Consider the following 144,179-nt stretch of genomic DNA (forward strand, 5'->3'; position numbering starts at 1 on the left):
ACCTCAAAGAAGAGTAGCCCCCTCTCCCCGCAACTAGAGAAAGCCCGTGCACGGCAATGAAGATCCAACACAGCCAAAAAAACAAAAGTACTTAACGTCTCTTTGTTTTCTTTCTCGCAAGAGAAAAAAAAGTCTTCCACTTGAATAAAGGCTAAACTGCAGTGATAGTTCAAAAATTAAGAAAAGATTAAGAATCACAGTTAAAAGGAGAATGAAACATCTCATCCTGGATTTGGGGGATTGAATTGGTAGCTTGGCAATTACTTTTTCTGTAAGTTGTTAAAATGGTTAAAAATTAATATGAGAGACCTAAATTCTCTCTTGCTTTGGAATTCAACCAGGATTCTATATATTTTGTCTAGAGGTAATTGCTTTCTTTTCCTTTCTTTCATTTTCAACCAAAAAAAAGATAATGTTATGCTGACAAGATACTCATGAGGAGAAAAAAACAGTGGCTATATCTACATACATCTTTATTGTAGATATTAATCTATCATCTATCATAATCAAAGCAAATTTTTAGTTTATTTTTAAATGAAATTCTATGGCCTAAATCTGGAGATCATTCCTAATTTTCTAACAGGTTGGGAGATTTATGGTTAAGAGCCTACATTTTTATTTAGCAGATTTTGGTGATATTTTTACATAATGTTTATATGACTCCACCAACTTGATTTCCAAGTTTCCAGTTAGGGTGAAAAATAATCCATCTGCTCCAATCCTCAGAAGTGAAACTGAGCAAAAACAGAGGATTCAGCATTCTTATAATTAAATGGCCCAAGTGTATAACTGATTTACAAATGTAATGGATAGCTGAGGTCTCAGTTGTTCTAATTTACTAGTTACAGCATTACTTGCATGGGCTGACTGGCAATGGGAACAGAGTCTCTGGCTGGTGACAGTTGCATTATGGCTCTAAAGTGTATCTTTAGCTGGTAGACCAGTGGTTATTGCTTCCCACTAAGAAGGCCAACAAAACTAGTCTTGTCAGGTTCATAGATAAAGCCGTAATTGCTAGCTCCTTTCAACTGCACTGCAATAGATGCAAATCTGCTACCACTCTTAGAAACACAATTCCAGGAGAGTGCCTTAGCAGTGGGGGTGTGGTGGGATAGCCTTGTATCAACTCAGTCACTTCACGGGACAGCCACCATCATGCTAGGACACATGACACAAAGAGACAGAGAAAAGTCCTCTTCGTTCTCTCTGTATAATTGTTGGTAAGCAATGGAACCTCTCTAATCCCTGATTTCTCTTTTGTATGATGGAAATTGTATGAGCTGTTGAGAGCGATGGAAAGATCAGTTGGCTTAATCAGGTAGCATTTTTAATTCCTTGCGTGTGTTATTTAAATCTGCTTGTAACTCAGTCAACTAAAAGGGTTTATTTGGTCACCACAGTATATAGATTACAATAAAGTTCTAAGTACTTCTGGGACTTGTAAAGGAAGTATAAGACACATTTCTATTCTCAAGGAATTATTATACTTCAGGTGAGATAGGACCAACCCCAGTGTAAGCTGGTAAGCAAACTAATGAAAATATAACCAATTGCAGCCACTGACTAGGACTCTGATGTTCCTCCAATGCTCTGTGACCAGATTCAGATGTGATGAACAGGAAGGTCTACTGGACTCAAGGAAGGAAAACTGGGCATGTAAGATGGGTTCACTTTTGAGAGTTTAATTATTTTGGTAAATCATTTTAGCATAATCTCATGTTACTGTGTAATTTTTGTTTGAAAGGTTTGTACTGAAAAAACAAATTTTTATTACAAAAAATGATAGATTAACTCTCATATAGATATGTGTCATCACTAAACTTATCCCTTTTGTTTACATACAACTTCTCCCCAAGAAAATAATGCACATATGTACATAAATGATAGTTTAAATGTCTAGTTTTGGGAGACTAATTCATTAATAACACGAAAGTATCAGAGAGCAATATACACATTGCATGTGCTACTGAACTCGGAAGATATTTAATAACAGCCCATTTTCCTCACCTGCAGCTGAAGAAATTATAGTAAATCAGAGACTACACAAAAAAGAGAGGAGGGTAGCTAAGCAACACATTCACATTTCAAAGGAGAAAAGCCCTACATTTAGCTATTAAACGTATATTCATCAGCACAGCAAAACAAATCTTCATAAACTGATTTGCAGCATCTATTAAAATAAAATAAAAATCCAGAGTAGGTTATATTGCCTAGGTGACATTCTTGAAGCTCAATATGTGTTGTGAAGCTGCAAGCCGTCTCTTCTGGTGCAAGCCTTCCTGGATTGCCCACTCCATTAATCTGTATCGGAGAGTCCCCTTTTCTCCTAGAAAATTTGCTTAATAATCTGGATTGTGTTTATGTGGGTGTGTTATCACTTTGTGATAATCATTATGATCTGTGCTGTATCTTTCAACCTAAAAGAAAACAAGCCTTATGAGACTCACTTTCATAAAGCATTACCACACTTGCTTGATCTAATAACCAGGTCTCTGTCTTTCCAGTGCTTAAATGTGCTAATCTATACCCGTGTACCTTTACAGAAGGTTGTTATACCTTTGTCATCCATTGCTTTGTGTATTTTTAGTTGACTTGTGTTTATTCCCCCTTCCCTGTGAAAACTTAATTTCTTGGCCTGCCATCTGCTTTGTATTGATAATTCTCCTACACTGAGATAGAGTACGCAATGGTGTGTTGGTAAACCAGCTCTCAAAAGAAAAAAAAAGAGCCCTGATTTGAAGTGATTGCCAATTTCTGGGGTGTAAATACTCCCAATATCAAAGTCCCTCAAGGTTTAACATCCAGCTCACAAAACTTTTTTTTTTTTTAGAAACAGTACCCATAACAATTATTTACTTTTTTAAAATTTTTATTTATTTATTTAGTTTTGGCTGCTTTGGGTCCCCATTGCTGTGTGCAGGCCCTCTCTAGCAGCAGCAAGCGGGGGCCACTCCTCGCCGTGGCGCACAGGCTTCTCACTGCGGTGGCCTCTCCCGTTGCGGAGCACGGGCTCTAGGCGCGCAGCCCTCAGCATCCGTGGCACGCGGGCTCAGTAGTTGTGGCTTGTGGGCTCTAGAGCACAGGATCAGTAGTTGTGGCTCGTGGGCCCAGCTGCTCCACAGCATGTGGGATCCTCCTGGACCAGGGCTCAAACCCATGTCCCCTGCACTGGCAGGCAGATTCCCAACCACTGTGCCACCAGGGAAGTCCACAAAACTCTTGAATATTTAACAGTAGACCCCATGAACCGACAAGAGCCAGCTCTAGCCATCCAGGTAAGCAGTAAGGTCTTTGCTAGTTTTGCACTGACTCCGAACAGTGTTTTCATTAACTGCTTATTCACTCATACCACCACAAAACTCCCCCCAGCTGCGGACATACAATCATATTTCAGTGTGGAATCAATGATGGGTGAAAATTGTTCCCTCTGTGCATCCCTTCAGAGTTAAAGCTAAATAAGCCAGTTTGCTGAATTACTTAGAACCAAGTATTTATTGCATTACAAACAGATATTTCCCACTTGTCACAAAATGTAATAGAGCCAAGACACCCATTGCTGTTTGTTTTCTGCCCTAAGTGCAGACTAAACGGAATGGATATTCAGTAAACTGTTTTACACTGAAGGATGCATTTTCAAAATGGGGAGGGGATAAATAAACAGGCAACATAAATGTCAGAGGGAATTATGGGTATGAACACCTTCTTTCTACTACTGTATAAACTGGCCCCTGCTAAAAATGTTCAGCGGCATAATAACTACATAGATGAGTTTTGCTCTTGGAAGTTGAAACACAGAAAGGCCACTGACATTTGCAGTGTCAACAGTTTGGAGGGCAACATTTTTCCCGGTTTATGATAATGCCTATTAGTTCAGCATGGACTGATCAGAAAAAAACAACTAGAATAAAAGTTAAAAGATGTGAAATAGTGTGAGAAAAATCTTTTTTAAAAACACTGATTCTACTGAAAATAAAAATCTAGGACTCTTCAATTGTAATCAAATGAAGTGGAAGGTGGAGAAAAGGGACACCATTAAAATTCTCTCCCCAGATCATCATGACTTCAAATTTCCTGGGGCCAGGGGACATGACTGCAAATTGAATGCTAGCCCCTCTGGCTTCTTTTCCTCTCTCTCTTTCTTGCCTCCAACTCCAATGGCATTTGAGGTTGAAATTGGACAATCACGTCTATGACTTCCCTCTCTATCCACATTTGGGTTTCCTAAGAAGTTATGAAAAGTATCAGAAACACATTAGAATGGGAACTGGTATAAGCATGGAAATTATTTCAAGGGGTATGCCCACCTGACTTTTGATCACGTTGATGGGGAGATTTGGTCTGCTGTACATCTGGATACTCACCCACACATCTACCTTTCTAGTGTTGGAACCTCTATAAACCATGGTGACAGAGGAGGGGACAGCATCATGCAACTCTTACTCTATCTCGCTTGTGATCTGTCTCACATGTGTGCCTGTGCTAATCTTACCTCTCACACCTATCCTTTCCCTACCATTCAGCTCACTTCTTTTTTGCAGTGGTCTGTTTTGAGAGTAGAGTTTCTGATGGAAGTTTTCCTGTTGTTACTGATTCCTATAATATTGGTGTAAAGACCATCAAGTTATAACCTTTTCACCATTCTCAGTACCTAAGCCAAATGTCATGCTTATCATGAAAGAAAAATGAAAACGAGTATCACAGTTTGGAATCTGGAGGAAGCAGTCTCTGAGATAATGTTCAGGGAGTGCCCTCAAGATCACACCTGTGGAAAGGAGGGGGAAAAGTGGGATCCGACAGAGGGAGAAGTTTGAGCCGTGATGTAGGCTAGACAGCCTCAGACACAGGGGGTTCTGGAGCAGAAATGGCTCATCAGAATCATCTCACTTTGGGTGGAAAAGGTTGATCCTTTAGTATCTCTACCTCCATCCTTCATTAGTTGTGAGCCTTCCTCAGAGGGCATGACCTTGGTGAGGTGGCTCTCTGTAGCTGATGTGCTCCCTGAAAGGACTGTAAGTTGGGAGCTTTTCTACTGAAACTCTCACAGCAGCTGGGGTAATAAGTCCTTCCTTGAAGAGGGGTTTGAGCACCCCACCTCTATGTGCACCACCACAAATCTCCTAACCCAGAAAAACACCTATCATCATTCACACATCAGACATCCTTTATAAGAGCATAAGAGGTTACCTAGTATAAGTAGTTCACTTATATGTGGAATCTAAAATGATACAAATGAATTTACTTACGAAACAGAAACAGACTCACAGACAGAAAACAAATTTATGGTTACCAAAGGGAAAGGGGGGGCAGATAAATGAGGAGATTGGGATTAGCAGATACAAACTACTCTATACAAAATAGATAAACAAAAAAGTCCTACTGTAGAGCACTGGGAAGTATATTCAATATCTTAGAATAAACCATATGAAAAAGAATATATATTCTGTTCACCAGAAATTAATATAACACTGTAAATCAATTATACTTCAATTTTTAAAAAAAGAAAAAAATAGGAGAAAGAAAAAAGAGGCTACCTAGTAATACATTAAAAACCATTGGTGATTTCAGGACTTCCCTGGGAGTCCAGTGGTTAAGAATCTGCTTTCCAATGCAGGGCACAAGATTTTGATCCCTGGTCGGGGAACTAAGATCCCACATGCCGCAGGGCAACTAAACCCATGCGCCGCAACAAAGAGCCCGTGCGCAGCAATGAAAATCCTGCATGCCGCAACTAAGACCTGGCACAGCCAAAAATAAAATAAATAAATATTTTTTAAAAACTAAAAAAAACCATTGGTGATTTCAACAAATGGTGTTGGAACAATTGGATATCCATAGGCAAATAACAAAAACCCTTGACCTAAACCTCTCACCTTATACAAATATTAACTCAAAATGGATCATGGACTTAAATGTTTAAATGTAACATGTTAAACCATACAACTTTTGGAAAAAGACAAAGGAGGAAATCTTCAGGACCTCAGGTTAGGCAAATAATTCTTAGACAACACCAAAAGCATAGGCCATAAAACAAATCAATACATTGGATTTCATTAAATTAAAAAATGTTTTCTCTGCAAAAGCCCATGTGAAGAGGATAAGAAGACAAGCTGCATATGGGAGAAAATATTTGCAAACCACGTATCTGACAAAGGATTAGTCGCTAGAGAATATTAAAAATTCTCAAAACTTAATAGTTAGAAAATGGGCAAAAGACATACATGAACAGACATTTCATTGAAAAGAATATACATACGGCAAATAAGCATGTAAAATGACACTCAGCATCACTAGTCATCAGGGAAATGCAAATTAAAACCACAATGGGACATTACTACTGGTCTATCAAGATGGCTAAAATAAAAAATAGAGACAACACCAAATGTTGGTGAGGATATGGAGAAATTAGATCAATTATATTTTGCTGTTGGGAACAGAAAATGGTACAGCCATTCTGGAAGATAATTTGGTGGTTTCTTTAAAAAATCTAAATATGTAACTATCATGTGACCGGCAATTACAGTCCTGGGCAGTTATCCCAGAAAAATGAAAACCTTAGGTTTACACAAAAACCTGTGCACAAACGTCTATGCCAGTTTTATTTGTAATATCCAAAAATATTGGAAACAACCCAGATGGCCTTCAACAGGTGACTGATTAAACTAACTGTGGAAAACTACTCAGCTCTAAAAAGGAATGAACTATTCTATTCGTTCACTTGACAACTTTAATGAATCTCCAGGGAATTATGCTGAGAGGAAAAGAGTCAATCTCAAAAGGTTATACATTGTATGATTCCATTTATATAACTGCGGGGGAGGGGAAGCTCCTGGCCTTTCTCATGTGCATATAGAGGCGTGTAAAAGGAGGTTCCCTTCAGTATTCTAATAGAAAAAAAAAGAAAAGAAAAATGAATGAGAATGCCTATGATTAAATAAATTCCAGTACCCCCATAATATGAAATACCGTGGTAGCAATTAAGAAAAATGAGGTAAATCTATATGCACTAATATGGAAAGCTCTCCTGAGCATATGTAGAAAAAGCAAAATCCATGAAATTACCAAAAGTTGGTTCTTTGAGACTAATAAAATTGATAAATTCTTAGCTAACTGACCAGGGGTAAAAAAGAAAGTGCAAGTGAACAATATCAGGTTTGAAGAGAGGCTATCACTACAGAGCCTAACAACATTAGGAAGATAATTAGGCAACATTACAAAGAGCCTATGCCAATACATTTGACAACTTAGGTACAAAAAGACAAAATATTCTACATTTTAAACAGGTAACTCTCAAACTATTTTCCATTTGGTGGAACTGCCAACCCTTCATGCTTTACTCCAGACTTTAACATCCATCCCCTCATCAAACTCCTATCCTCACCCTTCACACACGCTTTGAAAACAGCATCTTGGAACCACAGGACATCAGATGGGACCGTGGGAATTGTCTGGTCTCAAACTCTCATTTTCAAAAATCTACATCTTGCTGTCCAACATGGTAGCATTAGCCACATGTGGCTTTAAAGTTAAATTAATTAAAATGAAAAATTTGGTCACACTAGCCACACTTCAAATGCTCTGTAGATACTTGTGACTTATGGCTACTATACTGGAAAGTGGGGATTTAGAACATTTCCATGATTGCAGAAAGTTCTAGTGGACAGGGCTGCTCGAGAGCTTTGTTATTTAAAGGGTGGTCTGCTGACTAGCAGCCGGAACACAGGCATCACTGGGAGCCAGTTAAAAACACAGAATCTCAGGCACCACCCCAGACCTACAGAGGCTGAATTTGCCATTTAACAAGATCCACAGGAAGTGTGGATGCAGGTTAGCGTCTAAGAAGCCCTAATCATGTGATTCCAAACCTCCCCAGGTCATACAGCTGACTGGTATCCAGCCCTTCCCTGGATCCAGCTATCATTTTCCCTTACTATTCCACGTCCTTATTAATTTCCCTGCCACACTTGCTTTCTTACTCCGTTTAATCACAGCACTTTATCAACATTTACAGGGCAGCAAGGCCATCGAAGTCCTCAGAAAACCCTTCATGCCCTTATCCTCATTCTGGTTTGCAAGTGCTAGCCTGACAGACTTGTGATAAAGGCCCAGCCCTCTCTGACAGCCGTGGTGGTGTTCAGCATTTCTCCTGGAGAATCACTGTTGAGGGGCTAGAAATTAAAGCCAATCTTGACACCAGTGGGGCACCAGTCATCACCTTCTATGGTACGCTGGTATAATGGTCTTGGTGGTATAATTGCAGCATTAGTTCTTTGGATGCCACAGCCCTGGGGTAGCGCAGGCAGAGCAGGCTATGAATTTGCCTTGATGAGTGTCACATGTGACCATCTGATGAGAGAGAGAGTTCAAAGTAGGCGCAAGTGATCCCTCAACATAAGTACTGCTGAATCAAAGTAACTGGTTAGTACGTCCTCAAAAAGAAGTGGATTTGGAAAGAGGGCACCAGGTTGGCCTGGAACTCTGGGAGGTGTGCTCTCAGGGCACCACCAAAGTACAGGGAGGCAGTGATGGAGGTCTGGCCAAGCAGTGACTGAGGGTGGTACAGGAGGAGCTGTCCAGGTACAGGTTGCATCAAAAGACGTTGGTCTCACTGTCTCCCAAGAAGACACAGTCCAGGAACTCCAGGGTGGTGTGGCAGTCACAATGGAGCAGCAGGGGTTCCTCCACTGCTGGCAGCACCCAGGGGCTGGGTGATACCAGCTTGGACTTCTTCTTGCCATAGTCAAGGACAGCTCCTCCACCAGCAGCAAAGTGAAGCCTGGGCAGAGATATCCCCAGAGTTGGGGAAGATCATGAAATCCCATAGCCCTATGCACTGCTCTGTCAGTTTCTGAATAAACTCCAGCATTGGATCAATGATTTTTTTTTTTAAACTGTGCAGCAGCCATAGGCATCTATGAGAGTGGGCTCCAGGTCCACAAAGTCTTGAGGGTGCATACTTGCCAGTCCAAGTTTCTGAAGGTGCTGCAGGAGTTGCTGCCATATTCTTAGGTTTTGATACTGGACTCAGTACCACAGGGCTGGGACTGTACTCCACGCAGCAGAGTCCTCAATTACCTGTCTGGCCCATATAGAAAGAGGTGTCCCCAGTATGGATATGGTCTGATAGGTGGAGATAGTCGAGAGTCAGTTTCTGCAGACACACTGCAAGTCTCTGGCAACACCATGAATTCCTGGAACAGTGTTTTCATATGTTCTAGTCTTCCCTAACATACTTACGAATTGGATCAAATACAATAAGAATATTTATTAGTTATTGCTATGCCCAAGGGATTATGAGTTGCTTTTTCTCCCCCTAAGTCACGGAAGACACCATCCCTACCCTCAAGGAACTTCCAGTGTAGTTGGAAGAATACTGATTAATGTCCATTAAAAAGCCACAACAAGTAGACAAGGCTGAGAATCTGAGTGTCAGATGAGTGATAGAAACTGTCTGGTTTAGGGGAACTCAGAGGAGAGAAAAAGAGGCTGCAGACAGGGAGGAGAGTTAGGGAAGGAGAGGGATGAACTGCGTCAAAATAAAGGGTAGGGCTTTCCTGGTGGCGCAGTGGTTGGGAGTCCGCCTGCCGATGCGGGGGACACGGGTTCGTGCCCCAGTCCGGGAAGATCCCACATGCCGCGGAGCGGCTGGGCCCGTGAGCCATGGGCGCTGAGCCTGCGCGTCCGGAGCCTGTGCTCCGCAACGGGAGAGGCCGCAACAGTGAGAGGCCCGCGTACCGCAAAAAAAATATAATAATAATAAATAAAATAAAATAAAGGGTAATATATTAGCGTAGGCTCCGTAAAGAAGTGAGCCCTACTTCAATCCATTGTTTCTAAGCGCCTAGAACAGAGTGGGGACATAGTAGGCAAACGGTAAATACAAATGAATGAATGGCAGGAAGTGATATAAATGCAAAAGCAGGTAGTATCTGACGGTTAAAAGGCTTGAAAACAGGTCAAGAAGTGTTGATATTTACATTAGTGTTGTCCTCTCAAGAACTCATAAGTACCTAAACGCCGACTCTTTACACTCCTCCCGTGTGTACACAGCGCGGGGTGGACAGGAGTTGCTGGTTTTGGTCACTACAGTAACTCCAGGGTCTGGAGTAGTGTCCCGCACATCAGTGAATATCAACTGACTAAAGGTCGCCCTCTCCCCTAGGCCACCCACCTGCGAGGAAGGGCCGGCGGCAGGCCACACAGCTCCTCCATTACAGCATTTCCATTCGCTATTGCAGCATCTATCGAATACTAGATGGGCTCTTTCAGGGCAAGGTCGCGCCTCATTCCCCAGGGAACTGCTAGGTGTCTGTCCAGTGCCCAGCACCTGACAATCAATATCAGCGGATGATGCATTAATACGGTTATGACTGAAGTTAGTTACCACCTAACTCTGCCGGGCGAGTCTCGTTTCCCCCAGGTTGACTGCCCCGCCTAGCGCCCACACCCGAGCGCGTCGGGCGGGAGGACGCATGCGTGACTGGTGGATGAAGGGGGGGGTCAGGATGGCCCGGCACGCGCAGGCGCGCGGCCGCACCGCCCGGTCACGCGATGGGGCGGCCGACGCCTACGCTGGCGGGGGCCTTAAGGGCGGCGGCGGGTACCGGCCTCCCAGTCGGCCTGTCAGCCGGCTTGGAAGTATAGCCGGAAGCTCGCGCGGCGACGGCGGCCATGGCGGCTGAGGAGGTGGAAGTGGACTCTGTGGACGCTAATGAGAAGTAAGTGTGGCGGGGGCTACGTCAGGTTCGGCCGCGCGGGCAGCGCCGAGGACTCTTTAACTCGCCCGGCGGCTCTGTCGTCCGGCCCCGGCGCGAATCCGCGCGGCGCCGGGAGAAGCCCTGGCCTCGCTCTGCCCCCGGCGGGCGCCCTTCGGGCCTGAGTGTGACCCAGGCAGCGCCGGGAGGCCGCTTGACCCCCGCGCGGAGGGGCCGCCGCGGGGTCGTGTCAGCGGCTCGGCGGGGCGGGCGGCGGGGGTGACCCGGCACTCAGTCCGGGCTGGTCGTCCGCTGAGGTCTCCTTCCGCGCAGAGACGGCTGCGGACCCAGCCCTGCCCCCAGCGCGGCCCGCGAGTGCTGACCGGCGTCCCTGCACCTGACTCGAGTTATGGGAAACGTCTGAGTCACTCTGTCCACTTCCGAGCGCGGCTTCGGACCTCAGGTTCGCGCTGTGCTCGGTCCATCCCGGGGCGAGAACGAAAGTGCCACCCGGCCGAGCGTCTCGGGAGCCTGAGGAAGGGGCGGCGCTTCTTCGGGACAGTGTTGGATGGCGAGCCCAGGTTCACCCCAGAAGCCGCGGGAGGGAAGAGAGTGTCGGGGGAAGGAGGAGCCCAGAATGGGGGAAAGGGGCTGGGGGAGTGAGTCTGTGGCTTGAGCTTTCAGAGGACGTTTAATTTACAGATGCTCTATAGAAAGAAAACTAACACGATATGGGTAGCAAATTCAGAGTCAGTAATCTCTCAAATGGAGATCTGCCTTTGCTTCCAAGTGTTCTGGCGTTACTGGAGAGATGTGTGCGTTTGCTTCTCAGAAGACACACTATGTGTAGGAAACTTTATGGAAGTGGGGGGACAGATGTCTAACGGGAAGCTTTTTAAAAAATTTTTATTTTATTGAAGTGCAGTTGATTTACTATGTAGTGTTAGTTTCAGGTGTATAGCAAAGTGATTAAGTGTGTATATATGTGTGTATATATATATATATATACACATATTCTTTTCAGATTTTTTCCATTATAGGTTATTACAAGATATTGAATATAGTTCCTTGTGCCATACAGTAGGTCCTGTTGTTTATCTATTTTATATATAGTGGTGTGTAGCTGGTAATCCTAAACTCCTAATTTATCCCTCCCCCCTTCCCTTTTGGTAATAAGTTTGTCTTCTATGTCTGAATCTGCTTCTGTTTTGTAAATAAGTCCATCTGTATCATTTTCTTTTAGATTCCACGTGTAAGTGGTATCATGTGATAGTTGTTTTCCTCTGATTTAGTTCACTTAGTATGATAATCTCTAGGTCCATCCATGTTGCTGCAAACGGTCGTATTTCATTAGTTTTTATGGCTAATATTCCATTGTGTGTGTGTGTATATATACACACACACACAATGTATATATATACCACATTTTCTTTATCCATTCATCTGTTGATGGACGCTTAGGTTGCTTCCATGTCTTCCAGCACTTGTAAATAGTGCTGCTGTGAACATCGGGGTGCATGTATCATTTCAAATTCGAGTTTTCATCTTTTCTGGATATATGCCCAGGAGTGGGATTGCTGGGTCATATGGTAGCTCTATTTTTAGCTTTTTAAGGAATCTCCGTACTATTTTCCATAGTGGCTGCACCAATTTACGTTCCCATCAACAGTTTAGGAGGGTTCTAATGGGAAACTTTTTGATATACGAATATACTGTTTGTATTATTCTTTTCTACCTGTAACTTCATGCACTTGGCAGTAGATGAATAGCAGTTAATTAGTGGAAAAATTAAATTGCTATGAACATTATTGCCCTATTTCTCAAGGCCAGTCATTCAGATTGGAAAGTAAATAAACTTCTATGCTACCCCCCATATATGTTTAATATTTTGACAACAATTCTATTTCAGATGTCGGGAGAAATTAGCATATGAAAAACTAAATGACAGAAGGGAATATAAAGTATCATGACAGACAGGGGTATTTGGAAAGATGACAGAGGGGAAGAGTTGTGAAATATTAGAAACTAGGTTCTTCTCTTGAGTTTTGTTTATATGATGAATAGGTCCATTATTTTGGTTTGTTGATGAACTTCCTTGTTGAGGTGAGATGCTGCAGGCTGTGTGAATACAAGTCAAAACCTGTTAGCTTGTTACCCTCTCCTTTGTCACAACATTTTTGGCTCTCAGATTGCTTTTAGGAGGACTCTTTGGCCTCCATGTTGTTGTGGGACTTGGGAGTCCAGGGCACAGCCATGAAAGGAATTTGTGGTTTTGGGTGATAGCAGGAGGTCACTGGGGACAGACTATAAACTATCCTTAGCAGCTAACCAGCCGCAGTCCCTTGTTAGAGGTGGGCCTCCTTGGTGCTCTTGGTGATACACTTGATCAGTGTCCAGTGTACAAACTGGTATGGCATTGTGAACTGTAACAAGTAAGTACCTGTTCCTGCTGGGTGTTCCCTAATGTGTTCATATTAAACCTTAAGGTCGACCCTGTGTGCTAGGTACTACTGTTCCCATTTTTCAGGTGGAACTGCAACTGGGACTGCTGCTAGCATCCCACCAGCAAGTAGCAGGGATGGATCGGAGCCCCCTAGGTATCTGGATTTAGTCTAAGGAGCTGTCACATATCTCTGCTGCCTCTCACCACGATTGGGCCTACTAGGATGTTTGGTTCATGTTTCTTTTGCTTATTCCACTGATACTTCGTTACTTATTCCTTCATTGATACAGAGCTTACTTTAAAAATTTTTTTAATTGGTTGATCAACAATAGAACTATCCCAAGAGCCAAGTGGATTGTGGGAAAACTGAAGTCTTTGAATCAAGTTCCCTATTCTCAAGACATCTCAGATTTATAAGGGACAATGACATTAACAAAGGAAACAATTATAAAAAAGGTCACCTGAAGGCTTTTTGGAGTATGTAATTCTTGTTGTTTCCTTCTTAGTGAAGACAGGCATGCCTGGGAGCCATTTGGCTTTCAACATCTAACCCTTTTCAGTTGTAATACAGTTGAGAAAGCAATATGTAACAAGAGCTGGGTAGATTTCTGTGAATTGCTGCAAGGTTGTCCCAGAGAATAATTAAGTATCAGGTGAGTTTAGAGGAAGGCTGTCACGGAATTGCTGAGTTGCAGAGTAGACCACAGAGTAGCAGTTTGCAGTGGTGGTCCAGAGTTATTACTAAATTTTCAGGAATTTTGCCAACCATTGGCATCTTGAAATCAGCCATGGTGGTAGTACTTACACCATGGAAATCATCAAATAGTAATAAATAAGGGATTTTTTTTCCCCTCCAGTGGGTTTGCACTACAGGATTTCATTAGAGTTTTACTGTATTTCTTTGCCTTGGAAATAAGAGACAGAAGTCCACTCTCCTATCTTTTAAAAGACTTCTAAGATAAGTGACTCCTCTCTGTTACCATCTCCCCTTTCCAAGTCGTTACCTCCTGACTTATTAAACATCACAGAACTTCTCAGTGCCACATCCCAGTGGACTTTTATTTTTCTCAATACTTATATTTCTTGGGTCCTTTTTAGTGTTTGACACTAAAGATAGCTACTCCCTTTTGAGACTCTTACCAGACATTCTAGCGAATGTCTGATAAGAGCCATCTTCCGACATTTTGCTTCTTGTCTTACCTGAGATCAGTAGTTAGTTTTATTTGCCCCCCGCCATTCTCTAAATGGAGTCATTCTCCAATCTGCCTCCATCTATGTTTTCATTTTTGCCTTGTTTACTCACACTCCTCTTAACTATCCTGTCTGTGGAGAGGGCTGAAATCTCCTCAGGATGGAGCCTTCTTCAGTACTCAGTGATGTTTCTGTGTGCCAAATGTTTGCAACTGATTCCTCAAATGTAACAAGTCCAGACCAGAATCTCATTTGCACCGCCTTCCCCTTAACTAACAATACAAAAATCTCAGTTCTTCCCCTTGACTTCCTATTTTTGTTAGGGCACTTAGGTATTTAGTTTCTTTTGGTCATCCAGATTAAGAACTGTGGCACCGGCTTCCCACTCGCCGTCCCCTGCCTTCATTGCTCCAAATACCAACTCCTTTACCACGTGCAGTAGATTTTAAGTGCAACATCACCTTTCCATTCCCACTGTCACCTGGGGGCCACCTGGTTCAGATCCCCGTTACTCCCTTTTCTGATTTATTGCAGGCTTTAGTAACATGTTCTGTCCCTATGCTTTCAGTGTAATTTATTCGTTACTTTCACACCCCCAAGAGGCACAGTCTTGCCTGTAGCACAGCCACACACAGTGGCTTTATTATATGTCCTCAGCCTGACTTCAGAGCCCTTTACAGGCAGCATGGCTCTTGTCTTTGGAATCTTATTTCCTCCCTGTGCACTGGGCTCTGGCCAAGCTGTGTCTTTCATTGTTTCCTGAACATGTTTCTTGCTCACTTCCCTTTTCCACATGACTTGGTTGAAGTTGTTTTCTCTGACCCAAAACAGATTGTGATCTTCCTTCTCTAAAGGTCCATGGTATTTTCCAAAACTTTCTTCATGGCATCTCCACCATGTCTTGTAGTATAGTTTTTCTATATTTGTTTTGTCAGCTCATTGAGGACAAAGCTTTTGTCTTATTCAAATGTCTGATAGAACCTAAAGAGGCTTTACAAATAGAAAGCTTCAATACATTTTTAAGAATCAAACACTTCAACTGTTGTAAACTTAGGCTGAAACAAATATTAAGATCAAAAACCTAGTACTTGATTATTCATTTTGCAGTTTGTGATTTAAATTTTTTAATCCTATAATATCCAAAGGACATCAATAGATATATTCATAAGAAATTCAAAGTTTGATCTTGACTAGGACGAGTTTGAGCCATTAGGATCATGAACTTAAATTATATTGGAGGGGTTGGGAATATGATTCTTTTCCTTGACCTTGGATGAACCAACAGGGAACCATGCTTCACTGTTTTGCCTGTTCTCCAAAATGCCAATTACAGACCAGCAAATGCAGATTTCATCCTATGACAAAGAACTTAAAAGATTGTAGGGGCTTCCCTGATGGCGCAGTGGTTGAGAGTCCGCCTGCCGATGCAGGTGACACGGGTTTGTGCCCTGGTCCGGGAAGATCCCACATGCCGCGGAGCAGCAGGGCCCATGAGCCATGGCCGCTGAGCCTGCGCGTCCAGAGCCTGTGCTCCCCAACGGGAGAAGCCACAACAGTGAGGGGCCCGCGTACCGCAAAAAAAAAGTCCCATGGATGGTACACTTAGTAAAAACAACACTGAATAATACATTTCAGAATCAAATGTGTCTCTGAATGAGTCCTTAAAGTCTGTATTGTTTATAATAGCCATTCAGAAACATTGTATAGATATTTAGTCTGATTCCACAGTTCTATAATCTCTCACTCCTGATCGTGAATCATAAAAAAAATTGTATAGAAAGATGATTTTATTAAAACTTATTATTCAGTTTGAGACTTAGGATTTTTAGTTTTTATTTTCTTTATCTAGTGGATGAACTTATTTTGGAAATAACACAATATGTCACTTGGATTTATTAAACAATGTAAATCTAAAAGTACACATGTAGTTTCTTTAATTATGTATGTTGGATGATGATGTGTCTGATTCTAGAATGGCTTGTTTACTGTGTGTGAGAAGGTCAGAAACAAATGGGGGAAGATATTACCAGCACATGGCTATGTCTAAAACACCAATTCTCCAACTCTAGGTCTTTAAAAGTCACAGGTTAGGACAGTAATGTTTAAAAATTGTATAAAAGTTTCTTAAAAAATAGAAAAAAATAATAGTAAAAAAAGTAAAAGTTACAGGTTAGAAATGAAAAATAGTTAAAAGAATGCTAATTAACGTGTTAAAAAATACTAGAGGGCCTGTGTTGTCATTGGTCTAATGGTTGTGATAATTTGAATCACTAGTATTATTTATTTAAAATAAAATGGCATATTAGTCACTTAAATTATGATTGTGTGAGACATACTCTCTTTTTTTTTTTTCTTCCTCTTTTCCAGGATAGGATTTAAGAAGTCATTTCCCAGGAAAGAAGGTCTTTATTTGCCCAAGTGTGTTATCATTTTCAGCTCGGAAGTTTTCAGTCATTCATTGGTTGAGGAATTATTTCAGAGGAATGTGTATATTCATACGTCTAATAAATTTGGATGTTTATAATAAAATCAAAACCTCATAGTTTCTCTAAATGGGATAGACTACTGTGCGTAGAGTGCTTAGAATAGCTTATATAGAGAGCAGTAATAAACATAGTTTTTCTCTCTTGACAGTACCAGTATAGGGAGGGAGGCCATTTAAAACAAAATTGTAATATAATGAAATCCTCTTTACTTATAACCTAATTAGAAATGTTATTTAAGTGGCCAAGAGTGTGTGGAAATTGAGCAGACTTCTGTATATTTTCTTCAGAATACTTTGAAACCTCTTTCACTGTTTCACAATATTTACAGATTGTGCAAATCAGATTTAGTAATACGATAGATAGTCAGATGCCTTAGAGAACAAAACAGGAATTACTAGCCAATTTACATGTTGATGTCCTAGGATACAAGTGCAATGTTAAAGATATTTTTTTTTAACAGAAGATTACATAGAGAGTTAAGAGAGGACTTCCCTGGTGGCATGGTGTTTAAGAATCCGCCTGCCAATGCAGGGGACATGGGTTCGATCCCTGGTCCGGGAAGATCCCACATGCCATGGAGCAGCTAAGCCCGTGCACCACAACTGCTGAAGCCTCTGCGCCTAGAGCCATAACTGCTGAAGCCCATGCGCCTACAGCCCGTGCTCCGCAACAAGAGAAGCCACCGCAATGAGAAGCCAGTGCATCGCAACAAAGAGTAGCCCCTGCTCGCTGCAACTAGAGAAAGCCTGCGTGCAGCAACAAAGACCCAGCACAGCCAAAAATAAATTAATTTTAAAAAAATGTTAAGGGAAAAAATATTCAGTTTTATCTCTCAAACTCGGGATACTTAAAATCACATTCTTAAGTTAATAAACTCTGTTAGTATGCTAAGCACATCCTGTTTGGCTTCCTTACAGTTGCCACCTTTAGTGTAGTGTTTTAAAGCTTTTCTTACTCAGAAGTCTGCTCACTAAAAAGATTCCTTCTATCTGTTATAGGTTATAAAGCAAGATTATTTAGTTTTTTGATAAGATGCTTTAGGGCTTAGATCGTCAGCCTTCCTAATGAGGTCAGTTCTCAACAAATGGACAGTGTAGAAAACCTTTTGGTGCACATTGGTAAGCCTTCCTGATGCCATAGATAGATATAGTTCCTGTAGTGAATGGCTTATCTTTACATTGCGATTGACACTTTTCTTCTCTTCTGAAGTTAGGGGCTCAGCAATGTATGATGGTGTTTATTGTTGATCTGCTTAAATAAATTAGAGAAGTTAATTTTTGCTTTTCTGTGTATTTTCCAAAGTTCTGAGGAGGCAGCCCTGTATCTTGTTCACTGTAGTATGGCCTTGGTAAATTTAATTTTTACTTTGGTTTTTGTGACCTCAGAAGTATGGCTGGATATCTGACAAACTTCAGTCTGTGTCCTTATTTCCAATCTCATGTCCTTAGTTCCAGTCTTCCACACACTAAGCCTAGAAATGCAGAACAACACTGAATGGCATAGGAGATTTTGTGGAAGAGGCAGAGGGTTTCTTTGAAGATGAGGTCAATTTACCCCAAAGGCAGGAAGTGAGGTTGGATGGGTGTTTTAGAGCAGGGGTCCCCAACACCCGGGCTGTGGACCGGTACCGCACAGCAGGAGGTGAGCGGTGGACCAGTGAGCGAAGTTTCATCTGCCGCTCCTCATTGCTCACATTACCGCCTGAACAGCCCCACCACCACCCGGTCCATGGAAAAATTATCTTCCACGAAACTGGTCCCTGGTGCCAAAAAGGTTGGGGACTGCTGTTTCAGAGGGTTGAAGCAATAGAGGTTGCAAGCTAAGGTGTGGGAACTCAGTAAACAAAGGGTGATAACCTAAAGGGTGGAAAAGGTAGACCCTTGCTTTTCACTCTTTAAAAATGTTCCTTTGAACCTACTATGTGCTAACACTCAGTCCTGTAGACTAATAACTCTAAGAAAGAAGTAAAGGCAGTTTATATAAAGCATTGTCATCTGGTTAAGGCAAAAACCGATTAGATAGAAACATTATCGTGGCTTAGGGGAGAGGTATCTTTACAGTTCCGTTAACAGTGAAAATAAAATATTTTACTATGTTTTGTTAAATATAGATTTTTCAGTTTAAATATACTTTAGAAAAGCTCCACTTAAAAAAAATTATCTACTTTGATGAAAAAGCTGCTGTAAAAACTTGGAGAGTATTGGTGCCTCTTGTGGTTGAAGAGCCCTAATTTTTAATGTAATACAGTAGCCTTGCAAACATAAAAGCATTGTTTTGCCCCTTCTCTTTGAGTTAAGCCAATCACTAGGAGGAAAAATGCATAGACAAGACAATCCTATCCTTTGAAAGTTGGTTTTGTGATGAGTGGTAAATAGGTAGAGGTAGGCATGAGTCTTGTATTACCGGCTGATATATCACATTTTAAACTCTAATGCCTTGTGCATAGTAGGTATTCAGAGACTGAGTTTTTTTTTAATATTAATTTTTTTGAAGACTGAAACAAAGATTGCATTTGTGTTTTCTCTGCCCCAACATGTCTATGATGTAAGTGGGAACAGTAGTAGGTTATAGTTCATTTCACTTTTATTTGTTGTTGTACTGATCTCTGATTCTCTTTGGCCAAGAACTGTGCTATTATTTGAGGGATATTTGTTGAAAAAAATTGATGAGATTGAGTTGTAAGTAACTTCCTGTAGGTACTAGTTCATATATTTGTGGCCGAACATAGACATTGATGACCATGACTTTTTTTATTTTAAGCTCCAAAGATCATGAGATTCTTTCCTTTTAGTTGCCTGTTAAACTGCTGTTTTCAACAATTGAAAAAATTGTTGAATAAATTGAAAATTTCGTTGCTGAAGGCTTGAGTTGTTTTTCCTTGATAATTTGTAAATAGTTTATATATTTACAATAAACTAATAGTAGTAATGTTTTCTATTATCTTGATACCTTGATAATAAGTTACAGGTAGCATTTGTCAGAGATGCCTAGAGGTCTTATCTCCTGTTAATTCAGAAGATTTGAAACTGGCAGCAGAGAACATTAGACTAGAGCCTTATTATAATGTAGGCTATTATGGATCTTCTGTTCTATCATTCTTTTTTTATTATTGAGACATAATTGACATATACCATATATTTGTTTCAGGGGTATAATATAATGATTTGATATTTTTATATATTGCAAAATGATCATCCCAGTAAGTCTAGTTAACCATGCATAGTTACAGAATTTTTTTCTTGTGATGAGAACTTTTCAGATTTATTCTCTTAGCAACTTTCAGATATGCAGTACAGTATCAGCTATAGTCACCATGCTGTACATTACATCCCCATAACTTACTTTATTTGTAACTGGAAGCTCTTACTTTTTGACCCCCTTCACCCATTTTACCCATTTTCCACCTCTGGCAACCACCAGTTTGTTTTATCTCTGAGTTTATTGTTGTTGAAAGATTCCACATATAAGTGAGATCATACGAATTTGTCTTTCTCTGCTTATTTCACTTAGCATAATACCCTCTAGGTTCATCCATGTTGTGCAAATGGTAATATTTCATTCTTTTTTTATGGTTGAATACTGTTCCATTATGTATATATTTTGTGTATTATACACATTTTCTTTATCCATTTATTTGTTGATGGACACTTAGGTTTTTTTCCCCATATCTTGGCCATTGTAAATAATGCTTCAGTGAACATGGGGGGTGCATATATCTTTTCAAGTTACTTTTTTTGTTTTCTTCAGTTAAATACCCAGAAGTGGAATCGCTGGATCCTATGGTAGTTTTATTTTTTGAGGCACCTTCCTACTGTTTTCTATAATGACTGCACCATTATACATTTCCAGCAGCAACAGTGTGCAAGGGTTCCCTTTTCTCCATATCCTCTCTATCACTTGTTATTTCTCATCCTTTTAGTAATAGCCATTCTAACCAGTGTAAGGGAATATCTCATTGTGGTTTTAATTTACATTTCCCTGATGTTACCGATGTTGAGCATCTTTTCATGTCTGTTGGCCATCTGTATGTCGTCTTTGGCAAAAAGTCTATTCAAATCCTCTGCCCATTTTTTAATTGGACTGTTTTTTTGCTATTGAGTTGTATGAATTCTTTACATATATATATATATTTTTTAATTAATTTATTTTTGGTTGCGTTGGGTCTTCGTTGCTGCACGCTGGCTTTCTCTAGTTGTGGCGAGCGGGGACTACTCTTTGTTGCGGTGTGCGGGCTTCTCATTGCTGTGGCTTCTCTTGTTGCAGATCACAGGGTCTAGGTGCGCGGGCTTCAGTAGTTGTGGCCTACGGGCTCTAGAGCGCAGGCTCAGTAGTTGTGGCACACGGGCTTAGTTGCTGTGCAGCATGTGGGATCTTCTCACACCAGGGCTCGAACCCATGTCCCCTGCATTGGCAGGTAGATTCTTAACCATTGCACCACCAGGGAAGCCCATATATTTTGGATACTAACCTCTCATCAAATTTATGATTTGCAAATATTTCCTCCCATTCAGTAGGTTGCCTTTTCATTTTGTTGATGGTTTCCTTTGCTGTGTAGAAGCTTTTTTTTTTTTTTTTTTTTTGCGGTACGCGGGCCTCTCACTGCCGTGGCCTCTCCCGCCGCAGAGCACAGGCTCCAGACGCACAGGCCCAGCAGCCACGGCCCACGGGCCCAGCCGCTCCACAGCACGCGGGATCCTCCCGGACCGGGGCACGAACCCGCGTCCCCTGCATCGCCAGGTGGACTCCCAACCACCGCGCCACCCGGGAAGCCCTAGAAGCTTTTTAATTTGATGTAGTCCCACTTATTTATTTTTGCTTTTGTTGTCTTTGCATTTGGTGTCAGATTCAAAATATCCTCAAGACCATTGTCAAGTAGCTTACTGTTTTCTTCTAGGAGCTTTATGCTTTCAGGTCTTAGATTCAAGTCTGTAATCCATCTTGAGTGTATGATATAAAATAGTGGTTGAGTTTCATTCTTTTTCATGTTGCTCTCCACTTTTCCCAACACCATTGATGAAAGAGACCATCCTTTCCCCATTGAATAGTCCTGGCTCCTTTGTTATAAGTTAATTTATATATGTGTGGGTTTATTTCTGAGCTCTTTGTTCTGTTGCATTGATCTGTGTTTGTGTTTTTATGCCAGCACCATTACTATTTCAATTGCTATAGCTTTGCAATATAGTTTGAAATCAGGGAGTGTTAATCCTCCAGGTTTGTTCTTCTTCCTTAAGACTGCTTTGGCTATTTGGAGTCTTCTGTGGTACCATACAAATTTTAGAATTGTTTGTTCTATTCCTGTGAAAAAATGGCATTGGAATTTTGATAGGGATTGCATTGAATCTGTAGATTGCTTTGGTTAATATGGACATTTTCACAATATTCTAACAATCCATGAGCATGAAATATCTTACCATTTCTTTGTGCCTTCTTCCATTTCTTTCATCAGTGTCTTACAGTTTTCAGTGTACAGGACTTTTAACCTCCTTAGTTAAATTTATTCCTAATTATTTTATTCTTATTGATGCACTTGTAAATGGGATTGTTTTCTTAATTTCTCTTTCTGATACTTCATTATTAGTGTATAGAAATGTAACAGATTTCTGTATATTGATTTTTGTATCCTGCAACTTTGCTGAATTTGTTTATTAGTTCTAACAGTTTTTTGTTTTTTGGTGAAGTCTTTATTGTTTCCTATATATTACACCATGTCATCTGCAAATAGTGGCAGTTCTTCTTTTCCAATTTGGCTGCCTTTTATTTCTTTTTTTGCCTAATTGTGCTGGCTAGGACTTCTAATACTATGTTGAATAGAAGTGGCAATAGTGGGCATCCTTGCCTTCCTCCTAATCTTAGAGGAAATGCTTTCAGGTTTTCGCCATTAACTGTGATGTTGGCTGTGGGCTTGTCATATATGGTCTTTGTTACGTTGAGGTATGTTCCCTCTGTACCAACTTAGTTGAGACTTTTTTTTTATCATAAATGGATGATGAATTTTGTCAGATGCCTTTTCTGTATCTATTGAGGTGATCCTATGATTTTTTAAAACATCTTTATTGGAGTATAATTACTTTACAGTGTTGTGTTAGTTTCTGTTGTATAACAAAGTGAATCAGCTATATGTATACATATATACATGTATGCCCTCCCTCTTGCGTCTCCCTCCCACCCTCCCCATCCCACCCCTCTAGGTGGTCACAAAGCACCGAGCTGATCTCCCTGTACTATGCAACTGCTTCCCACTAGCTATCTATTTTACATTTGGTAGTCGGTATATGTCCATGCCACTCTCTCACTTTGTGCCAGCTTACCCTTCCCCCTCCCCGTGTCCTCAAGTCCATTGTCTACGTCTGTGTCTTTATTCCTGTCCTGCCCCTAGGTTCTTCAGAACCTTTTTTTTTAGATTCCATATATATGTGTTAGCATACGGTATTTGTTTTTCTCTTTCTGACTTACTTCACTCTGTATGACAGACTCTGGGTCCATCCACCTCACTACAAATAACTCAATTTCGTTTCTTCTTATGACTGAGTAATATTCCACTGTATATATGTGACACATCTTCTTTATCCATTCATCTGTCGATGGATACTTAGGTTGCTTCCATGTCCTGGCTATTGTAAATAGTGCTGCAGTGAACATTGTGGTATATGTCTCTTTTTGAATTATGGTTTTCTCAGGGTATATGCCCAATAGTGAGATTGCTGGGTCATATGGTAGTTCTATTTTTAGTTTTTTAAGGAACCTCCATACTGTTCTCCATAGTGGCTGTATCAATTTACATTTGCACCAACAGTGCAAGAGGGTTCCCTTTTCTCCACACCCTCTCCAGCATTTATTGTTTGTAGATTTTTTGATGATAGCTATTCTGACTGGGGTGAGGTGATACCTCACTAAGGTTTTGATTTGCATTTCTCTAATGATTAGTGATGTTGAGCATCCTTTCATGTGTTTGTTGGCAATCTGTATATCTTTTTTGGGGAAATGTCTATTTAGGTCTTCTGCCCATTTTTGGATTGGGTTGTTTGTTTTTTTAATATTGAGGTGCATGAGCTGCTTGTATATTTTGGATTAATCCTTTGTCAGTTGCTTCATTTGCAAATATTTTCTCCCATTCTGAGGATTGACTTTTTGTCTTGTTTATGGTTTCCCTTGCTGTGTAGAAGCTTTTAAGTTTCATTAGGTCCCATTTATTTATTTTTGTTTTTATTTCCATTTCTCTAGGAGGTGGGTCAAAAAGGATCGTGCTGTGATATATGTCATGAAGTGTTCTTCCTATGTTCTCCTCTAAGAGTTTTATAGTATCTGGCCTTACATTTAGGTCTTTAATTCATTTTGAGTTTATTTTTGTGTATGGTGTTAGGAAGTGTCTAATTTCATTCTTTTACATGTAGCTGTCCAGTTTTCCCAGTACCACTTATTGAAGAGGCTGTCTTTTCTCCATTGTATATTCTTGCCACCTTTATCAAAGATAAGGTGACCATATGTGTGTGGGTTTATCTCTGGGCTTTCTATCCTGTTCCATTGATCTGTATTTTTGTTTTTGTGCCAGTACTATACTGTCTTGATTACTGTAGCTTTGTAGTATAGTCTGAAGTCAGGGAGTCTGATTCCTCCAGCTCCGTTTTTCTTTCTCAATATTGCTTTGGCTATTCAGGGTCTTTTGTATTTCCATACAAATTGTAAAATTTTTTGTTCTAGTTCTGTGAAAAGTGCCATTGGTAGTTTGATAGAGATTGCATTGAATCTGTAGATTGCTTTGGGTAGTAGAGTCATTTTCACAATGTTGATTCTTCCAATCCAAGGCCACAGTATATCTCTGTATCTGTTTGTATCATTTTTAATTTCTTTCATCAATGTTTTATAGTTTTCTGCATACAGGTCTTTTACCTCCTTAGGTAGGTTTATTCCTGGGTGTTTTGTTCTTTTTGTTACATTGGTGAATGGGATAGTTTCCTTAATTTCTCTTTCTGATCTTTCGTTGTTAGTGTATAGGAATGCCAGGGATTTCTGTGCATTAACTTTGTATCCTGCAGCTTTACCAAATTCATTGATTAGCTCTAGTAGTTTTCTAGTGGCATCTTTAGGATTTACTATGTATAGTATCATGTCATCTGCAAATAGTGACAGTTTTGCTTCTTCTTTTCCAATTTGGATTTCTTTTATTTCTTTTTCTTCTCTGATTGCTGTGGTTAAAACTTTGAAAACTATGTTGAATAGTACTGATGAGAGTGGGCACCCTTGTCTTATTCCTGATCTGAGAGGAAATGGTTTCAGTTTTTCACCATTGAGAATGATGTTGGCTGTGGGTTTGTCATATATGGGCTTTATTATGTTGAGGTAAGTTCCGCCTGTGCCTACTTTCTGGAGAGTTTTTATCATACATGGGTGTTGGATTTTGTTGAAAGCTTTTTCTGCATCTGTTGAGATGATCATATGGTTTTTATCCTTCAGTTTGTTAATATGGTGTATTTCATTGATTGATTTGCATATATTGAAGAGTCTTTGCATTCCTGGGATAAATGCCACTTGATCATGGTGTATCATCCTTTTAATGTGCTGTTGGATTCTGTTTGCTAGTATTTTGTTGAGGATTTTTGCATCGAATTTCATCAGTCTTATTGGCCTGTAGTTTTCTTTTTTTGTGACATCCTTGTCTGGTTTTGGTATCAGGGTGATGGTGGCCTCGTAGAATGAGTTTGGGAGTGTTCCTCCCTCTGCTATATTTTGGAAGAGTTTGAGAAGGATGGGTGTTAGCTCTTCTCTAAATGTTTGATAGAATTCACCTGTGAAGCCATCTGCTCCTGGGCTTTGGTTTGTTGGAAGATTTTTAATCACAGTTTCAATTTCAGTGCTTGTGATTGGTCTGTTCATATTTTCTATTTCTTCCTGGTTTAGTCTCGGAAGTTTGTGCTTTTTTAAGAATTTGTCCATTTTTTCTAGGTTGTCCATTTTATTGGCATATAGTTGCTTGTAGTAATCTCTCATGTTCCTTTATTTCTGCAGTGTCAATTGTTACTTCTCCTTTTTCATTACTAATTCTGCTAATTTGAGTCTTTCCGTTTTTTTCTTGATGAGTCTGGCTAATGGTTTATCTATTTTGTTTATCTTCTCAAAGAACCAGCTTTTAGTTTTATTGATCTTTGCTATTGTTTTCTTCATGTCTTTTTCATTTATTTCTGATCTGATCTTTATGATTTCCTTCCTTCTGTTAACTTTGGGGTTTTTTTGTTCTTCCTTCTCCGATTGCTTTAGGTTTAAGGTTAGGTTGTTTATTTGAGATTTTTCTTGTTTCTTGAGGTAGGATTGTATTGCATAATCTTTCCTCATAGAACTGCTTTTGCTGCATCCCATAGGTTTTGGGTCGTCATGTTTTTGTTGTCATTTGTTTCCAGGTATTTTTTGATTTCCTCTGATTTCTTCTGTGACCTCTTGGTTATTTAGTGGCATATTGTTTAACCTCCATGTGTTTTTACTTTTTACAGTTTTTTTCTCATAATATCTAGTCTCATAGCATTGTGGTCAGAAAATACACTTGATATGATTTCAGTTTTCTTAAATTTACCGAGGCTTGATTTGTGACCCAACATATGATCTATCCTGGAGAATGTTCCATGAGCACTTGAGTAGAAAGTGTATTTTATTGTTTTGGGGTGGAATGTCCTATAAATACCAATTAAGTCCATCTGGTCTAATGTGTCATTTGAAGCTTGTGTTTGTCTATTTTCATTTTGGATGATTTGTCCATTGGTGGAAGTGGGGTGTTAAAGTCGATATCCCCTTTTATGGCTGTTATTGTGTTACTGTGGTTGTGTTACTGTTGTTTTCCCCTTTTATGGCTGTTAGCATTTGCCATACGTCTTGAGGTGCTCATATCTTGGGTGCATAAATATTTACAATTGTTATATCTTCTTCTTGGATTGACCCCTTGATCATTACATAGTGTTCTTCTTTGTCTCTTGTAATAGTCTTTATTTTAAAGTCTATTTTGTCTGATATGAGAATTGCTACTCCAGCTTTCTTTTGATTTCCATTTGCATGGAGTATCTTTCTCCATCCCCTCACTTTCAGTCTGTATGTGTCCCTAGGTCTGAAGTGGGTCTCTTTTAGACAGCATATATATGGGTCTTATTTTTGCATCCATTCAGCCAGTCTGTGTCTTTTGGTTGGAGCACTTAGTCCATTTACATTTAAGGTCATTATCGATATGTATGTTCCTGTTACCATTTTCTTAATTGTTTTGGGCTTGTTTTTTGTAGGTCTTTTCCTTCTTGTGTTTCCTGCCTAGAGAAGTTCCTTTAGCATTTGTTGTAAAGCTGGTTTGGTGGTGCTGAATTACCTTAACTTTTGCTTGTCTGTAAAGGTTTTGATTTCTCCATCGAATCTGAATGAGATCTGTGCTGGGTAGAGTAATCTGGGTTGTAGGTTTTTCCCTTTCATCACTTTAAATATGTCCTGCCAGTCCCTTCTGGCTTGCAGAGTTTCTGCTGAAAGATCAGCTGTTAACCTTATGGGGATTCCCTTGTATGTTATTTGTTGCTTTTCCCTTGCTGCTTTTAATATTTTTTCTTTGTGTTTAATTTTTGATAGTTTGATTAATATGTGTCTTGGCGTGTTTCTTCTTGGATTTATCCTGTATGGGACTCTCTATGCTTCCTGGACTTGATTGACCATTTCCTTTCCCATGTTAGGGAAGTTTTCAACTGTAATCTCATCAAATATTTTCTCAAGCCCTTCCTTTTTCTCTTCTTCTTCTGCAACCCCTCTAATTTGAATGTTGGTGTGTTTAATGTTGTCCTAGAGGTCTCTATGACTGTCCTCAATTCTTTTCATTCTTTTTCCTTTATTCTGCTCTGCAGCAGTTATTTCCACTGTTTTATCTTCCAGGTCACTTCTCTGATTTCTGCCTCAGTTATTCTGCTATTAATTCCTTCTAGAGAATTTTTAATTTCATTTATTGTGTTGTTCATCATTGTTTGTTTGCTGTTTAGTTCTTCTAGGTGCTTGTTAAACGTTTCTTGTATTTGCTCCATTTTCTTTCCAAGATGTTGGATCATCTTTACTGTCCTTACTCTGAATTTTTTTTCAGGTAGACTGCCTATTTCCTCTTCATTTGTTTGGTCTGGTGAGTTTTTGCCTTGCTCCTTCATCTGCTGCATATTTCTCTTTCTTCTCATTTTGTTTAACTTACTGTGTTTGGGGTCTCCTTTTCACGGCCTACAGATTCGTAGTTCCCATTGTTTTTGGTGTCTGTCCACAGTGGGTGAGGTTGGTTCAGTGGCTTGTGTAGGCTTCCTGGGGGAGGGGACTGGTGCCTGTGTTTTGGTGGTTGGGGCTGGATCTTGTCTTTCTGGTGGGCGGGGCCATGTCTGGTGGTGTGTTTTGGGGTGTCTGCGAACTTAGTATGACTTTAGGCAGTCTCTCTGCTGTGTGGTGTTGTGTTCCTGTTTTGCTAGTTGTTTGGCATGGGGTGTCCAGCACTGGATATTGCTGGCCGTTGGGTGGAGCTGGGTCTTAGCGTTGAGACAGAGTCTCTGGGAGAGCTCTCGCCGATTGATATTATGTGGGGCTGGGAGATCTCTGGTGGTCTTCTGGACTCAGCTCTCCCACCTTGGAGGCTCATGCCTGACATCTGGGTGAAGCACCAAGACCCTGCCAGCCACACAGCTCAGAAGGAAAGGAAGAAAAAAAAGAAAAAAGAAAGAAAATAAACAGTAAAATAAAAAAATAAGAGACAGCAACCAAACCAATAAACAAATCCACCAATGATAACAAGCACTAAAACTTAAACCAAGATAAACATAAAAATCAGAAACAAATCAGTTGCAGAAAGCAAACCCCAAGTCTACAGTTGCTCCCAAAGTCCACCACCTCCGTTTTAGGAATATTCGTTGTCTATTCAGATATTCCACAGCTGCAGGGTTCATCAAGTTGATTGTGGGGTTTTATCTGCTGACCCTGAGGCTGCACGGAGAAATTACCCTTTCTCTTCTTTTTTGCTCAGCTTCTGGGGGCAGCTTTGGTTTTCACCCTGCCTCTGTGTGTAGGTCGCCCTCAGGCATCTGTTCCCTGCCCAGACTGGAGGGGGTTAAAGTAGCGGCTGATTAGGGCTCTCTTGCTCACTCAGATCAGGGAGAGGGAGGGGTACGGTAGTCATAATTGGAGTGCGGGGCGAGCCTGCGGCGGCAGAGGCCAGCATGACATTGCACCAGCCCGAGGTGCACCGTGCGTTCTCCTGGGGAAGTTGTCCCTGGATCACGGGACCCTGGCAGTGGCGGCAGCACAGGCTCCCGGGGGTGTGTGGGTAGTGACCTGTGCTTGCACACAGGATTTTTGGTGGCAGCAGCAGCATTAGCGTTTCATGCCTGTATCTGGGATATGAGCAGATAGCTGTGGCTGGTGCCCATCTCAGGAGCTCGTTTAGGCGGTGCTCTGCCTTCTGTGGGCACACGGGGAAGGAATCCCCTCTCCTCGCACACCCCCAAAACAGTGGTCTCTTCCCTCCTTGGCAGGTCCAGACTTTTCCCCAGACTCTCTCCTGTCTAGCTGTGGCACCCTAGCCCCCTTCAGGCTGTGTTCACGCAGCCAACACCAGTCCTCTCCCTGGGATCTGACCTCCAAAGCCCAAGCCTCAGCTCCCAGCCCCCACTTGCCCTGGAGGGTAAGCAGACAAGCGTCTCAGGTTGGTGAGTGCTGCTCGGCACTGATCCTCTCTGTGGGAATCTCTCCGCTTTGCCCTCTGCACCCCTGTTGCTGCGCTCTCCTCTGTGACTCCGAAGCTTCCCCCCCACCCACCCCCCATCTCTGCCAGTGAAGGGGCTTCCTAGTGTGTGGAAACTTTTCCTTCTTCACAGCTCCTTCCCAGAGGTGCAGGTCCGTCCCTATTCTTTTGTCTCTGTTTTTTTCTTTTTTCTTTTGCACTACTCAGGTAAATGGGGATTTTCTTGCCTTTTGGGAAGTCTGAAGTCTTCTGCCAGCGCTCAGTAGGTGTTCTGTAGGAGTTGTTCCACATGTAGGTGTATTTTTGATGTATTTGTGGGGAGGAAGGTGATCTCCATGTCTTACTCTTCCACCTTCTTGAAGGTCTCTCTTGATCATATGATTTTTATCCTTCATTTTATTCATGTGGTATATCACATTGATTTGCGATTGTTGAACCATTCTTGTGTCTTTGGAATAAACTCCACTTGATCGTGGTATGTGATCCTTTTAATATACGTATTGTTGAATCCAGTTGGCTTACATTTTGTTGAGGATTTTTACATCTATGTTCATCAGTGATATTGACCTGTAATTTTCTTTTTTGTGTGGTGTCCTTGTCTATTTTGGTATTGAGAAATGCTGGCCTTGTAAAATGAGTTTGGAAGTGTTGCTCCTTTTCTGTTATTTGGCATAGTTTGAGAGGGATTGGTATTAATTCTTCTTTGAATGTTTGGTAGAATTCACCAGTGAAGTTGTCTGGTCTCTTACTTTTCTTTGTAGGGAGTTTTAAAACTACTGGTTCAATCTCTTTACTAGTCATCATTCTGTTTAAATTTTCTGTTTCTTCATGATTCAGTCTTGGAAGGTTGTATGTTTCTAGGAATTTATCCATTTCTTCTCAGTTGTCCAATTTGTTGGCATATAATTTTTCATAGTAGCTCTCTTATTATTCTTTGTATTTCTGTGCTGTCAGTTGTAATGCTTCCTTTTTCATTTTTGATTTTGAGTGAGTCTAGCTAAAGGTTTGTCAGTTTTATCTTTTCAAAGAACAAAATCTTGGTTTCACTCATCTTTTCTATTGTCATTTTAGTCTCTGTTTCACTTATTTTTTCTCTTTGTTATTTCCTTCCTTCTACTAACTTTGGGCCTTGTTTCTTCCTTTTCTAGTTCCTTGAGGTGTACAGTTATGTTGTTTACTTGAGATTTTTCTTGAGGTATAAAGTTAGGTTGTTTACTTGATTTAGCTACTTTTGCCTTTTAATCTTTTTTTTAAAATAAATTTATTTGTTGTTTTTTTTAAAATTTATTTTTGGCTGTGTTGAGTCTTCGTTGCTGCATGCGGGCTTCCTCTAGTTGTGGTGAGTGGAGGATACTCTTCGTTGCGGTGCGTGGGCTTTTCATTGCGGTGCATGGGCTTCTCATTGCGGTGGCTTCTCTTGTTGTGGAGCATGGGGCTGTAGGTGTGCGGGCTACAGTAGCTGTGGCACATGGTCTCAGTAGTTGTGGCTCGCGGGTTGTAGTGTGCACGCTCAGTAGATGTGGCGCACGGGCTTATTTGCTCTGCGGCATTTGGGATCTTCCTGGACCAGGGCTTGAACCCGTATTCCCTGCATTGGCAGGTGGATTCTTAACCACTGTCCCACCAGGGAAGTCCCTTGTGTTTTAATCTTCATACTAGTTTTAGTAGTGGTTAGTGCACTACCTTTATGTATATTTACCTTTACCAGTGAGATTTATACTTTGATATGCTTTCTGCTTAGTAATTAGTGCTGTTTTTTTTCAGCTTAAAGAAATCCCTTTAACATTTCTTGTAAGGCTGGTTTAGTAGTGATAACTCCTTTAGCTTTTGCTTGTATGGAAAACTCTACCTCTTATAGTTCTGAATAACTTTGCTGGTTAAAGTGTTATTGGTTCGAAATTTTTTTTCTTTCATGACTTTGAATATATCATGCCACTCCCTTCTGTCCTGCAGTTTCTGCTGAAAAATCAACCGAGAGATTTATGAGGTACCTTATGTATAAAAAATTATTTTTCTTTTTCTGCTTTTAAGATTCTCTCCTTGTTTTTAACTTCTGGCATTTTAATTATAATGTGTCTTAGTGTGGGTCTCTTTAGGTTCATCTTATTTGGAACTCCCTGGGCTTCCTGGATCTGGATGTCTTTTTCTTTTCCCAGGTTAGGCAAGTTTTCAGCCCTTACTTCTTAAAATAAGTTTTCTGCCCTTTCTCTCTCTCTTCTTTTTCTGGGACCCCTAAAGTGTGAATGTTACTCAGCTTGATGTTTTCTTACAAGTCCCTTATGGTATCTTTATTTTTTTTTTTATCATTCTGTTTTCTTTTTCCTGCTCTGTTTGGGTGATTTCCTCTGCCCTGTCTTGGGTTCATTGATCCTTTTTTTTCTGCTTTATCTAGTCTGATGTTGAACTCACCTAGTGTTTTGTTTTGTTTGTTTGTTTGTTTGTTTGGCTACACTGTGTGGCTTTTGGGATCTTAGTTCCCTGCACAGGGATTGAACCCAGGCCCCTGCAGTGAGAGTGCCAAGTCCTAACCACTGAACTGCCAGGGAATTCCCACATCTAGTGTATTTTTTAGTTCATATTTTTCAGTTCTGTGATTTCTGTGTGGAACTCTCTTGTATTTTCTGTCTCTATGTCAAAATTCTCACCATGTTTATTCTCCCAAGTTCAGTGAGCATCTTTAGGACCATTACTTTGAACTCTTTATCAGGTAAATTACTTATCTTTGTTTCATTAGCATTTTTTTTCTTTTTTCCTGGGGTTTTATCATGTTCTTTTGTTTGGAACACATTCCTCTGTTTCTTCATTTTGCTTGATTCTCTGTTGGTTTCTGTGCAATAGATGAAAAACAACCACTTCTCCCAGTCTTAAAGGGTTGACCATAGGAGATAAACCTTATTGTTTAACCCTGCCCTAGCTCTTCGTGTCTTTCAAACCTTTGTGATTGTCCAAGAAGCTTATTTTATTTTTACTGGTTCCCAGTAGTTGAGGATGTGCCAAGGCCAGTGTCCCAAAGGGGAGTATCTCAGTCAGCACCTAGATTCAGGCTGAATGGAAGCCAAAACCTTAGGTATCAGTTTTTAAATAATGCAAATATGTATATATATATATTGCTGTGGGACCACAACCGTAAGCCTTGCTGGCCTCCAGGTTTGGATGCGTCGCTTGGGTAGCAGTCGCACAAATCAGGGCTCCAGAGGAGTACACAAGCTCCTTTCTGGGAGATATTGGTGAGCTATAGCAAGGCAGAGGGTGAGTGCAAAATGGCATCCCCCAGCCTCTGTTCCATGAAAGCACCTCTGTAGTCGTTAATGTGTGCCAAACCAGAAACTTGCTTCTAAGGCCAAAACTCCTGGACAAACAAATAGGCCACTTTCTCAGAGAGACTAGGGATGTGTTTCTGTCAACTGTCTGTGTGGTGTCCTGAGAGTGGCAGTCTGCCAAGAACTGTCTCTCTGATTGTTACAGTCCCATGGGACCCAGGAACACAAGCCCCTCTGACTGCCAGAGCCAGGTGATCAAGGGGTGTCCTCTGGGTAGCAAACATAAAAACTGGGTCACCAAACATAAAATGGCAGAGGGGGAGCAGGAAGATGGTGTCCACCAGTCTCCATCCCTGGAGAGCATCCCAGCAGGCCCCTGCTCCTTTGGCCATTGCTTTAAAATTAGGAAATTAGTCTCTTTCACGTAAAGCCCGGGTGATTTCAAAAGGCTGCTTCTGTGCTGGGCCCTGGTGCAGGTGAGTCTGCACACAAGCCCTTTAAGAGCCATTCCTCGATTTGCCACACCCCATGTGTTTCATGGGCTTGAGCCCCATTGGTCTTCAAAGCCAGACATTTTGGGGGCTCATCTTTCAGCTGCCAGTCTTAAAAATCGGGGTGCCCAATGTGGGTTATGAGCCCTTTGCTCCTCAGGGAGAAGCTCTGGGTTTTGAGTTCCCTCCCGACTGTGGGTCGCTGCACCAGGGTGGGGTTTATCGTGAGATTGTGTCTCAGCCTTTCCCACCTGCTTCGATGTGGTTTCTCTCTGGTTTGGGTGATGTGGAGGGCCTTGCTCTGCCAGTTTTTAGGTTATTGTCAGAGGAAATTGTTGAATGTGTAGCTGTAGATTTCAGTGTGAGTGTGGAGGAGGTGAGATCAGGATCTTCCATCTTGAACTGGAACCCTGACATTCTTTTATTCACATAATATCTCCATAGTATAACCCACATGCCATGAAAACCTGACCAAATACATCTGCTTATAGTCCTGTCCTTTAATCCTGTGTTTGTGTGTACATGCATACATACATATATACATGCTTACTTACGGACCTTACTAGGAAGTTTTTACATCTGAAGATAAAGAGACAAGAAGAAAGTTGACTAGCAGATAAAAAGGAAAAATTTATATATATGAGAAAAAATGTGAGTTACAGTGCTTTTCATCACCTTCCTAAATTGTTCATTCTGTTGATTACCCTTTTCTTGACTGATATTTTTGCGTTGACATTTGTTTGTTTTGTTTTGGGGGGGTTTCAGGACCACATCTTGCCCATATCCTGTCACCTAATAAAGAACTAGTGGAACTGTAAGTGCTCTCTGCCTATAGAAATGAACCTCATTTGCCTTCCTCCATCCGCTTCTTGTATTTCATTTGACCAAGGCCTTCATTTCACACACACAGTTACCAGGCACTCACGTGGCCACAAGCCGGTTAGTGTGTTTGGCACTGGCAATATACGAATGACTTTCAACGTGGGTTTAGTATTCATTGTGCTCAGAGTGCAGTAGGGCAGATAAATAGTAGACAAGTAACCACAGCAATAGTAACTATACCTGTAACAAGGGCCAGAGGACTGACTAATCACCTGTGCTCTTGGCATCAGGATCAGGGACAGTATCTCAGAAAAGGCAAGGTATTCTGGGCAGAGGGAAAAGCCATAGAGGCATAAAATAACATGAAATTTTGGGAGTTATGAGGTATTGAAAAAGTACAACGTGGGGCTTTCCTGGTGGCGCAGTGGTTGGGAGTCCGCCTGCCGATGCAGGGGACGCGGGTTCATGCCCCGGTCCGGGAAGATCCCACATGCCGTGGAGTGGCTGGGCCCGTGAGCCATGGCCGCTGAGCCTGCGCGTCGGGAGCCTGTGCTCCACAATGGGAGAGGCCACAACAGTGAGAGGCCCGCGTACCGCAAAAAAAAAAACAAGTACAATGTGAAAAGACAAGATGGGGCGAAGTAACCTGTGGATGGATTGTAAAGCATCTTCTGTGCAGATTTAAGGAATGTGATTTTATTCTGACAACTCCTCAGACATTTTAAGGAAGGTAGTCACCTGAGATAAAAAGTGTTTTGAAGTCACTCAGAATTCAGGTCACATCTCTGCTTATGTCACTTACTAGCTGAATACTCTTGGGCCTGCATTTCTGAACCTCAGTGTTCACATCTGTGAAATGGGTGTAGCTTGGACTGAGAGTACCTTGGTTTGTGAGTGACTTAATCATTCAGCAAACATTATTTATTGAGTGCCTGTTATACATAATGCCCAGAGAAATTTTACAGGGAAGGGAAATGCAGTAGGATGAGCCTACAAAGCTTAGAAAAGGTAGATGCTGTATCAGCGCATTTAGAACTTAGCACATTTCTCTTTTCACAGCTATTCTTTTTTTTTTTTTTTTTTTTTTTTTTGCGGTACGCGGGCCTCTCACTGCTGTGGCCTCTCCCGTTGCGGAGCACAGGCTCTGGACGCGCAGGCTCAGCGGCCATGGCTCACGGGCCCAGCCACTCCGCGGCATGTGGGATCTTCCTGGACTGGGGCACGAACCTGTGTCCCCTGCATTGGCAGGGGGACTCTCAACCACTATGCCACCAGGGAAGCCCCCTGTTTAATTTTAAATATTCCTCATCTTCTTGTCTCCATTCCTGTTGCCAAAGCCTTCGTTCTGGCTCTTACCTCTCATCTGGACTCTGCAGTAGTTGGCTTCTCTTCTTCTTTAATTCATTTTCTCTTTGATGAGAAAGTTCTCACTTTAAGTGATACTGGCCATATGCTGAGCGCTTGCTAACTGTCAGATGACTGCTAATGCCCTGCATTATCTCAGATTGTTAGGATATGCCTGGGGTCTGCTGCTAGACCAGGAGTTGAAGGCTCACCCTCTCCTTGGTTGGCTAAGAGCAAAGTGTGTCAGTTCCAGCCTCCCCATGCCTTTTGTCTCCTCTTGCGCAAGGCCTGCTTCCTTGTTCTCTTTGTTTCCCTGTCTTCTGCCAGATGCCTGGGGCCTTCTTATCATCTACTGTTTGCTGGAATCCAAAGCTTTTAAAAGTTAACCATTCATGCTAGGTAGATTGGACATGGGCCCATCCTCTGCATTTGTATTAGGGGTGTGTTCTACACTTAACCATGAGATTTGAAGCTTTAAAAAAAATCTCATATTTTAATAAGATGTCTCTTCTCTCAGCCCTCACAGTAGGTATATTTTGTACTTGCTGTGAACCTGCCATTGAAATGATTATACTCATGGTCTTTAACTTTTTTGTACTTCCACCCTGATAAGAAACTGTCTTGCAGTGGGGTGGTGGAATGCCTTTTTTGTCTTTTCTTGTTCTGCCCATTTTTAGTCTCTGCTTGATTATGTGGAATCTGACTATCCATGAAGGTAAGATGGACTTGGAGATCTACTTGTAGGTTCTCAGGTTGAAGGTATCTGTATCCCAGTATTTTATCACAATGCTTTGTACCTATTAGGTGAATTTGTCACATACAGATAGCTTCCTCGTCACACGGACAGTATACTTTCTATTCTGCTTTTCTTCTCCCTATGTAACAGTTGGGAGTTGAGAAGAGCATTAACTCACTTATTTGTATTTTGTTTTTGATGCTCCAGGTCAGGATGGCTAACTGGTTGGCTTCCCACATGGTGTCCTTCGTCAACATCACACCTTAAAGAAGCTGAAGAGAAAATTTTAAAATGTAAGGTTTTCTTCTTATAAGTTAACTGAGCCATTTACTAAAATAGGTCCAATATAAAGCATCGCCTTGAAACTGAAGATCAGATTCTGTTGTGTGTTAGTTGTTGGCAAAAGAACTTTTTTTTCCTTTTACATGTCATCAGTAAGTACATAAGTGTGGGAAGAAGTCAAGGGTTCTCAAACTTTTTGGTCTTGAGTCTCTTTTATACTCTTAAATTAGGAAGTACCCCAAGGAACTTTGTTTAGAGGTTATAGCTGTCAATATTTACTGTATTAAAAATTAAAACTGAGGGCTTCCCTGGTGGCGCAGTGGTTGGGAGTCCGCCTGCCGATGCAGGGGACACGGGTTTGTGCCCCGGTCCGGGAGGATCCCACATGCCGCGGAGCGGCTGGGCCCGTGAGCCATGGCCGCTGGGCCTGCGTGTCCGGAGCCTATGCTCCTCAACGGGAGAGGCTGCAACAGTGAGAGGCCCGCATACCGCCAAAAAAAAAAAAAAAAAAAAAAATTAAAGCTGAATAATTCAAAATATGTCAACTTATTAATTTATTTTAAAACAATAGTAATAAACCCATTGCAGGTTAAAATAAATAACATGTTTTCTAAAAATAACTGCTTTCTAAACAAATGTAGTGAAAAGAGTAACATTGTTTACAAGTTTACACCTCTTTAATATCTGGCTTAATGTAAGGCAGCTGGATTCTCATATCTGCTTCTGCATTCAGACTGTTGGTAGTCACTTATCATGTGACCTCTGGAAAACTCCACTGTATACCCATCAGAGAATGAGAGTGAAAAAGGCAAATAAAGTCTTAGATTGTTATGAAAATAGTTTTGACCTCGTGAGACCTCCTGAAAGGATCTGTGGCTCACCAGAGGTCCGCAGACTGCTCTGAGAGCAGGCTGTAGGTATCGCAGAGCAAGTAGCCTTGTCTAGTAGAACACATACGACTACATCCAGGTAACCTGTTCTAGGCCCAGGGCTGCAGTCCAGGGGTTACAGCGTCTTGGGCAAGTTCCTTTTCTCACCTTCCTAGTTTTTGCCCATAAGAGGAGTGGGCGGGGTGATCCTTAGTCTAGTATTCTAGGATTCTTTATGTCTACATTTATAGTAGTGTGGAAACCTTTATCTTTTTTGTTTCTTGTGAGCCCTGAAATTTACCCACACTTTTACTGTCAGAGTGTTGGTCCCAGATATCTGTGGGTATACTTTCAAGTAAAGGTGTTTACTGTGAAATTTTGTTTAGAGGAAGAGCTTAAGTGGTGCAGTGCACATACATGATTATTATGTATATTTGTGCATATACTTGTCCACACCTGTTTTTCATACTCTCTGCCACAAATGAATTTTGTTTGTGCATTTGAATGATTCAGGAGTAAGTGACCATAACGGGATATATCCAAAGAAGGGGACAATTAGCCATCTTATTTGGATTTTTAACATGCAAATGGATTTCTACTCTGTATGGTTGGGTAATCTTGTTCTCTACAAAGCTGGCAAAGTTGTCATTGTGATTTACTAAAAGAAAAACTTCTTGTCAGGAGATAAAAAAAAAGGGTGCTAGATACTCAATTCATGTGTTTAACAGACATACTGATTTCCTACTGCTGGGTTCTAGGGATGCAAATAGGAGTGAGAATTGGCCCCTGCTTTAATATCAGACATAGAAGCAAGCAGCTAATACAGTGGGGTGAGCTCTCTCATAGAGGTCACAGATCGTTTTTATGGGAATGTGCAGACATCTATGTTCAGAATGTGGTTTGGCTTGGCACTAGTACCGGATCACCTCCTTTTCTAAACTGGTGTCATTTCCACTCACTCTGGGCTCTGTTAATATTCTGAGCAAATGCTGGGTTTCCCCTCTGCCACTATGTGGGTACAAAACTGGAGATTATTTGGTTAAAGGGCAGAAACTCCCGGTTCTCCGTGTTTGTCCGCTGCAGATGTATATGCACAAATAATTAAGATATATCTTAAGTGTAGCTATTCAGTTGATAATTTAATGTAAAAGAATTTCAAATAAGTTTCATCTTTAGTCAGTTTTGGGGGAGATTTAAAGTATTTAGTCCTGTAGCATTGAGGGCAAGAAAGATTTTTTATCTACAAAATTGTGATTATTTGCTTTCTCTAGAGAGATTGTTGGATACGAACTCAGACTACCTGGCACCTCATGCTGAGGAGTTCCTGCCATCTTTTTCTACTAAACATTATGATGACTTAAGATTTCAGTTATGTGTTTAATACATGTTAATTCTTCCCTAAATTCATGATGATGTTTTAGGGAAAAATGTTTCTTTTGAGTCTGAGTTCAACGTTCAATGCTTAATCTTCAAGTGTTCTACACATACAAGGTAGTATTCTATTGTCTGTAAAGCTAGAGACTTTAAAATAATGGATTCAGCAGCCACTAAGTTCCACTCCAGTACCCTCAACTGATAGATATGGAAAGAAGTCCAAAGAGCTGACATGACTTGCCAGAAAACCTAGGCCACAGTTGCTTGAGACTTGTCTGAGATAGATCTTACCGCCAAGATGTAAAATATGGTAATTAAGAAATACTTGCTTTGGGACTTCCCTGGTGGTGCAGTGGTTCAGAATCCGCCTGCCAGTGCAGGGGACATGGGTTTGAGTCCTGGTACGGGAAGCTCCCATGTGCTGCGGAGCAACTAAGTGTGTGCACCACAACTACTGAGCCTGCACCCTAGAGCCTGCAAGCCACAACTACTGAGCCTGCATGCCACAACTACTGAGCCTGCATGCCACAACTACTGAAGCCCGCTCACCTAGAGCCCGTGCTCTGCAGCAAGAGAAGCCACTGCAATGAGAAGCCTGTGCACCACAATGAAGAAGTAAACAAACAAATAAATAAATAAAATTAAAGAAAAAAAGAATTGCTTCAATAAAATGTGCACTTTTTTTTTAGGGCTGATATAATAAAGGCTAAACTCATATAAATGAATACCAGATGGTTTCTAAATTATTAATTTCTGATTGCTCTGAGAATACTCCCCTTCTCAGAAGTAGTGACACTAAGCAGAATTTCTCTTTTATGTTTCCATTAGGTGTCCCCTGCACATACAAAAAAGGACCTGTTTGTATATCTAATGGAAATAAAATATGGACACTGAAGCTTTCTCATAATATTTCAAATAAGACTCCACTTGTCCTCCTCCATGGTTTTGGAGGAGGTCTTGGACTCTGGGCACTGAATTTTGGAGATCTTTGCACCAATAGACCTGTCTATGCTTTTGACCTGCTGGGCTTTGGACGAAGTAGCCGACCCAGATTTGACAGTGATGCAGAAGAAGTAGAGAATCAGTTTGTGGAATCCATTGAAGAGTGGAGATGTGCATTAGGATTGGACAAAATGATTTTGCTTGGACACAACCTGGGTGGGTTCCTGGGTGCTGCCTACTCACTGAAGTACCCATCAAGGTAAGTGATGGTGACAAGAGAGAGGCACCCAAGCGCTGGTTTCCAGTTCCCCTCTTTGGTGGTTGTTGGTGTCTGAACCTTATAAGACAGACATTGTCTTAAAGGACCCTGTAGACTGAATAGCCACAACTGATGGCCAATTTAGTAGCAGAAATAGTGTTGTCAGGTTTTCCTGTTACATATGCTACACATTGGTAGGAGGCTTGTGAAAGGACTTTCTATTTGTTAGAATGTACACAATTTAAGCCACGAGTAAAAACTGTTGTTATTGTTTACAGTTATTATTATCATTAGACCTATGGATCCAGCAGGCTTTTCCTAACCTTTTCCAGGTTTTAGTAAGCTGCAATAGAAAACCAGAGGTTAGAAATTAGAAGACGTAGGTGCTAGTGCTATCTTTATGGCTTAGAGCAAATCACTTAATCTCTAAATTTTAGTTTCCACATCTCTAAGCTACAGAAAATACACCTGCATAGAATATCTTCTGGCTTTTTTTTATTATTATACTGTGCCCTAACCTTTATTGCCATAGAATTTTTTTCTGAGTCATTGAATTAATGAGTGTTTACTTCAGAATCTTTGTAACATCTCTTCCTTTCTTTCTTTCTTTCTTTTTTTTTTTTTTTTTTGCGGTACGCGGGCCTCTCACTGCTGTGGCACAGGCTCCGGACACGCAGGCTCAGCGGCCATGGCTCACGGGCCCAGCCGCTCCGCGGCATGTGGGATCTTCCCAGACCGGGGCACGAACCCGTGTCCTCTGCTTCGGCAGGCGGACTCTCAACCACTGCGCCACCAGGGAAGCCCTCTCTTCCTTTCTTTACCTTATTTTCTTATGCTATTTCCTATTATTTATGTTGCTAATCTGGGGGGAGGTCACAAAATCATATTTTGTATGATTAGTAAGTATAGACCAGATGATACCACAGTGTAGCACACAGTATAGGAAGGTGGCAGTTAACCTCTAGGGTTCTCCTTCCCCCTAGCTTTTTTCCTATGTTGCTTTTCGGGATGGCTTTCCTTGGAGCGCTTCTCTTTTACCGGAGAAGAAAGAGATCAATAAATAAGAATGTCTCTTTTCTTATAGAGACATCATTTCCTTTGCTGCAGACGTCCTCACTGCTCCGTAATGGTCCCCATTTGTGTTAATTTCTTACCTTACAGAAACTTTTTCTGCTTGATCCTGACTAAGCAAATTCATCTAGATTTCCATAGAAGATCAGATGTTATGGTTAATAGAACAGTTCAGCAGACTCACAGATCCAAATGTAGTTAAACACAATTGACTGTTACCAGTGTAAGTGTTCATAATTATAGCAAGCCTCATAGTGAGTGAGATTTAGCATTAGCTGTTTCTTCAAGTTGCACTCCTACTAAGCAGTTGGGTGGTTGTCAGGGTCGCCATCTGTGTGATCTGAGAGGTTTTACCTGAGCCAGAGAAGCTGCTTGGTGGCATACACATATTTTCTCTGGTGCAGCGGAGTGGTCTGTTGTATACTGTAAGTAACTACCTACTCTAAATGTCACTTACCCAACTTTAACTTGATCCAGGTACCTTTTTAAAAAACTTTTTTTAGAGCTGTTTGAGAGGGAGGTACAGAGATTTCCCATGTAATCCTTGTTCCTACACATGCATAGCCTCCCCTACAAGGACCATTTTTATTATGCTGTCATGAGATTAAATCTTTGAGTTTCAGAAAGATTTTGGTGGGGTGGGGTGAGAGGAGGGGAAAAAATGGTCTAATAGAGACCAGATGAGGTTCAGTTAATTTCCTTCACTCACTATGCTTCTTTTCTTATCTCTCTTTCTCTCTTTTTTCTCAAGTGGACTTTGAGAATATGACTTTTTTCTTTGCCTCCTCAGGTATGATAGATATAATCTGTACTTTTTTTTCCTCCTAAGTAAAACCACAGCTCTTTAATTTCTATTGTTCCTATGCATGGAGGAAAAAACCACAAAGACAACACTTTTTTTTACTTGTTGGGACTTATGTCCCAATCCATACCTATTTCTGCCCTTAATCTTTTATGGGCAGCCCCATTCTTTCATTCTTTGTTTATTTTTATAGGACAGTTTGAGGAGAAGTGTGAAAATGCCTAGTTTAATGTACTTGTTTAGGAATGATTCTAATAATAGAAAATAAATAAAAACTAATTTTTTCCAATTTTTGGTACATTAGGTCAACCTGTGTGCTTCATCTCTATGAGCAGCAGAGTGCCTCTGTCCATAAAAGTTGTTCTATAGCCTAACTTGTGGCAATGATCCCATATTTTCCCCAGATTCTTGATATTGATTAAAAACTGAGTATTCAGCAATTGTGATTCTTTATGTAAAAGTACCTGGATGAGTCCTTCATTGAAATAAACAGGTTGGTTCTGTTAAAATAATGTTGAGTGACTTTGTGTGCTTGTAAGGCTTACAGTGCATTGGGGGAAAAGACACAAATAACCACATGAGTAGCATGACAGCTGTGAGAAATCTTGATGAATATCTGACCCAGTCTCAGGTCCATTATGGTATCCTAAAGAAGTGTAATTTGAGCTGAGGCGGAGGTCTCAAAGGGATGTAGCAGGAGAGCATTCTAGGTAGTAGGGACAAAAATTGCAACGGCCCTGTTCTAGGGGGACATCTGGGCCATTCTGGAAAGGCTGTGTGGTTGGTGGGCAGAGAATTTATGAACTGATTAATGGATAACTCCAAATGGAGGCACAAACCTCACGTTCCTTCCGCTAAAATGACCTTAGTTCATCCCCGTTCTCTTACCGTGCTGTGTGATAATTAGAGATGTTTTCTGTAATTTTACTTGTAGATTAATGTGCTGCATTAATTAAACAGGACCACTGTGTGAGGTGTCTTGGGCTGCCACTCTGTAAAATCTTCTTAATCAAGCAGTGTCTGATCACCTTAAGGGGGGAACAAAGGGAATAGAGGAAACCAGCAACAATAGCCAAAGATACCGTCTCCTTTCTTTCATCTGTGTACTCAGTGTTTCCTTTTCATTTTCCTTTTCATTCTGGCCCCTGCTGTTCAGGATCCCATACAGAGACTATCTGTATTTTATAGGTATTTGTTATAAACTAAGGAAAAGGACACTATGAAAACTTTTATTAACTTAGAAAGTGTTTAGCAAAGAGATCCATTCCAAGTCACAAGAGTATAGGTTACAACTGGTCTTCTCCACTAAAAGGTTTTCAAATCATCTTGCTTTTGACCTTGCCTGGCTCTGTCTCCTGTCTCCAGACTATGTGGAGCTGGGCTGAGCATTTCTTATCAGCCTGTCTTGAGAAGAAAGACTGTTCTACTTGACTCGAAGTTAGAGGTATTTAAGTTTATTGTTCTGTGCCCCATCCTCCCCTCAGTGGCTTGGAACCAATGGGAACTATCTGGGGCTAACTTCTTTTTGAGAATGCCTCATTTGTGCACTGACTCGAGTTCTTTCTGGTCCTTTTCCTTGTTCCTTAGTAGGTCCTGTAAACTCCTTTGTACATTTTGGTTCTGGGTCTGGTCATTCCTGTTGTATTATTTCTGGCTGGTAGCTGACTTTAAGTCTTGTGAAAGTCAGGTTTCCATAGACTTGTTAGCATTTAGACTCAGCTGTCCCAGAATGTTGGAGCAGGTGTTACCTACCTCTTTGCCCTGTAGGCTGTAATCTGCTCACCATCTTCAAACTCAAGACCTACTGTAATGACTAACCTGGAGAAGAATGCTTCATTATGTTTCTATACTGATGAGCTCTTCTTGTGTTCCTGCTTTGCTGGTTCTTTGTTTTTCCTGTAGTTTGCATTAGCCTCTGATTCTTTTATTTTTTCTCTTTCTTTTTTTTAGGGGAGGGGGTCTTCATTGCTGTGCGCAGGCTTTCTCTAGTTGTGGAGAGTGGGGGCTACTCTTCATTGTGGTGCGCGGGCTTCTCATTGCAGTGGCTTCTCTTGTTGTGGAGCACGGGCTCTAGGCACTTGGGCTTCAGTAGTTGTGGCATGAGGGCTCAGTAGTTGGGGCTCGCGGGCTCTAGAGTGCAGACTCAGTAGTTGTGGTGCACAGGCTCAGTTGCTCCGTGGCATGTGGAATCTTCCCGGGCTTCCAGGGATTGAACCTGTGTCCCCTGCATTGGCAGGTGGATTCTTAACCACTGCATCACCAGGGAGGTCCCTAGCCTCTGATTCTTGATAAAGATGTCTGATAGGATGACCCACATGCTGTCTGGCTAGACCCGTTCCTTAAGCCTAGATGTGAACTAACAATCCCATCAGGCTATCCTCTATGGGATATTAGAGGGTCGAGTCTGGATTAGTATATGAGTTTGGATATACATTAAAACTAAATAGCGCCTAGCAAATGAGGAGATAATCTTCTTACTAGAGAAGCAGGTGAGAAGATAGCCTGGGAACTTGGTCTGGTGCAGGATTATAAGGAGTGTGAGCCAAAGCCTGTGATAAAGCTTTTCTGAAGAATAAAAAAAGTTAAATTACTCATTCCTTACATGGTCCCAGCCACTGTCTTCCCATGCTTCTAGAATGAATTATTCTCTAGTAATCTTCCTGTATTTGCTACTATAACTAGCTAGCATTTACTGGGTATTTGTTATTTGAGAGCCGCCAGCCTAAGTGCTTTGCATGGTCTCTCATTTGAAATCCTTACAAGCAAAAATAAGCGACAGTTATTTTCTGAGGTTTTTTACAAGTGGAGGCAGATGATATATAACTACAGTTTAGACATTGTTGCAGAGCTTTTAAAAAATTGTTTTCCAACTTTTTTGACTACAACCCTCAGTAATGATTATGTGTGTGTCTGAAACAAAAGTTTTGTTATATGATACGTTTTTCTATTCCAAATTATACAATTTTATTAAAAAACAGACTGGCTCTGACTCTGTAAGTGGATTTTACTACCCACTAATGAGTAATGACCTGCAAGATTAATATGAGAAATAACAGTGGTGTTCTAATGTCATCCAGGGGACCAGAAAAATTCAGACTGGACTAACTCCTATGCTTACTCTGGTTATACTTTATAAAATTTGTACATCATTATAGATAAGGATCAAAAGGAAACTGGAAAAGCACAATATTCCAAATGTTTACTGAGCATCTACCATGTGCTAGGCTGAAGGCATAGGCTCAAACAACAGTTGGGGCAATTTACTCCATTTCAAAAAGAAAAAAAATGTTATCTGCTCCTGTATATATACTCTGTGTAACCTGTTAAAATCTCATAGATCCATACTAAACAAGGCAAGCCAAAATTAAGGCAAAAACAATACCATCAGTTAACTAGAGATAGGTGAGACTTTCCTCCCTCAAGTTTCCTTTGTCCTGCCCCTTCTTGGGTTAGCAGGTCAGTAAGAGCTCAGAGCAGACTGGGCAAAATCCCATAACAAGTTTGTAAGAAAATTTAATCATCTTTTCCTGTAGAGTATGTTTTAATAAAGAGTTCGTTTTTCTCTTTAGGTAAGTCAGTAGTGAATAATACCAGCTATTTCCCCGAAATGAATCTTTGCTGCTTTCAACTAGGTGGCTGTTTCATTAATTCCACTCAGACCTCTGGCATGTGTCCCCCTCCCCAACCCTCAAATCTCACTGTGGGCTGTCATAGGAATTTAGGAGGCAGTCAGAATATGAGAGATAACTTTTTTAAAAAAAAATTCATTTTCACCGCCATTTCCATACACTATTAGAAAATAGTCTCATAAAACTTTTAAGCAGTGATGTCACTCTAAGTATATGGAAATCTCACATTTGACATACCTTCACACAGATTCATAGTTACATTCTACAGATCTTCTGGATGCTATGAGATTTAGAGTATAGTGTTAGGACTGGCCTAGAGTTGATAAGAGTTAAGCCCTACCTTTACTAATCTGTTTAGCTTATGTTGCTTGGCCTATTCTTAGGAAAGAGAGCCTTCTGCCCGATGGCTTGTTGGCATCTGTTAGTACACTGAGGTTGGGAAATAAGGGTCATAGCCCTAGTTCTGCATTGACTAGCTTCAGGTTCTGGAGTGAGTCACATAGTACATCTCAGCTTTCTTCTCATCTGATGAGATGAAAGATTGGGCTGAGTATTCTCCAAGGGTCCTTGGAGCTCTGTGCTCTGGGTCTGTGCTCTGAAGCTTTCTGTTTGAGAAAATGCAGTCAGAGCAAAGGATTCATTACTAACTCATCCTTATCTGTACTGACAAAAATAAGAAAACTTCTTATATTGGGAAAATAATAGCTGTCTGTTCCCATGTTCTGTTTTTTTTACCTTTCTATTTCGATTATGACCGACACGGAATCAGTGTCGGTTCACCCTTGGGAGATTTTTGCTGCCATTTGTTGACTGTTTTGGCTACAGTTGAATATCGTTTTGTGTCAGGACATTTATGTTTTGTTGAAGATCTTTATGATGTGTTATACCGTGATACAATCACAAGGACATGGTTCTGGTTTTCCCTCATCAGAAAGATGCTTCCTAAGATGGAAAAATTAAAACTATTAGTGACATGAAACAATTTTTATATGAGTTTGGAATGAAGCTTTTCTGTCTCTTTGAAGTAAAGAAGAAAATTAGGAAAGGATTAGGAACAGAATCTAATGCCAGTATATCATGATGTTATGCATAGGGTAAATGTGTTCCTGTTCACCAAACTGAAATCCCAAACTAAGGGTATAATTTCAGCCCATATTGTTACATTATCTTCATGTTTGTCAAACGTTCATTCAAAGTCCTTTTGAATCCACCTAAAGTGCTAATGCCTCATAAATTTTTAGAAAGATTTGGTTCATAGGAGATAACTATTGTTGGTGTCCGAAGCCATTTTATGAGTGTAATATTAATCTCCAGTCATTTCTGCAGTGTCAACCATGAGATACGTGGAACCATTGGATTTTTCTGAATGGTCAGTGATCTATATCATCTGCCAGAGTGTAGCTTAAACAACAACAAATGCTGTCTTTTCTTGTTTCTCAAGAATAACCAGTTATCATATACCCTTTCACACATCCGTTACTTTCCACATTTAGAAAGATTAAAAATGAAGCCCTCTTTCTACCATAACAACTCTCAAATCCTACCAAATCTCATCAATTTATGCATAATAAGAGCATGATGTAACCTGTTCAGTCATTAGTTTTTTCTTTAATGCAAGGTTTTCGAAGGAAGTTCATTCTATTTTTATTTATAAATCGTGTAATTTCTTTATAGTCCTAGGGTGAATTTGCCAAATGATCTGAAGTCTGTTCTTTCCCATGCAGGGTTAGTCATCTCATTTTAGTGGAGCCTTGGGGTTTTCCTGAGCGACCACACCTTGCTGATGAAGAGAGACCAATTCCAATTTGGATCAGAGCCTTGGGAGCAGCATTGACTCCCTTTAACCCTTTAGCCAGCCTCAGGATTGCAGGACCCTTTGGTGAGTGCTTGCTTGTATCTGTATCCTAGGAAAGCAAAATGTTTATACATAGCAATAGAGGAGTATTTGCTGATCACCATTGTTAGTTAAAATCTTAAAAACAAACAAAAAAACTGAACCTTACTTTTTCTCCTCCTCCTCTAAAAAGTACCAGTCCATGCGTAAAGGTGAATGAAACCAGGCTCCTCTCCTTAAAAAGGAGTCTTCAGGGCTTCCCTGGTGGCGCAGTGGTTAAGAATATGCCTGCCAATGCAGGGCACACAGGTTCGAGCCCTGGTCCAGAAAGATCCCACATGCCACAGCAACTGAGCCTGTGCTCCACAACCACGGAGGCTGCGCTCCAGAGCCCATGAGCCACAACTGCTGAACCTGCGTTCCACAACTACTGAAGCCTGTGTGCCTAGAGCCCGTGCTCCGCAACAAGAGAAGCCGCCACAGTGAGAAGCCCACACAACCGCAACGAAGAGTAGCCCCCGCTCACCGCGACTAGAGAAAAGCCCGTGCGCAGCAATGAAGACCCAATGCAGCCAAAAATAAAATAAATAAATTTATTTTTTTTAAAAAGGGTCTTTATATTGTAAACATTACAGATAATTAGCAAGCAGAAGAGGTGGGAAATGCTAAGGATGAGGTTAGGTGACCTTGAACATTCTGAAAAAAGCCAAGCAAGTAGTGTCTTGGGGAAGTTTACCTGCTAGCCCCAGGCATGGGAGTTTATCTGCTAGCCCCAGTGACCTGTTGAGGAGCCTTTGGCCAGTTAGTGATGTCCAGCTGACAGGTCACAAAGCCTGACCTGACCGATAAACGTGGGATAACAGGTATCATTACTCAGATTCCTTTCTTGCCCTGTAATGTCAGAGTGTTAAGAAGATAAAAGTCATCCTTTCTCACAAAGATTTGGGGGACTCCTGATTTGTGTTTCTGGTTATATTTTGAGTTTAGTCTCTGATTTAAGTTATTTGACCCTCAGCTCTTCTGTCTCAGCCTCACAGCCAAGGGAATTTCCTTCCCTCATTGTCACAGATGGTGATGGTCTGGACCTCTGCCTTTCCCTCTTACAGCTTGTGTCAGTTAAGAGGGCTTTTGGCTGAAAGGGACTGAAGACCTCAGCGGTTTAAACCAGAAGGCCTTTTATTATTTCCTTAACAAGCAGTCTGGAAGCAGGTGGTTTTAGCATTTGTTCCCAAAGCTAGCTCCTTGATGTTAGGGTTTGGGTCTGTGTATGTGATTCTCTTGACCTTTTACCTCAGTGGTTGCTAGGACAGGAAGCATGATCTCACAGGCTCTCCGAACAAGAAGAAAGGAAAGCATGATGCTCTTTGTCAGGGAAGGACGTCTTCCCTGGGAGCCCCAGCAGACTTCCCCTTATGTCTCTGCCCACCCCTAGTTCTTCCATTAGCAAAGAAGAAGAAATTTCTATGACTGATCAATCATCATTTGTTCCCAGGGGCTGGAGCGAGGGGCCTGCTTTCCTGGGAACGTTGCTGCCTAAATGATACACAAAAGTCAGGTTCTCTTAGCAAGAAAAGAATAGCGGTGTGGCGGGTGGGTGAGGGTGAGGCAATACCTGCTGCATAGGTGACTGTAGATTCTGCTGCCCCCTGTCCAGGCCTGCCCCCGCCCTTGCCTGAGTGCCATCCCTTTGGGAGAGCAGCGGGACTGCAGCAATGAGAAGAGGGCACAGGGGCTGAATTGGTGACCACACTACATGCCCTCAGTACTCGTGTAGGTAGCCTCTTTTCACCGCCCCCCCCAGTAGAGCCACGCCTTCTTAGGTGCCTGGTCCTCCTTTGATGAGCTGCTTAAGAGCTTTATAGTCCTGACATGTAAGTGGATTTTGCTTGATCACAGTTACACAGGTAGCAATTATGGGAAAAGTAAAGCATAAAAAGAAGTTAGGAGATAATGATGGGGGAGGGAGGAAGCCTAGGAGGGGCCCTTTAAAGCCATGTCCTCTGCCTCCCGTTGTTGTTTGCACATGGTGGTGAGGGTGATGCAGAATGTCCACTGCATCATGAGAATTCTTGGTGGAGCTGTGTAATTCCTTCAGAGATGGGAAGGCAGGGCCAGTGAAGAAGTAAGATCTTGCTAGAGTATTGGGCAGTGATAGCAGAGAGGGAAACCGGCCAGTCCCTGGGTCCCCGAGGGAAAACAGTAAGCAGATAAAAGTTCCTGCTCTTCATCCTCTTTGCTTTGGGGGCCTTGCCCCTGCCTCTCACCTCAGGGGTGGGACCGTGAGAGCCACTGTGGATGGACTTAGCGGGGACTTCTGCTAGTGTCCCAAGCAGAAACTCTGAATTAATTTTCCCAAGAAATATTTATATACCAATTCACTTCATATAGATGCTAATGTGTTGTAATTGTGGAAGAAATACAAATTATTAAGTTAATTTTATGTATGAGCTGTCCTATTCACCTCCCTTGTTTAATACAATTTATTTTCCTACAAAAACAAGTCTTAGGCAACTGTTTTTGAGCTCCTAAAGCATATTAGTAAGTCAGCATATGACAGACTTTTATTCTTATTTTAATCTTTCCTTAGGGAACTTGAGGAGAGCAGTTTCTAGGATCTGTGCTTTTTTCCACTTAAAATATATATTTGAATACATGTGTAATGTAGCATGTAGTGCTCATTATAGAAGCAAACACTAAACTCTTCTATATTTGTATATAAATTAAATTATAATTTAAAACATACATATAATTTAAAATGTTTGTTTTCTATTAAATAGGTTTAAGTCTAGTACAGCGTTTAAGGCCTGATTTCAAACGGAAGTATTCTTCAATGTTTGCAGATGATACTGTGACAGAATACATTTACCACTGTAATGTCCAGACTCCGAGGTAAGGTTTATCTAAATTTACTGTGTTTGTGTTTTAGACTTTTATTTTTTGAAAATATATGAAGAGTCCAGGAGATTTTTATCAGTATGTAAATGAATAAATTTAAAAGGACAAGTAGTTAAATGACTAACACTTCTTAATTTACTCATCTATTCCTGGAGCACCTACTATGTAAAACATTGTACTGGATTCTGATGAGAGATTAAACAGCCAGACAGGGCACAGTGGTTGAGAATCTGCCTGCCGATGCAGGGAACACGGATTCGTGCCCCGGTCGGGGAAGATCCCACATGCCACGGAGCCTGCGTGTCCGGAGCCTGTGCTCCGCAACGGGAGAGGCCACAACAGTGAGAGGCCCGCGTACCGCAAAACAAAAACAAAAACAAAAACAAAAGCCAGACATACTTTCTTCCCCTAAGGTGCCTGTGGATAGTTGAGGGAAGTCTTGGTCTTGGGCATCTTGTTAAGGTGGTCAGAGTTGAGAGAGAAAGAAGAATTTCAAATAAAGCAGCATTCCCAAATGAGTATGAATGTTCTACAAAAAAGGAGTTCTGGGTTAAACAAGAATGTTTTTCTGTACCATGGATCTTCTTAGAACCGTTTTTTAAGCCAAAGGTTTTTTGTTGTTGTTGGTTTGTTTTTTATTTTCAGTTGTGTTGGGTCTTCATTGCTGCATGCGGGCTCTCTCTAGTTGCGAGCGGGGGCTATTCCTCGTTGTGGTGCGTGGGCCTCTCATTGCGGCAGCCTCTCTTGTTGTGGAGCATGGGCTCTAGGCTCGCGGGCTTCAGTAGCTGTAGCTTGTGGACTCTAGAGCGCAGGCTCAGTAGTTGTGGCACACGGGCTTAGTTGCTCCGTGGCATGTGGGATCTTCCCAGACCAGGGCTAGAACCCGTGTCCCCTGCATTGGCAGGTGGATTCTTAACCACTGTGCCACCAGGAAAGCCCAAGCCGAAGGGTTTTGAATCTCCCAGGTGCGTGGGAGATACTAGGCAGCATTTTCAAGTTCATTTGCTGATTGCACCCTTCTTTTACTCAGCACTTCTTCAAGTCTGTGCGTCAGCATGAGAAACACTGCTGCAGCGGTGAGGAGTAAGTGAGGGTCGAGGGGAAGGGGAGTCTGCGTGAATTTTGACAGTGATTATGAGAGAGAGCATAGTAGAGGGAGCAAGAGGGCCAAGCAAAGGTATTTCTTTTTCTTTTTTTTTAAAATTACTTGTGGATGTTGTGTACAAGGCACCGGTAGAGAAAACAGAACCTGAAAGTCTTGACGAGCTGGGAGGATCCTGGAAGACAGAGCCTACAGTCATTAGGGAGAGGATCAAGAATGGAGTATGATGATGAGAGCTCCAGTTCTTGTGCTGGGTTCTGTACCAGAATTATTAGAGGAGTTTGTCAAAAATGTGGTGCCTCAGCAAAGGAAACCATAAACAAGATGAAAAGGCAACCCTCAGAATGGGAGAAAATATTTGCAAACGAATCAATGGACACAGGAGTAATCTCCAAAATATACAAGATGCTCACGCAGCTCAATATCAAAAAAAACAACCCAATCCAAAACTGGGCGGAAGACCTAAATAGACATTTCTCCAAAGAAGATATACAGGTTGCCCACAAACACATGAAAGGATGCTCAGCGTCACTAATCATTAGAGAAATGCAAATCAAAACTACACTGAGGGTATCACCTCACAACAGTCAGGATGGCCATCATCAAAAAATCTACAAACAATAAATGCTGGAGAGGGTGTGGAGAAAAGGGAACCCTCTTGCACTGTTGGTGGGAATGTAAATTGATAACAGCCACTTTGGAGAACAGTATGGAGTTTCCTTAAAAAACCAAAAATAGAACTACCATATGACCCAGCAATCTCACTACTGGACATATACCCTGAGAAAACCATAATTCAGAAAGAGTCATGTACCAGAATGTTCACTGCAGCACTATTTATAATAGCCAAGACATGGAAGCAACCTAAGTATCCATCGACAGATGAATGGATAAAGATGTGGCACATGTATACAGTGGAATATTACGTCAACCATAAAAAGAAATGAAATTGAGTTATTTGTAGTGAGGTGGATGGACCTAGAGTCTGTCATACAGAGTGAAGTAAGTCAGAAAGAGAAAAACAAATACTGTATGCTAACACATATATATGGAATCTAAAAAAAATGGTTCTGATGAACCTAGGGGCAGGACAGGAATAAAGACACAGACATAGAGAATGGACTTGAGGACACGGGGAGGGGGAGGGGTAAGCTGGGACGAAGTGAGAGTAGCGTTGACTTATATACACCACCCAATGTAAAATAGCTAGCTAGTGGGAAGCAGCTGCATAGCACAGGGAGAGCAGCTCGGTGCTTTGTGACCACCTAGACAGGTGGGATAGGGAGGGTGGGAGGGAGACACAAGAAGGAGGGGATATGGGGATATATGTATGCATATAGCTGATTCACTTTGTTGTACAGCAGAGATTAACACAACATTGTAAAGCAATTATACTCCAATAAAGATGTAAAAAAAATAATAATTGTAGTGAAGACCATTGAATATTAAAAAAAAAAAAAAAGAAAGTGGTACCTGAACTCTGTCTCTAAGACTCTAATTCACTAGTGCTGGGCTGCATCTTTAACAAATGCTTCAGATAATTCTAGCCATAGACCATACTTTAAAATATAAAAGTGGTACCTCATCCTTTCTAAGACTGAAACTTGGGTGGAAGGCTGAGAGGTGAGATGCAGAGACAGCCTCCTTCACTTTTTTTTTGTTGTTCCTCTCTCACTTCTGTCAGAGAATATGTACACCTACTTTATTAAAAAAAATTGAGGCCTTGAGAGCACTTGAGGTATAGCTGTAGCCTCAGTCTTTTTAATAAAGTAGGTTAGAGGTTCTCTGCCAAAGGTGAGGGAGGCTGGAGAGGTTTGGGGGTCCCCCAAGGGTTTGATGTTTTGTGACTCACCAGGCAGTTGGGTCTGATGGTTTAGGTCTACACCCTTCATTGACTTGTTGCAACAATTTTTAGTGCCCTGTTCCAGGGACATCATCTGTTTTCCTGCATGGTCTTAGTGGTTTGTCCTTCACCTACTCACATTTCATGATTACGTGTGCCTGTGTAATCCTAGTGTGTTGCCTTTCTTGTGGTGGAACTTGAATTCATAAACGGCCGTTCAGAAGCACACCTAGTACGAGGAAAGAAGAGAAATGACGGCAGAATGGATCTGTCCTAGGAGTTTGCCAAATGTTCTGTATTTTATGTGACGGTCAGTCAGCTGTGGCCATGAGAGAAGACATAGGACAGGCTCAAGAAAACAAAGTTTAGTATACTCACAGGTCCTAGAGAGGGGGTCACTGAATGCTTTGAAGGGTCAGGGGGGATGCACCAGATTTTGGTCAGGTGGCAGAAGACAGGAGTGAGGGAAAGTCCAGGCAGGAGCCTTTACTGGGTTCTGCAGGAGAGGCAAGGCAGCGCAGGGTAGGCAGTGTAGGATTTGCTAGTTGAATAATTTGAGTAGGCACTAAGATATAGGGGTGGTTTCTAGTTGTCTGGCACCTGGCACTGGGCTGATTAAGGCAGAGGAACATTGCCTCTGGGGATGTGCAAGCCAGACAGAAGAGTTGCAGCTCCGGATTGGTTAGTTTGCATATAAAGGCAGTCCCAGTTGAGTCCTTTGCTGTCTCTACGAATTGGCTAGCTCCAGGAGGCTGTCTCTCCCCAGCCGGAAAGGTTTTTAAAGATGGCAAACATCATAACAGGCAGAAAATTTTAAATATAAACAATACACAAAGAATACTTAAGCTGAATGTGTTCTTATCTTGGTATTGGTTTTGCCATTGTAGGTAAAATGCTGGTGCGATGAACATGTGGAAAAGCTGCCTTGTAAATAAGTTAGAGTGAAAAAGCATCTTTCAGCCGTCCCCACGGGAATTCGATGATTTATGATAGGGACTTAGGGTTGCATGTTTTGATTCGGAAGATGATCATTTTTTTAAAGAGTTTTTTTAGAGTTTAAAGCATCCTTGTTTATCTAACAAAAGCATATAACTTCTGTGGGGTTTGTTCCTTACATTTCCTAGTAAATTATTTTCTATGTATGCTGCGGTTTTTCTTAAAAGGAGGAGAAGCTAAATATGAGTCTGTTTTGGTAGAGGTGGGAGTGTGATACATACTTATCCCCCAGAATCATACATATGATTTTCTCCCTTTCTCCCTCTGAACGCAGTGGTGAGACTGCGTTCAGAAATATGACTGTCCCTTATGGATGGGCAAAAAGACCAATGCTGCAGCGAATTGGTAAAATGCACCCTGACATTCCAGTTTCGGTCATCTATGGCGCCCGATCCTGCATAGATGGCAATTCTGGCACCAGCATCCAGTCATTACGACCACATTCATATGTGAAGACTATAGTAAGTGTGTGGTTTATTTTTGGCTTATAGTTGTAGGCGAAGTCTGTTCTATTATCTTTGCTTTCAGTGAGATTTCAGGTCATCCCTGTGCTTTCACATCTAAGCTATACCTGCAGCTTTGGTCAGAGACCTGCTGTCACTCGTGACGGGGGCAGGGTTTGACCCATACAAATCTTCATGTCCAGACAGCGAATCCCCATTCTTAGGCCCTTGTCTGTCCTAGAGCCACAGCATCTCCCAGTGGGAGAGACTGAAAGAGGGACAGACAGGTCCAATAGCACTGCGACCACCTCCCAAGGCAGCACATGCTTACTTTGTTCAGTGTTTCTGTTGGCCCTATTGTTAGAGGTCAATTTAGAATGTTATTTTTGCATATGAAAATTTTAGTAAGGTTCACTGGATTTTTTCTTTATTCTCAGATCCTTTATTTAATGAAGTATATAATAGTTACTACAGATCAGTATTGCTTTTTCTTTTATGTTTTATATATAGCTGTTCTCACTTTCATTGCTAAGTGTCTTTGTATGTGTCATTGTGTTTTATTAAATGCTTTTACTCACTGACCATCTGACTGCTTTTCCTTTCCTAGGCCATTCTCGGAGCAGGGCATTATGTGTATGCAGATCAACCAGAAGACTTTAACCAGAAAGTGAAGGAGATCTGTGACACTGTGGACTGAGCACACTGCAGATGACGTGGAAATGCACATGGGTAATACAGTTCCTCAGCAATAATTTGCAGTCTGCGATGCAGAGAGTAAGGAATCTCACATGAGAACCAGCAGTCTTCTTGACTGTACTTTCCCTATGTTTTCTTTATGAAGCTGCTAGCACATTTAAACCAGGTAGTGCCTTCTAGAAGAATGACTTTCCTTTCTCCAAAATCAACATGTACAAGAGTCTCCAAATCTGGTAGCTTTAATAAAAGGTTATTTGTCCCTCTGCTGTACTGAAATATTGTAATTTTTCAACTGAAATTTTTATTTCTATCTAACTTTGCTATATCAAGTATTTTTTATATTGCAGTCTGTACTGCCAATTTTAAAAAGTGATTTCTGGCTTCATTATTTTATATAATGTAAAGGTGCACCTTATTTTCCTTGCTTATATATACCATGTCTAATAACTGATAGAGTTAAACAAAATTTGGTGTGTTTTTATGTAAAAATTTGTCACTTTCTTAGAATGCTTCACTTCATTTTTGAAATGGAGTGTTGAGACAGGGTTTTGGTTAAAAAGATGGGAGTTGATTTCTAGCATTGATTTTTCTGATTTTCCTTTGTTTTCTATTTAAGGCTGCAAAGCCATGTTCACCGTTTTAAATGTGATCCATCCTTAAGTATTTCAAGTACGGAAAAGCCTTAACTAAAAGTCTATCCTATTTTCCCCCATTAATACTGTTATTCTTTTCTTTGAGCCTGCATGCAGCAGAAGGAACAGATTTCCTCACTGAGGGGTCATTAAGACTGTTACCTTCCAGTAAGCCAAATCATATATTTTCATCTAATTCTTGTAGATGGGTGCTAAAACTGGATTACATTTTTACCACTAAAATATAAAAATCGGTGGTGCTGTTATATCTCATGGCACCAGAAGTTAGCTAGTACTTGGGGGTTTTTTTGTTTTGTTTTGTTTTTTTAAGAGTTTTGTGTTGATTAAATAACTTACATACTTTATTACAAAAATTCTGTAAGGTTGATTGAACTATTTGACAGTAACTACTACCATCAAGTGTAGCACTTTCTTGCTGTTTTTAATACAAGGAAAATTTCTCTGAAACTGAGAAAAAGCTCCATGTGGTAACTGGCTACTACTGAGAAGACCCTCCACAAAAGAAAGTTGAATAGGATGGTCACCAGCAAGTCATCTTTGCCTTATGTTTTGCTTAATGTTGGTTGTCTAGGAGAAAGGTGGTTATGTAAATAAAAACAGTGAACTAGAGCAAATAATGACTTCATAGTTTTGATTGTTGCATTTAAAAAATGATTAGGAAATCTTTAGTTGTTAGGAAATGTAAGGTTGTATCACTGTTGATTAACTGTGAGGAAGACGAATGTTCTGTTTTCAACAATATCTCCCCTGCCCCAAAAATAGGCACATTTCACTGAAGCATGACAAGTAGCTTCCCAGTGAGCAATTTGTCTCAGTTGTGGGATGGACTAGGTTAGTCCAGAAGGTAACAGGAGAGCCAAGTCAGATTTCTCTACCTTGAGAATAAAAGTAGTCTTTACTTTTTTAGTTTGTATCTTGGATGGCCAGATTCAAACCTATAAGTGGTGCAGATAATTTGGGTCATTTTTGGTGTTTTTATTTGACACACTCTCCAGTCTCTCTTAATTTTCCTTTGCTGGGTGAATGACAGTTTTTAGTCATACAGGAGGGTTTCTGCACAGGAAACGTGGTCTCAGAACTTAGAGGGAAGTTACTAGTTTCACTTAGATGGTTACTAGTTTCACTTAGATGGGGCTTCTAGCCATAGATGTGCCAAGTGATTCAGGGAAAAGATGTACCCAGGTGTCAAGTGGAACTTATTTTCCTAACAACTAATTTTGGTTTCTTTGAAAAATATTGCCATAATTCTTTTTAAAAAGTGAATTTTACCTTGGGCTATTGTATATGTAATTTTGTGAAGACTGAGCTAACACAGAAAGTTCCAATCCTTGAATTCCTGAAAATAGAGTGGGTCCTAAATGTTTTCTTTAAAAAAAAAAATCTGGGCTTCCCTGGTGGCGCAGTGGTTGAGAGTCTGCCTGCCGATGCAGGGGACACGGGTTCATGCCCCGGTCCAGGAAGATCCCACATGCCGCAGAGTGGCTAGGCCCGTGAGCCATGGCCGCTGAGCCTGCGCGTCCGGAGCCTGTGCTCCGCAATGGGAGAGGCCACAACAGTACATTATGTACAATGTACTTTATTTTACAGAAAATAAAGGAAGGAGGGATAACACTACTAGATACTATAACATACTATAAAAAATTGAGAAAAAGTCAAAGTATATGATAAAGGAATCATCTTACTGGTGGAGAAAAAGACTTAAAAAACGGTGTGGAGACAAATGTGGTTAAACACCTGGAAGACAGTAAAATTGAATCCATTTCTCACACTGTACAGAAGGATAAAATCCAAATGGATTAGAGACCCAACTGTAAAAATGAAACCTTCTAAATAACTGGAAGAAAACATAGGTGAATTCCTTTATGATCTGAGAGTGGGGAAAACATTCCTATGACCGAATATCCAGAAGCAATAAAAGGAGGAGTTTATATCTAACTGAAAGAAAGAGATTTGGATGGTCAAAAAAAGCAAAGTTAAAAAGTAAATAATAAACTGGCAAAAATATTTGCAACATTTATCACAAAGGGCTAATATAATATAGCCCTAATATGTGAAGAATTTCTAAACTTTGAAAAGAACCAGAAAGAACGGGCAAAAAGATACAAACAGGGACTTCCCTGCTGACGCAGTGGGTAAGACTCCGCGCTCCCAATGCAGGGGGCCTGGGTTCGATCCCTGGTCAGGGAACTAGACCATATGCATGCCACAGCTGAGAGTTCGCATGCCACAATTAAGTAGCCAGCAAGCCGCAACAAGGGAGCCCGCCTGTTGCAACTAAGACCCAGTACAACCAAATAAATAAGATATAGACAGTTCATAGAAAATAAATTGCAAATAAATAGCTCTTAAACATATGAGGATACACATAATAAAGAGAAATGCAAATTAAAACTACTGAGATACCATTTCTTGCCTGTTGGATTGTGAAAAGTCCAAGTTACACAGTGCACTCTGTTAGTGAGACAGTGGGGCAACAAGCTCTCCAGAAAGTACAGATCCCTGTGGATGGAATTTGTTAATAACTATCAAAATTAAATATGAGTTTATCCCTCAACCAACAGGCTCCCTTCTAAAAATCTATCTGAGGTGTACTGGTAAAAATATGTGATGGTGTATGCACAAAGATCTTCATTACAGTGCTATTTATAGCAGCCAAAGAGTGGAAGCCACCCAAATCTCCATCTAGAGGGGATTGATGGAAGAAACCTGGCACATACATATAGTGGAATACTGCACAGCTGTTAAAAAAAAAAATGAGGGAGCATCTCCAGGAGGGAAGAGGATGAAGGCTGCAGAACCACACACATGGAGACACATCTCAGTTGGTCTCTAATCTTATTTGTGAGGATTCTGCCAGTTGAATGCCTGAAAAGGGAGGTGGGATGGCCTTCGGATTGTACCAGCTTAGCTGGCATTGCTAACCAACTGTTGCAGGCTCTGAAAATAAAAACAATCTTGAACTCCTGCCCCTTCCCCCCGCACCCCCCAAAAAAAATGCTGTCTTGGAGTCCTCTTCAGAGTATAGGAAGTGAAAGTGAAGAGCAGGTTTGTTGTGCTACCTGATTGTGTAAGAAAGGAGGGGACAAATGAAAAAACAAGCATGCATTTACTTATGTTAAAAAAAAAAAGAAAAATGGAAGGTTTAATTACATCAATAACTAATAAATCAGTTCCCTTAGGGGTGGTGGTAGGGAGCTGGCCAGAGATGGCACCTAGATCTGTATCTTCTTTTATACTTTTTACTTTGGGACCCTGTCAGTGTTTTCTATAATTAAAAAATCAACTCTTAAAACTAAAACTTAACTATCCATCAAATTGGTGGTGTAACCACTCACAGAACAATTACTTCAAGCGACTTTAAAGCCCAGCATTTGTCTGCACTTTCCTAATGGAATATATCCTGTGAACTACAATGAAAACTTAAACTGCATTTAGTATTTTTATTTTTAACAATGATATTGGTGTTGTCCTTTTGAAACTCTATGTATTTACATATGATAAAGCAAATATTAAGTCAAAGGAAGTAAGAGCCAAGATTTTTAGTACAAGAAAGAAGAGATACAAGAATAAAATTAAGTAAAAACCCTGTAATTGTATATTTCAGTTGGAAGTACCAGCAAAATACAGTGATTTATTTTTCCTAAAAAATACATGTTGCATAGCTTTATCCACTGAAAAGGCCTAGAAGCAATCAGAAGTCAGTGGCAAGGCATACCCTAGCACCAAGACTGTCCCATTAGAGGGGGCAGGGAAGGGACAAGATGAGGCTAGACCATCTTGTGTCTGAAAGCAAGAAAGCAATCAGAGTAAGGTCATGTCAAAAGGACCCAGGAGTCAACTAGAGGGGGCTTCCATTGGCCAAAGATGGAACAATTTGAACATCAAAAAGAATAACAATTGACATGAAATATATAAAAATCTATGAGGTCATAATGATAGTTTAAAAAAAATCTATTAGTCATCTTTGGAGATTATTAGGCACCAACTTACTATTTTGAAAATTAACTGGAAAAATGAAGTATTTATCCTGATTCCTTTGTGTACCAGGTTAACCTGATAAGAGAACGTTTTTCACTTAAGAATCATAACTAAATGCCAGAGAATTGATAGGATTAGGAAATCACCGTATTTAGTAACAATACATTACTAAATAACCAAGAGATCACTGAAGAAATCAAAGAGGAAATCAAAAAATACCTAGAGACAAACTACAACAAAAATACGATGATCCAAAACCTGTGGGATGCAGCAAAAGCAGTTCTAAAGGGAAGTTTGTAGCAGTATAGTCCTACCTCAAGAAACAAGAAAAATCTCAAGCGATCTAACCTTACACCTAAAGGAACTAGCGAAAGAACAAACAAATCCCAAAGTACGTAGAAAAAAATCATAAAGATCAGAGCAGAAATAAATGAAATAGAAACAAAACAATAGCAAAAATCAATAAAACTAGAAGATGGTTCTTTGAGAAGATAAACAAAATTGATAAACCTTTAGCCAAACTCATCAAGAAAAAGAGGGAGAGGACTCAATAAAATTAGAAATGAAAAAGGAGAAGTTACAACAGACACCGCAGATATACGAAGCATCATAAGGGACTACTACAAGCAACTCTATGCCAATAAAATGAACAACCTGGAAGAAGCAGACAAGTTCTTAGAAAGGTATAACCTTCCAAGACTGAACCAGGAAGAAATAGAAAATATGAACAGACCAGTTACAAGTAATGAAATCGAAACTGTGATTAAAAATCTTCTAACAAACAAAAGTACAGGACCAGATGGCTTCACAGATGAACTCTGTCAAACATTTAGAGAAGAGCTAACACCCATCCTTCTCAAACTCTTCCAAAACATTGCAGAGGAAGGAACACTCCCAAACTCATTCTACGGAGGCCATCATCACTGTGATACCAAATCCAGACAAAGATGTCACAAAAAAAGAAAACGACAGGCCAATAACACTGATGAACATAGATGCAAAAATCCTCAATAAAATGCTAGCAAACAGAATCCAACAACTCCAACAACACATTAAAAGGATCATGCACCATGATCAAGTGGGATTTATCCCAGGGACGCAAGGATTCTTCAATATATGCAAATCAATCAATGCGATACACCATATTAACAAATTGAAGAATAAAAACCATATGATCATCTCAATAGATGCAGAAAAAGCTTTTGACAAAATTCAACACCCATTTATGATAAAAACTCTCCAGAAAGTGGGCATAGAGGAACCTACCTCAGCATAATAAAGGCCATATACAACAGACCTCAGCAAACATCATTCTCAATGGTGAAAAACTGAAACCATTTCCTCTAAGATCAGGAACAAGGCAAGGATGTCCACTCTCACCAGTATTATTCAACATCGTTTTGGAAGTCCTAGCCATGGCAATCAGAGAAGAAAAAGAAATAAAAGGAATACAAATTGGAAAAGAAGTAAAACTGTCACTGTTTGCAGATGACATGATACTATACATAGAGAATCCTAAAAATGCCACCAGAAAACTACTAGAGCTAATCAATGAATTTGGTAAAGTTGCAGGATACAAACTTAATGCACAGAAATCTCTGGCATTCCTATACACTAACAACAAAAGATCAGGAAGAGAAATTAAGGAAACAATCCCATTCACCACTGTAACAAAAAAAATAAAGTACCTAAGAATAAACCTACCTAAGGGGGTAAAAGACCTGTACTTTGAAAACTATAAGACACTGATGAAAGAAATCAAGGATGACACAAACAGATGGAGAGATATACCATGTTCTTGGATTGAAGGAATCAACATTGTGAAAATGACTATACTACCCAAAGCAATCTACAGATTCAGTGCAATCCCTATCAAATCAGCAATGGCATTTTGTACAGAACTAGAACAAAAAATCTTAAAACTTATTTGGAGACACAAAAGACCCCGAATAGCTAAAGCAATCTTGAGGGAAAAAAAACAGAGCTGGAGGAATCAGACTCCCTGACTTCAGACTATACTACAAAGCTACAGTAATCAAGACAACATGGTACTGGCACAAAAACAGAAACATAGATCAATGGAACAGGATAGAAAGCCCAGAGATAAACTGACGCACCTATGGTCAACTAATCTGTGACAAAGGAGGGAAGGCTATACAATGGAGAAAAGACAGTCTCTTCAATAAGTGGTGCTAATATATACAATGGAATATTACTCAGCCATAAGAAGAAATGAAATTGAGTTATTGGTAGTGAGGTGGATGGACCTAGAGTCTGTCATACAGAGTGAAGTAAGTCAGAAAGGGAAAATCAAATACCGTAACATATATATGGAATCTAAAAAAAAAAAAAAGTTCTGAAGAACCTAGGGGCAGGACAGGAATAAAGACGCAGACGTAGAGAATGGGCTTGAGGACACGGGGAGGGGGAAGGGTAAGCTGGGACAAAGTGAGAGAGTGGCATGGACATATATACACTACCAAATGTAAAATAGATAGCTAGTGAGAAGCAGCCGCATAGCACAGGGACATCAGCTCGGTGCTTTGTGTCCATCTACGGGTTGGGATAGGGAGGGTGGGAGGGAGACGCAAGAGGGAGGGGATATGGGGATACATGTATACATATAGCTGATTCACTTTGTTATACTGCAGAAACTAACACAACATTGTAAAGCAATTATACTCCAATAAAGATTTAAAAAAAAAGGGGTGCTGGGAAAACTGTACAACTATATGTAAAAGAATGAAATTCAAACACTCCCTAACACCATACACAAAGATACACTCAAAATGGATTAAAGACCTAAATGTAAGACTGGACACTATAAAACTCTTAGAGGAAAACATAGGAGTAAGATCTTTTTTGACCCACCTCCTCGAGTAATGGAAATAAAAACAAAAATAAACAAATGGGACCTAATGAAACTTAAAAGCTTTTGCACAGCAAAGGAAACTATAGACAAGACGAAAAGACAACCCTCAGAGTGGGAGAAAATATTTGCAAACGAATCAACAGACAAAGGATTAATCTCCAAAATATATAAACAATTCATGCAGCTCAATATTGAAAAAACAACCCAATCAAAAAATGGGCAGAAGACCATTTAATAGACATTTTTCCAAAGAAGACATACAGATGGCCAACAGGCATATGAAAATCCGCTCAACATCACTAATCATTAGAGAAATGCAAATCAACACTACAATGAGGTGTCACCTCACACCAGTTAGAATGGGCATCATCAGAAAATCTACAAACAAATGCTGGAGAGGGTGTGGAGAAAAGGGAACCCTCTTGCACTGTTGGTGGGAATGTAAATTGATACAGCCACTATGGAGAACAGTATGGAGGTTCCTTAAAAAACTAAAAATAGAATTACCATATGATCCAGCAATCCCACTACTGGGCATATACTCAGAGAAAACCATAATTCAAAAAGACACGTGCACCCCAATGTTCATTGCAGCACTATTTACAATAGCCAGGTCATGGAAGCAACCTAAATGCTCATCAACAGACGAATGGATAGAGAAGATGTGGCACATATATACAATGGTAAATAGCCATAAAAAGGAACGAAATTGGGTCATTTGTGGAGACGTGGTTGGACCTAGAGACTGTCATACAGAGTGAAGTAAGTCAGAAAGAGAAAAACAAATACTGTATATTAACGCATATATGTGGAATCTAGAAAAATGGTACAGATGAACTGTTTGCAAGGCAGAAATAGAGACACAGATGTAGAGAACAAACGTATGGACACCAAGGGGGAAAAATGTGGGGAGGGGGTGGCGGCGGTGGGATGAATTGGGAGATGGGGATTGACACATATACACTAAGATATATAAAATGGACAACTAATAAAAACCTGCTGTGTAATAAGTAAAATAAAATTCAAAAAGCTAAATAATTTTAAAAAAAGAATCATAACTAAATGCCAGAGAATTGATAGGATTAGGAAATCACCCTTTTGTCACCTGTAGTGAAATAATGGATCTAGGCTGCTGAAAGTATTAGGTAAAAAATTTATGGGAGGGGCTTCTCTGGTGGCACAGTGGTTGGGAATCTGCCTGCCAATGCAGGGGACACCGGATTGAGCCCTGGTCCGGGAAGATCCCACATGCTGCGGAGCAATTAAGCCCATGCGCCACAACTGCTGAGCCTGCGACCTAGAGCCCGTGCTGCACAGCAAGAGAAGCCACCGCAGTGAGAAGCTCATGCACTGCAACGAAGAGCGGCCCCCACTCGCCGCAACTAGAGAAAACTAGAGAAAGCCCGTGCGCAGCAACAAAGACCCAACGCAGCCTAAAATAAATAAAATTTTTAAAAATGTATGGGAAATGTTTTATTGGATGACTCAGGTTGATAACATCTGAACCCAGTGATCAACCTTAGCATTACTAAAAAAGGAACAACCAGAAGTTACATGCCTCTGACGTTTTGCAATAGCAGGAACCCAACACCAGCCATGATGAATTGTTGCCCAAAACAAACAAAATAGAACCGGAATCTAAGCAAGCCTTTTACATCTAATGATCAATTTGTGAAAGCACGGGATACTGAGGAACATGTTAAACAACAGGCTTAATCCAGAATGTGGGAAAGTCCACAGGACAAATAATCCACTTTATTCAACAAATTGAATGTGTAAAACAAAGATGGTGGTGGTGGGACTTAAATAAAGATTGGAGAAACTTAAAGGACTTGTTTGGATCGTGATTTGAACAAAACCAACCTAAAAAGACATTTTGGGGAATAATTAGAGGAGAATTTAAGATGGATTGGGTATCAGATGATATTAAGGAATTATTAATTTCACTAGGTGAAATAATGGTATAGTGACTATGTGTTGTTTTTTTTTAAAGCTCTTATTTGTTAGAGTTACATACTAAGTATTTGTGGTTAAAATGATGACTGGGATTTACTTGAAAATATTCCAAGAAGAAAAAGGCAGGGGACAGGAAATAGAGAAAATGAGCAGAATGTTATGTTGAAGCTGAGTGACAGATACACAGGAGTTTATTATTCTATTTCCTTTACTTTTATGCATGCTTGACAATTTCCATGATAGAAATTTAAAGAATAAAAGAGAATGGGAGAATGGGGGAGATTGGAAGTTGCCAGTATAGACAACTTCCTTTTTTTTTTTTTAGGAGTAAAGAGAGAGCAGAAAAGTATGTAATAGCTAGAGGGGGAACCTTATGATTAACTTGGCAGAGAGGGGGAAAATGATCGTGCAGGAGAGAATGGTTGCGGTGATGTATTAGCAAGGCTAAGGGCAACTAGGAACTCCCACACGCTGCTGGTGGGACTGTAAATAGGTAATCACCACTTTGAAAAATAATTTACAATATGTTGTAAAGCTATATGTGCCCCATACTACTTGACACGGCACTTTCGTTTCCAGTATTCAGTCCCACAAATACCCCAGCACCAGTGTGCCAAGACAGCTACAAGCTGTTCACTGCAGCACTGTAAGATTAAAAATCTGGAACCTGATATATGACTGATTAAATTCCACACTGGAATATTATGCAGCCTTAAAAATGAGGTGGATCTCAATATATACATGTATCAAATCATCATGTTGTACACTTTAAACTTACTCATGTTATATGTCAGTAAGATTGCAATAAATGGAATGTATGAGATAGGTCTATCTATAAGTGACAATATGGAAATTTTCCAGAATATCTTTAATGGAAAAAAACAAAGGGGAAACCCCCCCAAAATTCAGAATAGTATTTCATATATATATATATATATATATATATGTGTATACATACACAGACATATAAATATATGTATACAGAATACACTTACCGTGTACTCATATATATAGACATTTTGAGGAGGGTAAACATGTACATGAGTTTGTTAATAGTGATTAGCTTTGAAGAGGACAGTTCTGTTGTATATGCTTTTATAAAGTTTGGATCCTTGCACATTCTTTATATTTTAATAAAATCCCTATAAAATATAGAAAAAATCTTGTTTACATATGAAATAGGTAAGAAAATAACTGAAGGGGCTTACTGGCTCGGTGTTCTGTGTGGATGTGTAGACCCAGACTGGGGGGAGAGGGACAGGTGTTCAGTGTATGGAAGGCTGTAAGTCTCAGTAATTTATATTGTTGAAAATCGAGCTATAAAGTTATAACTGGTCTTTGTTTGACCTAAGATAGAAACACAGTCCCAACTTGAAACTGCCCTCTTCATTTGCTCTCTTTTGCTTAAACTTGTTGAAAGGGTGACCTGAATTAGAATATCTATCTCCCAGTTGGAAACCAGACTTAAGTGCAGGTCTTCCGTCTAACCCTTACTCTTTTCACCTTTCCTCACAGGCCTCCTCTTTCAAATAAGTCCTGATGGGCAGCAGAGAAAGGGTTTATTGATAATGTTGCTATTTGGTGTTAAGTTATGGGGCTTTTTCTTCTCTTTTGTATTGAGGGGGTGGGAGTTGGGTGTGTAATTTATAAGTACTTTTGTGCATGAGCTGTCTCTCCCTTTTCACACCCCTACAATTCTCTAAAGGGGCAAACAACCTTCCCTTTGCCTTGGATTCTGAAGTGTTCCTGTTTGTCTCATCCCAGCCCTGGCCAGATACTTTTCTTTGATTTTTAATTTTTTTTATTAAAAGATACCAATATGAGATTTAAAAAAAAAAAGAATATCTCCGTATCTATGAAGCTCTACCTCTATTTCTGTCTCTCCCCATCTCATATGCACTCCTGTATTTCTCTTGCTATTTCCTCTAAAACCAATCTTTAGAAAAAATTTTGTAACATTATACTAAATTAGAACTAGAATATCTTTTTTTTCTGTAGTCTGGCTTTTAGGATTACTTAATTAGATTAGCTCCCAGATTTAAAATTGAAAAACACTCTTATCAAGTAGTTTACTAAATAAATGGGTAAGGAATTTTATTCAACCATATAGTTTAATCCTTAAAAAAATTTCTGTATACTCACTTAAGGCTTAGAGTGTTTCCATGAAGTGGCCATTATTAATTGTTTGAAAATTTAGAATAACCCAAGCCTTTTTCCTCATTAAACATTGAATCCATTTTGAGAGAAGGGTGACTTAGCCAACAGATGTGAGGGCTGAGAGTTATAAATCGGGTTTGTCACACTGTATGACTTGGGACACTTGTTATGAAGACAGGTATGAAAAGCTAAATGACTGGGCCCACGTCCTCCTTGGTAAAATTAGACGTATTGGTCACAGTGACCAGGGTGGGGGGATTAAGTGCATTACAGACATTACTGCTATGTTTGTTGTGTTCAGTATGAGCTATTTCCTAGTTTTGACCTGTGAGTGTTTTTATAATTGGAAGTTACAGCAATGGAAACAATGTTGAGACTAAGATGCCAGACACGAATGATTGGTATTTCACCTTCCTGTGCCAACCAGCTTGCTATATTTCTGCAGCTTTGCAAAAACTCCAACAGATCTTTAACCTACCTCTATTCAAGTCTTGAAAATGCTGCTTTCCATGGGGTGGGGCAGCGGGCTTCGGGGGATATGGAGAGGAAAAGATGGCAGAGGGAGGCCTTGTGCTGACGTGCAGGAGACTACCGAGGGACCGGTGTCCTGTCTCTGTGTGACGGGACATATCCTAAAAGTTTTCAGTGATGATCTTAAGAAGGGAAGTATCTCCTCTGTGTCTCCAAGTGACTTCTCAGCTTCCCGTGGCCAGCATCAAAGATGTGGGCAGCTGACACAGCTTCCTTGGCAGACAGACACCGTCTCTTCAAGTGCAGCCTGTTTCAGCTGACATCTGAGCATGCGGTGTGGACTACATCAGCTCTCAGAGCAGCGAGGCTCCAACTCTGCTCGAGTCATTGAAGCTCCTGGTTTTTTTTGTTTGTTTTGTTTTGTTTTTTACATCTTTATTGGCGTATAATTGCTTTACAATGGTGTGTTACTTTCTGCTTTATAACGAAGTGACTCAGTTATACATATACATATGTTCCCATATCTCTTCCCTCTTGCATCTCCCTCCCTCCCACCCTCCCTATCCCACCCCTCTAGGTGGTCACAAAGCACCGAGCTGATCTCCCTGTGCTATGCGGCTGCTTCCGACTAGCTATCTGTTTTACATTTGGTAGTGGATATATGTCCATGCCACTCTCTTACTTTGTCACTTTTGACAGTGCAGAGTCGAGGCCTTACCCCCAGGGGATGCTGATGCCGCAGATCTGTGGGTGTGGCCTGGGAATTTACACTTTGACATCCTCACCCCCACCCCCAATACATCTGACAGAGGAGTGTTGGTTTTTTGTTTGGTTTATCAGGCAGTTCATTTGATTGGACTCAAACTGCTACAAATGCTGTCTCTTGGTGGCAGCTGAAATCTCAGTTCAGTCACTGTATCCTTAGCTACAGTCTGGCCCTTACAGCCAGCTGGAAATTTGGGCAGAGATTATATCCAGACTTTGAGGTTCCCTTCTCTGGTTCTCCCCCTTCCAGGACTCCTCGTCATTTTGCAGTGACCTTGCTTGCCCTGAACTCTCTGGTTCTTGAAGCCAGAAAGACTGCTGGTTGTCTCCCAGAGTTCTGGGTCCTGGGTTGTGACATTCCCTCAGGCTAAGAGCTGTGAAAATGCCGTTCTCTATTCCAAGTATCGAGTTCCTTCCTTACTCTGCTTGCCTTTGATCATTCTCTAGTGCTTTCAGAGTATTATTTCTTGGTCTTGTCCAGTTTATAGTTGTTATAGGTGGGTTTATTGGTCCCCAGTAGGATCTTCCCCAGCTCTTCTGGAAGTGGAACTCTTGGATGAGACGTTGAGATCACCGTTGTCTAGTGTTTCTCTTGTACAGGCTTGAGACCTGGCTAGGAAGAGGCTTGTATCACTGAAAGACAAAATTGCATCTTATTTCTGTACTTAGCAATATGTGGAGAGTTCACTTTACTGTAGAAATGTCAACAAGGATTAGCCAAAGCAGGAAATGTGGTGTGGTATTTGTACTGCTTTTAGAGAGTTTGGCCCAAAACTAGCTGAGATGAAAACCAAATATAGTTTGCAGTCAGTATCCCGTCTGGAAACTGCCATTTCTCCCTCATCTCCCTAAAGCAGCTTCGTTTTAAACCTTTCTATCTTTAGCTTTTGCTGGCCTCATAGGCCTTGCTTACCATGCCCACCAGTGGCTCCAGAGCTTGCAGTGTTTTGTTGGCCCATTATTTCTGAGTCCTTTGCCCTCTCTAGAATTATATTTCTCATACGTATGGTTGGAGCCATGCTGGTTCACTGCCGTCTAATAGCCATAGTGCTGTACATTTCTACTAAGCCAACAAAACCAAAGTGCTTAAATTCGTAAGAAATGCCAAATTCTCATAAATCAGGAAGGTTCCGACAACTTCAGATAGTAAAGTACCCCAGTATTCTGCATTGCCCAGAACCCCATGGCATCAGCTGTAGAATGAGATTAGTGAAATCTTTTTAGTCTGGAAGTCAGCAAAAATCTTGAGGGATGAATGCTTTTAACCTTATGCATTGCTGATGGAAACGATTCATAATTCCCTAAACTAACCCGTAACAACCCTAAGAAGTAATGCTCCTGACACATTCCCTCCATATCTCCACTTCTTGATCCTGGTAAAGAAGGAATCTGGAAATAATAAGCTGGCTCTACTAAGGGGTTTGTTTACTAAAATAATGGAATGTATGTACTAATATAATATGGAGTTCTGTGAATCACAGTCCTGTGACCTGTGAATTGGAGCTCTGACATCCAGCTCATCCCTCATTCATCTTTGGCTTGTGGGGACAGGAGCCAGCCAGCCATTAAGGCAGCTGTCACACACATACCTATTGAGCAGCCTCCACTATCAGAGACACAGCTGAGAGCCAAGGAAGAGGAATCAGGCCTGAGGGCTCAAAATGGACACCACCAAGACTTGCACATAAAGCCCTGGATGTCCGAAGTTGCAGAGACCCTCCCTCAGCATTCAAGCAGCTGGCATTCTCACCACACTTCCAAATGGCTCTTTTTTAATCTGATGTGTGGCTTTAATCCACATAAAAGCAAGGATTTCCTGTTTCCTAGCCTGTTTTCTGGGAGAGGGTCTGAACAGCAAAGAATAAGTTGGTTCATTTTAAAATACAACCTTTTTATGTTTTCATGGCAGCTCTAACCATCATGGCCTTGGATGGAGATCCACTCTCTTGGAAAAGCAGTAGGTCCCCTCCCGGTAAATGAGGAGTTAAAAGAATGTTCAGTGGTGGTGACATCATGATGAGCTTGGCAGAGAATATACAATTGGGAACCTGGTGATTTTGAGGAATGGAAAGATGGTCATCTCAGAGGAGTGGAGGAATATGGGGTCCTGTGGATGAGAATGGGGAAAGCACAGCACTTTTATAAAGGTGCCACAAGGACCTTACCTCATCCTAACTATCTGTTCTGGGTACCGCATAAGATTTTGGATTTCATTCTAAGGACAATATATAGATGTGGAAGTATATGGGGAAGGTGGAGGATGGAACCGGGTACATTTGAAAGGTATCTCCATTTTTAAAAGGAGGAAAATGAAACTCAGGTTAAATGACTTGCCCAAAGTCATACAGCTAAAGAGTGGTCAGCCAGGACGTTGGAACCAAAATAGTCTCATTCCCTTTAGAGTTTTTTCATTTGGACTTCCTTCTGCATAACGTTGCCAAATATGATAAATAATGTGCAGGTTTGCCCTGCCATGTGTTCGAGTGGCAAGATCTTTACAGAAAACTAAAGACAGGACAAAGGTCATTTGATGAGCTGAGTTTTGATCTAGATCTCACAAAACTGCCAGCACCCGAGTGACGCAGAAGCATGTAGGTATTTTCAGAATGATTACACACTTCTCTATGATAGAAGGTGCCCAAACAAACGTTATAACAGTACAGGCCACATTCAGGACAATGAGTAAGGTGTACACCCTCTCCTACTGGGTCATAAGCTCCTTCTATTTCTGCTTATCATTCTTCTGTGTACTTTTGTTAACTTACTGTAAGATAAACACATTGCATTGTTGCAAAGCGAGAGGGATTGCATCTGGCCTGGGGGGATCAGAAAACTGGAAAAGGGATGTGGCATAAGAAGCTGGTGTTAAGAAGCCAGTGTTTAAATCCTATTCATCTTTCATAAGAGCTAACATTTATGGAACACTAATAGTGTGCTCGAAGCTTTGCAACATTGTTTTATTTAAGCCTGATAACGTTGTTTTATTTAACTCTGGGGAAATGTACAGTTATTTCACAGATGTACCTTGTTAGAGCAGATGCTACCGATGCCAGTGCCCATGTGGCTTTTGGTGAGTCAGCTTCTACTGGCATGGCTGTCAGCTGGTTCACCCTTGACCTTACTATTGAGGACTACTGGTGGCTGACAGAAGAAGCCTTGCCTGGAGATGTAATCTGGAAGGCAAAGTCAAGGGAATCTGACAGAGATAAGAAATAGGAAAAAAACAAGCTGATGAGAGGTATGAATATTGGAGTTCCCGGATCTATCTTCCATCTAATAAACATTCCAGAAAGAGAGACTTTAAAATTTTTTTATTTTAATAAGGAATAGAAAATAGTGGGGGTTTTTTGTTTGTTTTGTTTTGTTTTGTTTAAGGGAATTGCTTTGAGGTACCCCCAGGTTGTGAGAAGCAATAACGGGGGAAAAAGTCACACACAGACATCACCCAGTGAAGTTTCAACCTCTTAAAGACGCCAAAAATCCTTGGCTAAGGATAAAGAGAAAATCCTGCAAGTTTCCAGAGGGAGACATACACGTGAAGTTTCAACAAATAGACTGGCATCTGATTGCCCGTCCTCAAAGTGGGAGCTATCTACAAAATTCGGAAGGAAAATGATTCTGAGCCTAGAATTCTGTGCCCAGTTTACTATCATTAAGTGTGAGAACAGAATAACAATGTCCTTGAACATGCAAAATGCCAGACTGGACTGTTTGTGGGACACAGTGCAAAATGAAAATGTGGGTCCCCTTGTTTAAAAATGTTAAGAATTTTAAGATGACAATATCAGAACATTAAACCAAGTGTGAGGCTTTCTGAATGCAGGGCCCCAGGCAACTACCCAGGTTCATGTGACCATGACAATCCCCTGGACCTAGAAAGCTTACCACCTGCGAGCTCTTTCTGGAAAAAAGAAAAATTAATTAAAAAAAAAAAAGGTGAGGGGGGAATTCCCTGGCGGTCCAGTGGTTAGGACTTGGTGCTTTCAACTGCCATGGCCCCGGATTCAGTCCCTGGTTGGGGAACCAAGATCCTGTAAGCCGCGTGGCGCAGCCAAGAAAAAAAAGGAAATAAACAGGACAAAACACCAAAATATCCTCCCAGTAAAACTTCTAAGTCCTCTGTGGGCCATAGTTTGCCAACCCCTGATTTAGAGTCATATGACATAGGGGAATCAGGAGGGGTCAGGGTGAGACAGGAAGTGTGAAGGATTAGGGTTAGCAGGGCATTGCCTCATTCACCTCAGGCTGTGTAAATGGCATCCCATGGAGTTGTGCAGTGCACAGACTCTACAACTGTACATGATAGTCCTGAGGGTAAGATTAAAAGAAAACAAACCTTCCAATCTAGACTGTCCTACCCTAGGAATGGCTAAGTGCTAAGGCCCTAGACAGCACCCTGTTCCTTGGTGGGGTGGGAATGACAGATTGTGAAAGGGCCTTGGAAAAGGAAAGTAGGGGTGGGGTGGGGCCACTCACTTGCTGAAAGGTAATGCACTTCCAAGAATATCAGGTTCTCAGCAGTTGTCAGGATCATGCAATGTATTACTTCCCAGAGGATGACGAAGGCAGACCCACCCGGTGACCTGGTCTCATGGAATTTGGCCTCCCTGCTTTGTAGGGCCTGTCCAGCTCTGTTCCACCATGGAAGCAGGGTCAGCAGTACAGAAGGAAAACCCTCGTGAGGCAGAATCATGCATCTCAGAAAGGACTAAGAAGGTCATCGTTCTCACTTCCCTGGAACTCCGTTCCTGGGCTCCTGGGCCAGTTGGACACACAGTTGTGCAGTAAAGCCAAGGTAAACTTTGGCCACTCCTGATAGCATCTGCTCCAGCAGGTCAGGAGCAGGACAAAGTACAGGAGAGAGATTAAAGTGGTTGCTGCTTTCAGCGGGTTTGACTAAGGCTGGGTAAGAAAGATGCAAAACTCATTCATCTGACAAGGTCCAGGCTGTTGGCAAAGACCATCACGAGAAGTTCTCTGGACAGGGGAGTTTGCCCAGCAAATGCTGGGACAAGGGAGCCGTGCTCAGGAGTCGGGGGATAAATGAGGCAAGGCTGGAGAAATGGACTTGGAGCCAGAAAAGGAGATGTTAGAACAAGGGAGGTCCTGGTGGGAGATGGGGAAGGCCACTGCTTTGCCAGGGTCTGGCCTGCTTGGCAGGACCATGGGCATCACCTAACAAAGGAAAAACACAGGCCTGGCTCTGGTGGAAACAGCAGCATCTCCACCAGCTGCTTTTAGAATCCTGATCTAGGCTGTGGAGCTGGGGATCCATTGTGCGACAATAGCATTCACACGGCTCACCCAGAAAATCAACTCAAACTTCTCAGCTCTTGCTTTGACTCAGGTCCCCATGGGTGTCCTGCTCCGGAGCTGGCTGTGTACTCAGGGGTTGAATGAGTTGCTCAGGAAAGTTTATGGATTGAATAACACCAGGATGAGTAACCAGAAGTAGTTTTCTAAAAAAGATCTCCAGAGAAAGAAGACCACTAACAGGTTCTGAGACCTGTATAGGTGGGTTGCTTCCTGGAGATCAATGAATGCACTGGATTGAGGGTTTTTGAAACTGGTAATGTAGCAGAACGACCTCAGGGTCTTGTTAAAAGTTCTGAGGCCCAGACTACGGAATCAGATTCTCTTGGCAGGGAGGCCAAAAATCTGGATCCGACAAGTTTCCCGGGTGCTTTAAACATACAGGCTGGTTTGGAAATCCAAGCATAGGGGACCTCCAGAGATCATTACTGTCCCCAGAGCAGAGCTGCAATGACTGCCCCAAGCTGCCCACGCTGCCCCTCTGCTCCTGTCCCGTGTGTCTGACTGTGCTACAGTCCAGAAGAGGGAAACCAGGAGCGCTTGGTTAGGACCTGCCTCCAGAAGCCCCCAGTGCAATGTTTAAATCATGGCACCAGCTACATGCCCCTCCCCAGGCAGATACAAAGTTAGGGAATCCAGCCCTTGCATGGAGTAACTATGGCAAAGCAGGAAAGTGATTAAGAGTTGTCTTCCCAGTGTGCAATGGCTGCAAACAGCAGCCTCCTCAATAGTGTATTCAGCCTGTTGCCCTAAGGGACCTTGGAGACAGCCCTTTCCAGTGGACGTCATGACTGGCACGCTGTCCCCAGTCTAGGCTCCAGACGGGTATGTGAGGTGCCTTTGGAAAGCCCCAGGGCACAGTGGCCAGAGTCCACATTGGCCAAGTCATAAAGTCCATCCTCACCAAGCTGCAGAACAAGGAGCATGTGATTGAGGCCCTCCACAGGGCCAAGGTCAAGTTACCTGGCGGCCAGAAGATCCACATCTCCAAGAAGTGGGGATTTACTAAGTTTAATGCAGGTGAATTTGAAAACATGGTGGCAGAAAAGCGGCTCATCCCGGATGGCTGTGGGGTCATATACATCCCTAATCGTGGCCCTCTGGACAGATGACGGGCCCTGCGCTCACGAGAGCCTTGGTGCTGTCCCCTCATTACTCGTGCCCACCAATAAATCCTACTTTCCTGTCAAAAAATTAAAAAGAAGAGTCGTCTTGCTGTTTTGGTGGTGGTGGTGTTTGTTTTGTTTTGATTTTCATTGATGTTGGTGAAAATCCAAAGGAGCCATGTCAGGCCACTCTCAAAGGCAGTTGGTACAAGGGATCATTCACTTCTATCTGCACATGTTTAAAATTCCATCAGCAAAGTCATAAAGCATATAGAAAAGAGAAAGGAAAGGGAATTAAAGCTTCTAACAGAAGAATAAGAAAATACGCTAAAATACACAGAATGAATATGGTGATTAAGGACGCAAAGTCAGAATAACTGCGCCCATATTCTAGTGGTCAGTACTGAAGATGCAAATACATAACTAGACACACAAACTAGAAATACATTTTACGTTAAAATGAAAATTTGTGCTAATGGAAAGAGGATTAAGATCTAGAAAATCATCCAGACAGCATTTTTTTTTAAGCAAATCAAAGTTATCAGACTCCTCATGTTTGGTAGACTCCTCCAGTGAAATGCAGAGGCCTGGAGATCTCTGTGGGGAGCTTTGTGGTTACAAATTCAACTTCTTTAATGGTTGAATGGTCCTCTAACCATTAGAGAAATTGAATTCAGAGTTTAAAATTTCCTGAAAAAATAAATCTCTTCTGGTTTCAGCTCTGACATGTAAAGAATCTGGAAGTCATTACTCCCATCCTGAAGAAAAAGCTTTAAAAAACTGAAAGTCGGTGACTTTTCTTGGACCCATCACAGAACTGAGGTCACAGGGCAAACAGCCACTTCAGAACCTGGAGAGACAGGCAAATCCAGAGAATCACAGCCCAGATCTGTTTACCTGGGGCAGAAGCAAATGGTGAACTGGGGCAAATGGTCTTCAAAGATAGAATAGACAAAAGGATACTGTCTTTAGCAGATAAAGGGCTGACACCCGTGATGGAGAGAACATGCAGACCCCAGAGAGGAAGTGAGCAAAGACTATGGATAGGCAAGAGGAGACATAAAAGTGCTCAAAACAGTTGTGGGAATAAGTTCAAGTTCACTAACGATGAAAGAAAAGCAAATTAAACCCCTGAGATAGGTTTCCTAAATTCTCTCCAAGCTGGCTGGAGCAAAGACTCTCTCTGGTGGCCATATCACACTGTTACATCCTTTCCGGAAGGCAGTTTAGCAGCTGATGTCAAGAACCTTAAAACACTGTGTACCCTTTTGCCTAGGAACTCCAATTCTAGGAAACTGCCATGAGAAAAACAGTTGGGGTCAAAGGCTGACACCCAAACATGTTTGCCTCACACTACAGTGATAAGGAAATGCCGGAATATGCAAAATGCTGGCAAGGAGCGGGTGTGTAAACAATTCATGGTATCTATTAAAATGAATGTGGAGAATCCACTAAAATTACACTTAGAAAACGTTCTTGATGATAGGATGAAATGCTTATGGTGCTGTCTAAAGGGGAACGAAGAATACAAATTTGTATAAATCACATATTTACACCTGCACTTAAAAGAAAGCAGTCGAAAGGAAACATACAAAATATTAAAAGAGTTTATGTCTGGGTGAGAGCTGGCAGGGAGATTGGAAAATAGAGATAAATATTCTTAAAACTAGAATTTCAATATAAACAAGCAATTTTATGTTCAAGACTTCTACAAATCTTTTTTGTTGAGCTTAAAAACCTTTTTTGGACTATAAAAGTACATCAACTCAATGAAAGTTAATTAACGAACAATGTGCTGAAATAATTGATAAGAAAACTCATGGAATTTTCTAAAAGCCCTGACTACTTACTGTGATTATATAAATTGTACATAACAGAGAAAATTATTTTAGTGATAGGAGGAAAGGGAGAGGGGGATGGACCATGAGCCTCTGTCAAAACCAGTGTGTGTGTGATGGAGGGTTTGTGTGATTCATTTATGACATCACATCGGAGAGCAGTTCTTTCTCCATTTTTCTATCCCTTTAAAAATATTTTAAACACAGAAAGGACAGAATAATATAACCCACTCCTAGATTCAACACGTTAGCATTTTGCTACGTTCAGATTCTTTTATTTTTTTAATTTATTTTTAATATATTTATTTATGGCTGCGTTGGGTCTTCGTTGCTGTGCACAGGCTTTCTCTAGTTGCGGCAAACGGGGGCTACTTTTTGTTGCGGTGCGCGGACTTCTCGTTCCGGTGGCTTCTCTTGTTGCAGAGCACGGGTTCTAGGCGCACGGGCTTCAGTAATTGTGGCTCGTGGACTCTAGAGCACGGGCTCAGTAGTTGTGGCTCACGGGCTTAGTTGCTCTGCGGCATGTGGGATCTTCCTGGACCAGGACTCGCACCCATGTCCCCTGCATTGGCAGGTGGATTCTTAACCACTGCGCCACCAGGGAAGTCCCCAGATTCTTTTATTTTTAAGGAAATAAACGTTGTGGATACATTTGAATTCCCTCCTGAAAACCCTGCCCCCTCCAGTTCATTCTCTCCATCCCACCCACCTCTGGTCACACTCACAGCTGTTGATTTGCTGCTTTCCTATCCTATGAGAGAAGCAGTTGTCAAAATTGTAGCCATGAACTTCATTTATTTGTGCATCCAGTACAGCAGAGGTTTCCCCCACCATAACCTGGCCAGGTGACTCCCTGCTGTGAGCCTGTGACCATGTCCCTCAAAGGGCACCCCCCTCCCAGTCAGAGGCCCTGGACACTCTCCCTGCTCAGCCCCATGGGCTGTGTGACCTGAGAAAGTCTTCACTGTAAGACAGCCTCTTCCTTGGTACCAGAGGCATCTGGGCTGTGATTTGTGGTCCCTTCAGGCTCAAGAGTAGGAAGCTAGGCAGCATCTCTGGGTCCCTCCCCACATCGCAGCCTGTTTTTCTAGCCTTCCTTTCTTGTCTTTCCTATGCTGACTCTGAGAAGTGTTACCCACATTTCATCCTTTGGGAACTGCGATGGTGGAGGAAGCGGACACGTGGAGGGCAGTGAAGAGCTGGGGGCTGTTATCGTCTGTCCGCAGGGTGCTTTATTCACTAGCAGCTGCCGGGTTCACTCATCAAAGATTTATTGAGCCGCTGCTCTATAGGAAGCACTGTCCCAGGCTTGGGCAGACACAGACTCAGCTTCTGTCTTGATGAGCTGCCTCTTCCTGCTGTAATAAATTACTGCAAACTTGTGGTTTAAAACAACACAAACGTACTGCCTTATGATTCTGAAGGTGGGAAGTCTAAAATCAAGGTGTGGGCAGGGCTGGTTCCTTCTCAAGGCCTCAGGGGAGAATCTGTTATTAGCCTTTTCCATCTTCTAGAGGCCATCCGCATTCCTTGGCTTGTGGCCCCATCCTCCATCTTCAAAGTGTAACCCGTTACTCCAACCTCTGATCTGTCTTCCCATCTCCTTTTTCTGATCTCGGACTCTCCTGCCTCTCTTTTATGAGGAGCCTTGGGATTACATTGCCCCCCACCCCGCCACCGATAATCCAGGCTAATCACCCCATCTCAAGAGCCTTAACTTGATCACACATGCAAAGCCCCTTTGCCACTAAGGTAACATATTCACAGGTCCTGGAATTTAGATGTGGACAGCTTGAAGTGGGGGGAATCAATCTACCTACCACACTGTCCCCGTGGCAGTTTTCACTTGTGATTAGTTGTTAAGTCATAGCAAATGCAGAGGGAGGAGAGGTGGAGAGCCTCAGCAGGGAGGTCAGAGCCCTCCCCAAGGAAGCGACACTTACACCAAGACTGGGAGGCTGAGCTATATTGAACATTTGCAGAGGGAACAGCCCCTGCAGAGGCCAGGCAGCAGGATGAGGCCGGGGCGGGGGCTGTGGGGGTGATGAACTGTCAGAAGCCTGATAGGTCAGGAGGATAGAGAGGAGGAGAGAGTGGCCTGAGATGAGGTCAAAGGGGGAGGCCGGGGCCAGACAGTCCAGGCCTAGGGATTTGGTTAAAAGATATTTTTCTTACTATCAGTGGAGATGTGTAAACAGGGGATGACTGACTGACTTATTTTTGACTAAGTCCCCTCTGGCTGTATTGTATGGAGATGACCCTGGGGAGGGTATTCTGACCTTACCCTGTGTGATGGAGAATAAGGGCTCCCCCAAAGATAGTCATGTCTTAGAGAAAGACGAATATCACATGGTATCGTTTATATGCAGAATCTAAAAAACGGACACAAATGAACTTATTCACAAAACAGAAATAGACTTCCGGACTTAGAGAACGAACTTATGGTTTACTGGGGGAAGGGTCGGGGGGAGGGATAGGGAGTTTGGGATTGACATGTACACACTACTATATTTAAAATGGATAACCAACAAGGACCTACTGTATAGCACAGGGAACTCTACTCAATGTTATGTAACAACCTAAATGGGAAAAGAATTTGAAAAAGAATAGACACATACATATGTATAACTGAATCACTTTGCTGTACACCTGAAACTAACACATTTTTAATCAACTATACTCCAATATAAAATAAAAAGTTTAAAAAAAAGAATGTATGTATATGTATAACTGAATCACTTTGCTATACAGCAGAAATTAACACAACATTGTAAATCAATTATACTTCAATAAAATAAATTTTAAAAAATCATTAAAAAAAGGCCATGTCTTAATCCCTGAAACCTGTGGATGTACTGTTACATGGTCGGGGGAATTGAGTGGCAGACGGAATTAAGTTGCTAATCAGCTGACCTTAAAATAGGGAGCGTGGCCTGCATGACCCAGGTGGGCCCTATGTAATCACTGAGGTCTTTAAATGTGGAAGAGGGAGGCAGGTGAGTCAGCATCACAGTGATGTAAAGAAGACTCAACTAGCTACCGCTGGCTTTGAAGGCAGAGGACAGGGCTTCCAGCCAAGGAAAACAGCAGCCTCCAGAAGCTGGAAAGGCGAGGAAATGAATCCTCCCCTTGAGCCTCTGGGAAGGAGCATAACCTTATGGACATCTTGATCTTGGTCCAGAGAGATCCATTTTGGACTTCTGAACTCCAAAACTAGAAGACAGTGAATTTGTGTGTTGTTTGAAGGCACTAACGTTGTAGTCATCTGCACAGCAGCAATAGGAAGCTAACACCCCTGGAGGTTCCGGGACACCATTGACGCCTAAGTCGGGGAACAGGGAATCGCCGAGGGAGGGGACTTGATGGATTTTTCTCTTAAAAGGCCTTGATCCTGGGATCTGGGGAGCTGGACACTTCATTTTATGAAAAAGGAATCAGAGGCTTAGAGTGAGGGATAAAGCACTTTACCTAGGAAAGAACAAAGTTAAGAATTACATCCAACTTCTCAGAAACCATGCAAGCAAGAAGAGCGTGGAGTGAAGTATTTAAAGTGTTGAAAGAAAGCACCAACCTAGAATTCTGTGCTTTGTGAAATTATTTTTCAAAAGTGAAAGAGAAATCAAGGCTTTCTCAGACAAACGAAAGTGGAGGGTATTTGTTGCCAGTAGATCTGCCTTGCAAGAAAATGCTAAAAGACATTTTTCTCTAAGAAGGAAAATAATATAGGTCAGAAACTCAGGTCAACATAGAGTAAGGAAGAGCATCAAAGAAGGAATAAGTAAAGGTAAAGTAAAAAACTTTTAGTTTTCTTATAAATGGATCAAAAAGATAACATTTGCTCAACATAATACCGACAATGTATTCGCTCATGGGTAATTGTGCTCAGGCCGCACAGCTGGAAGTGGTGAAGGGAATAACCAAACCCTTGTCAGTTTGGGAAGGTAAAGCCCTGCTGAGAGCTGCAGCCCCGCACATGGCATCAGCATGTTACAGGTTTGTGCAGCACCCGTGGAACTGAGCGGTCCAGAGTCCCGTTGGGGAAGAACTTGTCCAGCTGCAGGACGCAAGCCGTGAGCATCTTCACATCTGCTTCACCCAAGGTGGGACGCCAGCACATGCAGCACCTGAGCCAGCCAGGGGCATAAAAGCCTGGCCATGTGGGTCAAATGTGGATGCTGCCAGGCGATCCTTGCTGCAGAGCCCTTTGCAAGACCAGAACAAGTCTTTGGACGGCAAAGACAGATAGAAATGCTGCAACTAGGGGCTGAGGGAGCCCAGCTTTGCATTCTAGTCAGTATTTTACTCCAGGCTGCTTTTGTTTTCAGCACAGAAAAATGAGTCAGGGGCCTCCCCATCTTTAATGCTTGTTTTGGTTTTTGTTCTTTCTTTTGAAGGTGAGGAGTGGGTGCTTGCACATGTGTCTTGATAAGGGAGAAGCAGAGCTCTTGGACGGTGGATTCCTGGGGAACTAGCATCCTCCTGCCCTGGCCAAGTCATACTCATGCCTCTGCCTGGCTATACATCTCATCTTCCTGCCCCCAGCTGCTTGCAGGCAACAGAATGAATTGAGCGCTGGGCAGGGGCACCACATTATCACCTGATTCACAGTCTGAGAGGGAAGCTGACCTTACCCATTCAAAGGGCAGGGGGAGCCATTTGTCCCCACTCATCACAACTTCCTTCTGGCTCCTGCCTCCGACGTCTGGGAAAAAAGAGGGCACTTTATCCACATCAGCACGGTAGCTTCTGGTGAGAATGGAAGGGGTGGAACAGGGCTCAAGCAGCCATGAGTGAAGCCTCAGAAAGCTACAAGGACCACGTAACAATAGGGATGTGAATACCAGCCCAAATCATTTTTCTATGTCAATCCCTGAACACTTTGTTTTTCAGAAATTCTCTCTCTATGTATGCAGAGATTTTAGTGTTTCAGCTTCACATGTAAGGAGCTTGGAAGTCACCGTTCTGTTCTAACAATACATAAAAAGCTGAATAGACTGAATAACTCCTCCTGGATCCATAAGAGAGGAGGACACCGTCAAACCACTGCCCCCCAAGATGGCAGCGGCAGACAGGTGAATACAGGGAGTGCTGGCTTAGCTGAGCAGAGACTCATGAGTGGAAACCAGTGCGGGAACCAGTGCCTGGGTAGGAAAATCTCAAGGTAATTGATGAATCATTGGAGCTCATTGTGGACAACTCAGAGTTAAAAAACTCCAGGGGAACCCCAAAAGTCTAGGGGTAAAAGACTCCATGACACTGTGAGATTTACCTCTAGGAGTTCTACCAGTATTCCCACAGTAAATATCTGAGAAAAACCTACTCAGGAGGCTGGCAGGTGGAGGGGAAAATACCACTCTGCAATATGCCTTAACAAGGCTGCCCCCAGGAGAAACTAGTTAACCAGAGCCTAACCTGCTGGGGTGTTATCAGAGCCTGAGTAACCCTGGGAAAGAGAAACACCCAACTCCAGCCCCCTCAAGCCATCCTGTCCCACCTAAGAGGAAAAGAAAAAAACTCTTGTGAAGTTCACAGACCAGGAGCACAGGCTCACTGAAAGACTGAGACCTAATCACAGGACTATAGAACACTGCCCCTCCCCACTATATTGCTAAAGGCCTATTTATATCAGTTCCTTTTTTTTTTTTAACGGAATATAGCAGTTCCTTTTACCCAGTACATCATGTCTGGTTATGAAGTAAAAATACAAGGCATACCAAAAGACAACAGTTTGAAAAGAAAGAATAAGCATCAGAATCAGACATGGCAGTGATGTTAAAGTTTAAAACAACTAGGATTAATATAGTAAGGGCTCTAACAGGTAAAATAGCACACAAGAGCAGATGAGCAATGGAAGCAGAGAAATCCTAAGAAAGAACCGTAAAAGAAGCACTAGACTAAAAAATACTAACAGAAATAAAGAATGTCTTTGATGGGCTTTTTGTAGAGTGGACATGACTGAGGAAAGAATCTCTGAACTTGAGGATGTCTCAATAACCAAAAAGCGAAAAGAACAAAAACAGAACAGAGTATCCAAGGACTGTGAAACAACTACAAAAGTATAACGTGTAATGGGAATACCAGGGGGAGAAGAGCAAAGAACAGAAAAAGTATTTGAAGAAATGATGGCTGGGAATTTTCCAAAATAATCTCAGACATCAAACCACAGATCCAAGAAGCTTAGAGAATAACAAGGATAAATTCCACCACCACCCCAATAAAAACACCAAACTATACCTAGGCATATCATTTTCAAAGTACAGAAAATCAAAGATAAAGAAAAAAATCGTGAAAGAAGACAAGGGAAAAAAAGCACTTTACCTATGGAAGAACAAAAGTTAGAATTACACCCAACTTCTCAGAAACCATGCAACAAGGAGAGAGTGAAGTGAAATATTTAAAGTGTTGAGAGAAAGAAACCACCAACCTGGAATTCTGTACGTTGTGAAGTTATTTTTCGAACATGAATGAATAAAGACTTTCTCAGATAGACAAAAATTGAGGGTATTTGTTGCCAGTAGATCTGCCTTGCAAGAAAATGCTAAAAGACATTTTTCCTCTCTAAGAAGGAAAATAATATAGGTCAGAAACTCAGATCTACCTAAAGTAAGGAAGAGCATCAAAGAAAGAATAAAGGTAAAATAAAAACTTTTATTTTTCTTATTCTTAATTGATCTAACAGATAAATTTAAATAATAGCAAAAATGTATTTGCTGATGTATAATTGTCTTATGTACATATATATGCTTATGTATGCTTATATCAATATATAAATGCAATGAGTGACAGCAATGAAACAAGGAATGGGAGGGAGGAAATAGAATGATTTTATTAGTGTAAAGAAATGCAACAGATTTTTGTATATTAATCTTGTATCCTGCTACCTTGCTGAATTCATTTATTCTAATAGTTTTGGTGTGGAGACTTTATAAAGTTCTATGTCATAGAGTATCATGTCATCTGCAAGTAGTGACAGTTTTACCTCTTTCCTTCCAATTTGGATCCCTTTTATTTCTTTTTCTTGTCTGATTGTTGTTGTTAGGACTTGCAATTCTATGTTGAATAGAAGTGGTGAGAGTGGGCATTCTTGTCTTGTTCCTGAACTTAGTGAGAAGGCTTTTAGCTTTTCACTGTTGAGTACTATGTTGGCTGTGGATTTGTTGTAAATGGCTTTTATTATGTTGAGATACGTTCCTTGTATACCTATTTTGGTGAGAGGATGATTGTTTTTATAAGGTACTCATACTTCCCATGAAGTAGTATACTAATAATATTTGAAAGTGGACTTGGATTAGCTGTAAACATATATTGTAAACTCTAAGTCAACAACTAAAAGTAAGAAAGGAAGTATATAAGTGGTATTCTAAGAAAGGAGAGAAAATGGAATCATGTAAAATGCTCAATTAAAACTGCAAAAGGCAGAAAAAGTGGAAGACAAGAATAAAGAACAAGGACGACAATTAGAAAACAGTGAAGAATATGGCAGATATTAATCCAACCAGATAAAAAATCACTTTGAAGATCGATGGTCTAAGTGTAACGATTAAAAGCAGAGAATATCAGAATGGATCAAAAAACAAGACCCAGCTATATTGTTGTCTGCAAGAAACCCACTTTATTTTATTATTTTGTTGGCCCCGCTGTGCAGCATGTGGGATCTTAGTTCCCTGACTGGGGATGGAACCCGTGCCCCCTGCAATGGTCGCTCAGAGGACCACCAGTGAAGTCCCAAGAAGCCCATTTTAGAGATACATATAGATAAAGAGGAAATGGATGAAGAAAAATTTATCATGCTAACACGAATCAAGAGAGAGCAGGAGTAGTTGCATTAATTTCAGACAGAGCAGATAGAATTCAAAGCAAGGGAAGTTATCAGGAATAAAGAAGGGCGTTTCATAATGACAAAGGGGTCAATTATCCAGGAAGAGTAACAATCCTTAATGTGTATGTACCTAATAACAGAGCATCAAAAACTAATAGAGGGCTTCCCTGGTCGTGCAGTGGTTGAGAGTGCGCCTGCTGATGCAGGGGACACGGGTTCGTGCCCCGGTCCGGGAAGATCCCACATGCCACGGATCCGGAGCCTGTGCTCCGCAATGGGAGAGGCCACAATAGTGAGAGGCCTGCGTACCACACACACACAAAAAACTAATAGAACTGTGTGATGAATTGGGAGATTGCGAATGACATATATACACTAATATGTATAAAATGTATAACTAATAAGAACCTGCTGTATAAAAAAATAAATTAAATTTTAAAAAAAACTAATAGAACTGCAAGTGAACCTAAAACTTAAAGTGTTAATAATAAAAATACCATTAGGAAACTTTCTTATGCATGTCTTTTTAACGAGAGGTCAGAATACCAGAGAAGAGACAGAAAGCAGTGTGTGTCTTCTCTAACGCAATCCAAGCAGTTTCCCGTTACCCCAGTAGTATCACCTTTGCACATGCATGTACTGGTGTGCTAGTAAGTGGTTGAAAGCTCTGATTTGTAGCCTTTGCCGATTTCCGTGTTATAAACATTCCCCCCATGGCTGATATCAAGCTACTAAGGTGACATTACTGAACACAAGAGATGGGCAGCAGCTCACTGTTTTATAGTATATCCACCACTCCGATACAATAAACATAAATAACCTCAAAGCACAGAGAACAGAAAAACGTAGTGAAATAATTAGGGAGTGATGAATTTATTACCTTTGTTTTTAATATCATTTAATTGTAAATGTATATAATCTAATTTTATAATGGATGTGTTTAACAGCCGGCTCATGAAATTCCTGAACATTTAATAAGCAGTTCTCATGGGGCAGGGAAGAGCCGGCTCCAGCACGGTACCACACGTATGGCCATTTAGCAACTCCATGTCACTTCATAGCCACCATCCCAAATGCCACTAGGGTTGAGTCTGTGGGTTCAGATACAATAACAGATGATCTGTGTGGCCCCTTTTCCCCCCACCCTCAGCCTGTGCTCTCCTTTGCAGTATCCGGAGGTAACATCGGATGAACTTCACTTCTTGGAGGGAAAGAGCATAATATAGTGGAAAGAGCACAGGCTTTGGAGTCAGAAACAGCAGGATTTTTCAGTTCTGCCACTCACTGTGGAGTGCCTTTGGGTGAGGTAGTTAACACTCTGAGCCTCAGTCTTTTTTTCTCTAAAATGGGGGTAATAGTGACTACCTCATAGGGTTATTATGGTTTTTGACAGGGATTACTAACTATACCCCATTCTCCCGTTTAACATAGATTTAGAATTTTTAGCCAGACACATACCTGTCTGGATGAAAGATTACATTTCCCAGCCTCTATTGCTGCTAGCTAAATACGTTCTGATTGATGGGATAAAGGTGGAAGTGGTGTGTGCAATATCTAGGCCATGCTCCTAAAGGGAAGGAGCATACCTCCCTTTCCCATGTTCTGGCTTCTTGCTGGCTGGAATGCTGATGTGATGGTGGGGGCAGAAGCAGCCATCCAGACCATAAGGGGGGAGGCCACATGTCAAGAGTGGCAGAGTACTCAGATAGAAGGAGCCTCGGGTCACCTGGCAATTGTGGGGTCACCTTACCAGCTCTGGACCACCTGTTTAGCCTTTTATGAGTGACAGGAATGGTATTTAAGCCTCTATTATTTTGAGTTCTCTTTAAAACTTTTTTTATTGCCATAAAATATAAATAACATAAAATTTATCATTTTAAGTGTATGATTCAGTGGCATTAAGGACATTCACAGTGTTGTGCAGCCATCACCACTGTCGTTTCCATAACTTTTTCATCATCCCAAACAGAAACTCTGACCACTTAAACAATAACTCCCCATTTCTCTCTCCCTTCACCCCCAGGTAACCTCTCATCTACTTGCCTCATATAGGTAGAATCAGACAACAGCTGGCCTTTTCTGTCTGATTTATTTCACTTAGCATAATGTTCTCAAGGTCCATCCATGTTGTAGCATGTATCAGAATTTTGTTCCTTTTTAAGGCTGAGCAGTATTTCATTGTAGATATATACTATATTTCATTTATCCATTCATCTGTTGATAGACATTTAGATGTTTCCACCTTTTAGCTATAGTGAATAATGCTGCTGTGAACATTGGTGTACAAGTTATTTGAGGTCTTTTTGTGAAAGAAGTAGAACCAATATACCAACTAATACCAGTCTGAAATTAAATACTGCATACAAAATGTCGTCCCAGTGACTGTATGCGTGTCCCCCCACTACTCATTCTTTTTCGAGAGAGTAGGTCAAGGGGTGTGATGAAGCAGTTTGGGGTAAAACCAGTGGTGTGACAGAGCTGGCTCACAAGAGCCACTGCTTCAGCTCACGCGAGCCACTGATTAAGTATTCAGTGAATTTGTGAGCTGGCTGTTAGAATCTTGGTGACCTCAAATCAGCCATGGTGCGGGTATTTACACTATGGTAATTGGCAAACAGTACAAATCAGGGCTTTTCGGTTTCTTGGAGAGCTGGTTGTTGAACGAGTAGCACCTCACTGGTGAAAGCCATCCCTTGCTGGAGGTACAATCCTTTACTGCCTACAGGACTTTATTATAACCCCCTCTTAGGTGTAGCAGGTTGTGGTAATGTTAACTCCATTGCGGGAGAGTGTCGATTGCTGTGTATAAAGATTACGAAGCAGACATTTATTTGTGCATGTAAGTACCTATAACCCTTGCTTAAGGTAACAGCAGAGAGGACACTAGCTAGACATGCCAGAAGTTGGGGGCTAAGAAAATGCACGATTCTTCATGCTCTCTTCCCTGCTGGGCCACGCTCGGAGGCTTTGTGTTATGATGGCCGTTCATGAGAGTAGAGCCTCCATCAGCCCCGGGGTCCCTAACGGATAAGAATAGAAGTCCCAGCTGACATGTGGTGGACAGGAAGCACAAGCAAGAAATAACCCTCTGTGGTTTTAAGCCGCCGAGACGTTGGAGTTGTTTCATCTGCATTGTAATCTAGTTTATTCTGACTGATAAACCTCCAAGTGAAGAGGCTGGGTAGGTAGCTGCATAATATAAAAAAAGAGTACTGGGCTCCATGTAGGGGGCACTGAAATCTCTGGGATTAGATGAGGTCACCAAGGGAGTGAGTATAAATAGAAAAGAAAAGAAGTCCAAAGACTGAGCCCTGGGGCTTCCTCAGTGTGTAAATGTTAGAGGGATGAGGGGGACCTGGCGAGGCAGGGGAAGCCAAGAGAATGTGGGATCCTGGAAGGCAAGTGTATCGGGCAAGAAAGAGGGGCAAATCTGTCAGGCTCGACCCAGAGTTGTCCTGGCACCAGCAAGGGCGCGGGTGTTCTGGTGATCTGTGATGGGTGGGGTGAGAGGCTGATTGGCACTAGCTCACAGCAGATGCGCAGGAGGCGAGCTGGAGAAAGGAATTGTTGCAGGAAGGCGGACCCCTTCTGGGGCCTGAGAGTGGGCTCTTATCTAAAGCTCGGAAATGAACTGTCCGAGGAGACACACGTGCTGACACAGCAAGAGACTTTATTGGGAAGGAGCGCCTGGGCGGAGAGCAGCTGGGTAAGGGAATGCAGGAGAAATGCTCTGCCATGTGCCTCGCAGTCTCGGGCTTCACGGTAATGGGCTTGGTTTCCGGGTTGCCTCTGGCCCATCCTCTTGCTTGACCCTGTAGTCTGACTCAGGGTCCTTCCAGGTGGCGCGCGCGTCTCTCAGCCAAGATGGATTCCGGTGCAAAGGACTCTGGGAGGTTGGTCGTTTCCGCCCTCTTCCGGCCCCTCCCAACTCTTGCTGGTTAGTTTTCCGCTGCAGCGCCATGTTCCTTGTCGGGACCTCCTGTTGTGAGACGCCTCAGGCAAGTGGTTATCCTCGTGTGGGGCCGAGGCGGGCGGGCGGTTTCGTTCCCTCACAGAATTACACGCAGCTTTTCAAGGACGGGTTTGCGAAGGGGAGGAGAAATGGAGTAACACCTGGGAGGGAAGTGGGGCTAGGAGAGGGTCGTTGTTTTTTAAAGAGAAGAAATAAGACCATGTTTGTGTGGCGGTGAAAGGTTGCAGTGGAGAGGGGAGAGTTACTGGTGTGTGAAGCACTGAGAGGAGATGGGGACTCGGGCCGAAGGTCCCTCTCCAGTACCAGAGGGAGAGGGGACTGAGGCAGAGCGCAGAGGATGGGGCGGGAGAGGGGCTGTGGGCTTCCCTCCAATGGCTTCTGCCTCCTCTGTGCAGTAAAAGGCAGTAGGAGGCAGGGAAGGGCCGGGAGCTGGCGGTTTGAGGGATGGTAGGACCAGAAAAGGCAGAAAACCCTGGAACAAAGTCAGGACTGAGGTGGGGTCATGACTGGCGCTTTGGGCAGGAGAGAAACTACCCACAGGAGTGCGTACACCTGCTGCCTTTCCTCCGGCCATGGGCAGGACGCTCAAAGGGAGGAATATGCTGGTGTCTTGGCTGCTTTCTGCCTCAGGGGAATAGGGTCTCACAAGGGAAAATATCAAGAGCAAAGAGTAAAGCTAGAACCAGAAATTATTCCTCTTAGGCTGTCTGTAGTCAGATAGAAGTAGCCTGTCGTCTCCCAGTCAGTCCGTCAGTCAGTCAACAAACATTCATCTTACAAACACCTCCTAAGCTCCAGGCACTGAGCGGTTGCTGAGGATATTAAAATACTGGCTTTCTTACTAGACTAACTGTTACTTAATGTGGCTGGAGCTCCGTCAGTGAGTACACTCTGAAGAGGGAGTGAGTCTTTCCGCCCAAGGGGAGAGGGCAGAGGATCTCCACTAAGAGCTGCCAACTCTGCTTTCCTGGTTGGACCCTCTCTGTTCCTTGAACACACCTCACGCTGTTCCCTCTGCCCAGGGCTCTCTGCTCTGGCTCTTCGCATGGCTGACGCATTCTCTCTTAGGTCTTATCTCAAAACCCTCTACGCCTCTACCTAGAGCACCTTTGGACTCTGCCTGGAAGGCTGCGCCCCCACTCACCTGTGGCTCCCTCCCGTTTGTTCTTTTTTTCCACTTCAGCCTTACGGAGGTCTACTTGACAAATAAAATCGTAAGATATTTAAAGCATACATGCTGATTTGATATACGTATACATTGTGGAATGATTCCCCCAGTGAGTTAATTACCATATCAATCACCTCACATATTTACCTTTTCTGTGTGTGGGAGAACATTTAAGCTCTACTCTTAGCAGATTTCAATTATACTATACAGTCTATTAACTAGAGTCACCACGTTTTACATCAGATCCTCAGACCTTATTCATCTCATAGCTGAAAATTTATACCCTTTTACTTTCACCAACCTCTGCCTATTTCCCCCACCGCCAGCCACTGGCAACCACCTTTCTACTCTCAGTTTCTATGAGTTCGCCTTTCTTTTTTTTTACATTCCTCATGTAAGTAGTAGCAGGCAGTATTTGCCTTTCTGTCTGGCTTAATTGACTTAGCATAATATCTGCTAAATGCATCGTGTTGTTGCAACTGGCAGGATTTCCTTCTTTTTAATAATACTGAATAATAGAATATTCCATTGTATATATGCACTGCATTTTCTTTATCCATTCATCCATCGTTGGACATTTTGCTACCTGGTGAGTCTCTCTGGCCGTGTCCAGCACATCCCCTCCTGTTCCTTCCTCTGTGGTCCTTCACCACACTCATCCGATCTGACAAAGTTTCTATCTTACTCATTTTTCTGTCTCTCCTACCAGAATGCAAGCACCACAAGGGCAGGTGTTCTGGCCTCTTTTCTTCATCCTGTATCCCCAGGGCCAAATGCCCAGCAGAGAGTACATGCTCAGTAAATCTTTCTTGCTTCAAGGAGTGAAGGAAGGAAAGGTCACCTTGAAGAGACATGCTTCAAGGTCAGAGAGACTCTCCCTCCCCGCTCTGCCCACAGTTCCTCCTGCACCTGCTTGTTTCCCTTATAGCCCTCATCACTCTTTGAAGGTCGTCATTTTTTCTCTCTACCCATGGAGTAGAAGATCCCTGGGGCTAGTTTTTCTGTTGGTCTTGTTCATAGCGTTTTCCTCCAACATCTGGAAAGTAGCACAGAGTAAGAAGTGTGCAGTGAACAAGTGAAAGAGTGAATGGGTGCATGTGGCTGCCTCGCACACATAGAGGTAGCGGGGGTCACCCTGGGCACTGGCGTTGGGGTGTGGATGGGAGCGGCCAGCCCTTCCTGTTGGGAGAAGTTATGAGAAGTGTGAAGAAGTTTCAAGTTATGTGTGAGGAAATCATGTAAATATTTAACACACACAGAAAAATTCAGTAAAAGGCGGTCAGCATGTTTATTTTCAATTTTATCTGTCTATCTTACACAGGTGGGGTTTCACAAAGAAACCTCATCATTCCTGGCTGTGGCAAAAGGCAATACAGAGGGTCTCCAGGGAAACTTCGATATTACAGATCATGGGATTTCTTAGGATTTATGGCTAATTAGTAACTGGCCTAAATCTCTTACCAAAAACCTTCAGTGAGGGCTACAGATTGCCCAGTTCTCCACAGGGCTGGAGCCCGGGTAAGGAAGGTTGTGCGTGCAGCTCTTGCTTGTGAGAAATCACAGCTGCTGACTGCCTCCACCCTGGGATTCAGAGGAATGAGCCCCCGTTCTGCCAGCTGGATGTGTGTGTGTGGGGGAATCGTTTCTCCCCACTTCCCGATGCCACCTGCCCCTCCACTTCCAGGAGCGGGACTGGTGGACAGGCCTGAGATCCTGATTTTTTGGTCACATTGGTACCAGGGTCAGAGGCAGCCTCTGAGGCCCCCTCACCCCTCTGGGCAGTCACCGCTAGGGGGTCAGGGGGCCCTCAGTGGAGTCGTGTGGTTCCCGAGTCCAACCGTAAACGTCACTCTCTGGTCCTGCTGGTGTGAAAGCTTTCCCACATGGTGCTATTCAAGTGCGAATATGTCTCTGCGGCTGTAGGGAGAAGGTTTCTGTGGAGAAAAATATGATTTAGGAGGCACACGTGTGGGCCTGGGCACTGGTAGCTTGAGGGTAACCCACCCAACAAGGGAGAAGTAGGATCTAGTCAGGATGGAGGATAGTGAACTCCTGAAGGCGCCTGGCCCGGGAGCCATACCGGGGTTCTCTGAGTCAGGAGAGGCGGGGAGGATGGGGTGGCTTTACACCGGGAACTGGACTGGAGGCTGTGAGGACACGGTGTGTCACAGATGCAGCGGTGGGAGTCGGGGAGGTGGGGACGAGAGTTAGGGCCCCTCGGAACCTCCCGCCTGATGCCGTGACTGTGCCCCTCAGTCAGCCACTGTCTGTTTGTACCCCGTCTCCTCTCCCCCTTCTCTCTCACCTCAACTTAACTCCAACCCCCAGCCTCATCTGGCTTAGGAAGGGCAGAGAAAGGGGTGCGGCCCTGGATTAGCAAAAACCATTCAACCCTAGGAGACCATGATGGACAAGGGACACAGACAAATGTCCCAGGGTGGAAGGGGGGGCCAGAAGGAGGACCCTTGGGTCACATTAGGCCCATGTTCACTGAACTGAAGTTTTCAGACTCCAACTCTGATGTTTTTGAGGCAGCTTCTGCCAGGGAGCCCTCCTGTAAGTCAGAAATTTGAGGCTGGATGTAGTCACCAAATTAGGCGTGTCACCCCCAAAAGGGACATCTGGTGTGTTTAATCCCTGAGCAGTCACATCCTTGAGTTACTCCCTCGTGGGAAGATTGGTGTCTAAAACCTACAGAGGAGGGGACAGGAACTCATATTATTGAGGAGCTGTGATGTGATTTATTTAAAATAGCACATAACATGTGAAATGCTTTCACATTTTCTCCTTTAACCCCACACCATCCCTTCTGGTAGGTATTGTTATATCTGTTAGGAAACAGAGGCTCAGATGTTGAATAACTGACTGAGATCAGGGGTCCAAACCAAGATGGACAGCTAACCCGGGTTCTTTGCTACCCAAGGCTCACCAGCTCCTGTGGCTGCTGGGAGCACACACATAACACAGTAGAGGAAGCAGGTCTGGGGGATTTGTGAGAAAATCAGCGCAGGGGTGATGATATGGTGCCTCCCCTAAATTAGAAGGGGTCATAGGGGCAGGAGGACTGCTCAGCCATGGAGGAATATAAGCCCAAAATTTCCATACTCTTCAGGTTTTCAGTACGCGGTACGCGGGCCTCTCACTGTTGTGGCCTCTCCCGTTGCGGAGCACAGGCTCCGGACGCGCAGGCCCAGTGGCCATGGCTCACGGGCCCAGCCGCTCCGCGGCATGTGGGATCTTCCCAGACCAGGGCACGAACCCGTGTCCCCTGCATCGGCAGGCGGACTCTCAACCACTGCGCCACCAGGGAAGCCCCAGAAATCTGGATTTTGAATGCAGTTCTCCACTTTTAAGTTTTATTATTATTATTTTTTTAAAAAAAACATCTTTATTGGAGTATAATTGCTTTACAATGTTGTGTTAATTTCTGCTGTACAACAAAGTGAGTCAGCTATATGCATACATATATCCCCATATCCCCTCCTTCTTGTGTCTCCCTCCCACCCCTCTAGGTGGTCACAAAGCACCGAGCTGATCTCCCTGTGCTATGTGACAGCTTCCCACTAGCTATCTATTTTACATTTGGTAGTGTATATATGTCCATGCCACTCTCTCACTTCATCCCAGCTTACCCTTCCCCCTCCCTGAGTCCTCAAGTCCATTCTCTACGTCTGCGTCTTTATTCCTGTCCTGCCCCTAGGTTCCACTTTTTAAATACCATTGCTTCAAACACTGTGCTGGTCAAACAAGACACATTTGTGGGTCAGCTCCTAGCTGTGAATTGGGGGTTCCCAGGCGTACTGGTCAGGAGTGAGTTCAGCTGTGTGTAACAGATACCTGCCTGGGTAGCATAAGCATGCAGGAATCGACTTTCTCTCTACACTGTTCCTTCCTCCTCAGGAGGAAGTACTGGGATGATGTGGCAGCTCCACAGTGCTGCTGCCAGAGACCCAGGCTTGCTTCATCTTTCTGCCCCACTCTTTTGTGTCTGTGACTTTTATCCTTATGTTCACAGGATGCCGCATTTCCGGGCATCACTTCTTGTTTCTGCTAGGAGGAAGGGCAAAATGAGAAAGCATGAGCTAGCTGGGTCTGTCCCCTTAGGGAAATGATAGCTTTCCTGGAAATTCCACCTGGTACACTTTACCTTACATCCTATTGGCTAGAATTGGTCTCCTGACCATCTCTAGCTGCAAGGGAGTCTGGAAAAAGGAGTGTTTTTAAATAGAAACCATTGCTAATCAGGACAAAACTAGGATTTCATTAATAACTAACAAAGGGAAAATGAGTATCATATAATCGTGTCTTTCTCACTGTGCTAATTTTCTGAGTGACGTTGACTGGTTGACTCCTGCTGGTAACAGCAAAGGAGGTGCCGTAGCTCTGTTGGTAGCAATTTTACACTGTTTCTTCCTTCTCTGGGTCTCCAACATTTGGGCAATATAACCTGTGTTGGTGTTTTTATTGCCCAAATCCTCCTCCCAATAGAGACACCTCTGGAGCCAGCCAGATCCCCGGTAAAATTCATCCACATGGCAAATTCTGTCCCTTCAAGTTGCCTGCTTTTATCTTTTAATATAATCTGACATCAGTTTTTACCCTTCTTTTTTTTTTTTTTCTCATTCTTAAAATTAAAAAAAAAATTTTTGGCCATGCCATATGTCATGTGGGATCTTATTTCCCTGACCAGGGATCGAACCTGGATCCTTGGCAGTGAGGGCACAGAGTCCTAACCATTGGATCTCCAGGGAATGCCCTCCCATTTGTTGATAGACATTTTTCCTAAGGATATCTCCCTATTATTACATATTTAGTTATAATTTATCTACATTCTTTAGGAAATACAACATCAACTGCCATTGAATTTAGTTATCTAAACTACAGATTACAGGGTGTATCAGTCAGGACAGGCTTGGTTAAGCCACAGTAACAAAGAACCCCAAAAACCCAGTGACTTAAAATGGAGTATTACTCAGCCATAAAAAGAAACAAAATTGAGTTATCTGTAGTGAGGTGGATGGACCTAGAGTCTGTCATACAGAATGAAGTAAGTCAGAAAAACAAATACCATATGCTAACACATATATATGGAATCTAAAAAAAAAAAAAGGTTCTGATGAACCTAGGGGCAGGACAGGAATAAAGATGCAGAGGTAGAGAATGGGCTTGAGGAAGGGTGAGCTGGGACCAAGTGAGAGAGTAGCATTGACATATATACACTACCAAACGTAAGGTAGATAGCTAGTGGGAAGCAGCCGCATAGCACAGGGAGATCAGCTCGGTGCTTTGTGACCACCTAGAGGGGTGGGATAGGGAGGTTGGGGGGGAGATGCAAGAGGGAGGGGATATGGGGATACATGTATATGTATAGCTGATTCACTTTGTTATAAAGCAGAAACTAACACACCATTGTAAAGCAATTACACTCCAATAAAGATGTTAAAAAAAAAGATTAATTTCTTACTCACATGTCCACTGTGGGTCATTACAGATATGGGAAGACTCTGCTCATAGTGGTCATTCAGGAATCAAAGTCTAAAGGAAGCACCGCCATCTTGAACATCGCTAGTCATCACACCAGGGGGAAAAGAGGGCTCTGGAGGACCTTGCATTGGCAATTAAATGTCACTTTCCCTTGCAACTTATTGGCTAGAATTGCTCACGTGTCCTCAAACAACCAGAGGGGCCCAGGAGTGCAGTCCCATCATGTTCACAGAGGGATGAGAACAAGAAGTATTTGGGAAGCAAACAAAGTACTCAACGTGTGTAAGCAAGGCCAGATCAGGGGTCTGTCTGGTTAAAGTTCGTTCTTGATGCAAACCTCCACCAGTGAAGCAAATCTGTGATGGTAACTGCTCTTGAAGGAGGCCCCGTCCCTCTGAAAGGTGCTTGCTTCTGAGTCAGCCGGAGGAAAGAGGAACCTAGAATATGGCTTTAGCTTTGCACAGTAGAATTTCCCCCCAAGTAAAATAAAGAATGTTCTAAACTCTTCTCTTTACTTCAGCCAATCTCTGAGGTCCCCTTCCCTCACATAATCCCTACATCATCTTCCTCAGGAGCCACCTTCAAAGCCTTTCCACGGAAGTTCTCTGGCTGTGCGTGGAGAGTGCGGTGGGGGAGGGGTGTGGCTGGGGGAGAGTTGGAAGGCAGGGGCAGGGTTAAGTGAGCGCCGTTCCTCAAATTCGTGGATCCAGCATTTCTAAGGAAGACTGGGTAGGTGGATTTTCAGGTCCATGATGACAGTCACCGGACACATTCCTTTCTTTTCCACGTAAGGTTATAATAACAAGGGTGCTATTTTGTTTTCCCTATTCTGGGATAATTGCCCCAAAATGGTGAGACAGGGAAAAAGCTCTGTCTGCTCTGGCCTTTGCTTGAGCACCGCTTTGGTGTATGAACAGCAAGTCCCTCGTGGGTATTGTTTTCCTTCTGTTGGTGAGTGGGAGGAACTGTAGAAGATGTTAACTCACACACATCACAGACGCACACTCTACTCCCATAAAGATGTTAAAAATAAGTAAATAATTAAGTTTTAAAAACGATGCACACTTTCCTTTGGCTGCAGGAGAGGGAGCAACGGAATCTAGCACAGAACTTTAGGCTGATGAATTAACTTACCCTCTTCGCAAGAGAGGTTTGAAAGAAAAAAATAATCACTAGGCTAAGGAAAGCCTGCCTAGCTTCCAAAACTCTAGCAACTTTCTCTACCATAATTTTGCCGGGCATGTTGTCAGAGGAGGACACACCAGCATCTGTCTGTCTGCAGGACTCCCGGAGCGGTGTTAAAGCTCCAGGTGGCCTGTGGATGGGGACTCTAACAGCCAGCATTGGCGAGAGTTCTAGGCATTGGCAAGGGTTGTAGTTTAGGTCTTCCGTCCGTATGGGGGTTTGCTGTTATATTGTTGTCATTGTTTCTGCTGGGGTGGTGCTCTGTTTGAGGCAGTTTATGCAGTGAATAGTTGAACCTGAATTTGAACTCAGGCTCTGGCACTTACAGCCAAGGGATGTCCCAGGTCTGGTTCTTCAAAAGCAGAGCCTTTGCATGCAGTGTGTCACTGGGAAATGCTCCCAGGAAAACCCAGGAGAGGCCAGGGAAGTGGGACCCGGCAGGGAAGGAGCTGGGCAGGGGTGCAATGTGCGGCATCAAACAACATCCCACGGAGGGAAGGCTCCCAGTTGGCTCTGTTCCCCTGGGAGCTCTGGGGTCCGTGTCCCATTAGGGGTGGGGACCTAGTTACTTATCCATTTCCCCAGGTCACAGTTTACCAGCCTGCCTCCAAATCCCCAACATCAAACACCGTGATAAACCACCTGGTACTATGTGAGAATTTCCCTGGGACTTACATGCCCAGGAGTGGGATTGCTGGGTGTTGGAGACAATGGATTCTGCATTTTGCTAAATGCTGCCTGCAAGCTGTCCAGAGAGGTGATTGCGGCTTTCCCCTCCCAGCAGTGCAGGGTTCCCACCTCCCCACATTTCTAACTTAGCCTCTCTGCTGGGTGTGAGAGGGCCTCTTGTTTGAATTTGAATTCCTCTGATCACTGCTGACCTGGAACCACTCTTCACATACTTGTTGGCTGTTTGGTCTCCCCTCCTGTGTATTGCTTGATTACCACTTTGTTTCCTCTTAAAATTGGTGGTGGTGTTATAGTTGTTGATTTGTAACCAACTGTATATTTGAGAGTCCGGATAGATATCTTTGGATTTTCGACACTGCAAATACCTCAGTTTGTCATTAGTGTGGAAATTTTCTCCCATGTCCTTTTAACCAACCAGACATGCAGTTGTTTAAATATAGTCAAAAGCATTAACTGAGCACATACAATGTGGCGACACTCTGTGAGGTACTTGTCTTAGTTTCTCTCTCCCTGGAGCGGACCCTGAGACAAAGACATGGGTGGGAGTAGTTTATTTGGGCCATGAAGACAATGCTTATAGGGAGTGATCCGGGTAAGGGGAGGCAGCCAATAAACGGTGTATTATCCAGCAAGTTACCACTCTACGTGAGGGTGACTTAATTCTGCTGGAGACTTGTGGGACTCAGAGCCATCCTACCAGAGAGGTAAGGGAGCCGGGATGTTTATACACCAGTTGCCGTCAGTCGTTGGCTAGGGGGGCAGGGAGGGTGTCAAATCCCCAACACTTCAAGCTTGCTGCTGAGGCAGCAAAATGAGCTCTAGGCAAGAGGAAGGTTTCCCACAAAGCAGTGCAGGGACTTGCAGTCTCCCACCACCCGCCAGGTGTGCTCTGAAATGGTGAGGAGATATGGACGGGGCACCAGGGGGGGCCTGCTACCCTGCTGTATGTACGTCATCCCTAACCCAAACATCAAACAAAGCAAAAACAAAAACACTCATAGGTAGGCATGATTGTACCCACTTTTTAGGCTGGGACAAAGGGTGAAATAAATGGAGTGAAGTTAGTGGCAGAATAGTGATTGAATTGCCTGGAGGAGTTTATACAAGGCAGGTTCTACGCCTGAGGTGAGGCTCAGAGATCTACATTTTTAACGAGGGTCTGATGTAGGTGTTTGTATTCGTTATCTATTTCTGTAAAACAGATTACCTCAATACTTAGCTTAAAAACCACAAAACGTTATCTCCCACAGTTTCTGAGAATTAGGAATCCAGGGTGGCCTGGCTGGGTGGCTCTGGGTCTCTCAAAAAATTGCTGTCTGCAAGGGACACGGGTTCGTGCCCCGGTCCGGGAAGATCCCACATGCCGCGGAGCGGCTGGGCCTGTGAGCCATGGCCGCTGAGCCTGCGTGTCCGGAGTCTGTGCTCCGCAATGGGAGAGGCCACAACAGTGAGAGGCCCGCTTACCACACACAAAAAAAACAATTAAAAAAAAATTGCTGTCAACATGTGATTCGCTGTCAAGTTTGCTCATGTGTTCCTCATGGGCTGTTGGTGACAGAAATGTTCAGTGTCTTGACTGGTGGCAAGTACACCTACATGAGTGATAAAAAGTGTGTAGAACACCAGAATTCCCTGGTGGTCCAGTGGTTAGGATTCAGTGCTTTCACTGCCGTGGCCCCAGGTTCAGTCCCTGGTTGGGGAACTAAGATCCTGCAAGTCACACGGTGTGGACAAAAATTTAAAAAGTGTTGGGACTTCCCTGGTGGCATGGTGGTTAAGAATCCACGTGCCAGTGCAGGGGACACAGGTTCGAGCCCTGGTCTGGGAAGATTCCACATGCCGTGGAGCAACTAAGCCTTTGCGCCACAACTACTGAGCCTGTGCTCTAGAGCCCGTGAGCCACAACGACTGAGCCTGTGTGGCACAACTACTGAAGCCCCTGCACCTAGAGCCCATGCACTGCAACAAGAGAAGCCCCTGCTCGCCACAACTAGAGAAAGCCTGCGCACAGCAACGAAGACCCAATGCAGCCAAAAATAAATTTATAAAAGTAAAATAAAATAAAAATTACAAAAAGTGTGTAGAACTCAACTTACAAATGAGTACAAATAAAACTGGGCAAGCCTGAACCAGGTCCACAGTGGATTATATCAATGCCAATATCTTGGTTATGATATTGTACTGTAGTTTTGCAAGATGTTCTCACCAAGGTAACCTGGGTAAAAGGCACCCCAGGTCTCTCTGTATAATTTCTTACAACTGCATGTGGATGTACAATGATCTCAAAAAGTTAACAAAACAACAAGACTCTGGCAAGAATATCCATAGCAGCTTTATTCATAGTCACCTTCAACCTCAAAGCCCATAAAACCAAAGAAAGTGTAACCAGATTGTGGTATATTGACACAGTGGCACAGTATAATACAATGAAAATGAATGAAGTACAATTATACACAACGTGAATGAATGGCACGTGGTGTGGAGTGAAAGAAGACAGCACACCCAATGTGAGTCTATTTATATAAATACAAAACCTGGCAAAACCCAGTCTACGTTATGAGAAGTCAGGACAGTGTTACCATCCTGGTGGTGTACTAACATAAGGGATGCGGGAAGGGGCTTCTGGGGCCCTGGCAATGTTTCCTCAGTTGTCTGGTGTTTCCTGTTTGGGGAAATTCATCAAGTCATACATTTATGATATGTGTGCTTTTCTGTAAGGGCGCATCAATAAAAGTTTTTAAAATATTTAACATATGGACTTGGGAGGGCATTATGCTAAGTGAACTAAGTCAGACAGAGAAAAATACTGTATGATACCAATTATATGTGGAATCTAAAAAATACAACAAACGAGTGAATATAACAAAAAGGAAACAGACTCACAGATATAGAGAACAAACTAGTAGTTACCTATGGAGAGAGGGAAGGGGGGTGTAGGGGATTAAGAGGTACAAACTATTATGTATAAAATAAATAAGCTACAAGAATATATTGTACAACACAGGCAATATAGCCAATATTTTATAATAACTATAAATGGAGTATAGCCTTTAAAAATTGTGAATCACTATGTTGTATGCCTGTAACTTATATAATATTGTACATCAACTATATCTCTAAAAGAAAAAATATTTAACATACAATATATTAATACCTAGCATTAATTGAGTGCTAGCTACATGCCAAGCCCTTTCCTAGCCACTTTACGTGCATTTTGTCATTTCAGTTTTTGAGGAATTTTCTATTATTATCCCCATTGTACAGATACGAAAACTGAGGTTAACCGCCTCCCAGCTGCCCTGTGAGGCACCTGGAAATCCCCGATGCTCGAAATCACCTTGGGTTCATAGACAAGGCCAAGCCATTAGCAACATCATTGAAAATGGTCCTGTTCACTCAGCAACACATGATTGCCCTGGTAACACTAAACATGGCTGTTTGCCCAAAAGGAGGGGGACCCCTACAAAGAACAGTTGTGAAATCCAAGCACTTTATCTTTTGCTGAAAGCCAGGGTAGGCCCAGGATGGGGGATGAACTGCTAATTGATAAACACTGTAATTAAGTAGAGAGGCTTCAGTTCAAAAGACCAGGATTGTAGTTGACAATGGAAGTGTGAAAATGACCATGATTAATGAACTAGCTAATAGTGTTGTCCTGTTAATGACATTCTTTCATGTTTTAGCTAGGAGCACATGTGGTGACTGCAGATCAGCCAGTGGACAAACCAATGTAACTTTCTTTAATTATTTCTGGTTTCTACCCTGGAGTCCCATCCAGGTGGTGAAAAAATTTTAGTCAACTCAGGGCTTTTTCTCTTCCCCCTTGCCCCCAGGGAGAGTGCTGGGGTGACGGTGTCCAGGCCTTGATGGCGGTAAGGGTGGCATCTGGTTCTGATTGTCATGTGTCCACTCTGGCATCCCTGGATGACAAGCTCCAGATGTGACAATGCACGTTGACATTCTGCCACACTGACAGCTGCCATGGCGTCCTTGTCCCTCCACGGCCAGCAGTCCTGTCTCCTGATCTACTGCTGTGTTCTCCTTGTTTTGGCCACAGGCATTGCCACTGGTTCCTCTTGCCACTTCGTCAGTAGCTTCTCAGAGGGATAATTGGCTGTACTGACTATACTGGATGCTGTTGGCGCAGATGCTGAAAACTTGGCCTCTGTGCGCTGGTGCCAAATCAAACCTCAAAGACAGAGTTTTGGGTAAAGTAGGAAAGAGTGACTTTGTTGCTTTGCCAGGCAAAGGGGTGCACAGAGGGCTTCTGCCTCAAAAACGGTGTGTCCCAACCCGGAGGATTTGGTGAAGAGTTTTATAACAATGGTTCAAGGGTGGGGTTGCTGGTAAGGATCAGGGTGTGTGCAGGGCCTGTACTCCTTTAATCTGGCTTCAGGTAGTCTCTTTACGAGCTTCTCTGGTTCCTTTAAGCTGGCATCAGGTGGTCTTCTCTGGAATGAAGAATGCTGACATCTTCCATTTGTGGGGGGTTTTAGTTCTGTAAAGAGCTCAAAGATATTGTTATGTGTATCCCTCGAGGTGGAACCAAGACCCTACCCCAGGCCCGCACTATTGTTTCTTAGCTGCTCCGTCTTTGTCTCTGCATCCCCACCCTTCCCTGATTAGCAACTGTTCAAATCTGCCCTTTGGAACTCAGGGAAGGTCATGGAGGCTGGAGGCTGTTCCCTACAAACAAGAAACAGGGGACACAGAAAGACTTCCATGCCCAGGAGCCCCACAGTACCCTGCTCGGTTTCAGTGTCCCATCCAGAACACTTTCTCTGGGCCAGTGCATTCATCCCCCAGGTGCTTGAGCACTGGAAGCTAAGAATTCACAGCTGCCCTCCTCCAGAATTGTCCCCGGCTGATGGGAAACACCTCACCTGGGGAGGGGACAGTTAGGTCTTCCTCCTCAGGGCAGCCCACAGCCATGACTGATGGATGAGTGTACCAACCCTTCCCCTTGCTTGAAGGTGGTGTGATGGCCTTTTTCCTGAAACCAAATGCACTGTATTTTTTCCAACACCGATTCTACAATTCTCCAACACCAGCTGGGTGTCCAACAATTCATTCAATTCTGACGCTGACTCCCCAGAGCCAGACTCCAGGCTTAAGGGTTCAGTTCCACAAGACTGCCCTTACTTCAGACGCCCACTTCAAATGGGGTGTCCAGGCCGCTCACACTTCTGCCTGGCCTACTACAAATGTAGAGGATGCCATGACCCCCCTCAGGTTGACAGTTCGCTAGAATGAGGCACAGGAGAGTGCTTTACTTACTTTTACTGGTTTATTATAAAGGCTGCAACTCAGGAATAGCCAAATGGAAAAGATGAGCAGGGAAAGGAATGGGGGAGAAGGAGGTTCAGGGGCTCCAGACCCTCTCTGGGCCAGCACGCTCTCAGGACCTCACCGTGTTCGCCCCCCTGGAAGCTCTCCACCACATCCTTTAGGGGTTTTTGTGGAAGTCTCATTACATGGGCACGAGGGATTCAATCATTGGTCATTGGCGATTGATCTTTTTTTTTTTTTGGCTGCGTCGCGCACCTTGCAGGATCTTAGTTTTCCAATCAGGGATCGAATCCGGGCCCTCGCAGTGAAAGCGTGGAATTCCCTCGTGATTGAACTTAATCTCCAGCTCTTTTCTCCTTCCTGGAGGTTAGGGGGTGGGGCTGAAAGCTCCAGCCCTCTAATTACGGCTGGTCTTTCCGGCCACCAACCCCCATCCTGGAGCTCTCTAGGGTCCCCTAGTCACCGGTTATTCATTAGCATCCCCAAGAAGCTCTAACCACTCCCTTGCCTCTCAAATCCCTACAGCTCCCAAATCATTTCTATTAGTTAGGATGTCTTGAGCTACAAGTAAGAAAACCTAACACAAACCAGCTTAAATAATTTCGGGATCACACATCTAGAAGCCCAGGGGATGGGTGGGCTTTAGGGTTAACTTAGTCTGAGTCCCAGCTCTGATTCCTGGGGTTCTTTTTGCTTCACCCTCTTCCAGGTATTGGCATCATCTTCTGTTTAAGAAGAGGTAATGCCCAGAATGCTCCAGGCAGCCCAGCTACAGCTCACATTCGAGGGAAGAGAGTAATACAGAACTGATTCAGGAAACCTCTTCAGCAGAGTAAGGAAAACTTCCCCCAAATCTGCTGACAAACTTTGCTTTGAATCTCAGTGGCCTGAATTTGGCCATGTGCCCATTTCTGAACCCATCTAGTCCAACCCTGGAGCTGGGGATGGGGTCTGCCTCCCTAGGGAGAATACACGAAGAGCACATCAGGGTGCTCCTAGAAGTGGGCTCGGGGAAGCTTCATGCAGGGTGGACAGCCAATAATGTTCACACACGATATTGTTGTCCCGTTGGCTGGGGTGGGCACAGGGCTCGGGAGGCTTTCCTAGGAACTCCTCAGGTTCAGTATCAGCAACTTTATGTTGCTCAACCAAATGCAGTCAGATGCTCTGTGAAAGGTCACACGACTTTACGTTCTAACCAGATGACTCAAGGGTTCTTACTTTTTGACATCTTCACCAGCACCGGGTATTACCTCCCTTTCTAATCTCATTATTGCTTTAATCTGCACTGTTTTGAATTCCAGACAGAATGCTCATTTTATCATCGATAGTCAGCCAGTTCATTTCTTCTCCAATGAATTACCTATTTATAGACTTTGCAAATTTTCCTGGTGTATGTTTTGCCCATTCCCTCCATATTCTAGATCAGGGTCAACAGACTTTTTCTGTAAAGGGCTAGATATTAAATATGTCAGGCTTTGTAGGCTGCACGGTCTGTCACAACTTCTCAACTCTGCTGATATAGCACAGAGCAGCTACAGACAATTCATAACTGGACAGGCATAGCTGTGTTCCAGTAAAACCTTATTTACAAAAACAGGCAACCTGCTGGACTTGGCCCTGTGGGTTGTAATTTGCCAACTCTTATTCTACATAAATATGAATCCCTTCATTTTATTTTACTTTTTAAAATTGAAGTATACTTGACCTACCACATTATTAGTTTTATGTGTACAGAATAGTGGTTTGACATTTATATACACTATGAATTGATTGCCACAATAAGTCTAGTAACCATCCGTCACCATACAAAGTTATTACGATATTATCAACTATATTCATGTAACTATGTTACATCCCCATATCTTATTTATTTTATAACTGGACGTTTGTACCTCTTTATTTTTTATTTAAGTATAGTGGTCTTTACAACTTTGTGTTAGTTTCTGTACAGCAAAGTGATTTCGGTTATACATATTCTTTTTCATATTCTTTTCCATTATGGCTTATTACAGGATATTGACTATAGTTCCCTGTGCTCTACAGCAGGACCTTGTTGTTTATCTATTTTATATATAGTAGTTTGTATCCATTAATCCCAAACTCCTAATTTATCCCTTCCACACCCCCTTTCCCCTTTGGTAACCATGAGTTTGTTTTCTATGTCTGTGAGTCTGTTTCTGTTTCATAAATAAGTTCATTTGTGTCATATTTTAGATTCCACATATAAGTGATATCATATGATATTTGTCTTTCTCTGACTTAACTTCACTTGGTATGATAATCTCTAGGTACATCCATGTTGCTGCAAATGGCATTATTTCATTCTTTTTTATGGCTGAATAGTACTCCATAGTGTATATATACCATATCTTCTTTATCCATTCATCTGTTGATGGACATTTCGGTTGCTTCCATGTCCTAGCTATTGTAAATAGTGCTGCAATGAACATTGGGGTGCATGTATCTTTTCAAATTATGGTTTTCTCAGGGTATATGCCCAGCAGTGGGATTGCATGGTAGCTCTGTTTTTAGTTTTTTAAGGAACCTCCATGCTGTTCTCCATAGTGGCTGTTCCAATTTACATTCCCACTAACAGTGTAGGAGGGTTCCCTTTTCTCCGCACCCTCTCCAGCATTTGTTATTTGTAGACTTTTTGATGATGGCCATTCTGACTGGTGTGAATTGGTACCTCATTGTAGTTTTGATTGGCATTTCTCTAATAATTAGCAGTGTTGAGCATCTTTTCATGTTCCTATTTGCCATCTGTGTGTTTTCTTTGGAGAAATGTCTATTTAGGTCTTCTGCCCATTTTTTGATTGGGTTGTTTGCTTTGATGATATTAAGCCACATGAGCTGTTTGTAAATTTTGGAGACTAATCCCTTGACAGTCACATCATTTGCAAATATTTTCTCCCAGTCCATAGGTTGTGTTTTCATTTTGTTTATGGTCTCCTTTGCTGTGCGAAACCTTATAAGTTTGACTAGGTCCCATTTGTTTCTTTTTGCTTTTATGTCCATTGCCTTGGGAGACTGACCTAAGAAAACACTGGTATAATTTATGTCCGAGAATGTTTCGCCTCTGTTCTCTTCTAGGAGTTTTATGGTGTCGTGTCTTATATTTAAGTCTTTAAGCCATTTTGGATGTTTGTACTTCTTCATCTCCATCTCCTTCACCTGTTTCACCCAACTCCCACATCCATCCCCTCTGGCAACCAGCAGTTTGTTCTCTGTATCTGTGAGTCCGCTTCTGTTTTGTTTCGTTTGTTCACTTGTTTTGTTTTCAAGATTCCGCATATAAAACATGCAGTATTTGTCTTTTTCTGTCTGACGTATTTGCTTAGCATAATACCTTCTAGGTCTATCCGAGTTTTGCAAATGGCAAGATTTCATTCTTTTTTATGGTCGAGTAATATTCCGTTGTATATATATATACTACATCTTCTTTATCCATTCATCTATTGAGGGACACTTAGGTTGCTTCCGTGTCTTGGCTATTGCAAATAATACTGCAGTGAGCATAGGGGTGCATATATGTTTTTGAATTAGCGTTTTCATTTTCTTTGGATAAATACCCGGAAGTGGAATTGCTGGATTATATGGTAGTTCTGCTTTAATTTTTTTTAGGAACCTCCATACTGTTTTCCGCACTGGCTGCACCAACTTACATTCCTACCAACAGTGCACAAGGATCCCGTTTTCTCCACACCCTCACCAACACTTGTTAGTGTCTTTTTGAGAATATCCATTGTAACAGGTGTAAGGGAATATCTCATTGTGGTTCTGATTTGCATTTCCCTGATTAATTCCTTCATTTTAGACAAAGCAAAATCTTCTCCAAGTCTTCACCCGGCTGTTAGCTCTGTCTAAAGTTTCTTTTTTTTTGAACAAAATCCTTACTTTTGATGTAGTCAAATGCATCCAATTTTCATCTGAAGGTTGTGCTTTTTAGATTACGTTAGGAGATCTGTCCTCCTCATTCCAACAACACAAAGATATTCTGCTCCTTTCTTTCCTAATAACTCCTTATTTCTGTAAGCTTTCACACTGAGTGAAGCCTTGGACCTGTCAGGTGTTTCCTTTTGTGTGTGATGTGGGATGCAGCTTTGTCTTTCTCCCTGTGGGTGAGCTACTGACCTCACACCAGCAACCAAATCATCCATCCTTTCCCCGCTGATCTGTAGCAGATGTAACCTTTACTTGGAAAGAAGACAGGAGACGCTGAAAGGCTTACCTCTCCAACCAAATGCTGGTCCTTCTTGGCATGAGCTGTTCCCTCTTTGCATGAAGGGCCCTTCCTCATGCTTTAGGCCTTACCTCAAATATGCCTCGCAGATGCCTTACCTGAATACCATCTCATCTGCTCTGCTCTTTAACCCAACTGGAAATTACTGCTTGCACTTGCTTACGTACTTACTGTCTGTCTCGCCCTCTTACAATGTGAGTTCCAGGCAGGCGGAGACAGGAACCACATCATTCACCAGTCACTGCCTCCCCCGTGCCTGACACATAACAGGCCCGAATTAGAGTTCTCAGCAACAGAACAAATGAGCAAGTGCAATTGATTTTTCAGAGGCAATGGGTCATTAGATTGCGCCAGCGTTGTCCAATAAATTCTCTTACCCCCTTTGACAATGTACAGAATTAGAATTAAGGTTTGTCCTTCAACCCCACTCTACTCCACACCTTTATCACTTGATCAAACATCCCAGGAGCTGGAGTGTGCTTATCACACCTGCGTTTATTCACAGTTCGATGAGAGCCCTCGTTAACTCCCTTAAAATGTCTGATTGAATTTCATGTGGACGCGAATGCCACAGATTAAATATATGTTGTGTGAAGAAGCTTCCCGTTTTAACACAGCCTGTGCACTGCCAGAAAAGCATTCTGCATGTTAATTAAGATAGCTGGGGAATTTTTAAAAGACTTCTTTTTCTCTAACTTTCTAATGCATTCAGAGAACGGGAACTAAGGCAACTATTTGCAAAGCTGTAAAAAAATCAGTGTCAAGTCAGATGGCTTGTGGGGTCCCAGTGAGGTTCAGTGACAGGCCAGGGCCCTGTCTCCGCATATCAGAGGCAGGTGGATTCTGAGATGTCGGCTGCAAAGGAGCTGAGGGAGGCTGCAGGGAGGAGGTCCCGACTTCTGGCTTCGGTAGGAACAGTGCCCTTTTGGCTAAGACAGGAATTTCACCCCGGGAACAGTTAAGCAAGAGGGACACAGGGTGGGAAGTGAGCAAATCCGAGAATCACAGTGGACGAGATGAATTGGGATACCGAGAAAATGGGAAAATCTCACCTTCCACCCAATTAGAATGTCAGCACAGCCAGGACAGTGTGGCAAGACCAACGGGGCTGTGCCAGTGCCTGCTTTGGCTGCCGTAGAATAAGAGCACGTTGGTCTCCCTAATGGGCCCAGATTCAGAGGTCGCGTGGTAACGTGAGAAAAGCAGGCGCTTGGAAGCTCTTCAGACCTGGGTTAAAATCCTGGCTCAGCCCCTTGCTTAGACAAGTCACTAACTGGTCCTCAGTATCTCCATCTGTGAAATGACCACGGGGTCACTGCTGGATCCAGGGAGCACAGGTGCAGCTGGCACCTGGCCAGCCTGCAGCAAATGACCCTCACTGCTGTTAGGTAAGAACTCGTGCTCACTTCTTGTTGGCAGGGACCCAGTGCACTGCTGAGTGTTTGATCCCCCCCCCCCGCCCTTTCACCTCCCTGCCCCTCCACTCACCATTAAAACACAGCCGGCCCTTTAGAGGCAGAAAAGATGTCAGGACGATGTGGGGAGTAGTTCTAACCGTTTGCACAATCCCAGTAAGCTCTGGTGAGGGGAAAACACCCTCACACGAATAGTTCCAGAATACTGCTGTTTATTTGGGAACCCCTGACCCCATAGCCTAGGAGTCAGGCATTATCAAAATAGTGTTCCAGGTGGGGTGATGCTGAAAGCAACAAGCAGATGTCTGCACACACCACTGGCAAGGGCTTCCCTGGTGGTGCAGTGGTTGAGAGTCCGCCTGCCGATGCAGGGGACACGGGTTCGTGCCCCGGTCCGGGAAGATCTCACATGCCGCGGAGCGGCTGGGCCCGTGAGCCATGGCCGCTGAGCCTGTGCGTCCGGAGCCTGTGCTCCGCAACGGGAGAGGCCACAACAGTGAGAGGCCTGCATACCGCAAAAAAAAAAAAACAAAACACTGGCAAGTTTCTCCTCCCTGACACCCTGTCCTTGGCCCTGTGTATTTCCATGCCTTTCCCAGTTGTGGCCAGCAGGGGGCGGCACGTCTCTCGTGTCCATTTCCACACTCCTCCCAGTCTCTGCCTCCCGCCTCCCAGCCCTCCTGAGACAGGATCTGGCTGCTTCCTTCAGTGGTTGGTAGACTGCAGGGCGGGGAGCTCCTCCCAGCCTGGGGAACAGATGCCGTGGCATCCTTGGCACTGGATTGGCTGGTCTCTCTCCTTCCTGGCTCCATTCCAAGCAGGACAGTCCCCGGGAGAGACCCAGGCTGGTCCTGTCTCCAGCTGGGACAGGAAGGCATCAAGGGACTCTCAGTCATGAGACATCCCCATCAGAGATGAGACAGCCGTCAGAAGGTGTGTCACGGACCAGGGATGACACACACCCTGAAGATGTAATACGCTCTGAAGAGGTGACACACCTCTCACCCCACAGAGGTGACATACCCATTTGAGCTCAGCCCTACCCAGACACTTCGGCATCAGAAACACGCCAATGGCACAGCGGGCCCCACAGTGCCCACCCTATAAGCCCGGCTCCTCGGTTGCGAGATTGCAGCCCAGACAGCAGCCGACAGCCAGCCAATAACAGCGGCCTGGGCCAGCCCAGCTCTGGTGCCCCAGCTGGAAGGTGGCTGCCTCCCCTGGGTGGGGTCCCTACTCAGGAGGAACGGGGTTTCCTGAGCCCCAGCCCTCCTGCCTGTCAGAAGCTCTTGCAGTTTCAAGTCCAACAGACAGACAGACACCAGAACCGGTGAGAGGGAGAGTCGTTTCTGATTTACGAATAATGAGCTGATTGAATCCCGGCTTTCTCCTGTGCCTCCCATTTCGTACTTTGTTCCATTTCTTAATGGCTTGAGTTCTTTATCAGACTGTGGCAGAGGAGAGCGGTGAGTCATCACTCCAGGGATGTGAAGGGTGAGCTGCATATACTGGGACCCGGGGAGGCAGGTCCCGAGAGACGGGCGTCAGCTCCGCCCTCCACACCCTCCCTGGCAGGGCAGCTCCTGTCTCCGCGTCCAAGCGGCGGGAAGGAAGCAGGTTTGGTGGCCTCAGCTGGGTCATAGCAAGCCCTCTGCTTGTCCTTAGATTGGATGTTGGGGGAAGATAGGGATGATGGGGGTGGAGGCCCTGCAACACAGGCCACCTTCAGCTGCTCCGTGAGTGGGATAAGAGCTGGGCATCAGGCTGCCCCCATCCTGCTCAAATCCTGGCTGCCACTTTCTGTCTTTGTGACCCTGGATGCATCGCCTCACCACTGGGAGCCAGAAAAAAATGCTCCAGGGCTTCCCTGGTGGCGCAGTGGTTGAGAGTCCGCCTGCCGATGCAGGGGACGCGGGTTCGTGCCCCGGTCCGGGAAGATCCCACATGCCGCGGAGCGGCTGGGCCTGTGAGCCATGGCCACTGAGCCTGTGTGTCCAGAGCCTGTGCTCCGCAACCGGAGAGGCCACAACAGTAAGAGGCCCACGTACCGCAAAAAAAAAAAAAAAAAAAAAAAAATCCTCCAAACGGTGAAGGTTCTCGCCTCTGGCCTGGCTGCCTGAATCTGTTAATTGAATCAGAATCTGTTGTCTTCAGTCTTCTATTTCTTTTATTTATGTTTTCCACACAAGGATATTGAGGCTTGGGGGAGGTGAAGCCCCTTCACGAAGAGGGCAAGAGGGTGACTGGTGAACAGAGAAGGGGAGATGGGAGCCTGAGAAGGCCTGGAATCGAGACACCAGGGTGGCCCCTTAGGGCTGGCTCTGCTGTGCCTGGTCCGTGTCATCCTGCTCAGGCATCTGGATCCCAACGCGCCCCCATGCGGGATAAGCAAGCAGGAGGTGTGTCGGGGGGCTGGACTGACTGTAGCGGACCCTGAGAGTACAAGGAAGGAAATCACTGGGGTGGGGAGCGGGGCTCCGGTTACGTGGACAGGCAAAGGGGCGGGGTGGGGGCGGGGCTCCAGTTACGTGGATAGGCAACGGGGCCGGTGGGGGCGAGGAGAAGTGTGGGCCGTGGTATTTGCAAAGTTAGCACCTGCTGTTGGCATTTATCCGGTGAAACAAGGGTCACTGTGTCCATTTTACAGCCAGATAAACTTGGGATGAAGAAGTTCTATAGTTGCTGAAGCAGCACAGCTGGTGCGAGTGGAACGTGTCTTCCTCCAAGTCTCTCTCTGCCCACGGTCCCATGTGCAAGGCCACCTGCTCTGTGATAACGGTTGTCCTCCTTGGTGGTCTGGAGGTCCCTGGTCACTGCCATGTACATCACCCTCTTTGATTCTCCCACTATTCCTGGGAGATAGGTATGAACAAGGACTAGTTTACATATACATATGAAATGCTTTTTTCAAGTATAACATACAAACAGAAAACTGTGCATCTTGTAAGTGCACAGCCCTCTGAATCGTCATAAGGACTATTATTTTAACCACATTTTGCCTAAAGAAAACTGAAGCGGAGCTTAGAGAAGTTAGGTCTCCTTATGTATTGAGCCCTGGGAGCAGTATTCCAGCCTAGGTCTCTTAACGTCCATGTTTTGGAATGGATTTTTATAATTAAAGTTTTGATTTTGATTTCTTTTGAGAGCAATACAACTTAATGGAAAACAGCAATGCTTTTATCTTATTAACTTTATTACAACAAGTAGTTATATGGGAAGGAAATTGGGCGCTGTAAGCCATGCACTCTTCTGGTATAAAACTCTTTATTTGGGGGATGAGAGTTCTGTTGAAGTATCTTAAGGAGAATTTGTTAAAAACTTACAGGGTAAACTTCACGGTGAAGTCTAAAGTTTGCAAATTCAGAAAGGCTCCAGGAAGGAACGTGTACTTGAATCGTTTATTTTTGCAACATGTAATTTAGCAGTCGTTATTTACATCAACACTTTGGAATATTTTGGAGAATCAACAAAGCCTTCTTAAGAGCAGACTGATCCTCTGTTTGCAAGTCTGTTTTTTTAGCTGTGAAATAGCTTTTTTAATCCACTTTTCAGAGAGAGGAAAACATTTCTGTTCAGTTAAGTGAAGGGAGTGGGGAGTTGTCTTCATTGTGTGCAAGGGCAGAGACCCCCTTAGGATGCTCTGGCCCTCGCCTTAGAGGAGGGGGACAGAGAGGGGGCCTTTCTCCCGAGGGGAACCTGGGTGGATTTCCACTTCTCTGTTTTCATGGGAAAACGGGTTGGGGGGTGCATTAGAAAGCCCCTTCCAGTTCCACGAGAGCATGATTTAGGACAATTAGAAACAATTCCACCTTAGTCATCTTTTCCCTTCAAAGAGATGTCTGGGGACTTTCCCGACTGCCTTTGGAGCAGAAGCGACAAAACCTCAATCAATTAGCCAATATCCACTGACTAGGATGGACCATGTCTCTGTCTGGGAATGGCTGGGGAAGCAGAGCCTGTAAAGAGATCCATCTGGCAGGGCAGGGAAGATGAATCCAAAGACTGGGAGATCTGGACTGGCTGGGCCACACTGGGCTTTGCAGACGGGGTCGTGGAGGGCCGGGGGAGGAGGGCAGCGGATGCCACCCCTGCCTCACAGTCCTGCCCTAGGTCCGGCAGCCTTGGCAAGGTGGGCAGCAGCTGGAGAAGCTGCTCTCTGCCCCAAGCAGGAGGGAGGATGCTTTGCCAGCAAAACCTGCAAGTCATCCTGCGCAGAGCTGCAGGGCTGCAGGGGGGTGGGGGAAGGGAGCTCACATGTTTTTGTTTTCACCTAGAAGTCCCTGCAAGGTTTCAGCACAGTCTGATCCACCAGCTGACTTTCCCTCTCCATCACATGCACAGGCATTCTGTCCACACCCAGAGGGTCCACTTACCTGCAGTCACACGCACTTAGGGAAGATGCATTTGGTTGGGTCCATGAAGCGCTAGCTAGATAATTTCACTATTTTAATGGAACTAGTTGCCAAGCTCTAAAAATTCGGAAATTTCACATATAAGCCCAGTCTTCCTGCTTCTCTTGAAAGCTCTGGGGACCCAGGGTTAAGCCCCTGCGTGGTCATGGAGAGAGTGTGTCATCTCCGGGAGCCACGCTCCCTACCTCTCCCCTTTTGCAACCCCATGTATATGCCTGGCTCTCCAGGTCCACTGACTTGGTGAGCTCTCACGTTGCATCTGCAGAGGTGAGCCTGGCGTTCTCCTTCCCACCCTGTATTGAAATGATCTGTTTATGCCACAAGGATTGCAGCCATTTACGGGCATTCGTTTATATGTCCTTCCTCTTGCCCGGGCTCAGAGGATTTAATTTCCTTTGGAGACAAATACTGAGATGTGATTCCCCTCGTCCGTGACCCAAGGAAGGCTGAGTGGATCCAGTGATATCTCTCATTTTGAAGACGAAGAAACCAGGTCTCAGAGCGGTTTCCCAGGGTGACACAGCTCACACGAGCACGGGAAGATCCTTCAGGCATAGCCTCCCTCTGGAGCACTGTCCCCTGCGGGGATGACCACAGCAACTCTGGTGGTGGAGCGGCAGGGGGATGGACCCTGGGGCACTGATCCTCTGCATAGCACAGGCACACCCGGCGCCCAGAGCCCCCTTCCAGAAGGTTCACATGCCCGTGGCTGCCCCGCAACCTGTGGCCCAGTCAGCCCAGGCCCTGCTTGGCTTCCACGTTCAGAGCACTCAGCACTGGATGGGGACTCGGCTGGAGACAGAGTCAGTTATACTCACCCTCACTTCCAGTTCAAGGCCATCATTCAGGAGCCACTCCCTCTGGAGGACAGGAAGTGGAAAGTGAGCCAGGAAGAGAGAATAGACGGAGGAGCGCGAAGGACTGTTAGAAAAAGCTTCTTTCTTTCTCTAACTTCCTTTCCAGCCTATTCAGAGCTGTCCTTAGGGTCCCACGGCCTGAAGGCAGGCCCTGCAGCTCCGGGTGTGTGCAGAGGCTCTGAGTTGGCGCGGATGACACCTTTGGAAGGGTGTCGGAGACGGGCCCCTGAAGACTTTGATCCTTTGTTTTTAATAACTCCAAGTGGGGAAAGAGATTGAACTCGAACCCTCGGCAGTGAAGACGCGGAGTCCTCACCACTGGAGGGCCGGGGAATTCCCAAGACTTTGATCTTGAAGCATAAGTTTGCGAGCCTAAGGGGTGGGGTGTATGTGTGTGTGTGTCTTGGGTTGAGGGGTAAGTCCGCCCTCGGTAGGGCTCCCAGTGACCTCCATGTGTCCTCAGTGAAGTGTAGAATTCTTGCTTCAGGTAGTACTTGTTAACCAGCTGTCCTGATAACAGGAAGCTCCATATGCTAGAAGGATAAGAAAGGGTTTGTTTTGTTTTGTTTTAGCTCTGCCTGTACCCTTTTCTGGTTGCTGGGCTTCAGGTAGCCCAGAGCCTCTCTGTCAAATGGGGCTACGAACTCCTGCCCTCCCTGCCCTTCCATCTCGTTGTGACCTCAAATGTGATGGCATTCCCGTCGTGGAGGTGTTTTATAGGCTGTCCAGGGCTTTGCCAAAGAATGAAGTACACGCTTAAAACCCACATCCTTCTTCACAGTCATCCGCAGCTCAGCCGTCCGGGTAGGGAGGCAGCCTTCTCTGGGCACTGTGTGTCCAGTCCTATTTTCATGTCCTCAACAACTGGCATCTTAGCCGTAGCCTTCTCGTGCGGGGGTAACAGGAAGTTGTACACCTTCTCAGAGTATCGAGAGGGCTAGAAGATTGGGATGGGGGGGAATCGTGATTTTTATATTAAAACAGATACTTCTACATGATGATTGTGTGGAATGCAGAAGTTCATAAATTTTTTTTTTTTTGTGGTACGCGGGCCTCTCACTGTTGCGGCCTCTCCCGTTGCGGGGCACAGGCTCCGGACGCGCAGGCCCAGCGGCCATGGCTCACGGGCCCAGCCTCTCCGCGGCATGTGGGATCTTCCAGGACCGGGGCACGAACCCGCGTCCCCTGCATCGGCAGGCGGACTCTCAACCACTGCGCCACCAGGGAAGCCCAGAAGTTCATGAATTTTAATGTTAAAAACAAAGAAGGGGGTGTCGAGGCCCCTTGGGGCTGCTTCCCTAGAGGACTCGGGGGACTTCAACATCGTCCTCTGCCGTTAAAGATATTTTAGTAGAAAGTGTGAGGAACACTGTGAAGGCGGGGGAGGCCCTGTGCTGGTCTCTGCAGGAGGGGCAGCAGTGTTGAGGAAGGGAGCCCCACAGAGGGGTAGCTTCCTTCCTAGGCTGTATGGGAGTGCAGACAAAGGCATCAGAGGAAAGAGAGCTCTGGTCTGGTTGAAGTGATGGCGATGATCTAGGGGACGTCCTGGAGGAGGAGACAGGGCAGGAGGTGAGATTTTAGGAGCCCAGGAACACATACTCGGAAGTGCAAGTCAAGCTTGGTCACTGGCAGGAGAATCAGACCTGGGCCAAGGTTTTGGAGAGAGGGGATGTGGCAGATGTGACTGGGGCCCCTGGTGGGGAATCTGGGATGAATACAACAGCTCTTGGAAGTCCCAGAAATTTTCTGAGCATCAAAATGACAGTGGTGAAGGGTGATTAATTTCATGCTCTAGAGGATTAATTTCATGTTGGAGATGGACTTCTAATTGTTTTCTTTTGCTTGGATAGTTGTCCAGACAAGGGGGTCCTTTTATGAGTTTTTCGTCCCAAAAGAGAAGAAATTCCTCTGAGAGAAATATTCTTTTAGCTCAAATGTAGCCAACATATTACAACAACCTTTTTTTCTTCTTGCTACTCAAATGAGGAACTGTGGCCCAGAGAGGCCAAGCAACTCACCTCATGTTGCCCAGCAAATTAGAGCTGATGTTGAAGAGCAAGAGCCACAGATCACTGGGGTAGATGGGTCCCGGCAGATCCTCCAGAAAGGTGGGCACCGTGTGCGTCACAAAGTACCACCATGGAACATGATGCCTTTCTTTCTGCATGAACTCTCTACAGGAGCCCTCAGCCTACAGGCTGAGCAGATAGGAATGGCAATAACCCCCCTTCCTCACTGCTTGCGGGGTGATTTGGCCACTCAGATCCTCTAGACCAGTAAGACTTCACAGTCGATTTCAGGTCTTGCTGAAGAATAAGATCCACTCTGCACCTGGGCATGTGTCTGGTCTGTCACCCAGAATAGAACACGAGGTAAAGTGAAGCTGGGCTGCAGCTAGAGGCTGGTGACTGAAAGCTGAGGACCCCCGCGCCCCTCACTCCCCACCCCAGTGCTGGGCAGGGCTCAGGGCGACTGGGCAAGTCTCAGTCTCTGCCCCACCCCTACCCGCCAGCCACCCTGACCCTCATCTTATCCCATTCTCTCCTTACCGCTTCCCAGGCTGTCAGCAAGGGTATGAATGGCAGTTTGATCCATTATCAAGCTCCGTGTGTATCTGTTAATCAGTTGACTCATGAAACATTTATTAAGCGCCAGCTGGATTCCCCGCACCCTCTAAATGCTCGGGTAGAGCAAGGAACAAGGCAGAGGCAGTACCCACTCTCCCCGAGGGAATTGGGAGCGAGATGTGGAAACAGGCTTGGCAAACACTCACACACATACACACGTGATGGCAGGCTGAGATCCCCGCCACAGAGGAAAAGCCCAGGGTGCTTCATGAGAGGATGCCAGGTGGTCAGTTTCAGCTCGGAGGGACGGGTGACAGGGAAGAACTCTCGGAGGATGGGACATTTGTGCTCAGACCTAGAGGAAGAGAAGTTGGCCGAGGGAAGGCAGAGGCTGTTGGGGGAGAGGGAGGATTAGGCGTGAAAGCCCCAAGGTGAAGCCCCAAGCTTGGGAGGTGGGAGAAAGCCCCAGAGACAGGTACGGGTGGAGCTGGGACCGATAGGAGCAGTGCGAGGGTGTGGGAGGGGTAGGTGTGACAGTGTCCCAGCCTAGCCCCACTCTTATGGGCCTGGTCTATACCCAGGCCAGCCCCAACACAATGGCACCGGTGCCAACAGAGACCCTTCCCCTGGCATGGAGGCCAGGCCCCAAGGTGGCATCATGTACGCGGGAGTGAGGAGTCCCTGTGTCAATTCCCCTGCCCTCCAGAGGAGCAGACAGATGGCTCTGCGCTGAAGCCTGGGCTCTGTCCTTCTCTAAGGGAGCTGGGGGCTGGGGGCTCTGAGTGTATAGCCCTGAGGGCCATTGTGGTACATGCACTGTCACGATCCCAGTTATGAAGTCCAGCAGAGGTACCTGGGGAAGGCCCCAGGGAAGGGGAGTTGTGGTGAGAGGGGGCTGATTGATGTGGATTGAGCCCCACCCACCCTGCCCACCACACCCACCCCAGGCTGAGCGGGAAGGCAGCCCCACAGACACGCATCGCGGGCATCTCCCTTCCGTGTTTCTGGAAACGTGAATCACCATTGGGCTCTGTACCAGGCTGGGTCCTTGGGGCCAGACTGGGCTGTGCTGAGTGAGGCCATGCATGGACATAGCTCCCACTACTCCCAGACTCCTCCTCCAAGCTGTGCAGGAGTGAGGATGCTGCCGCATGCAAAAAGAAATAACTGTAGCATGAACATTTCTTGAGTGTTTTCTGTGAACCAAGCACAGTGCCAAGCGATGGTGGTGGATGGCTGCAATCACAGCCCCAGTGAAGCACACCTCCTGTCACCCACCCCCTTGTGTAATCGCCTCCCACACGCACCGTGGGCTTGGCCGTGGAACTTGCTTTGGCTAATGGACATCAGCAAACGTGGTGCAAGCAGAGCCTTGATAAGCACTTGGGCGTGAAGGCCACCCCTCTGGGAACCACAGCCTCTGGAGAGCACTGGCCTGCACAGCTGGGGAGACCCTGGGGAGGAGAGCCTGGCGCCCTAGCAGGCAGCTTGACAGGTGCGAGGTGCGTGAGCGAGGGCACCGTGGACTCCCCAGGCCCAGCTGAGCCTCAGATGGGTAACGCTTCGTGAGTGACCGTGGGAATGACCAACGGGTGAACCGCCCAGCTGAGCCCCACTCACAGTGCAGAACCTGAGCAAAAGATGATTGTTGAAGCAACCGTGTTTTGGGGTGGGTTGTTACACAACAGTAGCTAACTGATACAGTGACTAGCAATCATCCACCATCTCATTTGATGGGCACGACAGTGCTGGGAAGAAAGCATTTTTCTACATCTTAGACGGAGCCTGATTCAGAGGGAATAACTCACAGAGGCAGGCAGTGGGTCTGTCTCTACAGCTTCTGCCCTGGCTCTGCCTACTGCCCCGAGGAGGTGGGGACAGAGTTAGACAGATATTCAGAGCACGAGGGGGAGGCAGGCCTGCCTTTACCTGCCAGTGCTTGGATAAACCCCGATGTCGGCTGAGGTCGCCCAGCTCTGCCCGCAACAAGGCCGCCCCCTGAGGCCTGATTCAAGATTCCTGGGATTTCTTCTTCTCCGTCTCCTCTGCTCTGTCTCTGCGACTCTTCCACTACCTTCACTTTTATTTTTATCCATGATGGAGCACACTTGTTTCTTGGTTCTGCTCCTTAAGAAACCGCAAGCACGAGGCAGTCGCTTGTAACAGAATCTTTATTAACGATTTGTGGATTGTGAAGAGTCTTGTCAAACACTGCTCTCACACAAGCTGAAATCACGTATCAGGTGTCCTGTCCTTAACCATCAGTTGCTCACCAGGTACTTTGTCCCACTTGGTAGCAGTATGTGTCATCTTCCGCCGTCCTCTGCCTCCTTCCCATCCTCCTTCTCCTCGTCCTGAGAGCACTGAAGTCCTCTCTCTCGCCGTCACTTCACGCCTGACTCCCAAAGGCAGCTCCCCGACAGCCCAGGGGTCTTTGGTTCAACCAGAGGATTCCCTGCTTAGAAGTCAGCTGTGGCAAACCCTCTCCCCGCCTCACCGCACACATTTGCATGCCCAGAGAGGGGACCTCGGAGGGCATCCCGCCAGATCTGTCATTGTATGACTGAGGCCCAGAGCCCAGGGAGAAGGGGTGACTTGCCAAGGCCCCAGCTATGACCAGGGCGGGGCCCGCAAGGCAGAGTCCTCCTTGCTGCGTGTGAATGTTCGCTGGCGCGGGGGCGGAGGACCCGAGCTTGCTGTCCCTGGACCCCCCCAGGTGAGGCCAGGTGAGGCAGCAGACATGCTGACCTGCACCATCCTCCTCCCTAGCCACTCAATCCCCGGGGTCACGCACGCAGGCCCAGCCCATAAATATCTTATTTTGTGTTCCTGCCAGCGCCCACTAATAGGGCTAATGCTTCCTGAGGAGCAGCCCAAAGCTGCATTAGTCTCAGATGTTTGATTGATTTAAAACAAAGAGCCTGACCACCAACCTCTCTCTATGGTTTCTCTTCCTGCCACTTTGCTTGCAGGGTTATCTCTGAAATGCAATTAAGGGGCTTAAAAGTACATTTTCAGGAAGATGCAGAATTGATGAGGGGAGCTGGGCCCTGTGGGTGCCTCCATGGTTCCAGCTCCAGGGCAGGGAGCGGGACCCTGCCCAGAGCTACGTCCACACCCACCAAAGTGTCAGGCCTCCAGGGTAAAACCCGCCCCCAGGAGCCCAGGGAGGTTTGGTGGGAGGGGCTGCCTTCCAGTGGAGCTGCTGCCCCTTCCTTGGTCCTGTGCTTTGGAAGGCCCAGCGCCTTTGGGGAGGCCTCTGGGCGGGGGAGCCAGGGCTGCAGGCCCTCAGGCGGCTCTGGGGGCTGCCAGCTCCGGAGCTTCCTGAGAACATCCCTGTGGCGGTCGGGCTTGTCCAGGACCCAGCCTGGGGAGCTTGGGGCGGGAGAAAGTGGTATTTACCAGAATGTCTTTTAGGAGAGGTTTGTAAGGTTGGGAGGTAGCTTCTGAGAAGCGGTTGTGTGGGTTGGAGAATGCCCAAAGGCAGCGCAGGGCACAGAAAGCATCCCTGAAGGGCGTCTGCTTTGCAAGTGGTGTGTGGAGTTGCCTGAGCTAACCCCTCCGCTGTCCTGCTTCTCTGCTCCCTCCGTGACACCCCTGCCTTGAACAAACTGTTAGCAAATGTCAGGTTTCAAGGGACACCACATTCTTAGCCCATGCAGGCTGTAAACTTTCCCTGATCCCATTCTGACAGCACAGGAAGGAGGGCAAGGTCACCTTCTGCCGAGGTTGCTGGGGAAAGTTTCACCCTGGACGTGCCATTGTAGCTGGGGCAGGTGTTGAGTTGACAGTTGGAGGTGCAGAGAAAGGGCCTTTCTGCTAAAGGTACACGGGAAGAAGTGAGAATTTGTGGAGTAGGTATGGAAAACAGTAAATATCTGTTTGCTGAAGCATCATGCCGAGTGAGAAGAGACCTCAGTGGTGGATTTCAGTGTCTTGCTAAGAAGTTTGGGATCTACTGGCTAGGCAATGATGAGCCATAGATGGCTCTAGGGCAGGGGGAGAGGCAGAGTTAGAAACAGGCTTCTCGAAGACTAATCTGGTTGGGAATGGGGAGAGAAGGTAGGTGCTTTTGTGATAATTAGCTGCTTCTCCAGGTCTCTGAGGGGGAAATTTATCTCAAACCATAGAACATGCAGCTTTGACGTTCCATGGGACCAGTCCCTTGGCCACCTCACCTGCTGCCAACACATCCTCCACCATGTCTATCTTCTTTCTTTCTGGAAACTTCCAGACAATTCCTGCTTTCCCTGGTAACCCACTCATGGCACTCGGCCACCTCTGTCCACCATCAGCTGCTGAACTTTCAGACCTTCCCCTCATTCATCCAAGACTTGAGCAACCAGGATTATTCTCTTCCTCTGGCCTTTGTGCTGGGAGATGTCAGCTTCCAACTCCCAGGCCTCTCAGCCTGTCAGCCTCCTCTGCAGCAATTGTCTCCTTCACTCTTCTCAGGCCCCTCTTGGCTGTAGCCTGGACCTCATCCTCACTGTAACTGCACCACCTCTGAAGCCACCAGATCAAACCCTCCTCCTTATCTTAATCCAGGGCGTGGCACAAGCTGTGGCCACTGACTGTTTTTGTAAATAAAGTTTTATTGGCACACAGCCCTGCCCATTCATGTACCAATCGTATGGCCCACGAAGCCTGAAATACTTACTACGTGGCCCTTTACAGGAGGGGTGTTTGCAAGACCCTGGCTGTAGCTGCAGGAGCCTCGTGAGGGCTGCAGGGACATGGTGCTGGCACCCCTGACCTCTGCTGCTCCCCCTGTGCCCATGTCTCTACCAAGCAGGCCCCTGGGTCCTTTCCACTTGTTTTAAACACTGTCCCAGTTCTCCCATTTAAACAAAACCCTCTCTTGAACACTTACCCTCCACACTCCCCTTCCTTCTGTCTTCTCCCTTCAGTATCAAACCAATTAGAAGTGAAACCCGTGGTCACCGTGCGTGTTCCTCACTCCCACCGGTACCTCAGCCCATTTCAGTCGGACTTCTCCCCTTCATTCTGACAAAACCGGCCCCCTCAAGTTCAGCTCCACGGCGCTCAGTCCGACGGACATTTCTCAACTCTCCCCATGCCGGTCTCCTCCGTAGCATCAAACATTTTTGCCCACTTCCATCTTCAGACGCTCTTTCCTCCTGGATTCCAGGACATCGCCAACTTCTGGGCCCTCTCCTGCCTTTATGCCAACTGAGGGTCTTCTGGGTGGGCACGTAGGCCTGAAAATGAGACAAGGCCCCTCCAAGCCTCTTCCCCTCCCAGGACCCATCCAGACCCACAACTGATTTTTTTTTTTTTTGACTCACTGGGTTATCGGTTTATTACAAAGAACATTAAAGGCTACAAATCAGCAGGCAGCTGAAGAGATACAGAGGGCAAGGTCCCAAACAAAGGAGCTTCTGTGCCCGTGGAGTTTGGGGCCTGGCACGGCACACGTAAATACATGGTTCACTAACTTGGAAGCTGTCTTAACCTCGTCCTTTTGGGGTTTTATGGAGGCTTCATCACACAGGCATGGTTGATCCATTTGTGATTGCCAGGTCCACAGCTTTAAGCTCCACCACTAAGGGGACGACGCACATTGTTTTCCGTAGCTTAGATCTTTCCAGTTGCCTATTTGTCGTTTTCTTTTGGAAATCTCAAAGCATTTCAGAGTCCGTACTGGACACGTGACTCCTCCAGCCCTGACAAAAACCCATGCCTGGACCTTTCCAAAATCTCAGTGAGTTGCAGTTTATTCATCCAGTTGCAAAGGTCAGAGACATCCTTGCTACCTGCTCCTCCCTCCCCCAAGCCCTCCCCCATGGCCCAGTCCTTCCCTGAGACTGGATGATTTTATCTCCTGAATCTCACGTCAGCTCTGTCTCTATCACCCCACCACGAGTCAAGCTGCCACTGCCCTGCCCTAGACTCTTGCTCCCAGCCCGGGACTGGCTCCCTTCCCATCCTCTTTGCTGTAGCGTTCACCTTGCAGAGGACTCTTTGCACAGTGCAAATCTGATTATGTCCCACCTTTGCCTGTGACCCTTGTCTCCCCATTGCTCTCCTGACCATGGGTGGCAGACCTTGCAGGCCTGGCCTCCTCCAGTCTCCCACCACCCCCCATACACACAGCCGCTCCCTCCTCACCTCACTGGCCTGCATTCAGCTATACTTCTTCCCGCCCCTGGGCTTTTGTCCACGTCAGATCCTCTGCCTGGAATGCTCTTCTGTTCTCTTGTTAGTTCTTCCATTTCTGATCCTAACTCAGTCCTTACTTCCTGAGGGTCACATTCCCCAAGGTGAGCTCTCCTGGCCCCGTGGAGGTGACTTTCTATCTCCTGCCATATGTAGACTGGGATCAGGGGCCATGTCTGTTTTGGCTCCCCATTGGGTACCCCCTTACCCTTGCCCAGTGCACTATTTGGCCACTGTGGGCACTAAATCAAGATCCACTGAATGAGGGACTCCACCTGAGAATAATCTTATCCAATAACATTGGGGTTGGGTCAGTTCGCTGAGCCTAAAACCAGAGGTTCTTAATGAGAGGATGGGAGCAGAGGTCAGAATCTCCTTGAGAGGATTTCCAAAGTAAACCTTGCCCATGGCTTTACCTCCAACCTCAAGATTCCTTCTTGGGGGAAAAGGGCAATGTGTGAATATTTTATTCCTTTCTGTCACAGAAAGATGAACTGTATGAATTTTAAGGCCATTTGATTGGCAGTAAAGAGTCCTTGCAAGACCAAGGCTCTGGCATCATACCGTCCTGGGTCTGAACCCTAGCTTTGTCATTGGTCAGGCCTCTTTGAATCTCAGTTTTCTACTTTGTTAATTAGGGATCAGAACACCTATCCCTTAGGGTTGATCTGGGGAAATGCTGGGCATCTGACGGTGCTGGACAGAAGCCATGTGGGACTGACTGCCCTTCCCTTCCTGACTCACAGTCAGAAAGTCGCTTGTCTCAACGCCCTTTCCCCAGATTTTCATCCCCTTCATTATTCCTTGAACAAGGTTGTTGGGTACTCACCCGGGAAGCTTTCTTTCAACTCCCCCCTCTTGTCTTCCTGGGTCTTGCTTTGGTTTGTCTTCCATTCTGCAGAGATCCCAGAGAGGAAGGTTGAAAAGATGACGTTGTTTTGTCCGAGGTTTTTGCTAACCATACACTGGGTTTTCTGCAGAGTGATTCATGGAACTGCATTTACAGCTGAAGTTGTAGATCTGTTTTTAGAAATTATTAGCAGGCATTAAACAAAAACAGGCTTTATTAATAATTCACCAGAAAAAAAAATATGGTGTAATATCTCGCAACAGTTACCTCTAATGCCGGAATAAGTATTCCGTTTCTTTGTTGTTTTTGTTTTTTCCTCCCTTCAGCCTAAGAGAGGCCCAAATCCTCTGTAAACTGAAAGAAAGGCAGGTCTAAGAGGGCATAATTATCAGCTGAGCAGAGCACGATTCTGCCTGTAGAGGCAGAAACACAGGACAAATTCTGGGTGCCAGCCTTTAGAAATCAAGTGGAATCATCAGAAGCAAAAATAGGGCACGGGCTCTATGTTAGGGGTATAACGTAAGTCTCTGCTCCTCAGACCTCTGCTTTGCTTTAGCTTCAAGGCCTCATTAGTTCACAGATGCCGCAGACCCCAGGGCCATACCCGCACCCCTCTGGCCCACCTGGAGATCACTGCAGACCTTCTCGTGCCCACTGATGGCTTTCTGGGTTGTCCTGCCTGAAGGCCTGAAGCTTTCGCCAGAGATGGCACAGAAGTACCAGGAATTTAACCCTCCCTCCCAGTGGCAACTCTTACCAACAAGGCGAGGGATTGGGGGGACTAATCCCCCAGGCTCCCTGGCTCTCTCTGGGGTGGTGCAGAGGTATGTTCCATATACAGTCTCAAAAACCTCCCTGGAAGCAACATGTTCATTTGTAACGTGTCATCCTTTCTGGGTTTTCCTCTGTCCCCTTTCTTGCTTCCCTACATCTTCGCTGTGTTTCCTGGAATCAGCCCCAAGATCAACCACCTGCACCCAAGTCCTAATCTCAGGTCTTTCTGGGAAACAGGAGAGTGAGACAGGGAAAGGCGGAAATCTAACAAAAGTGTGCTAAGCAGAAGGTGCCCCACCTCGGGGGACCCTCCGCCATGCTGGAGTGGCAGAGGAGGGGGGCGTCTGGAGCGTTTGTCTCCTAGCTCCCAGCCCCGCTGGTTGAGGGTTGACCCTGGGGCATTAAGCCTCACTCCACTTGCACCCCCATTGCTCTGACCAAGCTCCCTATGCCAGAGAGAGCCTCCAGGCAAAGAAGAAAGACAATTCCAGAGGTGGGAAGGTGTCAGCTGCTGGAAACTGCCTGCCGCAGCTGAGAATTCAGGTGGCCAAGTGTGGGAGCAGGGCGTTGACAACTTCGCTAGGGGTGCCCTCCTCTGGTCCAATCGAAGTGGCCAAAGAGGTGGCCGGGTGGGGAGCGGGAAGCAGGACAGAAGTGGGCTGTGGCCGTCTGTGCGTGAGGAACTGGTAGGGCTGTATCCCTGCAGGGACAGGTGTGGTCTAGCTGGAACCTTGATCACTAGCCCTAATTTAAGCAGAAATCTCTAAGACATGGTGAGACTGAAGCAGAGCACAGCCAGCGGCACTCAGGGCAGGATGCCCAGGCAGAACACGAGACGGCTTTCAGTGGCCTGAGCTTCCCTGCTCATGTATAAAGCAGGCGGGCTTTCTCTGGGCCCTCCCCCCTTCCTTGGGATGCCTCTTTAGCTGTGACAGCCGCTCCTCCCCAGCCTCCCAGTGCCCTCTGCTTGGCCTCTGGCTGCCCTGCCACTCCCGATCCTCAGTTAACCTCTTTCTCCAAAGAGACAGGCCCAGCCTTTAAAATTCACTCCCCTTCCCCAAAGGCCATTGGCTGCATTAATTCATACTGAATTGTGAAGGGCTGGCACCTTCAAAGCTCTCTTGGTACTTGAATCTAAAGGGGGAGCTTAGGCACCCAAAGGAGAGAGGATCGCTTTGCAAACAAGTGGTACAGTAAAACACATAAACACAAACAAAAACCACACAAAGCCTGTAAAGCTTTTCTAGAGAAAGGCAGGTGACACAGTGGGGAAGACTATGAGCTCTGAAGCAAGGATCCTTGGGTTCAAAACTTAGGCACAGGGCGCTTCCCTGGTGGTGCAGTGGTTGAGGGTCTGCCTGCCGATGCAGGGGACACGGGTTCGTGCCCCGGTCCGGGAAGATCCCGCATGCCACAGATCGGCTGGGCCCGTGAGCCGTGGCCGCTGAGCCTGCGCATCCGGAACCTGTGCTCCACTACGGGAGAGGCCACAACAATGAGAGGCTCACGTATTGCAAAAAAACAAAAACAAAAAAACAACTTAGGCACACACCCTCCCCACACAACACGCAACATTGGTGCGAACTTGAGCAAGTTACTTAATTTCTCTATGCCTCAGTTTTCTCATCTAGAGGATGACATACAAACTTACCCCATAAGGTCGTGGGGAGGATTAAATGAGTAAATACAGCCAAAGGGCTTAGAACTGTGTCTGGGAGCTGGTGAAAGCTCAGTACGTGTCAGCCATTGCTACTCTTGGGTCTTCAGAGATTCTCAGGAGTGTCTTTTCTCTGACTTTGGGCTGGATCAGAACAAATGTCAGTGATGAACAATCCAACAGGAAGCATTTCAGGAGAGATTTGTTCCAGCCCCAAGGAACTCTGGGAGGTTAGGACGACTTAAACCTGAGAAGTGGTCCCGGGTCCCTCATTTCACTGTGTCTCTGAGTTGCTGTAGTAGCCAGGCCTTGGAGACATCACCCTCACAGACATGGTAGAGAGGGAACCAGCTTCTTTCTGTTTCCCTGTGACCTGGGCACCTGAAGAGGGACTCAGGGGTCCATCAGTCCATCTTAGCTCCCAGGTGATGTTCTCAAAGTCCATCCAGTGCCCAGATTTGAGATTCAGTGAGAAATTGCTAAATAAATCTGGCCAGAGGGACTCAGGTATGGTGGGTGGCCTAATTTTTTACTTTGTCAGTGTGCACGTGTAAATCTCTCTCTCTCTGTATATGATGATGGATAGTAGTGTCTTTAAGATAAGCTTGTTCCTTGCTTTCCTCCTCCACATTCTCCTCCCTGCCCTCATCAGCCCCGGAGTCATTGTCTGCAGAGGCCCCGAAGAAGGGCCGAGGTGGTGGTGACCTGGCACTGAATTGCACAGTCTGGCTCATGACTTAGCCATTATACTTGAAGTTTCCAAGTATTTTGAAGATGAATTACAATGTAATGTACAGTTTTCTTTTTGAGGGGGCTGGAGGAAGAACTCAGGCTCCTGCTCAGACAGAAAGTCTCAGATGGTTACCTTGAGATTTTAAGATTTCTGCTTTGTACTTAACCATTAGGTACTTACCAGAAGTTAATGATCTTAAGTTGCAACATGGTCCTTTCTGTGCAATGATTAACCAGCCCCAAGTGTGAGAATGGGCTGCCCCAGAGTTTCCAGGTCATCCCAGTGACAAAGCCACCTGCTTGTTCTGAAGGGTAGAGCACGGAGACCTATAATCAGGTGTCAGTTTCGCCCAGGCTTGCACCTGGAAAGAGGGGGAAGGAAGTCGGGCCCCTATTTGCTCAAATTGTTCCCTACAAAGATGCTACAGTGGACTTGCAATCCCGTAGTCTCAATAGATTATTAATTATAAAATGTCACTCAAAGACAAGTATACATCTTTCAGGACAGAAAGGTAAGGGTTTATCATAATCCCACCCAGACTGAGCAGGTCTGGTCCCAGAAAGGTGAGAGGCAGCCTGGGTGGGAGAAAAGTGCCCAGAGAGTGGAATTGACTAGTGATTAAGAGCTTGTGCTTTCAAGTCAAGTGGACTTGGCTTGTCCTAGGTCAGGTTCCCAGGAGCCAGACTCTGAGATGGAGATGAACACATAGGAAGTTTATTGGGGCCAAACCCTGTGGGGTGGAGAGAGAGGAAGCAACAGTGGGCAGAGGGAGGAGATGGGCTGTGACCTCAGCCAGTCCTACACTGAAGTCCTGGAGTTGTCCCAGTTGGAGGCAAGATGACCCCACAGTGGGGTATGACATTGGGTAAGGCAGTTCCCTTTGGCCTTGGGAAATTCCTGGAGAGGGACTCAGCTATGAGTCATTAGAAACTGTGGGAAAGGGTACCCAGTCCAGAAGGAGGATCTGGGCAATCACCACAGCATCCACTTATAGGTGTTATGGACTGAGTTGTGTCCCCCTTCCCCCAACAGCAAATTCATAAGTTGAAGCCCCAGTCCCCAGTGTGATGTTTTTGGAGATAGGACCCTACTCCAGTAGGATGGGTGTCCTTATAAGAAGAGGCAGAGACACCAGACACCTCTCTCCCTCCACAAGAGCCCAGAGGAAAGGCCATGTGAGGCCCCAGAGAAAAAGTGGCTGTCTACCAGCTAGGAAGAGAGGTCTCACCAGAAACCAAGCCTGGCATCTCAGTCTTGGACATCTAGCCTCTAGAAGTATGAGGAAAAAAAATGTCTGTTGTTTAAGCCACCCAGTCTCTGGCATTTTGTTATGGCAGCCCAAGTAGACTAGTACAACAGGTGTATTAATAGTCATCAATATCCCTTTGCCCTTCTGAACTTAGGCATGACCATAGGTTTAGTCTATGAAACAGAAGCAGAAAGGGCATCTGTGAACCATGGTTACAGAACAACATTATTAATCGGGACATCTCATGCCTTTACCAGGGGTCAATGCCATGAAGACTCAACTCTTATTTCAGTAAAACAGCTCAGGCCATTTCCAGCTTGCTGAAGTTAACCTTCATAACACAATGCCCTTATAAAGTGCGTAAAGAAGGATATATATCCAAGGATAACCGGGAATCATCTGAAAATGAAAGAGAGTAACGGTGTACTTGCCTCCCTTGATGGTAAAATATATTACAAGACTCTTGTTGTCCAAACAGTATAGTAATAACAAGGGAATAGGTGAAACAGAATAAGGAAGCTAAAAATATATCCTAGTATGTATTGTATTTTAATGTACAGAACAGGTGGTGTTTAGATGGAATGAGACCATGATGTTTTATTTAATAAGTTACGGTGACATCACTGATTTTCCATCAGCAGGGAAATAAATTTAGACTCTTACATTACGCTTCATACGAAAATAAATTCCAGATGTATTAAAGACTTCAGTGTAAAAAATAAAATTATGTAATTTCCATTTCCAGCCAAGATGGAATAGCCCCATTCCTCCCAGTTCCTCCCTCTTACAACTAAAAATCACAACACATTTGCACAGGAAGACTCTGAAAGGTGGAAAAAAGAACCTCTGTGCTCTGATTCCCCTCTGGTGTGCTCTGGTGGTGTCAGTGGGCCGGGCCAGCAGGGAAGCAATTTTCCTTCCTGCACAGGGTGGAGACAGGAGGAGAACTCCAGTTCTCCTGCTAGCAGGGCAGCTGATCTATTCCCTACTGAGTGGAAGTAGGCAACTTATTTCTTTTCCCCTGCTGGGACTGGCTGGGGAGCTGATCTTCCATCCCCCACCAGTAGAGGGAGGCAGTGCTCTGATTCCCCTGCCGGGGTAATGTCAGGGTGGTCCAGGGGTGTGCTTATCCTCTAGCCCTACCCAGCAGTACAAGGCTTAATGAGGTGCTGCCAGGCAATGCTTGTCCCTCCACCCTTCACCCTCTCCCCTGGGCGTCAGCAGGCCCAATGGAGGGTTGGACTACCGTGCCCATCTGGCATCATGAAATGGATTGAATGGTGGGAGGTGGGAATTGTTGGCAGTCTGTTCCCACCCCTCCCCCGTCTCCTCTCCTGATGTCTACGGGGCCCAGTGGGGAGCCGAACTTACACACTTACTTAGAGGCAAAAAGGTGATGCCAGTCAGTACCCCACTTCCACTGGGAAGCTCTCCATGGGACCAGCTAAGCTTTCACTCCATCTGTCTGCAATGAGGCAGTGAGAATCAGTGTTCTGCTTTTGCTGGGGTAGTGTCAGTGGAGCCCAGAGAGGAGACCTATGTGTCACACCTCCACAGCAGCACTGCCTGCTAAAAAATAAGATCAAATAGGGTCCAGAGTCTCATAATATAATATTCAAAATGTCCAGGACACAAGAGAAAAATCACTTATCACACCAAGAACCAGGAAAATCACAACTTGAATGAGACACAAATACTAATGACACTAATACTGAGGTAAATCAGATGTTGGAATTATCTGACGAACACTATAAAGCAGCTATCATGAAAATACATCAACAAGTATTGTAACATTCTCATGAAGCAAATTTAAAAAATAGAAAATCTCAGCGAAGAAATAAAAGTTATTTTTTTTTAAAAAAGAGAACCAAAAGGGAATTATAGAACTGAAAAATACTAAGTGAAATAAAAAATTAAATTATAGGGGCTTCCCTGGTGGCAAAGTGGTTGAGAGTCCGCCTGCCAATGCAGGGGACACGGGTTCGTGCCCTGGTCCGGGAAGATTCCACATGCTGCAGAGCGGCTGGGCCCGTGAGCCATGGCCGCTGAGCCTGCGCGTCCGGAGCCTGTGCTCCGCAACGGGAGAGGCCACAACAGTGAGAGGCCTGCGTACCACAAAATAAATAAATAAATAAATAAAATTATAAAGATCCTAGAGAAAATTTTAGGTGAATATATGTTTAACTGTGAGGAGTCTGTTTTAACTAGACAGAAAGGCCAGAAACTAAAACTTTTTGGTTGAGTTTATCTGGTGCCCACAAATAACATCATATTTAATGACGAAAGACTCAAAGCTTTCTCCCTAAGATCAGGAATAAGACAAGAATGTCTGTTCTCACAACTTCAGTACGACACGATACTGGAGGTTCTAGACAGGGCAGTTAGGCAAGAAAAATAATTAAAAGGCTTTCAGATTAGAAGGAAGAAGTAAAACTATCTCTATTTGCAGATGATGTGATCTTATATATAGAAAATCCTAGAGAATAAAAAAAATACTAGAACTAATAAATGATTTCAAGCAAGGTTTCAGGATACAAAATCAATATACAAAATTCAATTGTATTTCTATGCACTGGCAATGAACAATCCAAAAATAAAATTAATTAAAACAATTAAATTTACATGAGCATTAAAAAGAATAAATACTTAGGAATAAACTTAACAAAAGAAGTATAAGACTTGTACACTAAAAAACTGCAAAACATTGTTGAAAATAATGAAAGAAAAATGATATAAATGGAAAGATCTCATGTTATGGATCAGAAGACTTAATATGGTTGGCAATAGTGCCCAAGTGTATCTACAGATTCAGTATAATCCTCAACAAAATTCCAGCTGTCTTAGTTGTGGAAATTGACAAGCTGATCTTCAAATTCACATGGAAATACAAAGGACCCAAAATAGCCAAAGCAACCCTGAAAAAGAACAAAGTTCCCAATTTCAAACCATCCTACGGTGTTACGGTAATCAAGACAGTGTAGTACTGACGTAAGGATAGACATGTAGATCAATGGAATTGAATTGAGAGTCGAGAAATAAGTCCTTGCATTTATGGTCAATTGATTTTCCATACCACTACCCTTCAGCCTCTCCCTTCCCCCCTCATCCTGATCCCCTGCCCCGTGGGGAACTGAGCCTCTCTCCCTACCTGGCACCAATGAGGCAGAAATACAAGGCAATTCAATGGAAGAAGGATCGTCGTTTCAACAAATGGTGCTGGGACCACGGAATATCCACATGCAAAAGAATGAACTTGAACCCCTATCTCATCCAACTTACAAAATTTAACTTAAAATAGATCATAAGCCTACATATAAGAGGTAAAGCTATAACACCCTTAGAAGAAAACATAGGAGCAAATCTTCATGACCTTGGATTAAGCAATGGTTTCTTGGACATGACACTAAACCTTATAAAAGACCAAAAAAATAGACAAATTGGATCATCAAAATTAAAAATTTTGTGCTTCAAAGGACACCATTAAGAAAGTGAAAAGGGCTTCCCTGGTGGCGCAGTGGTTGAGAGTCCGCCTGCCGATGCAGCGGACACGGGTTTGTGCCCCGGTCCGGGAGGATCCTACGTGCCGCGGAGCAGCTGGGCCCGTGAGCCATGGCCGCTGGGACTGCGCGTACGGAGCCTGTGCTCCGCAACGGGAGAGGCCGCAGCGGTGAGAGGCCCGCGTATCACCAAAAAAAAAAAAAAGAAAGAAAGAAAGAAAGTGAAAAGACAAACCCACAGAATGGGAGAAAATTTTTGCAAATCATATACCTGATAAGAGACCTGTGTGAAGAATGTATTTAAAAACTCCTGCAACTCAACAATAAAGGCAACCCAATTTTAAAATGGGCAAGGATTTGAATAGATATTTATCCAGAGAAGATATACAAATGGACAATAAGCACATGAAAAGACGCTCAGCATCATTAGTCACGGGAGGAATGTAAATCAAAACTACAATGAAATACCACTTCATGCCCCCCAGGATGGCTATAATCAAAAAGACAGATATTAACAAGTATTGGTGAGGATATGAAGAAATTGGAACTCATACACTGGGAGTGTAAAATGGTACAGCTGCTTTGAAAAATACTGTCAGTTCCTCAGAATGTTAAACATGGAGTTACCACATGGCCTAAGAGCTCCACGCCTAGGTTATATACCCTAGGGAAATGAAAACTTGTACAAATTGGACATGAATGTTCATGCCAGCATTATTCGTAAGAGCCAAAACGTGGAAACAATTGAACCTGTATATTAATGTTTATATGAACATTATTCATAATAGCCCAAATGTGTAAACAACCCAAGTGTTTATCAGCAGGTGAATGGATAAACAAATGTGATCTATCCATACAGTGGAGTATTATTCAGCCACAAAGAGGAAAGGTGTGGATACATGCTACTGCATGGATGAACCCTGAGAACATTATGGAAAGTGAAAGAAGCCAGACAGAAAAGCAGCCCCTGTCCTCCTGGAGCTGGCCTGGCGCTATTGCTAGGCCTTGGCGTTGCTCCTGAGCTGGCGTGGGTGTTCTCCTTGGAATATAGAAATGTTCACATCGACAGCAGATGAGGCCTCTCAGTGATGATGATGGATCAAAATAAAAACAAGGTCGCTCTCTAGTAATGTCCAAACATAGACAAAATATGAGCATTGCTCAAACCACAGGAATCACCAAGCGTCCCCTATCCTGGCTGATATGAGTAATGGCTGCTTCTTTCCCAGTTATACCTGGAGGCTCACTCTGGTGTGCCGTTCCTCTAGATGTGATTTATTAAGATACCCAATCAGAGACTGGTTCCCCACTTCCTGACAGCATCTAGTCCAGAGCAAAGCCCAGCTTCCTCAAACCCTCTCCAAGTCCTACCATAAGTCCTTCCCAACACCCTTTTACTGGGACGCCCCCATGGTCCCCCACGTTGTGTGTGCTCCCTCCCTGGGATGAGTAATAAGTACAGCTTGTTATATTGCAGGGGATCCCGGAGGCCTTTGTCTGGAGCACACTGGCAAGCCTTCACCTGGCCCTAAGCCTGCAGCCGTGCCTCCCCTCCGGGAGCATGCCAAGGGCTAAACTTGGTTTCTATCTGTAACAGGGATCAATCAACCCCAGCCCTCCAAGTTAGTTCACGAGCTGTGCCCTCTACTTAGGGTCTCACCAGGCTGCACCTGAAAGCATAAGTTTATGCTCTATGGTCTCAGCTGCTTCCTTGGCCCAGGTTATCCTCCCTGGAGTAATGAGTCCAAGAGGGGAGTCCGTCACTGTGCAGGGACCGCCGTGGGACTAGGGAGACCCATGAGGCCATGAGTGGAGGAAATCTGTGCAGAGCCCAGGTTTGCAAGTTTGCACTGCAAACCCAGGCCATCAGGCTAAGGGTTTTAGCTCCTCCACCCACACCCCGACCTCTTGCATCAAGGTCTTTGGAGCAGCATCGGATGAGCCTGGAATCATTGTCTACCTGAATTTTCTGGGTAGTCACTTGCTGAGATATTTAGAGCTGGACTTGGTCCTCAAACAGAGCTGATCAAGGATCAGGTTAAAAGTTAATCAGGTCATGAGATGGAATGATACTACTGGCTACAAGAGAGGAAAGAAGTGTGTTGCCACTGTCCAGGCTCTGGGTGGGAGAGGGGTTTGAGCTTGAGTTGTCCCATGCAGCCCTCCCACCCCTTAGCCCTCCTGGGGCTCTCCCTCCCCACCACTCCTCCAGGCGCGCAGGGCCTGTGAGCATCCTGGGATTCTGAACATGACGAGGGTGCCCACAGGGCAAGGCAGATAGGAACCAGCAGAATCATGGGGCTCAGGGAGGTGTCACTGGGGGCGTGCTGCATGCTCGTCGCACAACAGCTAGCACCGGTCCTCAGAATGGTCCGGGTGGGATGCTCTCCCAGTAGACACCGGTCAGATGGTGAGCATTGCCTCAGCCTCCACATGACTCCTGGGAGGTCATGCTGGCTGCTGGCTCCAGATGTTGCCTCCACAGCTCTCTGTTGACACCATTCGGGTCTGGTTCCACCACCTGAGACCCCATGGCCTCTCTCCCTCTGCCTCTGTCGTGCTCATCTTGCCCGAGGATCCCTTTTGAGCTTCAGGAATAAGAAAACTTGCCGGTTTTCCTCATGTAACCTCTCGAATATGTCCTCCATGTTTTGATTCCTTTTCCCCAACTTAACATATGTCAACAAATAATTTAAATAAAATGAACACCCGCTGTGTAGGCCGGCTAGCCCCCAGTGGCCAGTAAAACATGCACGTGACTGAATCTAGCCTACGGGCCACCACTGGGACTTCAGGTATTCCACGCTGCCGGATGTATTAGGCTGGGATTCTCAGAAGCCCACCTTGAGATGGGGGTTCATGCGCAAGGGATTTATAGGAAGTGTTCCCAGGAACTTTTGACAGGAGAGTGAGGAAGCAGGACGGAGAAGGGAAGGGGGCCAGGCAAAGATGCCATAACAAGCAGAATCCCAGGAAGGGTAGTTTTGCTTCGTCCTGCAGGAAGCTCTGCTACAGTGTAGGTCTTGCCAACTGGGGGCAAAGGAGCCATAGGGTCTTTACTCCCATACTTATGGGCCATTGGGGCTAAGGGCGGACTCTGGGGAAAGACAAATATCCAGGCACCTCCTGTTTTCCATGCACACAGGCAAAGGGGCTCCAGAAACCTGAGGGCGGCTTTCCAAGAAAAACTAGCAGGTGCTGGCTGTTGGGAATGAAAGCATCCGGGGGAGCCAGCCTTGGGGGTCAATGAGGAAGCCGTCCAAGGAGCATCCGCTACCCCATGAAATTAGCTGGGTGTATGATGGCAGCAGTCACTGGGAAGAAACTGATCTTGAAAGGAGCAATCTCTAGGGGTTGAATTTCCCTAAATCAATTATAAAAGATGTCATAGGGCAGGCACTAGTGACTAGAAGCTAGTTCCCTCATGGCTAATCTTAGCAGCCAGAGACAGCTTAAGAAGTAGGCTCATGAATTCATGCCAATGGACCCAACAGCAGATAGACCTGTGAAGCCCAGAGCAAATGATAGAGCCTGAAAATCCGAGCCAAAGACGTAAAGGCCATTGCAGATCGAAGGAGATTAAAGATAAGACGCAAACTATGACAAATGTGCTAAACCTGTCCCTGTTACAAGAATGAGGCCAAACTCGCAGCCAATGTTCTTAGAAAAGAGAGGGAGAGAGGTGTAGGAATCTCCCTTTAACTCCCAGCTGACACCCCGGTCTCCATGAGGGTTTGGGCCTGGATGCCCCAGAGCCCTCTAGGGTGAACATCTCCGCTGTATTTCTGCACAGGGCCTTGGAAGGTCTTCTGCCATCTTGAGACCAGAGAATTTTAGATTCCCATCAGGGAATATAATGGCTTTCTTGGCAGTCCAACAGACAAGATTGAAACCTCCTTCATTTTATTTTTGGGGGGAGGTTAATCACTCTAGCCTGACTCACGTATTCTAAAAGCCCAGTTGCCTGGGCTAAATAAATATTCTCTGTCTGCCCTTGAGAGTGACTTAGTAATGAACTCAGCATTTTTGAGTTGAACTCCACAAACATTTATTGAGCACCTACTATGTGCCTGGCATGGTGATAGATCTTGGGGGTATAATATTAATAAGATTTAGGGAATTCTTTGTTTTAGAAGTCCAGTGGAAAACAACAGCAACTTAGGTGTCAGTTCATTCCACTCCCCACACTATAGAGGAATTTTTGGACCAAGGCTGAGTTTGGAGTGAATCAAAGCTTTTGTATCCACCCCCATATGTATATTAAAGAAAGGCTGATGAGATGCAGTCATAGGGAGCTCATTCGCCTTCACAAGCCTGTAAAACCAGAATTCAAGTGAAGCCCTGAAGTCAGAGAGAAGGTGAGGAGAATTTTATTGAGCTGAAAGAACAAGAACTAATCTGGAAAAATTTGTGTGCGTGAGATCAGAAGTGATTTGAGGAATTAGCTGACAGATATACACCACAATGTTATGAGTGGTTTTCTCCAGGGGATGGGATTTTGGTTGTTTCATTTTTTTTCTCATTTCTCCCTTTTCCTTAGTTTCTCGCTCCCTCCTTCCCTCCCTCCCCTCCTTCCTTCCTTCCTTTCTCTTTTTTCTTATGCTTTGTTAGTATTGGTAACATTTTCTACAATACGTCTCTATCAACTTTTGAAATAAAAAGGCCCTATTTTAAAAATTAAGCCAACTAAGAATATAAGGTATATTGCATTTGTGTCTAAAGGTCAGCCCAGATTGATGCCAAACATAAGCTAACTCTGCAATGTTCTCCCCACGCCCCCATTTCTCCGCATCTCTCCCCCAGGCTCCCAGCACTTGGCCGCATTCAGATTGGTGGCATCAGCTCAGGAGAACTAGTATCTGCTTAAACAAATCCAAATTTAAAATGTCTATTTATTAAAATAGTTTCTGAACCCAGATCCATATTCTTACCATTTCCCCCTCCTTGGAGAGTCACAGAACATTTTTCTTAAGAATGAAAATAACTCGGAAACCAAGAGATCACCCTGACCAATTATTATTTTTTTTATGTTAAATAACAACCTTTACTTAACAACCTCCTACTTCTTTTTTTCCATTATGTTTTTTCATAGGATATTGAATATAGTTCTCTGTGCTATACAGTAGGACCTTGTTGTTTATCCATTCTATATATAAAAGCTTACATCTGCTAGCACCAACCTCCCACTCCATCCCTCCCCCAACCCCTCCCCCTTGGCAACCACAAGTCTGTTCTCTGTGTCTGTGAGTCTGTTTCTATTTCACAGATAGGTTCATTTGTGTCATATTTTAGAATCCACATATAAGTGATATCATATGGTGTTTGTCTTTCTCTTTCTGACTTACTTCACTAAGCATGATAGTCTCTAGTTGTATCCATATTGCTGCAAATGGCATTATTTCATTCTTTTTTATAGCTGAGTAATATTCCATTTTATATATATATATGTACTACATCTTCTTTATCTATTCATCTGGTGATGGACATTTAGGTTGTTTCCATGTCTGGGCTATTGTGAATGGTGCTGTTATGAGCATAGGGGTGCATGTATGTCTTTGAATTATAGTTTTGTCTGGCTGTATGCCCAGGAATGGGATTTCTGGATCATATGGTAATTCTATATTTAGTTTTGTTAGGAACCTCCATACTGTTTTCCACAGTGGCTGCACCCACTTACATTCCCACCAACAATGTAGGAGGGTTCCCTTTTCTCCACACCCTCTCCAGCGTTTGTTATTTGTAGGCTTTTTAATGATGACTGTTCTGACTGGTGTGAGGTAGTACCTCATTGTAGTTTTGATTTGCATTTCTCTAACAATTAGCGACACTGAGCATCTTTTCATGTGCTTTTTTTTTTTAAGCCCTTGTCGGTCACATCATTTGCAGCCCTGACCAATTATTGACGTGACTTTTTTTTTTTAAAGAAACTTTGCGTTCGATAAGGCATCAATTGCCCACATAAAGCAACTGTAATTTTAGTGGATGGTTACATTCTATATCATAGAGGAGCATCCAAGGCAAGGTGATAAAAGCACCAACATCTTTTCTATGGAGGAGAAATATCCCCCAAAAGGAAGAAGTAAAAGCCAAATTAGTTATGTTTGTTTAAAACAAAGTATAAATCGAAATCTGACTGCTTCCAAGGAATTAAATCGAACAGAGAAACCAAGGAAGCATAGAATTGTGTTTGTTGTTCTGTCTGCTTGACACCTGAGCATTTGGAGTTTTGTACTCTAGGCTAGTGCTTTTTAAATTTTAGGTCAAAACCCATTCGCTATAAAATCCATTTAGTGGGGCTTCCCTGGTGGCGCAGTGGTTGAGAGTCCTCCTGCCGACGCAGGGGACACGGGTTCGTGCCCCGGTCCGGGAAGATCCCACATGCCGCGGAGCGGCTGGGCCTGTGAGCCATGGCCGCTGAGCCTGCGCGTCCGGAGCCTGTGCTCCGCAGCGGGAGAGGCCGCAACAGTGAGAGGCCCGCGTACCGCTAAAAAAAAAAAAAAAATTCCATTTAGTGAACTGAGACCACTAGTTTTTACAATGAAGCAGAATAGAAAATATCACAGTGCTTTGCTTGCAGTAAAATATCACAGTGCTTTGCATGCAGAGTGCTTTTCAGGGTAGTGTGTGTGTGTGTGTGTGTGTGTGTGTGTGTGTGTGTGTGTGTGTGTGTGTGTGTGTGTGTGTGTGTGTGTGAGAGAGACGACATGTCAATGTATTTCTCATTGTGGCCTGCAGTTAAAAAATTTGGAAATCGCTGCAGAGACAGTCTAATGGTGCCACGGGTGGGTCATGTTGCCTTGAGTCGCTTGTAGGATGCTTGGAACTACCTGATTTAGAATGACCATCCCTAGTGGGAGACTGCAAGGGATTCAGGTGGAGAGAAGGATTTGGAATGGGTGACCTCTCAGGCCCTTTCCTACTTTGCAATTCGGATTCTTGGATCCAACCGAGTTATAACAGTCTGGTCAGTAGGATGTGGCTGTACAAGTTTTTAAAAGTAGGTTATGTAATAAATGATCAAAATCATGGTCCCGTAATGAGTCCCGCAGTGACTCGGGGCTCCTCTCCCAAGTGTCTTGAAGTGACCACAGAGGATATTAATATATTTTTACAAAGCTCAGTCCCATCCAGCTCCTCCTTCCATGTTATTGATCTGTGGGCTTCTTCTCTGGCAGGGTTTGAAGCCCTGGCATTGGCAGGGCCATCTCCTCAGTGCCACTCAGCCCACCCCCTCCAGCAGGTGGGTGTGGGAACCAGGGAGCTGGTGGACAGGCCGATCACCCAGTCTGCAGAAATGGGGCAATCTTTTCTTTGGAAAAGTGCATCCGGGCTGCACAGAGGAGCACTTGTGGGCTTCCAGGGTTGGGAAGGAAGCTTTTCTGTCTTCTTCAACCCTTCAGTCTTCCCACTTGTAGGAAATGACACCTCCACTAGAGTTCTCAGAGCCCTCTCCTTTGCCCTGCCTTTCCCATGGCCAACCCATCACCTCGTCCTGTCCACTCACCTCATCTTAGAGCTCCAGTCTCTCCCTGTCTTTCCTTCTCACCTCGGGCACAGCCACCATCATCATTTGCCTGGGTGACCAAAGCCACCCTCTAACTGGCCTCCCCACTTCTCTAGCTCCCCTCCAACCCAGTTTGCACTCTATGGCCTGAGAGTTAGTTTTTGAAATGCATATTAAATCATACCATCCCCTGTTCATTTATTTTTTTAATTTCTATTTTATATTATAGTATATAGAGTTACAATGTTGTGTTAGTTTCAGGTGTACAGCAAAGTGATTCAGTTATACACATACATATACCTATTCTTTTTCAGATTCTTTTCCCATATAGGTTATTACAGAGTATTGAATAGAGTTCCCGGTGCTATACAGTAGGTCCTTGTTGATTATCGATTTTATTTTATTTTTTGGCTGCGTTGGGTCTTCATTGCTGCGTGCGGGCTTTCTCTAGTTGCGGCGAGCGGGGTCTACTCTTCGTTGTGGTGCTTGGGCTTCTCACTGTAGTGGCTTCTCTCGTTGTGGAGCACAGGCCCTAGGCACGTGGGTTTCAGTAGTTGTGGCTCACAGGCTCTAGAGCACAGGCTCAGTAGTTGTGGCACATGGACTTAGTTGCTCCGTGGCATGTGGGATCTTCCTGGAGCAGGGTTTGAACCTGTGTCCCTTGCATTGGCAGGTGGATTCTTAACCACTGCACCACAAGGGAAGTCCCTCTATTTTATGTATAGTAGTGTGTATATGTTAATCCTAACCTCCTAATTTATCCCTCCCTGCACCGTTCCCCTTTGGTAACTATACGTTTGTTTTCAGTCTGTCTGTTTCAGTTTTCGTAAATAAGTTCATTTGTATCATTTTTTTTAGATTCCACATATAAGTGATATCATATGATATTTGTCTTTGCCTAACTTACTTCACTTAGTATGATAATCTCTAGGTCCATTCATGTTGCTGCAGATGGCATTATTCTGTTCTTTTTTATGGCTGAGTAATATTCCATTTTCTATATGTACCACATCTTCTTTATCCATTCATCTGTCAATGGACATTTAGGTTGCTTCCATGTCTTGGCGATTGTAAATAGTGCTGCTGTGAACATTGGGGTGCATGTATCTATTCTAATTATGGTTTTCTCCAGATATTTGCCCAGGAGTGGGAATGCTGGATCATATGGTAGCTCTATTTTTAGTTTTATAAGGAACCTCTATACTGTTCTCCATTGTGGCTATACCAACTTACATTCCCACCAACAGTGTAGGAGGGTTCCCTTTTCTGCACACCCTCTCCAGTATTTATTGTTTGTAGACTTTCTGATGATGGCCATTTTTACCAGTGTGAGGTGATATCTCATTGCAGTTTTGATTTGCATTTCTCTTATAATTAGTGATGCTGAGCATCTTTTCATATGCTTTGTGGACATCTGTATGTCTTCTTTGGAGAAATGTCTGTTGAGATCTTCTGCCCATTGTTTGATTGGGTTGATTGCTTTTTTGATATTGAGCTGTATGAGCTGTTTGCATATTTTGGAGATTAATCCCTTGTCATTCACATCATTTACAAATATTTTCTTTTATTCTATGGGTCGACCCAAGGCAATCTACAGATTCAATGCAATCCCTATCAAATTACCAATGGCATTTTTTGCAGATCTAGAACAAAAATTTTTAAATTCATATGGAAATACAAAAGACCCTGAATAGCCAAAGAAACCTAGAGAAAGCAAAACAAAGCTGGAAGAATCAGGCTCGCTGACTTCAGACTATACTATAAAGCTACAGTAATCAAAACAGTATGGTACTGGCACAAAGACAGACTTATAGGTCAAAGGAACAGGATAGAAAGCCCAGAATAAACCCACACACCTACAGTCAATTAATTTATGACAAAGGAGGTAAGAATTTATAATGGAGAAAAAACAGTCTTCAATAAATGGTGCTGGGAAAAGTGGAGAGCTATATGTAAAATGATGAAATTACTACATTCTCAAGCACCACACACAAAAATAAACTCAAAATGGATTAAAGACCTAAATGTAAGACTGGACACTATAAAACTCTTAGAGGAAAACATAGGCAGAACACTCTTTGCCATAAATCACAGCAATATATTTTTGGATCCACCTCCTAGAGTAATGAAAATAAAAACAAAAATAAACAAATGGGACCTACTTAAACTTAAAAGCTTTTGCACAGCAAAGTATACCATCCCCTGTTTAAGACCCACTAATGGCATCCTGTCCCATCATACTCAGGACAACCTTCAGACTCCTGGTTACTGCTCATTCTGCCCTCCAGTCTCCACTCCCCTTCCCCCATGGCTGAATTTGCCCTTCCCCTCCTTCCCCCCAACTTCTACCCTTGTTGTGGCCCCTCGAAAGCAACCAGCTTGGGGACTTCACAAACACAGGGACCAGCCCTTCTCAGTGGCATCTGCTAAACTCTCCTCATTCCTCAGATCTGGAGGGATTTCTCTGACCCTGGGCCCACCCCCAACTAATTGGGGCCCCCTGCTTCTGTCTCTCATAGAACTTAGCTTTCTTCCTTAAAAAATTTAGGGCATATTGTAATCACATTTGAATTGATTCATTTAATATTTACTTCCCCTTCTAGTCTGTAAGCTCCAGAAGAACCAGCAGTGTCTGCTCATAATAGATGATCAATAAGTATCTGCTGAGGGAATAAATTAGTGGGATCCTGGTGCCACCTCCTTCCGCCTGGATACTGAAAGCAGATTTTATCCATCAAGACACCCCCCAAAACTTCCTCTTCCAGTCTTAATATCCCAGCACCTTTAGCCTGTCACACCTAATTTAGAACCCTTTAATAATCTCCCAGACTGCTGTAGTTCCCCCGACAAAATCACCAATCTCCTTTCAGCTGAGAAGCCCAGCATAGTTTGTTGTGTTTTAAAATATTTCTGGCCAGTACTGAGGGTAATGGGAAGATAGCCCCGTGATTCTGACAGACAGCCTCCTTCTCAAACTCCACCATAAAGGATTTCAGACTAATGCTGGAAATGGCAGGTAGTTCAATTCTGCTCAAAATCATGGCTCGCGCTGCCTTGACAGTGCTTGTTCTGGATTTAGAGTTTTCCTGTTCCCTCCCTCCCTCCCTCTCTCTCTGTCTTCCTCCCTTGTTTCTCTGTTCTTCCCTCCTCTCCTTTCTTCTCCTTCTCTCTCTCTCTCTCTCATTCATTCACTCGCTGATTCACTCATTCTGTTTTGTTTTCAATCCTGAACGGAGTACTTCCTTTCCCATCTTGAGATCAGAACTAGAAGAGGACAGTAAATGTACTTAGAATGAGGACCCAAAAGCCATTCCTCACAGTGGCCTTGAGTGTCCCAACAACCAAAGTGAATACGTTCCTTATGACCCTGTTTGGACCCTCTGCATCGTTGGCAAGTCGGCTGTGTAATGACAGTCAATGCCCTCTGCAGAAATCAGGGCCTGTGAACGGGGCAACAAAGAGCTTGAGGGGGGCCCTCGACATTTGAATCAAAGTGGAGGATCTGACCGGTGAAATCGATGAAGTGTGAAATGCTGTTCCTCACACCGAGGCTCCATTTAGCACCTCGGTCCCGGGGTTTCAGCAAAGAGAAAATCTTCTGGAATCGATACTACTATCATTTCACAAAATTACAGTATTGTGTCCTGAAAATGAGCCATAAATCAACTGCAGGCTTCACTTGCTGGAAGAAACAGCTTTGCTGTGAGAAAGCTGGCGGCTGGAACAAATTTCAGGAGTTCAGGGGGTCCGGGCCCCTCCCATGGTTATTACCCACCTGGAAAGGCAGGCGATCTGGGGTGAGGGCCCCGAGCCCATGGCATCACTGGAGACAGGCCGGGGGGTCTTTGGTGCGTTGGAAGTGCAGCACAACTGAAATCAAACAAGATCTCAGAATCTACAAATTCAGTCAAACAGAGACTGCTGAGAAGAAATTGGGAGATTCTGGCCTCTTAAGTGATCCCCGGCCCACTCACAGGCCCTAATTTCATTCTTCCCAGCGTGGGCTGCCTCGGTGAGATGTCGAGCCTGTGGATTTCAATTGCAGAAGCTGGCTGGGAGGCTTGTGGAAGGGAATTCTTTGCTGGCTGTAGAGCTCCTGACCCTGCACCACACAGGGTCATCTTGAGGGCTTGCTTTCTTCTTTGGTTCCTGTCCGATGCGTATTTACCAAAGGCCAGAGGTCTGAGCACTGCTGTCCTGGCTACAGGACTTCAGGTAGACTATGGAAAGAGTGGACACGAGGGCCAGGGGTTATCAGAAGCCCCAGTCCAAGCACCTTGAGATGAACCAAGCTGCCCAGCCTAGGGAAGTCCCCACGTGGCATCCACTGGGAGGGTCTTGGGCTACCACTTTGCTGTCCCACAAAATTGTAATTGCTGGGCTTCCCTGGTGGCGCAGTGGTTGAGAGTCCGCCTGCCGATGCAGGGGACACGGGTTCGTGCCCCTGTCCTGGAAGATCCCACATGCCGCGGAGCGGCTGGGCCCGTGAGCCGTGGCCGCTGAGCCTGCGCGTCCGGAGCCTGTGCTCCGCAATGGGAGAGGCCACACAGTGAGAGGCCCGCGTACCGCAAAAAAAAAAAAAAAAAAAAATTGTAATTGCTGCAGAGCACAGACTCTTGCCCTCCATTTCTCATAGTCTTTCCTGGTCCTAGCAGAGTGCAAAATACCAAAATATATAACTACTGAGGTTGAGAACTAAATATCTCCCATAGTCTTCTGATTGCCAAGACCAAAGGGGAAAATAAATCCAGGTCATAGACTTCTAAGTATCTGGGTCTTTATCTGCCACTAAATTCTAAAAGGGATTTATTTATTTTGATGGGTAGGTATCTAAGGGACCCTGGAAAACAAAATGAAAAATATTTCAACCTGGTTTCCATGAAAGATTAAGAAATATTTTTAATAAGCTGTACCATTGACCTTCTCTGGGCCTGTTTCTGTTTTCTTTTTTAATTTAATTCTATTTTTAATACAGCAGGTTCTTATTAGTTATCCCTTTTATACATGTTAGTGTATATATGTCAGTCCCAATCTCCCAGTTCATCCCACCACCCCCTCACCCCACCCCTGCCACTTTCCCCCGTTGGTGTCCATACATTTGTTCTCTACATCTGTGTCTCTATTTCTGCCTTGCAAACCGGTGGGCCTATTTCTTCATCAGTAAGTAGGAATAGTAATAGAGACATTCTTATCATTACAACTCGGATATCACAGCACGTTGTGAATTTTAAAAAGTTAATGGAGAAGAATACGTTTTTCAAATGGCAAAGTGTGTGTGAGCATCGTGTGACCTTGACATAGGATCGTCAGCACCTCTCCCCACGGTGTACCGGAAGCGCAGCTCTTGTCCAAAGCACTGGGATCCGTCCCCCCGCCGTCCCACCCCACACACAAAGGCAGGGAAGGCTCTGTTTGAATACTCCAGGGAGTCTCTTGTAGGAGAGCCTGCCCTCCCGCTAAGTTAAGCTGCCTCCATTGCGGCTTTCTGTGGAAGCAAAAATAATTATAAACGGTCTCGTTTCTTGAGTGTTTTCCACGTGACGAGCGTGCTTTACCTGCGTCATCGCGCCGAATCCCCTCGTGAGATGGAGATGGTGCTATTAGCTCCCCATACTTCACAGGAGAAAACTGAGGCTTGGGGAGGTTAAGTAACTGGCTCAGGGTCCCACTGTGGGGAAGATTTGAACCCAGGTTGGTTTGACTCCAGAAACCACGTGCTGTTCACCGCCAGGCTGTCGTTCCTCAAAGTGGGGAAGAGAAGTGAAAAAGAACACAGCGAAGGGAGTGGAAATGGACAGTCGGCAAGTGTGGGTTGGTTCCCAGGCTGCTAGAAGTCTGCTTGACCTCTACCCAGTCACTGAAATCCTCTGAGCCCCAGCACCCTCATCTGTAATTGGGCAAAATACAAGTCTGATCTGCTCATCCTACGTTTACGTGATACTCTGCAGTTTGCAAAGGTTCTCCCAGTCCGATCCCTACAGCAGCTCTGTGAAGCCGAATCATCACTTCCATTTTACAGATGGAGCAACCAGTCTCCATCAGCATTGCTGTGAATGACAAAAAGTTATCACGGATGAGATCCTTTTAAAATGGTCACGTGCCACGCGAGCATCATCATTACATCATGACCTTGATGTGGGCTTACTCAGAATCACCTGTGCAGTGGGTGCACCAGTTGGGATGGAGACAGAGCTCTTTGGGCTCCACATTCGTGTTCTTTCCAGCTGCCTTCGTGTGCCTCATGTTCTTGTCCACCATCTCGTGGCCCGTGTTCTTGGACACGCCTGCCTGCACCTCAGCCC

At 44.0% G+C, this 144,179-nt stretch overlaps 1 protein-coding gene and 1 pseudogene across 4 annotated transcripts; both read left to right on the forward strand.

Moving 5' to 3' along the window:
- Positions 1 to 10,522: 10,522 nt before the first annotated feature.
- On the forward strand, positions 10,523 to 56,489 carry ABHD5 (abhydrolase domain containing 5, lysophosphatidic acid acyltransferase). Of its 4 annotated transcripts, none has more exons than XM_060162292.1 (7): positions 10,523 to 10,715; positions 36,390 to 36,475; positions 39,536 to 39,908; positions 47,135 to 47,289; positions 50,022 to 50,133; positions 51,170 to 51,222; positions 54,355 to 54,519. In XM_060162292.1, the coding sequence occupies exons 1-7, from the start codon at positions 10,669 to 10,671 to the stop codon at positions 54,378 to 54,380; spliced, it is 852 nt and encodes a 283-aa protein (XP_060018275.1). In that variant the 5' UTR covers positions 10,523 to 10,668; the 3' UTR covers positions 54,381 to 54,519. The 4 variants fall into 4 exon arrangements, with proteins under 4 accessions (XP_060018275.1, XP_060018272.1, XP_060018276.1 ...); XM_060162289.1 differs by lacking the exon at positions 51,170 to 51,222 and adding an exon at positions 55,131 to 56,489 and having other exon boundaries at positions 10,536 to 10,715; positions 54,355 to 54,541; XM_060162290.1 differs by lacking the exons at positions 36,390 to 36,475; positions 51,170 to 51,222 and adding an exon at positions 55,131 to 56,489 and having other exon boundaries at positions 10,582 to 10,715; positions 54,355 to 54,541.
- A 17,553-nt stretch (positions 56,490 to 74,042) lies between these two features.
- LOC132528298 (small nucleolar RNA SNORA70) lies at positions 74,043 to 74,155 on the forward strand (annotated as a pseudogene).
- Positions 74,156 to 144,179: the final 70,024 nt, after the last annotated feature.

Source organism: Lagenorhynchus albirostris, chromosome 10, assembly GCF_949774975.1.
Source record: "Lagenorhynchus albirostris chromosome 10, mLagAlb1.1, whole genome shotgun sequence".
Classification (NCBI taxonomy): domain Eukaryota; kingdom Metazoa; phylum Chordata; class Mammalia; order Artiodactyla; family Delphinidae; genus Lagenorhynchus; species Lagenorhynchus albirostris.

Bases quoted from the DNA above. Each gene is read 5' to 3' on its own strand.
- ABHD5 (XM_060162289.1), top strand. From the start codon at position 10,669: ATGGCGGCTGAGGAGGTGGAAGTGGACTCTGTGGACGCTAATGAGAA. The intron at 47,290-50,021 runs GTGAGTGCTTGC...TCTATTAAATAG, and splicing joins CAGGATTGCAGGACCCTTTG to GTTTAAGTCTAGTACAGCGT. The intron at 54,542-55,130 runs GTAAGTGTGTGG...TTCCTTTCCTAG, and splicing joins ATTCATATGTGAAGACTATA to GCCATTCTCGGAGCAGGGCA.